This window comes from Pituophis catenifer, unplaced genomic scaffold (genome assembly GCF_029215685.1).
Source record: "Pituophis catenifer annectens isolate HBS135680 unplaced genomic scaffold, rPitCat1.0.hap2 SCAF_4, whole genome shotgun sequence".
Taxonomy (NCBI): Eukaryota; Metazoa; Chordata; class Lepidosauria; order Squamata; family Colubridae; genus Pituophis; species Pituophis catenifer.
This window is the reverse complement of record NW_027256884.1, coordinates 101,789,773-101,933,951: the sequence shown is the minus strand read 5'-3', so window position 1 is coordinate 101,933,951 and position 144,179 is coordinate 101,789,773. Positions and strand designations below refer to the sequence as shown.

The following is a 144,179-nucleotide window of genomic DNA, read 5'->3' as shown; positions in this document are numbered from 1 at the left end:
TTTTTATTCTCAAAACCATCTGAAGAACAAATAAAATCCAGACTGGGATCAGTCCTAGAACCGAATTCCTATATGTTTTCAATATAATGTCTGCAACAAGACTATATTCTATTGTGAGAGAAAAAGCAGGATAAGTGGATATATTCCTGTCCATCTATGTACACTCATTCATTCAACATCACCTTAACATACATATAGGCTCAATGCCTTAGTATGACTAACTAAAGTTTGCTGTAAGGTAGGGAAAATATAGTTATTTTTACAATGAAATAGAGAAATTAAAAAAAGAGGTCCCAAGAAACTGGCCGTCTGAATTGTGCAAACTGAGCAGACTTACAACTGTCTCAGCATTTTGAAAATATGAAAATGTGGTGTTCCTATGCATATACGCATGTGCTAAAAGGAGCACAATTTATCACTCTACAGCTTTGTAGAAACATTAGACTTCAGAATAAATCTTGGTGCTTACTTTGCAGCCAGAAGGGGGAAAATGCATTCCACAAAGCAGCTGTTACCAATTGGGGAGCCATTTACTAAATTTAACTATGCAGGAGCCTGAATTATTGTTTCACAAGATATGAAGGAGTGGTATCCTTAAGTTCCTGTACAATCCCATGAAAACATATGACTATTTTAAAAATGAAAAGGTGTTGCTATGTTTATATTGTCATAGATTCCAAAGCATCTTTTCAGAACTAAATCTAACATTTCTAGCATTAAGTCAGAGGACATACAAATATATGTACCCATCACATACAGTACATACCTGTCAACATTATTCCATTTTCTAGTAAGCAGTATTTTGCAAAGTTCAGAAGAAGCATAAAAAGTTTTAGGCAAAAGAAATTGGAAACATTTTTTTTTTATTATTTCTATACCGCTCTACTCCCGAAGGACTCAGGGCGATGCACAGCCAAACAATAAAACACATACATACAAAATTTAAAAGTAGGATAAAATCAAATTAAATAATTTTGGCCCCGACAAATTTAAAACCCCAAACTTTTAAAACCAATTTAAAATTGAATGTATAAAATACTAAAAGATATTTAAAAATTAAAAATCTTTTATAAAAGAGGGAGAAAATTAGGCCAGGCCCACCTGGTGAAATAGTAAGGTCTTTAAAGCGCAGCGGAAGGTGCGCAGATCCGGGATCCTCCGTATCTCTGGGGGGAGCTCGTTCCAGATAGTAGGTGCCCCCACAGAGAAGGCTCTCCCCCTGGGGGTCGCCAGTCGGCATTGTTTGGCTGACGGCACCCGGAGGAGCCCCTCTCTATGGGAGCGTACCGGCCAGTGGGAGGCTATTGGTGGTAGTAGGCGGTCCCGCAACATTAAACATTAAAGTAATTCTAGTTTACACTAACTCTGTTCACCATCCCTCCCCATACCTTTAGGTTTATTGTGAGAAATCTGCTCACTTAAAATAGTAGAATTAGAGATAGAGTGATTAGAGATAGTTGAAGTAAAGTAACCTACATAGGGATTTGCTAATCATCCATACTTCTATCACATCCATTTATCACTTTATATATTGCCTTTTTGCTTTTAAGGTGGTCAGTTCACATTTTGAGGAACTTGTCAATTTCATCCATCCAAGGTTTTCTTGGTCTTCTTCTTTTTCTCAGCCCATTCATTCTTCCTTCTTACATTTGTTTTCTAATTTTTTTCTCAATGAATGACCAAACCACTTCAACGTACTTATTTTTTACATCTTTTGTATTATGCACTCAGTTTTGCAGTGTTTTCAGATATCCCCATCCAAAGATTCTAATAGTTAATTACCAATTTCTAAATGTGATTATAAAATGAAGTATGCAAATGTAGTGTCTTTTTAAGGTATCAACTATGGTTTGAGTAAGATGGCTACTTCATCCTCTTCAATGTCAACTCTCTCAGGTAAATCAGACAAGAAACAACTAGATGAGCGAATTCTATTTTATTGTAAAGCTAAATTAAGTCTGAAGGTGCAAACTTCTCACTGCCACTTTAACTACATCATCAATTAGACTAGGTCCTTCCTAAGTTTCTTTCTCTGTCTATTAAGCCATTGGGGCCACCTCCCTCTCTTGTCTGACTGTTTCCTAGATAGTATCTCTTCCTTTCATCCCCCATGGTCATCCACATATTCCATTACACCCAGGGTTCAACACTATCTAGAGATTACTGCCTTACAGTCTCTTTCTTTGTCAGGAAAGATTCCATGAGCCAGTGTATTCATCATCTCTTTGTTCTTCGCCGTAGTCATTGTCTCTAGTTTTCATTTTCACTCTTCCGTTCCTTCCTCTCAAACTAAGTACCCATTCATTCATGAGACTGTCACTTGACCCTACTGCACACATTTCTAAGCTGTTTTCAATTTATTTTTTGTAGATATATTCAACCGACACTTTCATATAACAAGTTAGGCAAAAAGCATGCTCTTAAAGCAGGCATTTTAGTTTCTTTTAATAACCAAAATCAATCTGTAACTTCTCTGATTTTTCATGTCATGCTTGCCTCAAGCATTTTACTCAGAGGTATAGTGTCACACAGAGTAACAAAATAAGTTAGAATCATTAGGGCAGTGCTAGAGTGGAATAGGAAAGGTGTCCCACAGCAGGCAGCAGAAAGGAAATGTAGTTTTTCACAAAGCGAGGCAGTAATGAGGCCAGAATGCTTTAGAATAACCACTTGTGAAGAAGTGACTTGCCAACTGTGTGAGAAAAAAGCAAATAGGCTTATGTTATTTAAACACACTAAATAACAAGAAAATCTTATCACTGAAGCTGACTGTTTTCCCTTAACAATAAGCCCCCATGGCTCCATAAACACTAACTTTCAGTCTAGCTGTGTATTTTCCAGGCAAAAAGGCAATATCTTCTTGCACCTGCTGAGTGGTAAAACACTCGCGTCAAGGCAGTTAGCGTAGGGAAATCTGTCATTATTCCCAGGTATGTACTTGACCTTCTGTTTCCTGATTTGTTTATGGACTTTCCAGCAAGTCCGGTTGTAATAATACAGAGTGCTCTACCTAAGGAGTATTGAATCGCTATTGGGTGCTGAGCAAGTTTATAAGTAAATAATAACTGGTTGCCCCCTTAAAAATCCTGTGGGAAGTTCTGGCATAACTTTACAAGCAATTCTCCTTCCTGGAGTTTACAAATTCTAGCTACAGTTACATATTTCCTACATATTTTGTACAAGTATATAGTATAACTGGTAAGGTATAGAAGGGAATTTACTGAGTTTCAAAACTTTCCCTTAAAATGAATTAATCTCATATCTTTCCAAATGCCTGTTTAACCTTTCCATTGCCCCACCCTACACTTTCTTTTAACTCACATTTCTTTCACAGTGGAATATAAAAACTATCTTTATGGATCAGGGCAGAATTAGGTTTTATATAGTGTTACATTTTCTACAGGGGCAAAGTATGCATATTGGAAACCCCTGTAACAAAGCATAACAATTATGGCTTTCTTCCTAGCTGTTCCCAGTGATTGACAATTAGAGGTTTACTGATTTTTATCCTGGAAAATGCATTTAATCACTAGGACAAGTATTGTAGCTATTGATAGTTTTATCAGTAGCTAAAGTGGGTAGGAGGATGCTTAAGCAGAGACAAAATCTCTCCAGAGGCTCTTTGTTATACATACCCCTTCATAGCACTCAGAACTCATCATTACAATGGCCCAAGAGTCCGGGAATTGGATAGTCATAGGTCTCCAGGCCACTGGCATTATAGTATTTACCCACATGCCTTGGAGAACCATGTTTCATAAGCTTTATGACATTCGTAATACTACATTTGAGTCCACAGGAAAGGACGCTGATGGCATTGTACAAAAGGGACCATAAATATCTGGGGGGGATTTGTTGGCACCAAACTTACATCTGAAAAGGAAGCATGTCAAAGTACATGGCAACCTTCTGTTTGGTGCTTCCATATATATGTAAAGGGAAAATCCCAGAATTACCAAACAACGTATCTAAACTGTTGTAGCCCAATGCATATGGAGAGCAACAGATTGGAAAAAGCTAACTAAAACAGGGAGACTAGAGTTAAAGTCAAATTGTATTCTGATCCAGTAATATTATGTTGAGTGAAGCAAGATTGCCTATATTCAGCATAATGTCCATGGGCATGTATAATTAATCTCTTTTGGAATACATACTACCTTGTCATTGCTCTGAATTATAGATGACGTTTTTTAATTTTTAATAGTATTAATTTTCTAGTTTTTTTTAAGTAGAAACCCTGACTTCTATGTGATTCAGAATTATGAAGAACAAAATCAAGTTGACTTAATTGTGCATGAATGTGTTGTCTTCCAAAGAGTCATCCACTGTAACTAATTCTACAGTGGTGTTTTTATAAAATTCTTTCTTCATGAAAAAAGAAACAAAGGCTCCTCTCAGGCAGATGTTTCTTGACAAGAAAAAAAATTATATAACAGTTCCATCCTTTCGTCCTTCATAGAAAGTGCTTATTAAGAAGAAAAATGAAGAAATGTTGGTAAAACATAGGAGAATTACAAATAGATGGCTAAGACATTCATAGCAATTCTTGAGGCAGAGTACTTTATCAATAAAAGCCTCATCTAGAAACTCTCAGAATGGTAACTTGGTCAAATGAGCAGAAGCTAGTTAAATAGTGCTATAACATTTTTAATGAAATTCAAAATATTGTTGATTACATCTGAAAAAATCTTTTACATGAAAGACTTCTGATGATAGACAGACAAAAATGTAATGAGGAAAACAGAATGAAATGATGATCATGAAAATCAATTTTCACAATGGAAAATGTTCTCATAATTTCTTCAATCCTGGCCCATATATATGGTGTAATGTATAATGGATTTCTTTAGTAATTACCTTTCAGCAATGTCACAATATACATTAGTTGTATCAATTCCATTACAATTACCAAATTAGGATGTTTGTACGATTACTTAATTAATGAGGTCATGGTATCTTAACTCTCTTTGCTTACTGTACATTGTATTGTGTTTTGTGTCATCTTCAAATGAGCCTCATTCCAATGTTTGATGTCACACATTTAGATCTTTGGGGTAGAAGTGTTCGAGTCAAAGCAATTTCAGTCTGGAAACTCTTCGGATTTATAACTGCTGCTTGTTGCATTTGGAAAGTTCATATTGCTTATTGTTTTGCTTTGTTGTTTTCTCATCTCTTAGAGAAAATATTACCCACACTCCCCAATATTTTTCCAGGTCAGTATGTGTTTTATGTCACTTAGCTTTTTAGCTGGGTCATTCTCCATCAATTGAATAAGTAGTAAGTAAGACTAGGTAGTTAAATATTGCTTAAAATTTCAAAATACAACAATTCATCCTGACTGCATCTCCAGTTGTTTCCCTCCCTATCTATTCACTCTGTAGCTAATAAACTAAATCCGTTCTCAAGCCATGAATAATTTAAATGTAAATCATCTTAAACAATTCAACTTATTCAAGTTTCTTCATTAGCTTTTCTCTACAAGCCAGATAGTATAGTACATAGTTCTCTCTTGTATGGCAACTGATAGACAAGTATCAGCTCAGAACACTATGGGTGATAGATAGGATTCAGAATATTAACTGAGTTATTAACCCATATTAAAGTTTATCATTAAGGAAAGCATTGATGGCAGTGATGCCACAGAGAAGATTGCTAAGCTAATCCTCTACCTAATATGTAAAGGTGGCTTTTGTTATATTATAAATAAATAAATAAATAAATAAATAAATAAATAAATAAATAAATAAACAATAAATAAACAATAAATAAACAAACAAACAAACAAATAAATAAAATGTAGTTTCTACCTAAAAACCATTGTATATCTATTTAGTTCATAATAACTTGCTTTCTACCACCAAAAAATTAGAGAGAGACAATTCTTAGCTTTTAAAGTACTACTTATTAAAATATAGGATTTTAGCAAACTAGCTCTTAACCATAGAGTAGTCTTTTTGAATTGAATATTTGGATTCTGTCAACAATATTCAGGATCAATTATACATTATTTTCTCACAGTTCTGAATAATTTTCTAACTTTGCTGTTCCGGTTACTAGTGAAGACTGTATAGCATGAGAGAAATGGGTCTTAAATGTACAGTCATCAAATAGTCTTATATGAATTTTACAAGTGACATTGGCATATTGCCCAGAAATAAGCTATACTGAATACCATATATTTTTAAATAAATATTCATGGTATTTTACCACCAATATTTTGGATCTTTTGTTTTATTTTCAGATTAAGCTTTTGTTGTACATGTTCACTCAGGATGAGACATTGGGTCTATTTTTTCAACATTTGTTTCACAATTGTTCCACTGATTTTCAAGGGGAGCTTTTTCAAATGGTTAAAATGTTAATAATGCTATTGACTAAAACTGAGTAAGAAAAAAAAAGTAAAACTAAAAATAGAATTAAAAGATACACAGAGGCAAAGTAAGAAGCAATTAAATTAAACCTATTGTAGTTATATACAAATAACAAGAAAAGAAATATTATAAGCCATTGGGGAACCACCATTGGAAAAATAAATCAATTAAATGATCGTATAAACAAAAAGGTAAATATACAGAAGCAGTTTTAAAAACTAAAAACTGTTTTGGTTTAGTTTCAGCTTCTCTGTATTATTTACCCTTTGGCTTTATGGATGAAAAAAAAAAGTTTATACTTAAATTCATAGATTCTATTATTTGTCTTATTGAACACTGAGACATCATAAAGAAAAATATTTTTATTGTTACTTGGATATTTGTTTATATCTATTTTTCTGTATAAATCCATGCAAATGGGTTCCAGATTCCAGTATAAAAATATAACTACCAGTATGTAGTAAAAGTATTCAGAGACTATCAAACAGACATAAACAATGGATCCAAATAAGATCCTTCTATTGAATTTAACCTTTTATGTTACCTTGTTGAAATTATGTTTTCAGAACATATTGAAAGATAAAAATGGAGAGAATAAGCATTCCTAAATTGGAACAGCATTCCTGAATTTAACTAGCATCATTGAGGGAGCTCTGCGCCCATTATATATTAGCCAGACTGGTTTTCTATATTAATGGGGCAGAGAAGATAAATCCCTAAAACTTGCCTTAAAATTCAGAGCATTAATGCAAATCACCAATTCTGATGATTTTAAGAAATAGAAAACACTAAAAAATTAATAGTAGCATTTCAAGAAAACTGAGTTGTACTTAAACTTCTCTTTAAATAGAACTCGAGTATGTCTAATTAAACTGCAGTCCTAAACATAGTAGTAAAAATAAAATATTTTAGGGTACATAGAACCTTCTTCTGAATAAATATGTTCAGAATTGTATTATATTAATATAATTGTATTATATTAATGTTGCAGTATGGTATATTGACTTGACTGGAACTTAACTTCTCCACAGGACAAGATCAGAACATTTTTTTTCCGGGAACTCATTCCCTAGCTATAAATATAAATATGTCTTAATTGTATTAAATCAGTGGTCGGTTCCTCCCGGTTCTGCCGAGCCGATAGTGGTGACAATATGATGTCACCGAACCGGTTCTCACCCACCCACCCCCCGCGTTATTCTTACCTTTTATTTGGCCCCACCCCCAATCTATTGCTGCCTCCTGACTCCCAGCTGATGGCTAGAGGGAAAAAAACTGTTTAAACTCTTGCTGTGGGGCTTCAAAGGGCCGCCCTACAGCTGATCAGTGTTAAAAGAAAACAAATGAGTAGACCGGTGCCTGCAAAAATAAATGGGTAGACCAGTGCCTGCAAAAATACATGAGTAGATCAGTGCCTGCAAAAATAAATGGGTGGACCAGTGCCTGCAAAAATAAATGGGTAGATCAGTACAGCTCTGCAAGCAGTTAAAAGCCTGGTAGACCAGTACCTCTGCTAAATCCTAAAGAATTGTCACATGACCATCAAGCCACGCCCACAAAATAAGCCACGGCCACAGGACCAGTAGTAAAAAAAATTAGAACCCACCCCTGTATTAAATTATATAGAGATTTTTGTCCTAGCCTTCTATAGAATATGCATCAGTCAGGGTATACGTTTTATCCCTTATGCTTAAGAATTTAAACCGTTTTGGGGAGTGGTGTTTTGTTATGATTTTTGCTGTTCTGTATTATATTTTTAATATTCCAAATCTGAGTTAATGTTCAATTTCCCTTGATTTTAAATTGCAATAGCTACATCTCAACATGTCTCCAGTGTATCCAGAATTACTATTATAATCTTAATTCAAGAAATCTATAATTTTAATACATAGGCCTTATTTTTCCTCTAAATGTTCTCAGCAGTTGCTCTGCCATGGGCAGTTAACATAGATATTTGTGCTTTACTGTTTGCCCTATCTCTGCAATTTACCCTTGGGGGAACCTCAGGAAAAATATTAAATTCCTAAAATATGTAATTATCGCTGAAAGATAATTATTATTTTAGAAGTCATCATAGTCTGTGGTGACTGCAAGTGCTATTAAACACACCAGCAACCTCCCATCCTTACCTGTGGAAAGCTGGTTTACAATCTAATAAGGGGTTTTTGAAAAGGTGTTTCTCTTCAGAATTTCTGTAATTCCCACTTCAAATTTTAAAATGAAATCCTGAAGAAATATATTTATTGAATCTTTAAGATGACCTAACCATTATGATGATAGTTAAAGTGGTTTATAAAGAGGGTAAAAACACAATATCACAACAAAAGAACATCCTAGCATATATTAAAAGAAATTAGAAAGTTGTATAATGCAGTGGGTAACAAATTAGAAATGAAAAACTCATGTAATCCAATAGGTTACAAATCAGCCCAGCCACTGCCTATTGGAAGAGCCAGCTCCTTCAGCCCTTCAAAGACAGCAGAGTTAGGACTACCTTAACCTTAGGGGGAATGGCATACCAGAGAGTAGGAGCATTGAAAGAGAAAATAAGTATCCCAAACCCCTAAAATGGCACTTTTTCATTGAGAGGTTCCCAAGTATGCTGCCTCATCTGATTTTATAGAATGGGAAAAGACAATTGGAGAAAACCCATTTTGAAAATAACCAGGCCTGAAGTTATAAAAGGCTTTATAGATGATCATCAATGCTTTGAATTACACCTGAAAGACAATAGGTAACCAGTATAAGTCTTAAAGTACAGGTTTTACACAGGCATACTGAGGTGCTCCGATAACTACTCATAGCACAGTCCAGGATGACATAAACAAAGATCTATGTGGTTGAAATCCATCACAATAAACACTGTACTGTAGTGGCTTTAATAACCATTAGATAACTCTGCTGTAAACATATAGTGAATCAAATACTGTCTTGCTTATTAGATGTTCAATGAATAAAATCTTATGGCTTGCCTGAATGTTCCATGTTCACCTGGGAGTTTACCCACTCTATAGGCAAATTCAAAGCTTCCCAAAGTATTTAATTGCTACTGCTTTGCATCTTCAACTTCAAGTTAACTATCTTTCAATTTTGTGTATCTACCAATATATTGCTCCTTTTATTTTCTCTAAAGGCAGAAGCAGGAGAATTGTGGCATTAAACTGAAAAAAGAAAGATAATCACCCACTGCTTTTATATTCTTGAATGAGACATATAAATGAAATGAGTGCATCTAAATACATAGGGGTAGGGAGAATAACAGTAACTATTTTGTGAAGCAATCACTGATTGGAGAATGACCCTGCATTGACAATAGCTAGTTGTAGCTAGTTACTTTTTAGATATAGTTGTTGTAGCTTATACTAATACTTTTATTCTGAAGGTGGGATGGACTAAAATCAACAATTTGAATCCAAATTGTCAGAAAAGTACAACTGATTTCTTTTATAGTAGTTTTTCATCTCAAAGAGAATTCCAAGTGCTCAAGATGTTTGTTTGTTTGTTTGTTTGTTTGTTTTGGTAAGGCTATTTTTCATGTTCTGACATGTGTTACTATAATTATTGAAAGGGACACCACCTATCGGCTTTGTATCTTTAAAAAATACATTTTAAAAAATGTTATCACTACGTATGCTGTTTAGAGAATGTACAGGTGAAACTCGAAAAATTAGAATATCGTGCAAAAGTTCAATTATTTCAATAATACAACTTAAAAGGTGAAACTAATATATGAGATAGACTCATTACATGCAAAGCGAGATAGTTCAAGCCTTGATTTGTCATACTTTTTATGATTATGGCTTTCAGCTCATGAAAACCCCAAATTCACAATCTCAGAAAATTAGAATATTGTGAAAGGGTTCAATATTCTAGGCTCAAAGTGTCCCACTCTAATCAGCTAATTAAGCCATAACACCTGCAAAGGGTTCCTGAGCCTTTAAATGGTCTCTCAGTCTGGTTCAGTAGGAATCACAATCATGGGAAAGACTGCTGACCTGATAGTTGTGCAGAAAACCATCATTGACACCCTCCATAAGGAGGGAAAGCCTCAAAAGGTAATTGCAAAAGAAGTTGGATGTTGCCCAAGTGCTGTATCAAAGCACATTAATAGAAAGTTATGTGGAAGGGAAAAGCGTGGAAGAAAATGGTGCACAAACAGCAGGGATGACCGCAGCCTGGAGAGGATTGTCTGGAAAAGGCCATTCAAACGTGTGGGGGACTTTCACAAGGAGTGGACTGAGGCTGGAGTCAGTGCATCAAGAGCTACCACACACAGACCGATCCTGGGCATGGGCTACAAATGTCGTATTTCTCTTGTCAAGCCGCTCCTGAACAACAAACAACGTCAGAAACGTCTTACCTGGGCTAAAGAAAAAAAAAACTGGTCTGTTGCTCAGTGGTCCAAAGTCCTCTTTTCTGATGAGAGCAACTTTTGCATCTCATTTGGAAACCAAGGACACAGAGTTTGGAGGAAGAATGGAGAGGCACACCCTGCAAGATGCTTGAAGTGCAGTTTGAATTTTCCACAGTCTGTGTTTTTTTGGGGAGCCATTTCATCTGCTGGTGTTGGTCCACTGTGCTTCATTAAGTCCAGGGTCAACGCAGCCGTCTACCAGGAGATTTTGAAGCACTTCATGCTTCCTTCCACAGCTTTATGGGGATGCTGACTTCATTTTTCAGCAGGACTTGGCACCTGCCCACACTGCCAAAAGTACCAAAACCTGATTCAGTGACCATGGGATTACTGTGCTTGATTGGCCAGCAAACTCGCCTGACCTGAACCCCATAGAGAATCTATGGGGCATTGCCAAGAGAAAGATGAGAGACATGAGACCGAACAATGAAGAAGAGCTGCAGGCCGCTATTGAAGCATCCTGGTCTTCCATAACACCTCAGAAGTGCCACAGGCTGATAGCATCCATGCCATGCCGCATTGAGGCAGTAATTGATGCAAAAGGGGCCCAAATCAAGTACTGAGTACATATGCATTCTTATACTTTTCATAGGTCCGATATTGTTCTATGTGCAATCCTTGTTTTATTGATTTCATGTAATATTCTAATTTTCTGATATTGTGAATTTGGGGTTTTCATGAGCTGTAAGCCATAATCATCAAAATTATGACAAATCAAGGCTTGAACTATCTCGCTTTGCATGTAATAAGTTTATCTCATATATTAGTTTCACCTTTTAAGTTGCATTCCTGAAATAAATGAACTTTTGCATGATATTCTAATTTTTCGAATTTCACCTGTAAAGAACTGATTCATCTTCATATAATACAAAAATGTGACCTTTGATATATATCCATAAATGTATCTGACTAAACTCTCTGGATTCACCATTGATCTCCCTACCTCAGGAGACCAATACATGCATCATATGAGTTTGTCCCTAATCAGCAACCTAACTAATTAATGAATTAGCTGGTACTGTATGACCACAGAGACTGAAAGTCTATTTCTTAGTCAATTGTTTTTGTGTTCTACTTTTTTCTGAGTTTCTCTTTGCATCACAGAACCAGTTACGAATATTTTAATCTGAAATTTAACAATAGAGAAATGAGAGAGTAAAGAAAAAGTCATTATTCATTCTAATTGTTAATTTAAAAACAAAAAACAAAATATCTCCAAGACAATAGCAGCCAAAAGACAGTAATTTTACTAGATGAAATTTCCACCCATCAAAGAAAGTCAAGGAATTTTCCTTAAAAAAAATGGCTCCACATTTTGCTTCTCGTAGGTCATTCACCAATTCAAGATATTAATGCCATTTTGAGAGTACTGGATTTATCTTCAGAATTCAGGCTCTGGCTAAGCATGCTGGTGAAATACTTGCCATTCAGCACCTGTTTTATCAATGATAAATCACATTACACAGGGCTGGGTTTGCATGATTAATATCATTGCCTGAGTGTGCTAACAACAACAAAAACAGCAATAGAAAATTGCCCATTCTCAGCAAATTGGTGTTCTACAAAAGCAGAGAATGGGATCCAAGGTAATTGCAATGAAAAGTGGGGGAAACATTCAACTGTTATTCATCTTTCTCTATTTATTAAAAGCATTTCCACATTTTTGAAGCTAAACCATAAGAACAGCTGCCAGTTCAGGCTGCAAAAATCTGGCTTATCACCAGATGCAGCCAAGAATTTGAGATACTTTTTGTATCCTTTGACTGCTAACAATTATCTGGAATTTTAAAATTCAGGTCTGATATCCCTAATCCTAAAAGGAGGGGTGAATATCTATTACATAAGAAATACAAGGTTTCTGCCAGAATTATTGTTCAGCACAAGGTTCCTCCTTTGCACTATGTGATCAATGGCCCAGCCTATTATTGTATGCCTACATGCTAGAATTTCTAGGTTTCTAGCTAATGATGGATAGTCGTAACAACATTCAAGGTAAATTGTACTATGTATTATTAAGAAGGACAAATGTGACATGGATACTAGTTTTGTAACTCCCCATGTCACTTATAATGTATAATGCTACCAGTGCAGATTCAAAAAGTGATAAGTAGAGAAGGATATTGTGTGATTTCATATTGGCTGAAGCAAACCCAACATGTTTTTTTTTTCTATATCCAGTTTTAGGACGTGTGTGAAGAACAGATTGTGTTTTAGGTCATATTTATGCAAATGTATTGAAAATTCAAAAGAGTTCACAAGTTGTTAAGCATCATTGTATGATAAGATATTATATAGCTAAGAATAACTGTGCTATTCAATTATAGCAACAGTATTGGCAACAAGTGCCATAAACCTAATTGGAATCATAAATTTGTCATTGGTTCAAAAGTTACATATCATAAGAAGTATAAGAATGAAGATTATTTTGGTTATTTATGAAACTATAGCAGCAAGTGAAGCTACAGTTAAAGATGAACACCAGTGATAAATGTGATTGCAGCTGGAATAAAGAGGAAGGGTTCAATATGACTTTGCTTTTTATAGGGTGACAGTTCAGAAAAAAAACAACCAAGAATTTGTGGCATCTTTTGGACAAACACATTTATTGTGACATAAGACAGTATGTACTGTCTTGACATTATATATTCTGAAGTGATACAGGCCATTGGTTTGCCCTTGAAGGAATTTATAATGTAGTCTCAACACTACTTATAAATGCCCTTCCTAGCAGGAAAAAACTACAGTGTAATTTGCATTTGTAGAAGAAACACTTCTTAAAGTTCTAATGAGCTCTTAATAAAAGAGCAGAACAAAACTCTTCCCCAAAAAATTAAAGAATGCCACCAACAACCAGCTAGGTAGCAAAAACACTGTGACAGGCATATCAAAGGAGTAATGTCAAAAAGATGAGGGAGAGTGAAACATATCATCAAATAACTAATCTCTAGAAATCTATTGTACTCTGAGAGATATACTAAATCTCAGCTTGGTGACTTCTAGATGTGATGGATCTACTATTCCCAGAATTCAAAGCCAACATGCTGGTCTGGAATTCAAGGAAATAGTACATTAGGTGGATTGGTGGCAGATTGGGGAAACCAATAATAATAGATCACTGGTGTTTTCAGTAGTTTATCATAAGAATCAGAGAATTGGAAAGGGCCATTTAGGGCATTGATTCTTACTCCTACTTTGAGCAGGAAACCATGTACAGATAACGTACTTGTATATGTTATCAGAATAATTCCACTATGAAATAGAAATAGAATAACAGAGTTGGAAGGGACCTTGGAGGTCTTCTAATCCAACCCCCTGCTTAGGCAGGAAAACCTATACCACTTCAGGCAACTGGTTATCCAACATCTTCTTAAAAACATCCAGTGTTGGAGCATTCACAACTTCTGGAGGCAAGTTGTTCCACTGATTAATTGTTCTGTCAGAAAATTTATCCTTAGTTCTAGGTTGCTTCTCTCTTTGATTGTTTTCCAGCCATTGCTTCTTGTCCTGACCTCAGGTGCTTTGGAGAATAACTTGACTCCCTCTTCTTTGTGGCAGCCCCTGAGATATTGGAACATATTGTTATGATATTGGATATATGAAACTCAGAGTTATTCTGTGACAATTGCTGCCTCTGTGAAATAACTGCATGCAACAAAATATGGATTCTGAAATTGATTAAAATATAATAGTCCAAAGTAGTTTTAAAAAGAAAAAAAAAGAATCCAAAACAACATAATTGCACTATGGAATTAAAATTATGGATCCTTGCCCTTTTCTCTCTTGTTAGGAAAATATGTAATTTTTTAAGCCCTGCTCAGAGATTTTAGGTGTCAGGAGACATACTTAAAACTGCATGCCTGTATGTTCCAGGTTCACATTAGACTATTGCACATTCAGGAATAGATCTAAAGTGAGGTTTAAATGTGTTTTGTCCCTGTACATTAAAAAAAAAAAACCTCAAGTGATTCCCTATTGAACATGCTTCTAGTTTCTTTGAGATCAGTGAGCATCCAAAAGGTTTTGAATCTAACAGTTCCACTTGGAAATCCTCAGAAAGTTCCATTGTTTTCTTCAAATATTTCTTTCAGTGAAACAATGGATGTTAGATCATGAAATTGTTACTTTTGTATAGATTGATTTGAAGGGTTTAAGGAACACTTTCAGGTTTTTCAGAAATGCCTTTACCCAGTACTCATCCACTTGATGGATGAATGAGCCCGATAGAGCTTCTTGGGTATTATTCCTAATCTTTGGTATGCTTTTTGCCAGCAGAATCCTTATCCTCTTTCCTCATGAAATTGTTATTATTACAGTTGGTTGCCCAGGCAGCCAGATATTTAAGCTGGATTTGGCATTTTTATCCACCTATTGATTCTTCCCAAGAACCCAAGTTAGGCAAATGTTCTATCTAATAATATTAGAAGTATTCTCATAGAATGTAAGGTTTTCCAAGTAAAGCTGCCTTTTGCAATGGACTGATTATGATTTTCTCAATGCTCCATGTTTTGGAATTGCACCCAAGATGCCTGTACTATTTTTGCCTTCTTTTTGCCATAATCTTTGTACTTCTATTTGCATATATTTGTATTTTGTGATTTTTCTCCAGTTCTTTCTCTTATATTCTGCTGTCTCTGGGTATTGAAATATCTACTATCCAGACTTTATTGTCTTTCACATTGACAATTGTTAATTCTGGAGGGGTTACGTATCAGTTGCCTGTCTGTTTGAATTCTAAGAATCCCAGAACACTTTAGTTTTTTTCATTTTCTATTACTGTCTCTATTTTATGGTACTGCCAGTTTTTGCTTGCGAACAAATGATATTACTTACAGTTCTTCCAATGCACCAGTGTTGTTACTTTGTCATGTCATTGCTTGTCAGTCTGTTCAATCTTCTTGCGGTAACTTACTTTGTGGTCCACTGTTTTTTAGGTTTCTTTGCAGAGGCAACATTAGCTGCCAGTTGATGTCTTCTCAATTCTCAATTATTTCTAATTTTTTTTTCCTTTAAAAATTAGCTCATTTGTCTCTTTCTTCATGTTTCCTGCTGTTAGATATTGCCAGGTTTTGTTATTATCTGCTTTGCCTGGCATTTTTTTAATGTACTGGCCATGTAATAATTTGCCTTGCCATGTCTCTTTTCTGTTCTTCATTTGGTCTTTCTTGTAGGCCAGTTTGGTCTCTATAGCACTCAGCCTTCATGGTATACTAGCTTCAGTGCATCTTCTTTACTGTCCTTCATATATTCTTCCAATGCCCTTTTTTCTTCTTCAACCATCTGATGTACTTGCAACATTCCACACCCACCTATTTTCCTTGGTAAATAGAGCCTGTCAGTGACATGCCTCTATCTGTCTCTTGTTATATTCACTCCTAACCTTTTTCTTGACTTCAGGGTGCTTGATATTGTCAGCTTAAAAGATGCCCAGGTATTTGTAATGATCCTCTTCATCCAGACTCTTGATTTTAGGCCATTTTGGTTCCTTCGGTTTTTATTATTTTTCCTTATATAATGGTGACTATGGTACATTTGTCCAGCCCAAACTCCATTTTAATATCTCAAGGCAATATAATCAGGGAGGCCATCGAAATTGAAAAGAGGCCGCAGAATATGAACAGACGAGACGATGCTTCTAGGTTATCAAGTATTTGGGGACCTGCACTGAGAGAAACTCGAGTGTTAACATGAGAAGAGAGGCAGAGATTCCAACAAGCAACCAGTGGTGTTGTAAGGCCTGCCAGAATTCTTCCTTCTTTGCAGAGGGTGGCTAGCAATAGGGAGAGAGAGAGGATCGAGCCAGAAGATAGGCTGAGATCTCAACTAACAATCAAGGGTGCTGTGATGCCTACCAGAATCCTTTCCCCTCTACAGCAGACAGATAATAATAGAGAATCTGAGAAAGCTGGGCCTGTAACACGAAGCCAAGCAGCTAGGAGGAGGAAGCAGGAAGAAAAACTGTTGTCCTCCAATCGGAACACAGAGTTACAGGCTAGCCAGCATACGTCAGCAGCAGCAAATATAGATAAGCGACAGCTCCGGCCCCGCAACAGAGAATCCATAGCTTCTACATGAAACAGAGCCTGAAGATGACAGGGTTGTCAGCCTGTCGAAACGTTGCTTTAAGAAAAACTTTTAAAGTCACTGGTAGGATTTTAGCTGAGGTTTTAAAATCCCTGTAAGGATTTTTAGAAGATTTTAAGCTGGGATTTTAACCAGGATTTTAAATATTTTAACCAACTTATTTATAATGACACGGGAAAACACCCGAGATTTTAATTTTTTGCATATGCACACCCGCGAAAACTTAAGAAGACACACACACACACACACATATATATATATATAGTGAGATATATATATATCACCATATTTTTATGGGAGAGACACTCTTCATTTGGCTCCTTTGGTGAGATCTATCCAGTATAGTTAAACCTCTGGCATAGCTGTTGTCTTTCTTAGAGCACACAAGACCCACAACCGCATCAAGATAGTGCCTTACTGGAATTGTTGTTGTTCTTTTTCTTGTTGTTGTTATGGTTTATTGCACAGTCAGCCAGATATTTAAACTGGATTTGACATTTTATCACATTTATCCACATTTTTATCTTATTTTATCTTATTAAGAGCCGTGGTGGCTCAGTGGTTAGAATGCAGTATTGCAGGATAATTCTGCTTTCTGCTCAAGGTTGACTCAGCCTTGCATCCTTCTGAGGTCGGTAAAACCAAATTGTTGGAGGCAATATGCTGACTCTGTAAACCACTTAGAAAGGGCTGTAAAGAACTGACACTGAAGTGGTATATAAGTCTAAGTGCTATTGCTATTATTATTGCTTCATTGCATAGTCAGACATATGTTTATTACCACTCAGTTCCATAGATTCTGGGAGCAGCAAGTAAAAATGATTTTGTTCTAGTGTGATTTTGATCATCATAACAGAGATTAATTGCTGGGATGTTTGTGTATTATTTAATAGTTATATCATTTTCCTTTTATAGGCAAGTACAGATTGGGATTTTTTTTTATTTTTTTTTTGGAAATAATTTGGGAATGAATAATAATGGCTGGCCCAAAGTTTGGAACTCCAATGGTCTCTACATCAGAATGTTCCAAAGACTTAATGAAACACACCATACATGTTGGATGTGTGGAAAGTGATTACTTTCCAAAATGCATAATGTGTTGTTGTTAGTTGCGGTCGTGTCCGACCCATCACGACCCCATGGACAACGTTCCTCCAGGCGTTCCTCTCCTCTGCCATTTAAGCTCAAGCCGACTGCTTCAGTGATTCCATCCAGCCATCTTGTTCTCGGTCATCCCTTTCTTCTTTTGCCCTCAATCTTTCCCAGAATTAGGCTCTTCTCCAGGGAGTCTTTGCATAGTACAATATTTTGTATATTGTACAAAATGCATAATACAATCTAGTATTCAACCACTTCAGAACTTATTGCAAACATTTATACTGAGGTGTCCTCCCTCTCCCCATCTGTGTATCAAAGTGCTTTTTTTAAAAAAGAAAAAAGAAAAAGAAAAGAAAACTCATGATTAGTGCTAGGTCTTTAAATTTGTATATTTGCTGCAGTAAATGCGTAAAACTATTTTGCAGCACCTTTCAGCATCTACAATGTGGCATGATGTTGTTATGTCGCTTACACGAACATCGTCATTTCTTGTTGCTAGAGAAGCTAGTCCAGTTTAAGAGGGCTGGCAGATTTTTATGAAAATTACTGTTTATGGAAAAAAATATTGTTCTGTTATCCAGAAAATGAAGTCCAAATGGCACGATATAAATCTGCCACCTCAAGCAACAGAATTAGGCTCCCTTCCACCATATAGCAAAAAGATAGGGGGGAAATCCCTAAGTACCAGCTGCAAATCCCTCAAGCCTTGGAACTGAGCACAGAGCCTTGGAAGAAAATTAAAACTTTCAAAGTGTGACCTTGGAAATGGATTTAATAGTGTTCCTCCATTTTAAGCCTTCCTGAAAATAAAGATTTCATCTTAGGAAAGTCTAAAAGGGAATCAACAGACTATAAAAATTACTTTTTGTTGAGGTGCTGCTTATGTCAAAAGCTAGTTTCTCTAAGTGAGACAGTAGGAAACTAAATACATGCCTTCAGTTTTGTATTTATTCAGGTTGGATAATTTAATTTCCTCCCAGTTATATCAGTTCCCAGAAAATATCAAGATTTACAGTTGCCATGTGCAGTGTGAATGCCTATATCCAGATCACCCTTGTATTTTATTTCCCATGCCAGCAATGGAGGGAGGGGGCGCGGCAAGAGTGATAAATTTTCTCTTACTAATTGGGAAGATATTCATTCATATCAGTTCCATCCTCCTTCCTTTTCCTGGGTCATTGCAGGAATAAATACAAATCAGTTTTCATGAAGAGCACCTGTGGGAAGGGAAGGGACCTGACAGGAAGAAAAGGGAAGGGCAGGAAAAGAAAGGGAAGGGAAGGGAAGGGAAGGGAAGGGAAGGGAAGGGAAGGGAAGGGAAGGGAAGGGGGAAAGATCGTATAAGGTTTTAGAAAATTGATAAAAGAAATATCTCTAAAATTTGTTTGAGGACAAATGCGACTTAACACCACCTTCTAATACAAATACATATAAACATATTAAATTTACAGTTTGTCTTTGCTGTCGAGTTTAAGAAGGTATATATAATGCTCTGTTCTCTAATTTTTCACACAAGTATAGGGGTCTGAGAAAAAGAGTCTGGTTCAAACTCATCCAGGATCGGATCCTAGTCCAGCATTTTAAATATCATACTACATCCATTGTCCTGCTGCCCCATATGCTCTGTAGCTGCTTACCTTAGGAGTGTTGCAGCCAGGCCTCCCATGCCCAGACACCAGTCACACTGCTGCCTGACTTCTTCTGCGGCCAATTGCGGCAGGATGTTACGTGATGCATCGTGTCGGTGTTGCTGCTTGCAGCAAGAGGCACATGCCTCATTGTACCGGTGTTGCTACTCATGGCAGGAGGCCGCATGGCGCATCGTGCTGGTGCCGCTGATTGCGTCAGGATGCCATGTGCCACAATATGCCAGTGCCACCGCTCACACTCCCAATGGCACAACACACCACGCAGACTCCTGCCATGAGCAGCAATACCGACGGGACGAGCCACACAGCATCCTTCTGAAAGCAGCAGCACCAGTACGATGCACCATGTGGCATCTGGCCACAAGCACCCATGAAAGAAGTTTGGAAATGGTGCGACAGGTGTCGGAGCATAGGAGGCATGGCTGCAGTGGTCCTAAGGTAAGCAGGTAGGACATCCCCTGAAAATAAGACCTGGTTCCTCTTTTGGAGCCAAAAAAATATAAGAAGGGTCTTATTTTGGGGAAAACATGGTAATTGTATTCATTTTTGATGTATCCAGTCTTACGCCATTCCCAAGTTTTGTTACTGTTTCCCTTGCTTTCAATTTATTTCTGATATTGACCATGCCAAAGTTTCTTTTAAATTTATCATTCACTATTATAACAGTTTGGATTCTTCCTTTGATTCTGCCACACTCAAAATGTTTTCCTTACAGACATTTATTAATATTTTATATTTTTGCATTCTTTATGTAATCTTTTTAAAATCTTTTTCTGATTTCATTCTCCTCGGTCTGCTTCCATTACAACCAACCAGTATAGTCTATGACAATTTACCACAGGGCAACTTGCCATGGGAGAACTCACTGCTGGACAATTCAACAATTCAATTTAATTATTTAAAATAATTTCAAAAATATTTTAATTGTTGTCATTCACATTTCATTTTGCCTCTTCTTTGGCATCCTTTCTTTAATGATTGTATTCCAATTTTTTTTCTATATTTAGTTTAGTTTAGTTTAGTTTAATGCGATTTATATGCTGCCCTATCTCCAATGGACTCAGGGTGGCTCACAACAATAAAATGCACAATTGCACATTAAAACAATATAAAATTAAAAGTCCAAATTAAAACAATTTAAGATCAATTTAAAATCCATTAAGAAACCCCCCCCATCAGTCCAGGCTACGAAACAGCCAGGTATTCAAATCACGGCGGAACGAGCGAAGGTCAGGGGCCATCCGGAGCTCCAAAGGAAGTTGGTGCCAAAGGGTGGGTGTGCCCAAATTTGCCATGGCAAGTTGCCCCGTGATGAATTGGCCATAACAAGTTGGATGCGGCGAGTTGGCTGTAGTTAGTTGGCTTTGGAGAGTTGTGGTGAGTTGGCCACAGCAGGTTGTCCCATTCCGCCATTTTAAGAATTTTGGAAGATATCAATAAACTAGTGTCTTGAAGATTGAACTCTGGGAGATGGAGTACCCGACAGGATTCTGACAGAAGGGATGGGACATTATACTGTTATCCTTCTCTTATCCATCATTTTACACAACAAAAATTTGCAGATTACGTTTGCAGATTTCCAGGAAATAATCTTAATATTCACACACAATACATAACAAAATAAATAAAGAACATTCCACCTTTGATAAATTATTTTTCTTTTCAGATAATTTTCTTTTCAGTTTCTTTCACCGAATTGAAAGAAAATTGCTACCCAAAATGCAGGAAAAAATATCTGCACTTAGCTACAAAAATGTGAATAATTTTGCATAATTTTTTCTCAAAGATTTTATTTAAATTGAGGAACAAGTACTTTGGGGATATCCATATTTTCCTAGCACCTTCCTACTTATTATTATTATTATTATTATTATTATTATTATTATTATTATTGTTATTGTTGTTGTTGTTGTTGTTGTTATTGTTGTTGTTGTTGTTGTTGTTATTATTATTATTATTATTATTATTATTATTATTATTATTATTATTATTATATTTTTATACCGACCCCTCTCCCGAAGGACTCGGGGCAGTGAACAGCCAGATTAAAAAAAACATACAATATAAACATTAAAATACATTTAAAACAAAATTAAATCCGAAATGGCTCTCCAATTTAAAACATCTTACCCATAACCCTATAATTAAAACAAATTTAAAATTTCCACATTAAAAGGGGGAAGATTTAGGCCAGGCCAGCTTGATAAAATAGAAAAGTCTTAAGCGCGCGGCGGAAGGTGCGCAGATCCGGGATCCTCCGTATCTCCGGGGGAGCTCATTCCAGATCGTAGGTGCCCCCACAGAGAAGGCTCTCCCCCTAGGGGCCGACAGCCGACATTGTTTGGCCGACAGCACCTGGAGGAGCCCCTCTCTATGGGAGCGTACTGGTCGGTGGGAGGCTATTGGTGGTAGCAGGCGGTCCCGTAAATAACCAGGTCCTAAGCCATGGAGCACTTTAAAGGTGATAACCAGAACCTTGAAGCGCACCCGGAAGACCACCGGGAGCCAGTGCAGCTCACGCAGGAGAGGTGTTACATGGGAGCTCCACGTTGCTCCCATAACCACCCGCACGGCCGCACTCTGCGCCAGTTGGAGCCTCCGAGTGCACCTCAAGGGGAGCCCCATGTAGAGAGCATTACAATAGTCTAGACGAGAGGTAACGAGGGCATGAGTGACTGTGTGTAGGGAGTCCCGATCTAGAAAGGGACGCAACTGGCGGATCAGGCGAACCTGATGAAAAATCCTCCCGGTCACAGCCGTCAAATGCTCTTCTAAAGACAGCCGTGAATCCAGGAGGACGCCCAAGTTGCGAGTCCTATCCGTGGGGGCCAATGATTCGCCCCCAATAGTCAGCGATGGCACCAGCTGCCTATATCAGGACATCGGAAACCACAGCCACTCGGTCTTGGATGGGTTGAGTCTGAGCCTGTTCCTCCCCATCCAGATCCGTACGGCCTCCAGGCACTGGGACATCACTTCAAGGGCATCGTTGGGGTGATCCGGAGTGGAGATGTACAGCTGGGTGTTATCAGCGTACTGATGGTACTTCACCCCGAAACCACGGATGATCTCGCCCAGCAGCTTTACATAAATGTTGAACAAAAAGGGCGAGAGGACCGATCCCTGCGGCACCCCACATATGAGGGGCCTCGGGGTCAACCTCTGTCCCCCCATCAACATAGACTGCGACCGGTCGGAGAGAAAGGAGGAGAACCACCTTAGTACGGTGCCTCCCACCCCCAACTCTTCCAACCGGTGCAGCATGATACCATGGTTGATGGTATCAAAAGCCGCTGAGAGATCTAACAGGACCAGGACAGAGGAGCAACCCCTGTCCCGAGCCCTCCAGAGATCATCAACCAACGCGACCAATGCCGTTTCCGTGCTGTACCCAGGTCTGAAACCTGACTGGAACGGATCCAGATACGACGCTTCATCCAGGTACTGGGGAAGCTGTCCCACAACCACACTCTCAACAACCTTCGCTACTGCTTTGCCAACCTTCCCAATGACCTGCCCATTCCTGCCCAAATCTTCAAGGATCTTTAACTGTATGATTTACCACAACTGTTAAAAAAAGTCATTCAATTTAACATGGATTTACAATATATGAGAGGTATGTTAGGGGAAAAAAGAACTGGGTTTTGGAAAAGCACATCAAACTGACCAGGTAAAGCTATCACCAAAATGACAATTTCCAGATATTGTGTCTTATCTAGCCATACAGTCTCATCAGTTCCAGACTGCAGGCCTTGTGTATGATCTCTTCCCTAAGGTAGTTCTTCCATCTCTTCATCCTCTATAGTAGAGTCATGTCTGTCATCAAATGAAAAGGTGAAGGTGTCAAAGGCGAACTGCTTTTGTGCATGCTTTAACTTCTTTTATTATTCCCTTTCCATCATTCATGTATAGTACGAATAAGTGGAAATGTTCACTTTAAAAAAAAAAACTTATCAATATGTACGTATTTCTCCATAAATAGGACAGAATCAATTTTAAAATAATAAATAGAGAAGAAAGCAAAAGGGAGAGATTCATCCACATAGACAAAGGATTCTGAGAATTGTATTTCACACTGATATTTTTTTTTTTTGACAGATTCTATAATAGTCATAACATAGTCTTTCTCATGCTGAGAGAACCTGTTCTTATTGAATTTGGCTGGGTGTGACAAAATGAAAACGTTGTCAGTTCATTATATTTTTATTCTTTTTTTCTTTTATGAATATAGATTAGTTTTTGGAATTTGTTCATAAACAGGAGAGAAGGAAACTGATTTTTTTAAAAAAACAAACACAGAAGAAAACAGAAGGACAAACAGGTTCGTTCTTCCCTCTATTTGGTTCATGGCATCAGAAGCCTAGATAAATTCCTGAAATTACAAATCATCAGTGTATATATTCCATCAGATCTAACTGAAATCTGAGTCTGTTTTTTTTTTAAATGAAGTATTTGCTCACAAGACCCTTTCATTCAAAAACAAATATCTAGTACTTAAACATATTGTACATTTACTTTTTATTTTTTGATATTTTTATTTAAATTATTGCAAGTGTTGATGATCCTTAGACATACAGATCAAATAAGATGAAGCTGTGAAAAGATTAGTGCTTTAAATACAAGTCTTTATATGTACTAATATGCCATCTAGTGGCAAAAGAATATACTTTGTACTAAACATGAAGTATCTTGAGTATCTGTGCCACTAGATGGCAGAAATAAAATAAGGTGCTCATTTAAGCATGATGTTTCTATCTATATACAGTCTGAATGGGGTACATTCACATTATATTCCTTAAAAAAAAAAAAGAATTGTAATCTACGCTAAATTAAATCTTCTCTAATCACTTCTGGAATATCTGCTCTGTAAATATTTGGGGGAGAAATGGGGAATACTTTAGGAATATAAATACTCCTAAATTTCCTTCTGGATAACAATGAACTTGGTATTGGTAAATCCTTCCTTGCCTTAGTTTTTCTATTGAAGTTAGAAAAAAAATAATTTTCCAATAAGAAATATCAGTATATATAAAGTTAGTTTTATTTAATGTTATGATTGATAGAAACCTTCCAGGAATTCAGGAGAAATTGTCTATATTCTGTTAAAACTCCATAAATCTAGAATTCCCTAAAATTCTGTAAATTAAAAAAGAAAAACTCCTTTTTCACAAGAAAGAGTCCAAATAGTTCTCAAAAGAGATACATGTACCTTTTATATAACTTTGGTTGTCTTGACACTGACAGAAGATATGGACTTTATCTCCTGAATATATAAAACAATGGTCTGTCTTTCTTATTGGACAAGCTTGTGTTTCAGTTTCCCGTAAATCTGTTAACATTTGTTTTCTTATTAATATCTACCAAACAATCACAAAATATTCTGGTCCCTTTTTCACAATACAGTTAGTTCATTGAATCAGTGGAAGAGTTTAATATTTGTTGGGGAAACCAAAAAGGGTTCAGATAATCCAGTCAATCTTCAGGGAAGATATATTTACGAATAAAAGCAAATGAAGAATCCTGCCAGATACATTTAAACAAATCCAGGTATTCAAATGGATAATATAATTCTACTCAGTTAATCATATTGAAAGCACATGTAGGCAGTTACTTGCCCTGTTTTGCCCAAGAAAAATAGCTGAAGATAAAAATGTAGAATTTTTGAAAATGTAGAATTCTCCTTTGCAAGGTGTCAAGTGCTGTCACCATGAAACAACCTTCCTAATCTAAACAGGTAGCTGTACCCAACCCAGGTAGCCAAGGCAAAGAATATAGCAATGCCATTGAAGCCTATCCAAAACTCTGATAGCTCAAGGACTAATAGAATAATAAAATATATCTAGTTGGTCAGGATTCTGTGCAGTATGTCAAAAATGGCAGTTTTGAATCTAGAGAGTGGGATCATTTATTTATTTATTTATTTATTTGTTTAAATTTCTATACCGCCCTTCTCCAAATAGGACTCAGGGCGGTGCACAGCCTAAGTAAAAACAAAGCATACAAAATTTAAAAAACCATCATATGCCACCAGATCCAATAAGTGGAATTTCTTACAGCTTTTTGCCAAAACACCCATCTTGGAAGATGCATAGGGTGCAAGTTGCAGGCTGGGAAGGTCTGCTGACATTTTGACCAATCTCTTAATGTCGGTCAAAACCATCCAGAGTGCAGGATCCTACAACAGAAAGTCTTCAGGCTTTTTGATCTGCTGGAAGCCTCTCAACAGACATTTAATGCTCCTGGCCTCTCTCAACAACTTATCAACAAGTCATCTGGTAGAAATGTATGAGTTAGTGAAAAAGAGGATCCAATAGTGCAAGTTCTGAAGCAACATGGACATTCACTTTTGTCTTAGAAGCAGCTGCATTTTAGAAGCAGCTGCATCAAAAAGCATCTTTGAGAGTTACTTTTCATTTGAAGCTGTGTTTTTCAAAGTTTTGCATACAGTCTTCATCTAAATGGCTCCTAAATCACCAGTACAGTAGTACTCCATATTAGGGAAAGAAGGAATACTGGAAAAATGCAGCAATTCTTCTTAATCTCTACTTTAAACACACACAGAGAGGCAAAGACCTCCTTCCAGCATTTTAATATTGCAGTTGAGTTAGGGATTCCGCAGTCACATGTAAATAAGTACATTCATAGGTATTATATTTGTGCAACTAACTCTCCTATGTAACTATGAAGATATCTAGCAGTTTTTTGTTCAGTGATTACATTTTTTTATTTTTTTTATTTTTATATTGGATTTCTATACCGCCCTTCTCCCTGAGGACTCAGGGCGGTGTACAGCCAGATTAAAAAACATGCAGAACAAATATTAAAAACAATTAAAAGATATATAAATTTGGCCCAATTAAAACTCATTTACCAATTAAAAACGTTTAAAACATTTAAAAAACAGTTAAAAATTTCATCTTAAGCCAGCCCGGCTTGTTTAAATAAATGGGTTTTAAGGGCGCGACGGAAGGCACTGAGGTCTTGGATTCTCCTTATCTCTGGGGGCAGCTGATTCCAGAGGGTAGGTGCCCCCACAGAGAAGGCTCTCCCCCTGGGGGTCACCAGCCTACACTGTCTGGCTGATGGCACCCCGAGGAGGCCCTCTCTGTGGGAGCGCACGGGTCGATGGGAGGTCGTTGGTAGCAGCAGGCGGTCTCGAAGATAGCTAGGCCCTATGCCATGGAGCGCTTTAAAGGTGATAACCAACACCTTGAAGCGCACCCGGAAGACAACTGGGAGCCAGTGCAGCTCGCGCAGGAGCGGTGTTACATGGGAGCGCCATGCTGCTCCCGTCACTACCCGCGCTGCTGCGTTCTGGACCAGCTGGAGCCTCCGGGTGCTCCTCAAGGGGAGCCCCATGTAGAGAGCGTTGCAATAGTCAAGGCGAGAGGTGACGAGGGCGTGAGTGACTGTGCACAGGGAATCCCGATCAAGAAAGGGCCGCAACTGGCGAATCAGGCGAACCTGACAAAAGGTCCCCCTGGTTACAGCCGTCAGATGTTCCTCCAAGGACAGCTGCATATCCAGGAGGACTCCCAGATTGCGAGCCCTCTCTGTGGGGGCCAATGACTCACCCCCAATAGTCAGTGATGGAGTCAACTGACTATATCGGGATGCCGGGAGCCACAGCCACTCAGTCTTGGAAGGGTTGAGCTTGAGCCTGTTCCTCCCCATCCAGATCCGTACAGCCTCCAGGCACTGGGACATCACTTCAAGGGCATCGTTGGGGTGGCCTGGGGTGGAGATGTACAGCTGGGTGTCATCAGCGTACTGGTGGTATCTCACCCCAAAGCCACGGATGATCTCACCCAGCGGCTTCACATAAATGTTGAACAGGAGAGGCGAGAGGACCGATCCCTGCGGCACTCCACAAATGAGAGGCCTCGAGGTCGACCTCTGCCCCCCTGCCAACACAAACTGCGACCGGTCGGAGAGAAAGGAGGAGAACCACCGCAACACGGTGCCTCCCACCCCCAACTCTTCCAGCCGGTGCAGCATGATACCATGGTCGATGGTATCAAAAGCCGCTGAGAGGTCTAACAGGACCAGAACAGAGGAACAACCCCTGTCCCGAGCCCTCCAGAGATCATCAACCAACGCGACCAATGCCGTTTCTGTGCTGTGCCCAGACCTGAAACCCGACTGGAACGGATCTAGATAAGATGTTTCCTCCAGGAATTGCGGAAACTGTCGTGCGACCACACTCTCAACAAACTTCGCCATAAAGCGAAGGTTGGAGACAGGACGATAGTTGGCCAATATTGCCGGATCCAGGGACGGCTTCTTGAGGAGAGGCCTCACCACCGCCTCTTTCAAGGCGGTGGGGAAGTAACCCTCACTCAACGAAGCGTTGATAACACCTTGGAGCCAGCCTCGTGTAACCTCCCGGGAAGCCAGTACCAACCAGGAGGGACACGGGTCCAGTAAACATGTGGCCGCACTAAGTCTCCCCAAAATCCTGTCCACATCATCAGGAGTCACAGCATCAAACTCCTCCCAGATAACATTCTCAAGACTATTCCTCGTCACCCTGCCCTGATCTACCCAGTCAGAGTCCAAATCCCCCCGGATCTGGGCGATTTTGTCATACAGGTATTGTCCGAAATCCTCCGCCCTGCCTTCTAAGGGATCCTCCCGCACTCCCGGATGGAGCAGGGCGCGGGTCACCCTAAACAGGGCGGCCGGACGATTCCCTGATGACGCAATAGAGGCGGAAAAGTAGTTAGACTTTGCCGTCTCTATCGCCACTAGGTAGGCCTTAATATGCGACCTTACCAGTGTTCGATCAGATTCAGCGAGACTGGCCCTCCAACCGCTCTCCAGGCGTCTTTTCCGGCGCTTCATTTCCCTCAGCTCCTCAGTAAACCAAGGAGCCGCACGGGATCGGCATCGGGTCAGAGGCCGCAAAGGCACAACTCGGTCCAAGGCCCCACCAGCCGCCCGATCCCAGGCGGCTACCAGGTCCTCGGCCGAGTCATGTGCTAGATCCTCAGGAAATGGCCCAAGCTCCGTCTGGAACCTATCAGGATCCATCAGGCGCCTGTGGCGGATCCATCTAATTGGATCCGCCTCCCTGCGGCGAGGGGTCGCGGTTCGAAGATCTAGGCGAAGGAGTGAGTGGTCAGACCATGACAAGGGTTCCATGTCTATATCCCCTATAACAAGACCACTCAACCACTGGCCAGAGACAAAAATCAGATCCAGAGTGTGACCTCCCCTGTGAGTAGGGCCATGAACTAACTGGGTCAGGTCCATGGCCGTCATGGAAGCCATGAACTCCCGAGCCACCTCAGACGTTTCACCGACGGATGGCAAGTTGAAATCACCCATGACTAAAAGCCTGGGTGTATCTACTGCCACCGTGGCTATCACGTCGAGTAGCTCAGGTAGGGCTGTTGCCACGCGGCAGGGAGCCAGGTACGTAAGCAACAAGCCCATCTGAACCCCACGGCCCCACCTCACAAGGAGGGACTCACATCCGGCTATCTGAGGCACAGTGGTCTCCCTCGGACCCAGATCCTCGTTAATAATAACCGCCACCCCCCCCGCCCCTCCCCTGAGCCCTCGGCTGATGGAATGCTCTGAAGCCTGGTGGGCACATTTCAACCAGAGGGACGCCACCCTCCGGGCCCAACCAGGTCTCCGTAATACCCGCCAGGTCCGCTCCTCCCTCTTGTATAAGATCATGGATGAGGGGGGCCTTATTGACCACGGACCTGGCATTGCACAGCATCAGCTGAAGGCCCAGCTCCTGAGTATCTAAGCCACCTAGTATCCGCGCAGAGCCTTGGGGACCGGGGCAAGCAATTGCTCTCAGACAGCAAGTGCGAGCCCCCAGCACCTGATGTGGTCCCCAGCTCCCGCCATATCTGCCCCTCCCATTCACCGTGCCGATATTTATCTAGGTATCAGACCACATGTTTTATAGCTCTAAAATTTAAGGACTATTTCCTAGTCTATTTGAAAATCTGCATGCCTTTGCTATCCACTAAAGTTTTCTAGAAAGTAAGAGTTCTGATTGTAACTTTCAGCCCTTCCTACCATCTGTTCTTTTTACTCCCATTGCAAATTGTCCCATTAAATGAAATTGCAAGTGCACCATTGAAAATAATTAAATAAAAAGATAATTCAACCCAAATTGCAGTTGGGTTGTTGCAAATCTGAAGTAAAATATGACAGAACATGCAAAGAAATAGAAGGAAGTAGGAAAGTTGAGTCTGCTTTAAGTTCAGAATGGGTTAGCATGAATTAAAGAAACACTAACCAAATCAGCTTGACATAAGCTAATCTTTTTGCACTCCTGAAATGAGCATAAGAAGGATCAATTTAGCAGACATTTTGCAATGTTATTCAATGGATTTTATTTTTCTCTATACATTTTAGACTCACTGCAACAGGAGCTATCTTGCAGCAGAGGGCACCAAAGACTATTGCATAGGTGTATGCCTTTAGTGGTGTAAATCAAAGATTGTAATGAAAAGCTAAAGAAATATTTTATAATTTAACAATCTCAGGAATTTTGAAATTCATCATATCTAAAAACATTGTTTACCATTAATAATAGGGAAAACAATATTAAACACTCTCATAATTCAAACAAAAGGACATTTATTACAATAATAAGCTAATTCTCTGAAACAAGTAGCTATATTAATAACTTTTCTCCTGCTTTCATTTTGGTTAATGTATTAATCAATTATGAAAGTAAAGTTTTTAGCAAATATACCATGACAACTTAGGTTGGCCTGCACTTCCAAACTTTAAAGAAGGATAAACTGCTAGTCCTCATTTATGATGTGTTTCTGAGGTAAAATGCTGCCATCACTATGTGATTTCTCTTTCAATATAAAAGTTTTCTTTTATTCCAAGTTTTCTTGAACTTCCTCTCCGTAAGTAATCATGCACACAAATCAGGCTGGCACTTCCTAGGACTAAGACAGGAGAACTGGCCCAAGGTCACCTAGATGCCTTTATGAATAAGGTGAGAATAAAACTCACCATCTCCCCGTTTCCAGCCTGTTGTCTTAACCACTATATCAAACTGGATCTCTCTCTTTCAATAATGCATTATGATATAGAATAACTTATACTTGCTACTTCAGTTTCTCTGAATCATGCTGGCATACAGCACAGCACAGCACAGCACAGCACAACATCACAACCTGATGTTTTCCAGATTTGCTTGAAATTTGGATATAAGCATATTTGGATAATTACAGCCTGGGGAGACTACTAGATTGTAGGTCAGAGCTGAACTAACAAATTTGGATATTGACAGTTCTCTTTATTCTTAAAGTCTGACTGAACAATAAAAATGCCATCAAAATAAATTTCAGCAAATTATTTATTTGAATGTATTGTTCTGATGATTGGTAGGGTTGAGAAGATTTACCCTGTGTGCTCAAATAGTGTCTGCCCATAAAAATGGAAACTATATTTCATATGGTTGCTTCTAGTATTTCTATTAACTCCCTTCTTTTAAATTTATATTCAAGAATTATAACTCATGAATGCAAAATAGCATTTTAACAATGGTGGGTGCATTAGTGGAAAGATGGTGAGTTATACAACGCCAAAAACATGTCATTTTTGGACAATCCTTATTATTATAATGGTGAAGTCTCCTTTAAAATGAGCTTGACTCTTAATCGTCCCATCATGAATATGAGACACGGGAATGGAAATTGTCTTCTACTCATTTCCAGTTCATCATACAGTATATGCAATTTCTGCTCACTTTGTCATGCTCCAGCTGAAAGATATTTTCTGACTTCTGCTAGTTCAAGTGTGTTGCCATCTGTTTTGTCCGCTGTGTTTTAATTTACTCTTTAAAAAATCTTTGCATTTACACAGAGACGGGATACTGTCATCTGACCCCATTTTTTCTTAGTCTGTTGCAGATTGTTCTATTTTCTCAAGATCATAATAATTATAACACTCGTTTAATATGAAGAACACCAGAGTTCAAAACTTTGTAATAACTATTTGAGTTAGTAATATTTTTCTACCTTTAATTTATTTCATTTCATTTCATTTATTAAATTTTTATACCGCCCTTCTCCCGAAGGACTCAGGGCGGTGAACAGCCAAGATTAAAATACATACAATATGAAAATTAAAATAATTTAAAAATAATTAATAATTTATCTCCCTTCTTCCTCTTAAATTGCTTTAAAAAGCCCCACTGACATTCTTTAATTTTCCAGGAACTTGAGTTAGAATGGTTTCACTCCAGCTGAGCTATTTGGAAGTTAAGGATGAAATGATTTATCTGTGATTAGAAAAATGATAAAATTGTGATTTTCTTTTTTTAAGTGAAAAAGTAGCATAGTTCAAGGGAAAAAATGATACACTTGTGTGTGTTTGAAAGTTTATATATAAGTTAATATACATATAAGCTTTAACTTCTTTATATATAATTTCAGTTTCAATTATATTTAATAAAAGTTTTTGTTTTGATTAAGATGTGCCACAGGTACTTTCTTGGGAGGGAATAACAGGAAGGAATTGTCAAGTGGATATTATGTTGGGCTATTGTCCAGTTTGAATTCTTTATATAAACTGCAAAGGTATTTCAGATAGGATTTTTCCTTAATCTGATTTAAAGTTATGATGGCAGAAACACAAGACAGGTTAAGGATGCAGTATGGATATGCTCACATATGTCTGTGAGCATATCCATATTGCATCCTTAACCTGTCTTGTGTTTCTGCCATCATAACTTTAAATCAGATTAAGGAACCATATAGGTTTCTTGACAAGAGGACTGAAGTGACTTGTCATTATATTCTTGGGACATTTTTGGGAATTTCTTCACCTACAGCACTAATATCTCCCGATAGTCATCCATACAACTACTTCTGACCCAATTCAGCTTTTTTAAAGGTGAACCAGTTGTTGCCACCCAGCTGGCACTTTGTTTATATTAATGTCTCACCACACCTTATATATGATACAATTAACTGTTTTTAAAGGATTCACAAATATTTCTCAGTGTATTTGACATAGAAAAGAAAATTTAAACTTGAATTATTAATGTTGAGTGCATGTAACATTGTTATTTATTATTGTTAATTATTACATGTAATAATGTTTGATTTATTATCTAGATAATTTATAAAGGTTTCTGTTTCTAAAGCAAATTTGCAGAGATGTTGGGTAAGTAGGGTTTTGATCCAACATATATGAGGATAGTAGTAGCCAATAAAGCACTTGCCCCATCAAATTGTCAGCAGCATATCACTTAACTTTTCAGTCTTCCATTCCCTCACTCAAATAATTGATTTTTCTTTTATTATCAGCCATTTCCTGAGCATGGGATATACACAATACACACAAACATATTTCCATCTGACTTATCTTAGCATAGAATTTTCAAGAATAATTCTGATTCAGGATGGAACAATTGATTTCACATCGTTTATATAATGTAAAATATAGAATTATTTACCACGGAATTACATTATGTTCTATAGAGTGTTACTGCGCCAAATACAATTTAAGAGATCTTTCTAAGCAGGAGTGCAGTACACATGTCTAAATGAAAGGATGTGCATCATGTTAGCATTTAATAGTCCTGTTATGATTCTGTATTATTTGTTGCTGCAGCATTGAATGCCTTTCATTGCCTATCTCTGTGAAAATCAAAGCTTTTCTGGAACTCCTGTTGCTCCACTCCATGGGCATCATGCTACAGGACCATAAATGTTATACTGAAAATCATTCCCTTTCCCGATTACCAAATAAATAATTACGCAGTCTCCTCTGGGATTGGAGCCATTTGCTGATTGGTTCCATGTTTTATTGATTAGAGTGCTGTGATGAATTGGTCCCTGAAGAGGAGACGTCTGGCTGTAAGCAAATGGTTGTGAATGTACAGAATTATAATAATCCTTTGCATTCAAGGGCCACCACATGATGAAAATTGGTACAGATAAAATTGGGAGAACAGATAAAAAGAAAATTCATAGAAAGCTCTTGCTCAAATCATGTAAAGAAATTTATTGCTGACCTTGGGAAGGTATGAAAGAGCCATCAAAGGAAAAAAGTAAACTATTAAGGAGGGACATGGAAAAGAGACTACAGGAAGGAAAAGTGAGAAAGAACGATCATCTTATTCCACCTTGATTTTGTTTAGTACAAGACAGGATTGAGAAAAACCTGGACAGACTTTCAAGATTCTGTAAATATATTTTAGGACAACATCCTAACATTTTTGGAATATCTTTGTGGTGTCTGTTTCTTGACCTGATCTACTTCGAAGAACTGACTCATTAAAATTGTCAAGGTAGGAAATAGGGGAAATAGATTATTTTTCCAACTCTATGTGGTCTGAATCTAATTTGAGTTTCTGAATTTCACTGAGAGCAAAAAGCATTGTGAATTGTGCACAGAGACAATCATTGACACCAATTCTTTTAATAGACCATAAATACAAGATGCAGGATTCCCATTCATCTGCTTGCTTGGTTGTTGGTTATGCTTTTCAAGGAATTAAACCATCTTGCAGACTAGGATTGCCTTTTAGTTGACATTTTTCAAGACAAGTATGAGATATGTTCAAGAACCCTTCTGCTTAGCTGCATTTTGATTTGGTAAAACTTTGAAAAGAACTTTTGCTGGCTATGAACTCTTTCAAAGGTTGTCTAATTTTTAGTGTGATGGAAAGGAAAAAAATATATACTTAATTTAATTATGTTTTCATTAAATGCAACAGTCCAGTACATTACAACCAGGAGTGAAATCCAGCAGGTTCGGAAATTTTGAGTAGTTCAGAGAACCGGCAAACACCACCTTTGGTTGGCCCTAGAGTGGGGTGGGAATGGAGATTTTGGAATATCCTTCCCCCAGGAGTGGGGTGGGAATGGAGATTTTGCAGTATCCTTCCCATGCCATACCCACCAAGCCACGGCCACCAAACCACACCATGCCCACCAAGCCACACCCACAGAACCAGTAGTAAAAAAATTTGGATTTCTCCACTGATTACATCCCTACCCAGTGCAGAATCCTATCCAAAGACCATCAGCCTGAAAACCAATATATTTCCTCAGATTGAGGAAAAAGGTAGTAATGAGAATGTTATTCCCATATAATCCATTTCATATATATTGCACCATATGTAATTTTTTGTTCTTTTTTTTTTTGTCTCCTTTTTCTCATGTCATAGGACCTGGTACAGGAATTGCAGGCAATGGATCAATGTGTCTGGCCGTACCACTGTGGCTGTTGGCAGTGTCCCTGTTCTGCCTACTCAGTAAATGTTAATAACAGCTGAAATAAAAACCCAGAAACATCAAGAACAACACACAAAGCAAAAGAAAAAAAAATGTCATACAGGAGACAGAGCAAGAGAGAGTGGGGGGAGGGAAAGGACAACTTCTTTCACAACTTTTGTGTGTGCTGCAACAAAGGGAAGAAATTTCAGTGAAAGAAGAATCAGCCACATTTATTCTAACAACTGTCAAGCCACTGACCATCCGGAAGTATTGAAGACAGATTATCACACAATGAAGGCTGAATTCTGCTAAGGATGCTGAGATGCTGTAAAAAGAAACAATGAAATTTCACTTTATTATCTCCATTCTCTCATATCATTTTCTCCTCTCTCTTTCCCTCTTATTTCCCTCCTTCCCTCCCTCCCTCCTTCAAGGAAAGAAATGGCCTTTGCTTTGATGTTGATAGCCATACTCTTTTAATTGGCTTGGTAATTTCTTAAACTGATATTTAGCTTTTTCAGATACCTGTAAAGAATGATACAGAGTTCTCTAGCTACTGGTGTCCCATGAAGAAACTCCGCACAGCCCTTACCTCACTGTCTCTCCCTTAGGCTGTCCAATATATTTTGGGTATCTTAGCCCTCGATGCTTTGGGGATGATAAAATTGAGAAATTTTACTCATCTGCCCTCTTGTTCTTGCCGGTTTCCCTGTCTTCTTCTCTCTCTCTCTCTCTCTCTCTTTCCCTCTCTCTCTCTCCCCCTCTCCCTCTCTTTCTCCCACTCTCTCATGTATGTATGAGCGCATGTTTCTGTGTATGTATGTAGGCATCTATCTCTCTCTCTCTCCCCCTCTCTCCCTCCCCCCCTCTCAAAAGCATGCAAAGAAAACAGCCCCTGTGTACATAAACTCATCTCTGTAGATAATGGCTTGCATTGCACATGAGGATGACTGTTTCGCTTGGATGTGAATTCTGGGTGATAAGGAGATACACAATGGTTTTCACAAAAGAATTTGTTTTGACTTCTTCCTGCAATCCCAGTTTTAGAATCTAAAATTTAGAGCACATCCTTGGGTTTCTCCTGTTAAATCTGAATAGCAATCAAGTATAATCTGTATGTTACCCTCATTGCTCTTCAATTTTCCTTTGTCTACCTAGCCATAGATAGGGCCAAAGATTCTGAGCCTCAAGGAGTCTGTAGATTTAATTACCCTTGAGCATGTTCAATCTTGACTAAATGAGGATCACACAGGAACAATTGTAGCTATAAGAATCCATTGTTCAAATCCCCATTCCATTCACTGGAGAGAGAGGGAATTGCAAGATCAGCAAAAGTGGTTCAGTCTATACCCTGCGTCAACTAGATGCGGACTTAAAGAATTGATCAAAATAAATATGTAATGGGGTCCAGAATTCCTAGGAAGTTAGAGAAATATGGACAGGGTAGACAGCACATGTAAGCATATATGTTACATAATAGTAGAACAGCATATATAAGGCCAGAGGTTCTGTCATGGGACAATGAGAAAAGATAATTAAGTTGCAATCATTGGTTGGAGAAGAGCAACAAAGTATATCACTTATAGGTTATATCTAATTGTACTTCAAGGAGATATATATATATCTATAAACAAATATATATATATATATATATATATATATATATATATATATATATATATATATATATATATATATAGTATATATATTCCTATTTTGTGCAGCCCGTAAATTATATATATTATGGCTGTTTATTGTAAATCCTTGAAATTGATTCTGCAGTCATTTACTATCCTTTACTTGCATTAGAAGCCATCTTTTCTATGCTTGGACAGGGTCATATCTCTCTTGCTGAGAGAGGCAGTCTCTCTTGCTGAGGGATGGTTTTTGAGAATACCTGTCACAGAATGCGCAAAAGAAAAAGGCAAATCTCTGAATGGAAAAATAAATAATTTTTTGCCATAAAGATGTTTATCTTGCAACTGTTCTAATGGATTAACCTGTGGCTACAATTATTCTAATTAGGGATGTGTGAATCTCTAAAATTCTTGCCTTCTTAAAATCCAACTTTGTAAATTAATATTCCGGGCCAGCAATCTTTTTTCTACAGATTAAAAAAATATCATAGGAAATTTTGTATGCATATTTGCAACATATCATAATATAGAGAGGCCTTATATGGATTTGCCCAAATTTATGTAATGAGTCAAAAACTTTTTTTAAAAATGTGAATCACTGTGTTTCTTTCCTTGAGAGCTAAATTCCCTAATGCAGAATTTTAAAATACAAAGTTTCTGGAGTAATCTCTTTAAACACCCTAATGCTGTGTATGTGTAACTTTAAGTATCTGTACTTTTTTTTTTTTTAGAATTTATGTAGGAAGGCAAAAGCTAGCAGAGCCTAGTTTTAATCCTACTATAAGGTGTGATGGGAATGGAACATTCAAATTCACTTTTCGAATTGATGTTGTGATGTTTTTCTCTCCCTTACACTGGTCCCTGTGCCTGGTCAATTTTCATAAGGAAGTTATTTTCTTCCTTTAATAAGGTAGTGGGAAAACCTGTCCCAACCTCAGGATGGTGAATTATACTCTACACCAACATACATAACCATCATACAACAACGAAGAATGCTTATAACTATGCTAAAGTAAATGTAATTTTGCAACAACAATAAAAAAAATTAACGTGCCAACATTTTGATTTTACATCCTTTAAGAAGCCAGAAAGATTTTAAAAGCCATCTCCTAAATCATGATAAGGTTAGTTTAAAAAGAAAATCATTGCTAGTTGAATAAGAATCTATTTATATGCTATTTACCTATTTTATAGGAACAGCCTTTTTATACTGTGGTTAACTTCAAGGATTCTTTTCTTTGTCAAGCCAAGTCTGTAAGGGTGGGGAATCTGTTCATTCCTGATGTGAGTTAGAAAGTTGTCTTTCAAGCCAGGCTTACTCTGGTTTGTCTCACTTATTACCTCACATTGGTTTGTTACTGAAAATTGCGTATATATTAGTAGTTGGTTCCACTTACCTTCGCTACCAGTTCAGAATTGGAAACGCGCACACGAATGGCACTTCTGCGCATGCTCAGAACCTTCTGCACATGCACAGAACGTCCATCATGACGTCCGGGACGATGGACAGAGCCTCCCACGGCCACCACTACCGGTTTACTCAAACCAGGGTGAACCGGTAGAAACACACCACTGGTACATATGGATTTAAACAAATCACATGCCTGTCATCTACTTTACAGAAAGAACAAGCTGAGTTAATTAAAGTTATATAATAGTCTTGATCCTATTTTTTTTAAAGAAAGTAGGGAGGCAGCAACTTAAACCCTAACCGTTATCCTAATTCAGTGAGGAAATTAATTATATGCCAAATATCTAGAGATAAATGACTATAATCATGATTTATAATATCAAATCCAGAATTAATGTATCAGGCTTAATGCTAAGTACCCATTTGACTAGCTTCACAAGTGCAATTTGCTATGCAGTCCCAATTTGTTCACTAAAAATTATTAGATTTTCCTTTGGGCAACTGTTGGTTCTTTTCTAGGGCTTATCTATATGTAGCGAGAAGACATCCTAATATTTCTCATGGACATATTTTCACAATATAGTCTCCATTTTATTCCAAGCTTTCTGCTGTGGCAGGTTAAAGGAAATCTAAGAGGTCCTAGCATGAAAAGTTCCAAAGGTTTTTGCTAGCATTACAGTGCAGGATCTTTGCAGATAATTATAGGAGGTGGCTGATCACCTCTGTTCCAGTTGATCTGGCAAGTCTGTGGGGCGGGGAGGGAGGATTACCCAATCCATCTGGTTGCTGGGCTCTGTATTTCCACGGGTTTTCAGCTAGAGCTGCTTCACTTGTTCACCCTATTTCTTTGGAGGCAGTTCACAGTGGGAAATATCAACCTCAGACTGAGTGCCCGATCTGCCATGAGTGCAATATTTGCATTGATAATATTGGTACATGTTGGAGAAAAGCAATTGCAGATTTTTTCTTCCAGTGTATTGGAAGACTTGCATAGCAAGGCTTGAAAAGTAAAGAATGGTTTATCTGTTTTTTTAAATTGGGGGGGTATATTTTTTTTAATTGTAGCCACAGGAATATAGAACTATTTTCCCTCATTTTCAGTTCTAGTAAGAAGAGAAGCTCCCTTTTCCAATGTGAGCCACCTTTTTTGCAACTAAAATAAAATACCTCTGAAACAATGAAATCCAAACTGAACTCCACACCACCATACAATAAGGACAGAAATTGGGCTTTCCTGCTACTGGGTGATGTTGGAATAGGAAGGAAAAAGACCTCTAGGAACCCAACTGCTCCACATTACATTCTGTGAGAGGAGCAATCTTATTGCTAAGTTGCAGAAAAAGGGAATCTGTGGGGGAAGCCCCTTTTATACATTCTTCCCATCCTTGATATGGAAGAAAAGCACCTGGTTTTTTTTGGGGGGGGGTGTTTATGCACTTAGGTTCTTCTTTTCTTTTAATGAACACTGACCCCATAAAGAGCTCCTGGTTCCATGCCAGTACTGCAGAGCAGTTCTTTGATGAACAACACAGCAACTTCTGTTTTAGCTATTCCTTTTTGCGGAGTTCTGCAATATGGAGATTACTCTTGCAGCCAAGGAAGCAGACAGATTTGCCAGTGCTATTTCTCAGAGCTTAGAATTTACTATTGGATAGTTAATATTCTATAAAAGCAGGAATCAGGAAAGGGAAGGGAAGGGTGAAAGATATGGGCAAGAATGAGAGGGAAAAAAGAGGGAACACAACATACACACACACACACACACACACACACACACACACACACAAAACATTCCTTCTTAGAAGCTGCCTAATATTGTAGTAGCTATGCCTAACATTTGTAGTTGGATAATACACAAATGTATAAAAGAATCCTCTCCATATCAGAGGTGGGTTTCAGCAGGTTCTGACCAGTTCTGAAGAACCAGTAGCAGAAATTTTGAGTAGTTCAGAGAATTGGTAAATACCATCTCTTACTTGCCCAGTCCCCATCTATTTTCTGCCTCCCGAGTCCCAGCTGATCGGGAGGAAATGGGGATTTTGCAGTAATCTTCCCTTGGAGTGGGGAGGGAATGGAGATTTTACAGTATTCTTCCCCTGCCATGCCACCAAGCCATGCCCACCAATCTATGTCATGCCCACCAAGCCATACCCACAGAACCGGTAGTAAAAAAATTTGAAACCCACCACTGCCCCATACCTCCTCCTACATAAAGAGTCTTGAAACAGCAAATAAGATGCTTTCTTGGCAATTTCAAGAATCTTGGTTTTTTGTTCAATAAGGCCATTAATGATCAACAACTTTTCAAATATCTTTGAAAATACTTTTCAAATATCTTTGAAAAAGCCTTTCTCACATGGATATCCACCAATTCTTCAGGAAGTATATTTACTAACATTCCCACTACTCATTAGCTACAGTATCTAGAATTCTGATATTTATCCCAGAACATCTAAGGGACCTATGTGCTGAGTTTCAAGGAAGCACCAATGTTTGAAAAGCATTTCTGTTATCACATTACCCGATCGATTGTTCAGCTGATTCAGCAGTCCACTAATTCTTCAGCTAGCATTCTCAAAGAGTTTTGGAATGTACATGTAGAAAGATGATCAAGTAGAAAGACACTGAATTTGGGCTAAGCCTAACCAAGCCAGCAAGCATTCATTTTTCTGTAATTTGCAAACTCTTAAAAGTTTGTTCATTTGTGCCTTCCGCAGGATGCTAGAATAACTAGAGTAAGTATTTTCAGAGCTATAATTAACTGTAGCAAGTGGGAATCTAGACCTAAAGGAGTTCTGACAGATTGATTGTGAAAGGGTGTAAAATTTCAGTTTATTCTCTTTTGTATAAAAACATACCAACATTTGCAATTTTTTTTTAATGAAAAGGAAGAAAGGAATTTCAAGACTGAAAATAAATTGAAGGTAGGGTAAAGAAATACTTCTTCCCAACAGCTCTTTGTTAAATTAAATATGCATATAAACTCCACAGTGGAAAAAACTAGGGGATGTAATTTTCAGTAGAAAAATGATGGACAGAGAAGAGAATTGCTAAGCAACTTCTGTGTCTCTTCTACAAGTAGCTTCTTTCCTGAAACTTCTTTTCCATACAATCAGAAGTATGTTATATACATGTGACTATTAAATGTACTTCTACATGAGCTTACTTCAGAAATTTGCCAATATGTTCTGCTTCCAGAACATTTTTTAAGCTGAAACCCATAATTTTGAATAAAATATAGAGAAGTTTCAAGAAACAAGAGAAAATTGGGAAATTGGAAAATTGGTAAATAAGAAACTCCTCCTACCCTTTTCTGATAACTTCTTCCCACCTTTCATCAGCAGCAAGGTGACTGCATTTATATTGTAATGGATTTTTAGGGAAGTACAGTACGTGAAGGAAAAGCCATTGAAATTAAGATTAAAAGCCCATATCTCTGTTTACCTTATGTGAGTTTCCCTTCATCCATTTGGGTTCCTTAGGAGATAATTTCCACTGGGGAAGGGAAAAAGAGGGCTTTGAACTTTTTAAGATTGATGGATTAAGCACTTTTCTCACTTTTCATTCTAATTAAGCTGTCCTAATAGATGCCAATTTTTCACACACAGTTCCATTTCATGAAATAAAATTTTTCTTACAAATCTATATCCTTTTTTATTTTATCTTTTTAGGTGTGATGATAATAATGGAGAGAGCTTTCACAATGAGAGCTGGGGGAAAGAAAGAGAGAGAGAGAGAGAGAGAGAGAGAGAGAGAGAGAGAGAGAGAGAGAGAGAGAGAGAGAGAGGGATTGATTGATTAGCGCTGAGGCCTGGCCTCTATTAACACCGTTACTACTTTTCCTGTTTATTTGTTCCTGGTAGAGGATTTGCTCCTTCAAATGCCATAAATGTGGCCTTCTGAGGAAGCCTTTATGTAATAAGGCCACAACTAATATTAGTATTTTTCAGGGTATGAGACTTTGTAATTGTATTGTGAAATATATTTCTATGAGGCCATTTTATTAATTTTAAACTGGAGGTAAAATTCAGTTGTTGAATTTTTTTCCAACTCAAAACTTAATTGTGTACATAGGCTTTCAGCTCTGTTTCCTATGGCTATGAACCTGTACTCTTACTAGGATGCGAATACAGCTGAATTAAATGTATCATATTTAAAAGCATAGATTGTATGTCCGTAACTGGCACTGTATTTACTTGAAAGGAGAGTAGATTTCCACCTCCACCTGCCAAATAATTTGTAATGACACAACTTACATTAGCAGAGAAATTCAGACATATCAATTTTCTTTCTAATTTCCTTGGAGGTGGGACATCATCTTTAATTCAGAACTGTCTTCCTTTATGGTAAATAATAGTTGCTTAAAAATGAGAGATCCAGTAATATTCATTAGGATAATTACATATTCTGCAAATAAGTGCAGAAGCTTGACAGGGATCCCACTCTCTGCTCTTAATAAACTAAATAATACAATGCTAACTCATCCTGGCAGATAAATTGGCAATTTAAGGAAATCCAGAAGAAAGGGAAATATTTGTGGAAAAAAGAAAGAAATATAGGTAGGAAAATTTGAATGAACAAAAATGTGTTGTGATAAATTTGTTGCTTCAAGATTGACTAATTATCATAAGAGGCAAAGGTAAACTGCAAGAATCACAGTCAATCAAATATGGATGGTATATCATAACCACTAAGGTATCTCTAGAAATGTGTGGATGTATTGATTGCAAACAACACTAAGACTTGTTCCCATATGTGATCTGGGGCTGACAATGGCTTCTATAATAAATTATGCTCCTGTTCTGAGTAGTTGCATCTCCCATCATTTGGCAAATACTTGTAGAATGTGAGCATAGTCTTGCATTTAAACATTTGGAAAGGCATCAAGATCGTCTCCCTGTGTTGTCTCTGTTACTTGCCTTGTTTTTTGTCAATGCCATATTTGTCACTTAGCTTTACTGTGGTAGATCCATTTGAAAATGTTGGTCTGAATGCACTGGTTTACTATATTATTATAATTTAGTTTTCCTGATAAACATTGTACTATTGGCTGCATTTTCTCTCTTTTTTTTTTTTTTTTTTTAGCAAAAAGAAGACTAAACACTTATGCTTTTTAAAGTATACTTGTAAAATAACAAAATAGCAACAGGGTTTTCCTTAAGCAGAATAAGGTGAACTGAAACAAGTAGGGCAGAATGAAGCAGAGGAATATAAATCATATTCCTAGATATTTTATTGCTGACTCATGACGAGACTTTAGTCAATATTTCTATTTAATGGCCAAGCTTCTCTCTGTGTAATGGGGATGTACACTGAGGCACTTTACAGGAAAAAAAATGCATGCAAATTACAGTTTTGTAAAGTTTTTAGCAATCTATTAATAAGATATCCATGGATGGTATTTGATTTGAAAGAATAATAATTATTCAGTTTTGGGCTATTCATTAGAGATTCAGATCCAGTCTTTGTGCTTCCTTGAAAGATTCTGTACACCCTTAGGTCTTATTGGCTCCTTTTGCTTATTGTTGATGTCAAGAGGGTTTGGAGAGAGTCAAAAAGAGTGAGTAAATGTACAATGATACTTCAATGACACATTTGTGTGAAGATGTTTATATACTCTGTTTGCACTCTTCCTCTTTATGCTGCCCTGTCTCTCTTTTTCCCTGCACTGCTCTAAAAAGCTACAGCTTCTCACCATGTCTGGGTGGTGAATTCAGAAGAGGATATCAGTTTCTTGAGACTGTAGGTGTAATTGTGTTTGATTGATGGAAGTTTAACATTTAGTGTCATATAAGCAAAATACAAAAAAATGTATTTCTTCTACAAGTTTGTAAATATTATGAAAGTGAAATGAAGTGTCCAATTATGTCTGCATACACAAAAAAAGAAAAAGAAACTGAGATACAAAAAATATGTTACTTGTTAGCAAATGTCTAACAATCCCCATCCACCCTAAAAAATAAAGAATATATACTCTGTGGCTCAAGGCATGAGAAGAAACAGGTCTCTCTTCTCAGAGTATCCAGACAGTAGGGAAACTGTCATTTTGAACTATATAAACTAAAACCATCATCAGAGTATATCAGTTTGCATGTTTTACAGTGTGGCAAACATGCCTGTAAAGTACTAAGATGGTAGATCTGAGACTCATTGACATTCTGGCAGGGATTGATTGTTTTACAGTAACAAATGTTCAATTCTCAGAGCTTAAATCAGAAAACTTCCCCTAACAAGATGAGGACATATTTCTTCCAACTGAACAGTGATATTTTTAAATCCAAGGATATAACCCTGATTGCAGAACAACTACTGGGAATTTAGTCAGTGGACAAGTGTTAAGATTTTCTACCTAACTATCCGAGCAAATTAATTTTATTTATAGAAGTGATGACAATAATTTCCATGTTTGGGATCACTTCAAAATTCTATACATAAAATTTGAGGTCACATCTATTTTCTTTTTCCAATTGATTAATGTACATTTAATAAAGAGGGCAGAGATAGACTTAGCTGTCCTTTGCTTACTTTTGTTTACTCCTAAAAATGCTTCCATACATTGCAGACTGTAATTCCTTTGAACTTTTTTGGGAAGAGCCTATGTGAATGGAAAGGAAGCTACTCCTTCTATAGTAAAGCAAACTGCTGCATACATTTTAATGAGGGACAACTTTCAGAACATTTAAGGTTATAACAAAGAACAGTCAGATGTCCATGCTGAAGTATTCAGTACAGTAGCTATTTTCAGGATCTCTTTGGAGAGACAAATTTATTCATGTTTCAGAAAAGACAAAATATGTAGAAGAGATTTAACAGATTTTTTCCTAAAATATTCAATCTGAAAAGTACATCAGAGAATAAAGTATCACACATGGATACATACATACATACATATACATACATACACACACACAAATACACACACACTGATCAAAATGGTAAGCGAGAAAGACATTTATGTTGTTTACAGAATGTAGTCTCTTTTTTAGTATTTTTCATTCCTGTAATGAAAAAATTACATACTACAAAAAGTCTACCTTTTTGTGTTCTCTTAAGAAGCCAAGTTTATTAAGTCATAAAGTAATCCTTTGTCCTGAAATGCTTAGTTATTGCTGTGGATGTTGATCTTAACAAATAAAACAGAATCTCAAAAAAAAAAAATCTTCCGCTCTTTCTCCAGTTTTGAGAAATATTACCCAGTGCTGGAAGAGAAGATAAATCTCACATTACACATTAAATCTCAAAATAACTTAAGCCAGCTAAAAGCAAGGTTCCTTACCTATCAACTAACAGAGTTTAAAATGAAGTAACTGACAACATAGAATATATTTTCTTAATGTCATCAGCTGGTTGGTGTAATAAACTTCAAGTATTATGAAGAGATTCTTCACAAGTGAGCTAAAAATGTGTGTTTCTCTCTCCATTTGTGAATTTGGGTGGCATGACAGCTATTATCACAATGCAATTTTGAATTTAAATGATAGCTCCTGGAATTGCAATTAAATAAATCTCTGATGGAATTTTATGTATCATATTATTGCAATGTGTATAATGCCCTCTCACTGCATGCCAGGAACTAGATGTGCTTTCCCAAATTCTGGAGAAAGAGATAGATTTTTTTAAAAAATGTAATTTAATAAAATATATGCAGAAGTTCAGTTTGAAGACATCATCAATTCATTGCAAAAATACAAAATACTGTTTTGTTCAATATCCCTACTTAAAGCTATTTAAGTGAGAATTAATTGATTTACATGTAGAAGTATATGTTTCTTTTCATTCCTAGTGTATCAATGGATTCTGTTGGAGCCAGTCTAAGCAATTTTCACTTCATTCCTACTGAAATTCATGAGTTTATGGCTATGGAAAAAAATGAATATTCAGATAAATTAAATAATAAATGAAGAACCAATCTCATTGTTTCAGTGGATATAATGGCAACTACTTCAGCCTAGATTCAAACCTATACATAATATAACAATACTCAAGGAAAATCACATATCTGCCATGCATTAAACGGGCATCCAAAATAAAAATTATTTTCTTTCTCTAAAGTTCTTTCATGTGCTTTCCCATATCGGTCTCTACCCATTTGAGAGACATTTTCAAAACTAAGGTGCCTATAAACTGCATCATATAGAACATTGCATGTTTCTTTTTTTAAAAAAAAAAGTTGACCACACCCCAAATATATTCCTTTCTCCATCTTACTGATGACACATGCAGCCTACCATGCTTTAAAACAATTTTGTATAAGAATGATAAAGGTTTGTGGTTGGTGGTGAGGTTCTGCTGACAAGAAAAAGAGTTACGCAGAAGAAGAAAGGGAGAGAAGCTTCCTGTTTCTCCAACTACAGCCATTCCTTCCCCCATCCCTATCCTCAGGTTTTTGGAAATATTATCCAGGCTCTTCTTCCTGCAGGGTGGTTAAAATTCTCCTCATTAATTTTTCAAAAACTAGTTCTGTGAAAGAAAAGTTTAAAACTCCAAGTGTGTCTTTGAACATGTGTGTGTGCATGTGTGTGCATGTATGCATCTGTGAAAACAGATACAGGTTTTTTTTTTTTTAATTTTATTTTCTTGGTCCATTCTGTTTTTGTATCTTTACATCTGCTTCGTTTTTCTGGAGTCTGAAAAGGAAAAAAACGCACACACACAAACAAAAACCCCACAAAAACAAAAATGAAATAAACATGGAAAGGAGTCACTGAGTCTTTATTTCTTGTGCTGTTTACATCCCTGGATAGCATCACAAAATGTAATGACAGACTGTTATGAAGGAGGATGGAGGGAGACTACATATTATTATCCATGATCTCTTTAAGTTCCATCTCTAAATTCACTCCTGTTTAAAAGAAGAAATAACAACCCCCTGCTAAAAGTAAAGGTAAAGGTTCCCCTCGCACATAGGTGCTAGTCATTCCCTACTCTAGGGGGTGGTGCTCATCTCCGTTTCAAAGCCAGCACTGTCTGAAGACGTCTCTGTGGTCATGTGGCTGGCATGACTCAATGCCAAAGGCATACGGAACACTGTTACCTTCCGACCCAAGGTGGTCCCTATTTTTCTACTTGCATTTTTACATGCTTTTGAACTGCAAGATTGGCAGAAGCTGGGACAAGTAACAGGAGCTCACCCCGTTACTTGGCACTAGGGATTCGGACTGCTGAACTGCAGACCTTTCGACCGACAACTTCAGCATCTTAGCCACTGAGCCACCATGTCCCTTCTGCTAATTATTATGAAGTTACAAAACAGAACAGGGCTTTGCAGATATTTGAAGGCCTGCCTTGAGTGAACTCACAGCCAATTCATGAAGCACCCTGGTCTTCTCACTTGTAAAAGTGAATCAACAGTATTGTTTTGGTTCAATTGCTCAAACTATGTCAACTCTTGCAATAATTTGAAGATGGCTCTGAGCCTATGGAGAAATTTCTCCTGGTGTTTTTTTTTTTTTCTTTTCCAAATGATGTAACAGGCATAATGTATCAAGATGATATTATGACTTCTGTACCACAAGAAAAACCAAATTGCCATACTGGGATAAAACAAAATGACAATACTGGGATTAAAAATGAATGAGTTATATGAGACTGGTCTCTTCACAAAGTAAGCTACACGGACACAGTATGACCCAAACATGCACATTCTACAGAACCATCATATTTGGCCCTATTACCCATTATACTTTGTATACTAGCAACAAGAAGCAAACTTCTAGCTCATCCAATCTTAGGGTCAAGAGGTATGTGCCATTCATCTATTATGTTTGTATAAAAGCGGTATAGCAGTATAATAATTGAATTTCTTTTATAAAAGAAATTGATATAAGTAGCTTGAAAAACCTTGAGAAATAGTAAGTCTATATACAGGTATTCCTCAACTTATGACCAGTCACTTAAAAGCCATTTAAAGTTATGATAGACCTTCCCACGGCTACTTATGACCGGTTTTCAAAGTTACAATGGCTGTACATACCCCATTATCTGTAAGTGAAATAAAACTGTTTGATGCAAGTATAGATATAAGGACTGGGGAAAATCTGTATTTAAGTCAATTAAAACTCCTGCCTTAATGACTCAGGGATATTTTCTGCTTCTTATTCATGTCCTTTCCTTATGTCCTTCTTTGTCATTCCAGTTTTTATCTTTTGCTTCCTTTTATACTTTCTTTCTTTAACTTCTAGCACTTTTGTTCTTTATGCTTTCTATTCTTGACCATAATAAAAGAATTGGTCTCCTACCATTATCAGAATTCCCTCCCTATTTGCTTCTATATTTAATTCTTGGGTTTTCATCTCTTACATCTTTTAGGATATCTGCCCATATATCATAGACATCATGCTAGGAAAACAAAGTGCTAATTTAATAGGGAAATTTAAAGAAGATGGACTTCAATATATTTGCAAGATTAATAAAGAACTATATGAAATCATAAGAACAGCATTGTGTTTCACTGAACAAGCCCATAAATCATTCTTTTGAGAGTTAGTCCTGCTGCAACTAAACTTTACTGGAATGATTTAGCTCAAAAGAATGCTAAAGTTCCTGTTTTAATCAAATAATCAAAATACAAAACATACATTTTATAAATGAAGAATGTGGTCTTTAACCAGCTTGTGTGAAGTTATGGCTCCACCTGGACCAGAACACCTGGCATTGTTATTTCACACCTTGATCATCACTCAGCTGGAATACTGCAAGGTATTCTACATTGGCTGCCTTTGAAGATGACTCAGAAGCCACAGCTGGTACACAATGACCAAGAAATTGAGTAACTCAACTTTTATTTGCTGTACTGGTTACCCTAGACTTCTGGGCCAAAGTCATAGTGCTGGTGATTACCTATAAATTATATATTGGCTGCACAGGGATACATCAGGAACCACCTTGATAAATTTGACTCTAGTCATCCAATCCAAACATCAAGAGAGAACCTGGCTTAAGGTCCCAACATGCTGACATTCTCTTCTCAGAAATACGTTTGTCCCTGATTTTCTTTGCATTTCATAAAGCCCTGAAGACCACACCATACAACATATGCTAACAGGGACGTGATGGCTCAGTGGCTAAGATGCTGAGCTTGTCAATTGAAAGGTTGGCAGTTCAGCGATTTAAATCCCTAGTGCTGCGTAATGGGCTGAGCTCCCATTACTTGTCCCAACTTCTGCCAACCTAGCAATTCGAAAGCATGTAAAAAAGGCAAGTAGAAAAATAGGGACCACCTTTGGTGGGAAGGTAACAGTGTTCCATGCACCTTTGGTGTTTAGTCAGACCTGTTTCCCACTGGGAGCCACAAAACCTGGGTGGGTGTGGCCAACTCAATGTCACTCACTTCCACCAGTCACATGACCCCGCCACCCCCCCGTAGCCACGTCTACCTAGCCGGTCATGAGGGCAGAGAACCAGTTGGTAAAAACCACCGGGAACCACAAAATCCTTTTGACATATCTCTCTCTCCCCCTCTCTTCCCCCCTCCCTCTCTCTCTGTATCTCTCTATGTTTCTCTCTCTCTCCCCTTCCCTCTGTATCTCTTTGTCTCTGCACTTCTCCATCCCCCACCGTCGCCCTTACCTTCTCAGGCCAGGCAAGGAGTGACTGGGAGGGAAGGGCGAGGGGCAGGGCCAGCCAGTGGTTACAGGGAGCCACAGCAGAGGGCCCAAAGAGCCGCATGTGGTTCCGGAGGTTGCTGACCCCTGGATTAGGTAATCCAATGAGCCATACAGTGATCTCTATAATTCAATATCTTAGTAATGACAGAAGAGCTTCCTCTTGTTTGAGATTTGATGGGAAAGTTGGAAGCTTGGCGTAATCTAGTTCAGTGTTTCTCAATCTTGGCAATTTTAAGATGGTTGACTGGGGAATTCTGGGAAATTGAAGTCCATATGTCTTAAAACTGCCAAAGTTAAGAAACACTGATCTAGATGATCTGGATATACTGTAGCATGCTTTTTGTGACAGACCACAGCTTGTGATCCGAAACAGACAGAAAAATAGAGACATAACTTTAATGTCCAATGTATAGGCAAGCAGACAAATTATCCTGACAGAAGTACACATCATATTCATAAACTTTGACCCCTATATTGATTTATTATTACAATCTCATGTAGTAGCACCTCTCCCATTCCCAAACATGATTATCTGTGAATGAGGAGAGGGCTAGAAGTGCTATCTTCCTCTTTTTAAACAAAATAATAAGTTTCAGGTATGATTGCTGTGAAATATGGATTATTCTGAATATTAACTATTCATGACTAAATAGGACTTTGTTTTCTTTTAATTTATCTTTTTAAATTACATCCTTCCCCTCACAAAAAAAACGCTATTCATTTTTGTTTCCCATTTTCTTTTCTTTCTTTTCTCATTGCATCTCTCATTCTTCTTTCTTCTCCATTTTTTTTGTTTCCACAGCTAAAGTAAGACTTTGTGTTCATGTGTGTAGTAGTAGTTGCATGTGAGATAAAAAGTGGTTGTAAATATAGATAGGGAAACCATTAATATCATTAATATTACATGATTCTTATGTAAAATTATTTTACAGGCAATTTACATTAATAATTACTATGTGTATGCATGTACAGGTAGTACTTAACTTACAACAGTTTGTTTAGTGACCGTTCAAAGTTACAACGGCATCCCTATGGTCATGTGACTTACATTCAGATGCTTGACAACTGGTTCATATTTATGATGGTTGCAGTGTCACATGCACATGCAAAAGGCATGTGGTCTCCTTTTGTGACCCTCTGACAAGCAAAGTCAATGGGAAAGCCAGATTCACTTAGCAACCATGTTAGTGATTTAACAACTGCAGTGATTCACTTAACAAATGTGGCAAGAAAAGTTGTAAAATGGGGCAAAGCTTACTTAACAAATTTCTCACTTAGCAACATAAATTTTGGGCTCAGTTTGAGGTCATAAGTCGAAGACTGCCTGTACTTTAGGCATAAAAATAAGAAATGTATTACCTGCACATATTTATGGACAGGAAGGAATCTCTGTAGTTGACATTGCAGGAATGGAGAAAAGAACATCACACAAGATGTGTGTGTGTGTGTGTGTGTGTGTGTGTGTGTGTGTGTGTGTGTGTTTGTGTGTGTTTCAGTCTCTTATTTGAAAGGGGATAACATTGCAAGAAACCTGCCCAATGAACACCTGAATTTTGACAAAATCACTGCCCCAATTATATCTTACATCATTATTGTGTGTTGCATGAACAAAGCAACCAAGCATTGCTTTGGGCTAGGACAAGAGCAGGCCAGCTTTTTGTAGTCCAAAAAGCCATACTTTTTAAATTTTTCTTCAGTCTATTTAATCTGTTCTTAATGTTGTCTTTTGGTTTAGGTTTGTTGTACATTCATGGAACTGGGTAAAATAGTCTGTTAAGCCTTGGAGAAGCTTAAACCCCTTTCTATTCTTCATTGTTATAAAAAAATAAATAAATAGAAAAATAGCATGCTGGTGAAAATCAGCAATTTTACAGTTGAAATTCAATGACCAAACCTGTCGTCTTTTCATTGTGTAGTATGTACTATTATTATGTGACAGTACACATATTTTATTTTATTTGTATTTATTATTTATGTACTTACTTTATGAGATTTATATACCGTGTTTCCCCAAAAATAAGACCCTGTCTTATTTTTATTTTTATTTTTTGAACCCTGAAATAAGCGCTTGGCCTTATTGCCATGTGTTCAAAAGCCCGATTGGGCTTATTATCAAGGGATGTTTTATTTTGGGGGAAACAGGATAGCTGCCCATCTCACAAATATGATTCTAGGCAGTGTACAATAAATCGCCAGTTAAAACAAAAGAACAGTTAAAACTAGTTAGACCCAAGTAGAAATAAAATTAAAATTAAAAAATGGAAAGCATACAGGAAAGCATTGTGAAGTAGTCTTTTTTCCCCACAATACGACTCATGAAGTAATATTTTCCACACAATACCATTCATAATTTGGCAGTCCAATGATAATACAAACAGAGGGAAATTTACTCATTCCTAATTGCTTCATTGAGACATTTGTTCAAGAGGGTACTTGAAGCTTTAGTTCATGGTCATACTTCGACAAAGCTTTCTGCCTATATTATAAATCTTCCTCTGCTTTTACAAGTCTGCTCCCTAGCCAAAATAACAAAAGTTTGAATGCTGGATGAGCTGAGCAGCATAGCAACAGGCTAAAAATGTGCTGACTCATCCCTGACATATACTGTCTGCACAGGAGGAGTTCATGGGTGGCAGTGAATACCTGCTGATTGAAATGAATTTTATGACTATGCTAGAAATGCAGACCAATTTGTCCATACATATTCCTCTTCTTGAATAGGTATGCATAGTGGAAGCCTGATTAATATTATGACTCAGGTATATACATTTCAAAAAATACAGCTTTTTATTAATTTCATTGTGGATTTAATATTGGAGAAAATAATCTCTGTGGCATGTATGTTTTTTTTTTTTTTTAAAAGGATATATTTGAAGGCAACCAGTAAGATAAAGAAGAGAAGCTCATGCTCTCTCCATGTATCTTCATGGTCATGATTTTTGGGTACCTTCATGATCACAAATCTTTCTTTCTCAGGATGTAACTGCACTGTACACTGTACACAAAACATTTGCAGCCTTGATTCTGAAAGTTTTGCACAAGTAAGTACACCCAAGATCATCTTCTACATAAAACACTCTGTCTCTCTTATCCACATTTATATGGAGCAATCTTCAGTACAGATTCACAGAAAAAACAGGCAGTAAACGAATTGTAAACAAGAGTGTGCAAATTAGCTTAAATTGTTCAAAAATGTCAAATACAATTAGACATTTGTCAAGTTCTGTTTGGCCATCTGAATCATTTTCGGCCAAATCAGAACATTAAAATGTGTGTATTGAGGCTTCAGAAAGGTTCACCTTCAGATTTTTAATTGTGGAAATGTAATAAATTTGAAGGAACACATACAATTTCACACCAAGTGCCTTTGGTCAAACTATTTTGGTATACACACACACACACACACACACACACACACACACACACACACACAATTTAAAAGAGAACTAAGGTTTTAACTAAAGAGAAGTTAAATTAAGTACCAAACACTTAGAAACATTTATAAATCTATAAGGACTGGAGCAAAACCAATAGTAACAAGCAACTAGAAAAGTATATACAACCCCAGATGTAAAATTTCGAATTGAAGAAATGTGTTAATTTTCAGCATATTTGTATTGATGTGATCACTTCAGTGGTGATCACTTCAGTGGTGGGTTGCCTCCAGTTCAGTAGTAAAACTGGCGGGAAGCCCCACCCACTTCCCCGGATGTCGTTATTGGAGATCTGTGCATGCGCAGAAGCAAGGCGCATGTACAGACGCAAGGCGTGCATGCAGTCCCATTATGAACTGGTAGTAAAGGTAACCCCTGGATCACTTATTGTATTTTAAATATGTTATGATGTATTTTGCTTTATTTTAGGTTTCAGTTATTTATTTCTATATTTTTTCTTCTTTTTGTCTGTAACCTAGAAAGTCAAAATAAAATAATAAAAGCAATTTTGAAACGCTTAGATAGCAAAACTACTTCCTCTGTATGAATCATTTTTATTCTCCCATTTAGCCACAGTGATGGAAGGCCTACTATATTTTCTTGAAAAGGGCAGGGCCAGTATTCCCTTTTTAACCTGGTCAATCAAATTAACCAATCTTCAAATAGGTAGCTAACTTTCAGGTATGTAGTTCATATAATAAGGGGGAGTTACCTGTGAAGGGGAAACAAGTGTAGGCCAAATATATCCCAAATAACCACATCTGATTAAGGCTAATCTTCATAGGCTTAATTGGTTGGGTCAGTTGTTCACAGACCAATTTTCTCTACCCTTTTTCCTGGCAAGACATTAAAATTCGGTTCCGACTGGATTTTCATTTTAAGCAGCTCCCAGACCTAATTTCTAAAGACATAGACATTATAGAACTTCTGCCCTTTGTACTGCTCCAATTATCACTTTCTCAAAAGATTCACTCACTCCCAAAAGATCTTCTACCAGTTTTATACCAGTTCTTTTCTATCGGAGAATTACAATGATAGTGACTTTAAAACAAAGAATACAGGCACAACTTGCTAGACTTATATGTTTCAGAATCAGAGAGTTCTTCTTTTAATAGGTCAAAACCAAAACTTCAAAACATGCATAGCATGATATGACAGGTTAGAAAGCCTTATTAATGGCCTCTCTATCAACAAAACCCATAGAGTCAAACACAGCAAACGGACCATGTTGCTACTGTTTAACGACTGCAAATGGATAGATAAGTGAATGAGTTTCTAACCTGAGCAGCCAAAGCTTCATTTTTATATACATCAAACATATATACTCATATGCTTACCTGCAACATATAATAACAACCTTGCCATGTTTTTGTTTGCGTGTGTCTTTATGTATTTCATATTCTAACTTTTATTTCTTTTTTGCCAGAGTGTACAAAATAATTATTTCAAGAAACAGGGTTGTGATGTCTGTCGAAGGATAGTATCAACATTTGATATTATTTGAATTTGAATAATTGCCTGGGTACTAGATGTAATCAATATCTTTCAAGTTCCATGTCCTGCTTAGCCCTGGAAGCTCACTGAATGACATCAAGGCAGTCACTTTCTTTTACCAATTTACTTTGCAGTGTTGCTGTTGTGCAGATAAAATGATTTAAGTTGGCTTGAGGAAAGATGGAATAGAAATATATAATTACCCAACAAAAGGTATCTGTCCAATAAGGATTTGTATCAAATTATCATCCAAAATAAATTCAGTTGGGTTTCCAAAATATAAAAATAATCACACAGCAATTTTTAACACAACAGCAAATTGTATAGAATAAATAATTTCAAAGCCGATAAAGACCAAGACTTAACTGCAATTACAATACTACAATAAAGGTTGTTTTTGCTATGCACATAGAAAATGATATATTTATAACTCCTTGTTTGATGACACCATCAAGGACTTTATATCCAAAATAGCAAAACAGGCATGGTTCAGTTCCATTGCTTCTTCAATGTAGTGGTGCTAAACTGTGTAGCTGTTCTTGTGTATCATTACACTAAAGGTAAAGGTAAAGATTCCCCTCGCACATTTGTGCTAGTCGTTCGCGACTCTAGGAGGCAGTGCTCATCTCCATTTCAAAGCAAGAAGAGGAAGCACTGTCCGAAGACATCTCCGTGGTCATGTGGCCAGCATGACTAAATGCCAAAGGCACATGGAACGCTGTTACCTTCTCACCAAAGGTGGTCCCTATTTTTCTACTTGTATTTTTTATGTGCTTTCGAACTGCTATGTTGGCAGAACCTGGGACAAGTAACGGGAGCTCACCCCATTACGTGGCACCAGGGATTCGAACCACTGAATTGCTGACCTTTCAATCAACATGCTCAGCATCTTAGCTACTGAGCCACTGCGTCCCCTATCATTACACTAGCAGTTCTGAAAATGTATAAATACGAAATTGTAATGTTAAATAATTTAAAATATTTATTGACAGAATTTATATGGCTACCTAACTGAAATAATGCAACTTGATCTACAAGAAACACTCAGAATAAAAATCACAATAAGAATGTGTTTCTTGACTCAAATTCATACACTTGCCTATGGAAACTCATTTCAGCCCCAACACTTGGAGAAGTAGCCAAATTTTTAAAGCCTTTCTGAAGGTCAGCAGAAAATTTTGGGAAAGATCATCCCAAAGGAGTGTCCTTGCTACTGCAAAATCATCCTGTCATACCATCAGATGGTACTCTATCAAAAAAGATAATTTATGTCACTCTATTAAAGCAAGAAGCTGGGCAGATGTCTTCAGGGAGATCTTAAAGAAAGTTGGATTTTTTACAATGTAACTTTATATTAGAAGATCATCTATTTATTGCATTCTTGATTAGAATAAATAAAACTGTATTATTTCCATTTGCAATTTGTAAAGCTATATATTTTGCATATAGTTTAAGGCTACAGTGTGTCTTACATTTGATGCTAGCTGGGAAATCCTTCTACCAAAAGACATCTGCAAATGAAAGGCTGTCTTCAGTACAAATAAGACAATATTCATAAAGATTTTAGTCACCTCCAGAGGACAAACTGACAAAATAATGATTTGGTATGGACTTTCTGCTTGACAGCAAAGTTTTTGATATCACATGATGCCATTTAACGACCTTGCAAATTTCCCCCAAATTTCCCCAAAACTCTTGCAAATGGACAGGATTGTAGGGAATCTTAAAGGGAAAGGTGTTCCTTATGTTTTTTTTTGGGGGGGGGAACAATAATCTTTTAAGAGTTATTTGCTAGAGACTATATATTGATGTGACTAAAGGAAAAAAAATATGATGTGAGGCCCCAAAATGGAGGGGATACCAATTGTATTTCACTTTTTCTTCCACTTCTTTACATGATTTTCTTTTCACTTCCTCTTTCTCATAGACAGCAGTCTATAGTGAACGTCAGGTTTGGTCTTCTAGAATAGAAGAATAGGATAGAATGGACTGGAATGGACTGGAATGGAATAGAATAGAATAGAATAGAATAGAATAGAATAGAATAGAATAGAATAGAATAGAATAGAATAGAATAGAATAGAATAGAATAGAATAGAATAGAATAGAATAGAATAGAATAAAATATCAGAATTGGAAGGGACCTTAGAGGCTTCTAGTCCAACCCCCTGCTTAGGCAGGAAACCGTACACCACTTCAGATAAATGGTTATCCAACATCTTCCCAAAAACTTCTGCAATTTAGCTGATGACTGCCAGGAATTAGGAGAAGGACTAATGTGATTCTAGAATAGTGAAATTCTCACCTCTGATTCAGAGGATTCCTTTTCATAAATGGACAAAGAGCAACAGGGGAGACCATGTTCTGAATATCTCTGCCTACATAGCCAACGTCATTTTAACTTTAGATATTGAATTGAAACAAAATCATTCCAAACAGAATAGCAGGCAATTCATTGATTAAATTGATGTAATTCTTTATTGTTGAAAGTGTTGTTGTTGATAAATGGTGTATCACATACTTTACTTGATTTTAAGATAATTGAATGTAGTTCATTATTATGCTTTCATTCTGATAGACTTTTTTTATCATGGTTACTATTAAACTACTTCACTCTTGAGTAGTTTGGAGAGCATAAATTATCACAAATAAAAGAAAAAGATTATGTTGTAATCGTATTTGAATTATTTTTTTAAAAAATAATAAATTTTAAAAATTCAGCACACACACACACACACACACACACCCCTCTACTTATTTTATTTTTCTATGTCCAGAAAGAAATTACCAGTTTGAGGGAGAAGAATGAACATTTATGTTCATGTGATTACCATAATTATATATTGTGACAATTTAATGGCACTATCCTGAGCTAGAGTGCTAAAGTAATTAATTTACTCACAATTTATATAATGTCCTTTCCAATCTAAATCCAAGTCAGAAGCCATCCAGCTGTCCTATAGACATACTTTTTGTATGCTTATAGGACAATACTTTTTGTATTGAGAAGAGTTCAGTGAACAAGTATATCAATGCAAATGACCTAAACGTAGATATATTTTAGACAGTAGTCTTAAAAAACAGTGGGACTCAGTCTCTTTAAAATGAATGTGATTTACACAATTTCCTCTGTAAAGAAACATCCTCCAGATTCTCTGAATGCTATCAGTTTCAGTGTTATTGACCTACTAGATGAAACTACAGTGTTAAATTACTTCTGAAATAGGTGTTAGGTTTATGTCCCACTTCCTTTTAGGAAATTAAGGAGCACTCTCTCACTCCCTACCACCACCACTTACCTGTGTGGTACATTTTGGTGAAAGTCACCCACTGAATTTCCACTGCTAATGGTAGACATGAATCTGTCTCTCATCAATCCAGCACATTAAACATCATAATACATCAGCTTGTGTAGTATCCCCCAGTCCAAACCCATTTCAATCATATTACTTTTCAAAACACAGATACTGAGGAACATTCATTGTGCCCTTTATGGCATTTAGCATCTGTGTGAAGTCACCATAAAGCTTGTGCAAGAATTTTATATTCAGGATGTCATCAGAGTTAAGGGGAACCATGCAGACGTTGGATCAACATCTGCAAACAGTAACAGCTTAGATAAGGGCAAATAAGACTGAAATGCCATCAAGATAGAAGGATCTGGGTACTAAGTAAACAAACTGAGTGTATGTCACTGATCAATGTTCATTATATTAGATGCCGGTACTAAAATATAAGGTTTCTTATATTCTAAGGCATATACAGTATATCTGCTACAGTATTCCCATTGTGACATCCCATGCTTTGTAAACTATATGCTATCTTCAATAGATGGATTAACAGACCCATAGATTGCAAAATGTTTGCAAGTGAAAAACAAACAAGATGTGAAAATATGCAAATATATTTCTTCAGAAAAGTTTTCAAGTCTATGATGCTTACAAAATTAAGTTACCTTGTCCAAGTCCAACATCTAGAATAAAATTTTGTTATATTCCATGTCTTTTCTGCTAGATTACTTTCAGAATCTCATTAAAATGTTTTCAAGTCTGAAGTAAGGTTTATTGCAATTGTGTAAGTTCCTTGTATTTTATCTTAATTTTTATATAAATGAAGAAGATATATGGAGCTATGTGCTCTGTATTCAATGTCTCCAGATTTGTTATTTTTCCAAGTTTTACTGGTTTATGTAATAAAACTTAAAGTAAGTTCAACTGCACAATGACAGATGTATTTGCTTTCTTTTGTACAGAAAATAGCAACACTCTCTGAATTTTACTTACCATCAAAATTATGTCAGAACTCAAACATCCAGTATCTTAACAAAATTGAGAATGTAATAGATAACTTACTACTAGGGTTACTACTACTTTTAGGAAACAACATTCATCTGTGCCTCATATCCACACTAATTTCATCTGCTGAATGTATAGTGCATGAACAAAGTCCTAGCAATCATCTTGATCAGGATTTGATCATGGGAAAACATAATAGTTCTTTTTGAGACTGTCTGAAAGACTGTCATGCTAAAGACAAGCCAGAAATGTTAAGAGCTGTTCCAGAAGACAGGGCAAAGATATAAAGGGTTTAAATCAAGCGTGGGTTCTACTTAACTTTACTACCGGTTCGCAATGGGACCGTTCGCTCGCTCATGTGCGCACTTTTGCGTATGTGCAAAGGTTCTGCGCATGCGCAGAAACTTCCTGATGATGTCCAGGTCAGTGTGCGGAGCCTCCCGCTAATTTTACTACCGGTTCTTGTGAACTGGTCCAAACCGGGGGCAATGCACCACCGGTTTAAATTATAAGCAGGTAGATTCTATTGGACACTAGGAAATGTTCAACAAGACAGAATGCCTTGAGAAGTGGTTGACTCTCCTTTACTAGGGATACTTTTAAAAATGATGGTCCTATTAACAGGGTAGTGTAGTAATAGATTACCAAACTTTGAAGAAAACTTTGGACTTTAAGACCCTCTCTTACCCTTACAATATCTTCTATGATTGCATAATTCTATTTTTAATTTAACAGAGCCCCTTATCTTGTCCCATATCTGTATTTGGAAGAGAAGAAAACATTTTTATTTTTAATAATTTTAAAGTAATTAAAAATCAAATTATTTTACATAACATCTATAATTTGCACTAACTACTTTCAGTGATATGGGTATTTTGGAGATTGCATTTTATATTTCATAAATTTTCAAATTTAAATGACATTCGAGCACCTTCATTAAATTTTTCCGCACAAAGGGACAATATTATGTTCCTGCTGCAATTAAACTTTTTCTGGCCAAGTTGCTACCACAGCTTTTTTTATGGGACCTTGCTCGGAGCCCCAGCTTCGTGTTTCACACCATTGGAAAAAGTTCAATCCAAATTTATTAGAGCAATTCTCCAGATGCCGGGTTGTGTCACAAATTCACTTCTGTGCCTGGAGACAGGATTGACAAAATTCAAAGCAAGAATCTGTATAGCGTCTTTAAACCTCTGGCTAAAGCTTAACTTTTTTCGGCAAGGCCTTGCTCCATTAATTCTCCAAGACAAATTCTCGTCGTCATGGATCAAGGCTGTCGAGTCTAACTTTGCCAAATTAGGCTTCTCCCCAGCCACAATACTCAAGTTGGACTATGAGCAAGCAAAACAAACCTTGCGACAAAGAGTAGAGGGCATCAAAAGGCAAACGGACTTAGGGAAAGCTCCATTGTTTCTGATTCCAGACGCCATTAGACATGTTACTACTCCTGCCAGCTATTTTAGCCAGTCTGAGTCAGCAAACCATTGGAAAGCATTTTCGCTCATACCATGCTATGAGCTTCCATCAGCCGTCCTGTACGGTAAGTATAAAAAGATACCATTGACTGAAATACTCTGCTCCTGTGGCTCAGGAGAGGTGGAGACCATTGGTCACATACTCCTACGATGTTCCTTTTACAGAGAGATTTGAAAAAAACATATCCTTCCAATAATCGCTAGGCATCCTGTCCATTCCAACACTGCTTAAGGATGAACAGTCCATAACTACAGCGCAGGTGGCTAGATTCTGCGCAGCAGCACTGGGGATTCGTCTGAAAGACATGTCTAATCCACCACAGCTATTTTGTACAACAACTGTAGAGAACCCATTGCACTGCTTATTCCTTTCACTTTTAATATTAAACTGAAAACGGACCCAGTGGTGGGTTTCAAAATTTTTTACTATTGGTTCTGTGGGTGTGACTTGGTGGGCATGGCATGGCTTGGTGGGCGTGGCAGGGGAAGGATTTTGCAAAATCTTCATTTCCTCCCAATCAGCTGAGACTTGGGAGACAGAGAATAGATGGGGGCAGGGCCAGTCAGAATTTTTACTACCGGTTCTCCGAACTACTCAAAATTTCTGCTACCAGTTCTCCAGAACTGGTCAGAACCTGCTGAAACCCAACTCTGAATGGACCACACAGTTTATGGATTGTAATTTTAGTATAGTTAGACCATATGTAATTGGCAGACTGGATTTTATCATAGATTTTATCTGTTACTTTATTTTAGATTTTTTAATTGTTTATTTAGTGTTTTTATTTCTTCTGGTCTCTGGTCTATGACTGTAATAAACAGAATTGTAATATGTGTAGACAGTTTTCAATAGTCATAACAAGATGGCCAAAATAAGATGACTAAGGGATCACATTTAGTCCCAACTAAAACAGTATCCCATTTAAAAAATGCTGTCAACAGTGCTTGAGATATGGCCTTACGAGTGTGTTTCCTTCCAAAGTCCGGACAATTTTTTTCTCCTGATACCATCTCCTCTTTGATGTTTCAGTTATGGAGCTTACCAGTTTATCTCCTATCATATCAAATGTGGTGTTTGTATAATGCAATTACTTTGGATCACAGGGGCTATTGTTCCCATCATTATTGAGAATGAGACCTATTAAAAGGCTGAGAAACAATCTGGTCACATTAATCAGACCAATAAAAGGCCACTACCTGGAGGATTTATGACCATTTAAAGAGCTCTTTTACAGAAGAAACCTCAAAAATGGTTTTCCAGCAATACAATTAAACTGTTTGCTCTCCATTCTAATAAAAAGAATGGCAGGCACCAGATAGAAAACCATGCCTGAGGCTGTTAGGTTTCATCAGATAAGAAAAGCTGGTCCTGCTGTATGTTCAATAATGAATTCTGACAAAAATGTTAGATTTTGTAAAAGATTCTTCATTGTGTAAGAAGTGAGAGTCCTCAGCTAGATAGTTGCTACTTGCAAATAAGGATCTCATTTTGAGAATTTACAGCTTACTAGAAAAACAATTTTTTTTGTTATTTTTTTTAACATATCCCCAGAGCTTGATTTTGATTAGTGTTTGTGACACTACACGTACAGTGAATATAGCAAAGCTTTAATAGAAGATATTCTACCATGATAAATGTCTTAATTCACTGGAAATGTTTTCAACAGCTAGACTAAGATTTTAATCTGTAGGGGCCAATGAGTTTAATCAATCATTGCATTTTTCAAAGAAGGTCATGTTTCAATTCCTGATGAAAGTTTTCCTTTTCTCATTCTTGTAACATAACATCCTCCAGTGGAGGGCAATGTATACCTTCAGGAACATATGTAAAGTTACCTTTAGATTTGTGTTTAATTCCTGGTGGCCGCATTCTGCCCTGCAAAATTTTTGCTAATGTTTCTCCTCCCCACCCCAGCTTTTAAAAAGTTTCCATGGAGCTTATCTGTTTTCTTTTTCCTTTTCTACTCTTTCTACTCCAAATATATCAAGTAAATATAACTTATTTCTCTTTTTAACACATAGTCATGCATAAATGTGTACCTCTTTTATTCATTGATGCCTTTATGCATTTGGTTGATGCATAAAGGCATCAACCAAATTTTTGATTGTAGGAAATTGGGAATCAGACACGGAAGCCTTCTATATCTTGATACTTATAAAATGCCCTTACACAAATGAGTGTTCCCATTTTTAGAGCATCTTTAACCCAATCAGCATTAAATTAAACTAATTGTATTATCACTTAGTAGTCATTTGGATATTTTGTAAAAGCCATGTAGCATAATAAAAATAAACCAACATGAGTGACATTTGAATATTATGACTTGTATGTTCACTAGATCTCATAAGCTACTTGAAATAGTTCTAATTGTTTTCTTCTTGAAATTGGATTCGAAGAGATAGAAGTATACATACAATCAGTTAATAGGTGAACAGAAGTTGTTGATTCCAGAGGAAGGGCTTGGACTGCCAGCCTTGAATTGCATTGCAAGAAATATTTCAACATAGCAGCACCAACAGCTGCACGTATATAAATGCCCAACAATCATAATTAAGTGAAATGGAATTAGGAGATACTTATGGAATGAGAGGTCCTTAGTGTTCTCTGAGCTTGCTTGTTTTCTTGCAGATCCAAAGTAGATAACATCATTAGTGCTAGCTTATATACCTGTAGAAATGCAATCACTTACTGGCTCTTGGTTTCCTTATCCTCCCTTCAGAACAGCAATAAGTGATCTGTGGCTCCTCCTGATACTAAACTACAATTCCCATTTCCCTTGATCATTGGCTATAATGAATGGAACAGATGGGATTTTGAATATAATAATATCTAGAGGGCTACTAAAGTTTGGCCCTCTAGTCAACTTGAGTAATTTATCCAATGTATTGAAATTGAGACTCTAACAATCTATAATACAGAAGTTCACAGTAGTAGTGGAGACCCACTAAGGAGTAATCTATATATCAGGGCTATCAATTCAAAATAAGGTCATTGTAAAATATATGAAGTATCTTTGAGTTAACAAGCAGAAAAGAAAATAGTTCAGGAATACATATAATTACCACAAGTATTCTTCTGTACGGATATCTTACTACGCCCTATAAATCCTGTACTCTTTAAGAGTCTTTCTCCCAATCCTTATCTGAAAATAGGGAGCAAAATTTAGGCTATACACAAATCATCATCCAAGTGTGGTGTGATCTTAAATATACATAGCTTAAAAATGTAATGTCTCTTTTAAGTCCAGTTTAACTCTTCATAACTTCATGGACATGTCTATGTTGTTTTCTTGGCATCAGTATAGAATTAGTCTGCCAATCTTCTTATCTAGCATAGAAAGAAATAAGACTCTATTCTATAGTAACATACATTGAAGTATGCTATCTATCTCTTCAAATAAGATTTGATGAACAAATCAAATTATCCCAAATAAACATTAGAAAAGGGAGATGGGTAATGTTGGCACAAACTTCTTTTCAATTAAGTAATAGCTTCCTCCTGTTGTGACACATTTTACATAAATAGTTCTGTATCTCAAAACACAAATATATTCTTCCTGCAGTAATGTACAATACTTTTCCTACTACAAACAAAAATATGTATTTATCTGATTGAGAGCTGTTTTAGCCTTTCCTAGGTTCACACTTTCACAAAAACTACCCTATACCACGGTTTATACATATGTAATAGGATAATTGGCTCCAGCTGTTGCCTTAAAAACCTCTGTAAAGCATTTTATTCATCAAATATATTAGAATGTGGTGGGGGGGAAGGAAGAGATGGTACAGAAATGCATCACAGTGACATCATCATAATTCTTCTCCTTTATTATCATTTGTCAATTTGAAAAAGGAGCCGGGAGTCACAAGTTACGCTAATTGGCACATTTGCTTTATTTTATTTTATTAAACAAACTGGGCTTGTATTCTCATTCTGTGTTTTTCCCTTTTCTCTTTTTTGCTTTGTTTGTTGTGTCTCCTATAGTTCATTCCATCATCACATTGAAATGGGGAGAAAAGAAAAATGTTTGTTCTTTTTTTTCCCTCTCTTTTAACTCACTCAATAGGTTTGGACTCCTCAGAGGAACATAACATTGCACACACACTTGGAATAGAGAAAAGGGGAGGCAAGAGAGAGAGAGAAAGAGCGCACTCGTGGTGGGCAGACAAACACACACACACGCGCAGATCAAACAATTCTGATACAGTGCAAGAATTTTCCCAAAATGATTGAATCATCATTACCAAAAAACTCGCCATAACAACACCAAGAAACAAAATGTTTAAGCCACACTGTTTGACTGGGATTTTTCCTGCTTTTTTTTTTCTTTAAATGTTTGCCACACAGAGAGAATAGAGGTGGAAGGGGGAGAAAGGGAGAAAGAGGACAGACAGATTTACAGGTGAAAGAGGGAGAAGATTGAAACCAGGAAGGGAGGGAAGATACAGGAAAAAGGAGGGGGGGAAGGGCAAGAGGAAGTCATTTCTTAAGGTTCAGGCATTTTCTTGGTCCGCCTTGCTCTCCTCTTCTTTCACTTCTTCCTGCAGGGCACTTTCAGAAGGTTTGGTTTCTTCTACAGCATCTAAGAAGTATAAATAAATAAAATTGTCAACGAAGTGTATGAACCGAATTTGGTAGTTTCATTATAAAAAAAAAATTGAAAACTTTTCACAGAGTGCAAAATAAACGATGACCCAGGGCTGTACATAGTCTTAACAGCATCATTTTTGTGATCACTAAACTGAATCAAAGACAAATCGCAGATATTTTTTTGTATGTTGGGTGAGTGGAGAAAGGGTTTGAAGGACAAAGTGGGAGTATGAAACCTTGGTCACGATCGAGGTATCATTTCTTTCATTCAGGAAGCTTAATATAACTCTCAATCTTTGCAGTACCTAACTTTCAAATGCAGTCACAACATCGCCTGTAAAAGGATGCAACCTTGAAACCAGGGGTGAAATCTACTTATCTTCCTTACTGGTTTGGAAGTGCACGTGCCCTGTGTGCACATCACATTCATGCGCAGACCCTCTGCACATGCGCAAAACTTTCTGCACATGTGCAGAGGGTAAAAAACACATTACTTCCTGGTTAAAACTAGGAAGTAATGACACCCTGGCAGATGGGTGGAGCCTCGTGCCGCCATCGCTACCGGTTCTCCAAACCACCTGCCACAATCACTACTGGATTGCCCGATCTGGTCCGAACCGGAGCATTTCACCCCTGCTTGAAACTAATGGAAGCTGTTGAACCCCATTGTTATGTGGAATCTGAAAAGTTACCTGAGCTCTGGAATTTTCACCATTGGTATTTAAGTTCCATTTTACCTTGCTTGATTGGCTCTTTTCCCGCTCTTTTTTTCCCATACAAAGAGCCACATATCTGTAAATTATTGCATCCAGACAAATTATCTTGCATTTCTTTTCAAGAGTTATCAATATGATGGATGAGAACAAGGATTTAGAAAAGGTAAAACTCCCAGATATCTGGATTCCTGCACAGATGCTTCCAGTCAATGTTGGAATACTGGGCTAGATGGACTAATGAAGTGTCTCAGATAAATCAAATTCAGTTGTTCTCTTTTATGCTTATGTGTTTTGCAAAAGACCATGAAACCAGGATAATTTTTATACTAAATTAATTACATTGCAGCTATTAAAATTCAAAGGAACGAGAAGCTGGCCCTTTCAAATAAATTCTTCAATTAGCATTCAATTTTCTGGGGAAAATATAAGAAAAATAAGGAGAAAAATAACCTGGAAAATGTATTCTGAATTAGAATAATCTTATCAGTTCAAATGCATTTGAATTGGGAAAAAAATCTTCAAACTAAGGGAGTTTATTTGTTCCAGCTCAGCTAAATTATCTTAAATTCTATATGAAATCCATTTGGAGCATATAAAGTCAAGTTTTTTAATTTTTATATTTTTGGTAAATTTAACCTTCCTAAATTTCACTTTGGAAATAATAGAATATGATACTAACCTATAAAAACTATTTGAAATTATGTTCCATCATAGACATCCCAAAAACATCTATTCTGAATTGCTTAATATACAATTGTAATATATGAAGCTCTGTCTGTAAATAAATTACAAGGAATTTTGTTTCTGTTCCTTTATTGTTTTACTCATTTACTCATAAATATCTCAGCAATCTACATTTATTTTAAGTGAACATTTCTGCCTATTGTTTCTAATTGTAGAGACATCTATACTTGGAACACTATCAAAACTGTATTAAGCATAGCATAAGTAAAGTTCCATAAAGCTGTCATGCTTTCAAATATATAAAATTTAAAGGTAAGTTCTAAATGCTGATACTCTCTCTTCAACATATGTGGGCTGCTGTATAGAGCAGACCTTGAGTAGATATAAACTAGCACAGTTTCTTGAGAATGTCTACTTCTTCCACACTATGTGGTTCTTTTGAAAGACAAGGTTATTGTAGATAAGCATTTATTAGTAAATGAATCACAGCTATGAATATAAATGTGGATGTTTGAAAACCAAGATGGGCAATTTTGTTTCCAGAAAGGGCAGCTTTCTCAATTGACTTCAACCGCATTATATGTTAATGGTTTATAGGCTCCGCTCCAAGTGCTTCTATTGCCTTACACTGCTGAAATTAGGTTGAATGGATTTCCGGGTAAAAGACAGTCTCCTGGGATCTGCCCAGTTCTTTTTGTCTTCCTTGGATTAATTAAATTGGAATAGACAACGACACACTGCCTTTGTTACATTTCCTTTCTTTCTTTTTGAAGGCTGATGACTTTTGGCCTTGGCTTTACATTTGTGGTGACTTTAGAATGATTAAACATAATGGCAGTACATAAAAAAATAAAAATAAAAATCATTTGTAGCTCTATGGACTCTGTATAATAGGAAGCTTTGTTTATAAATTGTTTTCACATTTACAGCTGACCTCATTCATTCGGAAACAACTATAAGCATTTCTTTAACATTCAGGATCAACTTCTTGATTGGCATTTCTCTCCCCTGACCTTTGTTCGGATTATTAAGAAAACAGACCATTGTCTTAAATGCATTTTCTCTATCTGCTCTTAGAATCTGCACTTGGTTTCTAAGAAAATCTGTTGCTCAGCATTTTACCATGTAAGCGTCTTGTAAAGATGTGTTGCTTTTCGCTATGAGTAGTTAAACAAGAGTTTTGCCCGAGACAGACAGGTCTGTTACTCCTATTGGAAAAAGAAAGCAGACCTATTATTTATTCATTTATATGTATATTTCTTCCTCAGACAGGATACAATACATGTTCTTGCAAGACCACTATAGACAAACATTAATGTCAATGCAAAACCACTTTTAAGTAGAACAACAATTTAATAATGTATTAAACTATTATACTGTTAAGTAAATTGTTATGTACACTGGTACATAACATCCCAATTTAGCCCAATTATTTCTTGCAAAGATGGTTTAAGCAATTCCATAGCAAAACCTGCTTTGCACATTCTCTCTGGGGTTTTTTCCCTAAGAAAGAAGTTGCTTTGGAGTGCTTGAGAATTCTCTTAGCATGGTTTTTGTGCTTATTTCATTTTTTAATTGGAAAGAGGAAGAAGATGCTGAGCTAGAGATGTTTTATGTTGTCCACCCTTCCATCAATCTGAAGACTTCTTGGCTTATTGCACATTCTGATTGGGAAAAAAATATATCCTGTAATGGGAAGAGTTTCCCCATAATCTTTCCATGAGATACATATGAATTATGTATAGCCTCTCTAAGTCAGAGAGGCTACAGACTGCTGGAATGATGATTGTTCAATAAAAGACATGACATTCATCTACCTTTCTTCATCTTCAGTCAGCTTGTAATTAAGTGAACATTTTGTTCTTGGTATTACAATGTGTGTGTGTGTGTGCACGCACACACGCACACACACACACTTCATAAATATACTTTGAAAGAAATTTCAAAATCAAATTCTTTTTACATCAAACTGAAGTAGTAAAGGAAAAATCAACTTGATTGGTAGTAATTATAACAGTTAATTCATGGCCAAATGAAGCTTTCTAGGTGGCACATTCCATAGGGAGGCAGGGCATTCCAAAAATGACCTGGAAGAAGGTCTTATCCCTACACCTCATTTTTAAAGTGCAATATCATCTTAAATATTGCCTCTTTTGTAAAAATTCTGAAGTTGGAACAGTAGATAAAAAAATATCAGGGTGTGGTCATTCATTCAGATATTCTGAATATATTTATTATATTTTCCATACCTATTTTATCAAAATCTAATTCTTATATATTTTCCATAAATGTATTATTTTACCGTTTTTTCATGTACAAATTCTGGAAAAACTGTTTTCTCACTATCTTTATGCATCCTGCATAATGGAAAAGGTTTTAAAACTCTAAAACAGATGGCCCTTTATGACTTGTGGACTTCAAAATTCCTGAGCCTGGCTAATTTTATTTATTTATGGCTTGTACCATTTTATCTGGAACAAGGCTATTGTTTGTCTTGCAACTTAGCATTGCAAAAGATGCTGGGGCCATTTTCCCATTGGTAGAAATTGCTAACTTATCCCACCTTCTAAATTAAAGTGAAAAGATATTCCCTCTCCCCTTTCCCAGGTATTGAGAAAAGTTCCCACTTGTAAAAAAGCTGACATGTTATTCTTTTAAAATCATAGCTTATAAGAGGTCTATACAAAACATACATAATGGTGACTTTCCATTTGTGATGAACACCATCCAGGTTTTCCTGATTGCTAGATATTTGCAAAACAAAACTTTTCAAAAAGATTTGAAAAACAAAACAAAATCCACAGCCCAATCAGTGTGATTTTTCATAATGATACAAAAGGCAAATTATCAGCCATCATTGCGTTAACATTTTTCTTTCGAAGTTTAAAGTTAAAACAAAAAGCATCAGTCGGGAACTTTACATTAAAAAATATTTCACTATATGACTATTCCATATTCAAAGAAAGAAAATGGAATTCAGTTATGTTGCACACAGAGCTGTTATCACATTTCTTAGAATACAAATGAGAGAAAGTGCACCTTTTTTGCACTAAACCTAATAGATGCCTATCATTTTCTACCTCATTTACACGCTCTCCAAAACTCATCGAAACAACCATCTCCTTGCTTCCTTAATGTGAATAGTTGAGTGGTTTGTTTGGGACTCTTTCCCTTCCCACTTTCCTTTTTTGAAACCTGTAGAATGGAATATCCATACATGTACAGTACATGTGTAGTAAATAGAAAGGAAAGAGGTGACAATGCAGACACGTGCTTTTGTACGTAAAGGGTCGAGAAAGCACAATGAGAGCTACATTGCCAGGCATTTTGCCTATGTCTAGACACCAGCTGCCTTGTTGCCATGGAAATCCTCCAACTTTGGCTGATGAGCAGAAGCAGCAATGCCTCTCCAGAGACATCACTCAAAGGGGTGGTGTGTGTGAGGGGGGGGGACGGAGACAGGGAGACGGGCAGAGCGGGAAGATAGAGAGGGAGGGAGGGAGGGAGGGAGGGAGATGTTATTTATAAATACAGAGCCTCATCCCTGTTACAACAATATTCAGTTTCTGGGAATGTGGGAATGGTAGTTTCACCATTTTGCTTCCAAAGCCACTTGCAATACAGAGAAGCCTGACAGCTGAGCAAAATATTGGGGAAATGCTTCACTGCTCATTTCTGAATGCTTCCTGCCCCCTCCCTAATAGTGCTCATTCACCACTACCACCAGGCTTCTTCCATCAGCAGACACCTTAATTGTACTGAAAGAAACACTCAAGGGAGGTGGAAATGGCAGACTGTCAGGTGCATTTAGTGCTATTCAGAGGGAAGTCTGTCCCTGATGAATGCCAGTCTCTCCCTCTCCATTCGCTCACCAGTTCTGAAGAAAAATAACACCCCACTCTCAGCGACTGTGGTGCTGTCATCCTGAAAGTAAATTTCATCAACATTCTTATTTTAGTTCACTCAGCAGGTAGGTGAAAGCATGCAAATGCAATGGGATGGAGTGAGATGCACAGCAGCATAACAAGAGCAGTAGTTCAGGTAAGACACCAAAACACAATTTGTTATTCTCATAAATTAAGAATCGGGTTATAAAAGCACCATAAGAATATTTGTTAGATTAAGCCATTGGCCTATCTAGCCCAGAATTTTGTCACAGTAGCCAACCAGTTACACTGTTTACAAGCACAGAAAGGAAAATGGATATTACTTTCACTACAGTATTTACAAAAGGAATCAATATTTATAATACATTGCATCTAGTTGAGAGGTAAGAAATAGCCACTGAAAATTATCCTGCATGACTTTGTCCATTCCTCTCAAAGCCCAGATTTATTTATTGTTTTATTTATTGGTTCTATTTATATGCCGCCCTTCTCCGGAGACTCAGGGCGGTTTACAATGCGTTAAGCAATAGCATTCATACTTTTGTATATACCTGCTTAGTAGGGCTTTCGCCCCCCCCCCCCCAAGCGGTGTTCTTTTTTATACAAAGTCAGTTTATTGCCCCCACAATCCGGGTCCTCATTTCACCTACCTCGAAAGGATGGAAGGCTGAGTCAACCTTGAGCCTGATGAGATTTGAACTTGCAGTAATTGCAGGCAGCTGGTGCTATTTAACAGCACTTTAGTCTGCTGCGCCACCAAGGCTCTTATACCAAATTCCACTTTAATTGTACACTGTAGAAGTGACCATCTTCATGAAGTATACCAGCCCATCCTTCTTCTCCAGCCTAACCACTTCTTAGTGCTATTGATCAGAAATTTCAATCAATTCATTAAGCAGCATGGAGAAATACAAAATGGACTTTCTGTTGCAACACAGACACAAAAGAGACTGCCTTTGTGGGATGGTCCTTCAGCTTTCCTTCTTGAGCAAGACATCTGAGAACATTTTCTAACTGAGATGAGGAGTAAAAGGAACACACCTCCAATTTCATGTATAATAAACAACACTAGTTACTTAAACTTATTTCAACGCTGATTATGAGACAGAATTTTCAACACACCTGAAAGTAATTTATGTTACTTACGTCACTTCCGCATTACTGTTTTACATCACTTTTGGATTGTTTCCAGGCTGACTAATCTTAATGTACTGTTTTTTGATCTCACTTGGTTTATTTTTTTAATTTGCTTTAGTTTACTGACATTGGTGCACAGTTGGCATTTTTATTTTGATCACTGTAGCTTTAATGAACTTGTCACGTTTCACTCAAATGTTTACTTCCAGGCTCAAACAGCCATTTCTCTCTTCTTCTTCCCAAATCCAAAGAGGCTTAGCTTCCTGTTTATGGAGCGTATCCTTTATTTCCACCCTTCCCCAACCTAGCCACAATAACATGCAAAAAGTGTCTCCTTACAAATTTTCTGGCATGCTATTATTATTTAAGCGTTGCAGCTTACTGTCGGGGAAGGATGCACGTTAAATGCATTTGATGAAAGGTGGCAAAGCACACACAAAGTCATTTGTGTTACTATGTAACTGGGGGCCATCTCTAGGAATCGATACTGACTGGATGACATTCTTGTACTTTTCTCTAGGACAAATGGAAAGTTAGCACTGATTGGGTAATAGCGTTATCTGGATTCCAAGGTCACCAGAAGTGAAGACAACTGAAGGTCAGACTGAGTTTTGTGAGCATTGGGGGGAGCGGGGCGTGGAGATGCCAGTGGTGTGAAAGTGCAGAACTGTCAGCAATGACCATAATTATATCCTTCTATATTGCCTTTGCTGCTGAGCCCGTCATAACACTTTGCTTAGTGGTAGAGCTTGTCCCATATTGGAGTCATTGATCAGTAAATCTAATTGTGGATGATGGATATAACACATTTATATAACAGGACTGAAGAAAATGCAGTTGAGCATGTACTTCAAGTACGTATGTACAAATAATAACTCCCCAGAAGATAGGCATATTTAATAGGCATTTAAATATTCACTGAAATGGGTACCCATATATATATAACTTTTTGGGCATTATTCTAAATTATATTATTTTTTTATAAATGGTCCAAATTATTTACAGTTATAAATAAGAGAGAGTTTTGAAATGCTACAATTACGGTTATAGACAGACAGCTTTGAAATGCTACATATGCTAGATATATCAAAAGATATACGCTAGATATAGGTAGTCTTTGACTTACAGTCATTTCTTTAATGACTGTTTATAGAGTTAAAATGACACATGACTTAAAAATGGTCATCACATTTACAACTTTTACAGCATCACCAGGTCCCATGATGAATATTCAGGACAGTATTTAGGACAATGTTTCTCAACCTTGGAAGCTTGAAGATGGGTGGACTTCAAGCGCTGGCTGGGGGATTCTGGGAGTTGAAGTCCACCCATCTTCAAGCTACCAAGGTTGAGAAACACTGATTTAGGACAATTACAGTGCCACAGGCTCATGTGATTGCCACTTGTGACCTTCCCAGACAGCTTCTGGCAAGCAAGGCTCATGGGGTTTCACTTAAGGACTGCATGACTCCCTTAATGATTGCATTGATTTGCTTTACAACTGTGGCAAAAAGGTCATAAAATCATGACTCAGTTAGCAACTGCCTTTTTTAGCAATGGAAATTTTGGTCTCATTTGTGATAGTAAATCAAGGATTACCAGTATCTCAAAGCATTTCCTTCATTTTCAAATTTTTACTTTTAAAAATATCCAAAACAAAACTCTGGTGGCTATTCATCAAAAATCAAAATTATTATTATTATTTTTTAAAAAGCAGGGGGGGGGAGCCAGAAGATTTGAAAATAGTAGGAAGGTTGTTTTCTGGAAGTCCCAACTTATTTTAATCAGATGTCTTCTGTAGGAGAACAAATGTCAAATGAGCAAGTTTTACTCTTCAAACATGCAGATACTAATCAGAACATAGTCACTCTTCAATGTTTGAAAGAATGATCTGAATAATGCCCTCTTGGAGGAGACAGGAAAATCCCAAAGAAGATTAAAATTATGCCAAGATGGCTTCTGATTCAAAATAGATGGATAGAGATATGATGGGTTATGGACTCCTAATGATGTGTTTGTTCTAATAGAAGCACCTGCGGGATATTCCTACCAAGCCCGATTCTGATTTTATCAAAACCACAGCTGTGAACTATTTTTCACAGCATGACTATATAGGTCTAGATATGTTTCCAGCTGTGGGCTGACATCTGGCAGATGGCAAAATAATGCAGCTTGTACTAGACCTTGAAAAGCTATTTCTACCACATGTGGTTGCTTCATACAGATTTTTGTTTTATTTTCTAGCCATTTGGCGTGATTATTTTTAAATTCTTGATTGTGTTCGAAAACTGTAAGGACTTGAGCTAACTTGGAGGCACTGAGATTCTTTTTAATCAGATGTAGCACTGTCCTCTTTCCACACACTTGAATAAAATTTCAGTTTGCCAATATGAGCCAATCTAGATACAGAATGAATAGGATTTCTATACAGTTGTGAATGATTTCCAAAATTAGGTTGGAGGAAGTTTTCCTGCCCAGCTTTTCAATGAAAAGTTAATGAAAACTCTTTCTAAACAGTTCTGCCTCTGTCCATTTTTTTTAAAGCAATAGACTATCACAGACTTTTCAAGCTTTTGTACTATTGCCAGTTTACATCTTAAAAATTTAATGGAGGTAAAGGTTACTTTAAGATCTTATAATAATTACTTTGGTTATCCCATATTGGTTTCTAGTGAATTTCTTGTGCTGTTTTCAATGCTAAATTTATCAAATGTTTATGTAAATGTTGTATATTATTAACATGTAAATTGAGCCAGTTTGGGCTAGTGCAGGGGTGTCAAACTGGCGGCCCATGGGCCGGATGCTCTCATGGATATGTAGGCCATGCCCATCCCAGCTCCGTGAAAGGAAAAAAACATCATGCTATGTCATGTGACGACAACGTAACGCTGCAAGTTTGACACCCCTGATCTAGTGGTTAAAGGACCAAGCTAGAAAAGTGTGAAACTGTGAATTCTGCCTTAGCTATGAAAGCCAACTGGATGATTATAGGCCAATCATTCTCCCTCAGCCCAACTCCCCTCACAAGGTTATTGTTGCAGGGAAAATAGGAGGGGGAAGGTGTGTTGGATATGTTCACTGCCTTGAGTTATTTGTAAAAATAATTAAGGTGGTATATAAATAAAAAAAAACAAAGTTATATCTGTAACTACATATAAGGCAATTAATGCACAATAAATAAATAATAACATTTAATACTATTAACCAGAGTTTATTTAAACAACATTTGTCAGGTAACTTTTCTGGAATTTATGTGATAGTAGAAAAAACTTCTGGGACTTCCAGATAATGGTTCCATTGGTAGTCTTGCATAATTATATATGCTATATGGTGTTTGTGGATACACCATTTATTGGAATTTGGAATTCTAACCAGAAGCTATTGCCAGAAACTGGAAGAAATAGATTTCATCACAAGGGCAAAATTATATTGATCTCTAACAAGGAAAAATGACATGCTGGGTGGGATAGGTGATAAAAAGGTTTTTTTTCCTTCTTTATTTCTTAACATTTTTATCAGACTGAATAAGAGTTCTTTAATGATATCAAGATAGCATGTTCAAGATACCACTGTCTGTCTGTAGTAAAGTGGGCAAAGGGAATGATGCCAGCTTAAGCTTTCAGTGCAATTGTTATAACAACCTTCTGATGCTCAAACCTAAAGGTATAATCAATGGATTATTTCTGAGCTTTCCATCAGCCTTGCTGACAAATGACCTACTTGGAAACAATTTTGACTGTGGTTAAGAGCGTAGTATCAAATGTATCAATGATCACAGCAACATTTACACCCAAACTATATGGGGGTAAACTACATAAACCTAATGGAACTGATTTCAAAGTAAACCTTTTTTAAGCTTGTAACCCCATGTATGCCTAACTGCCAATTCTATTCAACACAGGTAAGTATGGATAAAATAAATTTATGAAATAAACAATATATTAAAAACAGCAATTAAAAAGAAGGGAAAGGTATATGTTGTAGCAGCAAAGCAGCAATAAATATTTTAAAGATCATTGTTTCTTAGACTTTTTATAAAGCAGGTTTCTGTTAGATGTCTGAAAACTTTGAGTGCTGAGATTAGAGTGTCCCCAAGAAGGGTATTATATAAACTGGCATTATTGTTGAAAAGGACCTGCTCATAATGGTGGCTCAACACAATAAACAGAATTTCATGGCATACTGAATTACTCATACAGTAAGAACATGAACAGATTTCCAGATAGAGAGTTTAAAAAATAAGTGTACTCTAAAGTGAAAACAAATAAACAGGTAACCAATGCAGATGAATCAAAAGTTGGAGACACTGAAATAAGTCCCTGCCAACAAATTGGCAATAGCACTTGGCACAAATTGTCTGTCCAGCAGTTATTATATCAAGAGATACCACCCTATTTATATATACTGTAACATACCACTTAATTGCTTGAACAGTACTATGGCTAAATACTGGTCTAATGAATTTCAGTTGGGTTCCTCTTAGATTGTCTAGGTGTCACTTATAACATTTCACCTCCTGGACGTCAATTAACCAAGAAGCACCCAAGATTGATGCAGAGAGATGCCCATGGAAGCAATCCGGTCCATGGTCTCTATCACATACATGTTAAAGGCTGCAGCGAAGGCCTTTGCCAGAGTGTCTGACTGGCATTGGGGGAAAATCCCAAAATTCTTCTGGAAGCCAACATGGTCCATATATAGTCTGGGCCACTCAAAAAAGGCCTCTCTCCTTGTGGAAGTAGGTGGTCTCAATGAGTCAGAGAACAACCAAAAAGTGATCTATCTATGGCCATAGACTGATGGTGATGTCCTCCAATATTAGAGCACACTGCAACTGTCTCAAGACAAAAAGATTGAGTGCAAGACTTCTGGAATGTCTCAGCCTTCTATCATTTGGGACAGATTGATGGTTGCTGTGGAGGCCCTGAACTCCTGAGTTGCCCTGCCTTTAACATCACTTGTAGGTTAAAGACCTCCAGGATCATCAGCCTCAACTAGCAACCTGGCAAAGGAATACTGCAAGCTCAAGTAGGGAGGATGCTAGTTACCAGGGAGGATGGTAAGCCAGCAATAGCCCAACTGTTCCTGAAGGCCTAACTTAAGCAAGAGAAACTCACATCCAATTATCTGTGGAGCAGAATCTATAAGAGCTCTCCATTATTCATGAATGACAATATAACTCCCTTCCCTGAGGTGCCAAACATAAAACACAGGTGGGCATATTTCTGAGATATGACATCCCCATTGGACCACCCAGGTCTCAGCATGCCAGGCTGGCACCCTGGTCCACATTGTGGATAAGGGCAGATTTACACTGATCAGGCATTTAAGAGCAGCAGTCAGAACCCAGGGCTACTGATTCATCTACCTGGTCCCAAATGCTGAGGGTCACTTTCAAACAGTGTTTCCAGCAACTCCAAGTGCAGCCCACCCCCAGATATATATTCATTGTGACAAGGAGTTCTGCCTTGGACAGGCTTTCTATACAAAAACATATGCTTTCATGTTCATGAAAAAAAAAAAACCCAGTTCATTTCCAAATCATTTGCCTTTTGCTGAAAACATGGGTTAAAATGAAAGCACTAATATGTTTTCTTTCACCAGTTAATCTTGTGTGGGAGTAATTTAACAGAAAATGTCACTCTTTAAAAGAGAAATACGTTGTTCATCTGACAGCAGATGTCATCTCACAATGATCCTGACATTAAATCTCTTCATTTCCTTAAATAATTTTAAGAGCAACTAAGCTAGCACTTGGTGGTAAGTCAAAGTGTTCTTTTAAGTCTGATAGCTCACCTATGTAGCAGTAATAGCACATATTCTCATCAAAAGTACATGAGAAACATTGATTAAGTTCACATTATGCACGGCGCTATGGTATATTTAGTCATGATTGTTTGGAAAATCTAATTGGCTAGACGTGCAAAACAAGATCAAATTTAATAAGACACATATATCCAAGGAGGCTTAATATTCAAGATAGCAATGGGTAACGTATTAGTAGACTAGAGTCAGTCATATTTACATTATGGAAGTCAAAAAGGCTTCAAGAGTTGAGGGAATTATGTAACATTCATATTTTGGGACTATCTTTTTTTAAGTGCTGTAGGCCTATTTTAAATGTTTATGTTTCAGAATGACAGAAAAGTACCCTGAATTTTCAACAGATAGGATTATGAAATCTCAGAGAAGTTATATATAGTCCTAGTCAAATAATTGCCTAACTAAAGTAGTTTTTAAACTTCTTGCTGATTTCATGTACTTTGAAATGTAATTGTCACCTGATTTTAACTTATTGAAGTCACCAAATTCAATTTTTAAAAAAATTTTTGAACTGCCACAATGAAGGGATTCATAGAAAGTTACAATTTCAACAACAAAACATTCACTCTATAAATATTTTTTACATAACAATAAATAATCATTGAACTACCCTGTTAAAGTTTCCTTTATTGGTAAATGATATAACAATATAGAGTATAAATGGACGTTTGGTTACTAGAGCAATTGATTGGAGCAAATTGTATTTGTTAAACTCTTCCTACAAATTGAAGGTGTAGGATAACACTTTCCAGATGTACTGGGCATTTTGGTTTCACCCAATTAATTTGGAATTATCAGGCTTCCATTATATCTGTGGGATCCCAGGTTGGGGAAACCCAGCAGAGAAATATTGTTTTAGATTAAAAGCACAAGTATACTTGTATATAGACTTCTGCTTGTGATCTAAAAAAAAAATTCCATCTCAGATTTCATGAACTCGATATCTCAAGATATGTAGTGTGTGTGTGTGTGTGTGTGTGTGTGTGTGTGAATAACAGCAGATTTATGTTTTCTCCCACACAAATTTGTTTCTCCCATATCCTTATTTCATTATTAGATTTCTTCCATCAGCTTAAACCAAATAAATGCCATCCATTCCTGTAAATATTATTAGCTAAAAGAGTGCATGAGTGGTCACTGCTTCAAGGAAAAGTGTTACAGAACAAGTTTCTATGAGTCTACTTAGACGGTAATTCTACTAAATTCAATACAGCTGGCTTTCTGTAAAGGAAAATAAGATTACAGTTTTAATCAGATTTCTTGAGATCTTTCTAGTATGTTTGCAGAACTATCATTACTCTTAAGAAAAGAATATACATTCTAAGTAAACCAAGTGAAAAATGCATAAATCTGCTTCAAACCACATACCCGAGAAACACTACCTCTGCTGTCAAATACTGCAGTAAGATCTATGAAACACACAGCTAAAGATGCAGCTTAATGCTGTTTCTCACCATGATCATTTTAAACACAGTAGTGCACAGAATAAAGTAAGATGTCATTTAAACAAAATACAAATAAAGAGGAAAAGGCATAAGGATTTCAGACTGAAAGAACTTACATTTGTTTCTTGTTGCTTTTTAGCATGACAAAATGGAAGTCATAGGCAGATGTACGTTGTTCCCACCAAAAGCAACACTCTGTGTTTCTTCCTTCTCTCTCCGGCTTGAGACTTAATTAAGGTGAAACGTGTGGCATGACATCACTGCACTGCAAGTTGTCCGACCCCAGCAATCATCAAAGCCAATGAGGAAAAGCAAAGGCAGAACAGCTCGCTGTGCAGTGATGTCACAGTTGCATCATTTATTTCCCATCACTGATATCTGGCCATACAGACAGTACAAGATGATGATTTATGCTACAACGTTTAGAGCCAACAATGATATGCAGTCTGTAAAATATTGTACAGTACATTTGGGGAGGTCCTATAAACTGTATTCAGCAAGAAAAACTTTGATATGTTACATTTTTTAAAAAAAAATAGTATTTCAAATGAAGAATGCAATGTATACATATATTCCACAAGTTTTCTTTTAAAAGTGACAATAATGTGAACATTTTAGAGCATTTTTTCAGAATGTTGTAATGCCCTACACAATTGGCAATTGCTGTAGCCTGAATTTATATTTAATAACCATAGTGAAAAGTAAATCAAGATACCATATTATAGCTTTACCAATTACTGTATATATATTTTCTCACAAAGTTTTCATGCTCAGTATTTATTAGGAAAACAAAGGGCATAAAATACAATTCTGGTAGAATCAGGATGTTTACATATAAATAAACCCAACAGACATCCTTTGAAAACCAGTTTTCTTGGTTGCTATCAAAATTTGGCATGTAGGTTTAGAGGTAAATCCGGGGAAAACTTCACTCCTATTGCTTTTTAGCCTATTGTTGTTGTTTCAATTAATATTGTCATTGCGCCAACGCCTCTGTGGCTCTGTAGGAATACAGATAGTTTTGTGTTGATCGTGCTGTTACTTTGGCTTCCAGTGGAATCCAATAATTTAAATCTTTAAGTTTTTTTCCCTCTATGGAATCTAATACTTTTATTCATAATATAAATTGAATCCATTATAACCTGATAGTAACTAGGGCAGTGGTGGGTTTCAAAAAATTTTTGCACCGGTTCTGTGGGTGTGGCTTGGTGGGCGTGGCATGGCTTGGTGGGCATGGCATGGGAAGGATACTGTAAAATCTCCATTCCCACCCCACTCTAGGGGAAGGTTACTGCAAAATCCCCATTTTCTCCCGATCAGATGGAATCCAGGAGGTAGGGAAATAGATGGGGGCGTGGCCAGTCTTACCGGAGACCAGTGATATTTAGTGGTTCTTTGAACTACTCAAAATTTCTGCTACCGGTTTTCCAGAACTGATCAGAACCTGCTGAAACCCACCTCTGAACTAGGGCATGATTGAATGTGAGGAAGTACTTGTGGTCCCTAAATGGGCACAATGGTGTACAAGACGAATCTGTGCAAAGGTCCTCCAAGCTGCATTTGCCATCTGCTCAAGAAGGAACCATGAGTCCAGGAGTTGTTGCACACCAGCTCTGTTGATGACACTTCAGCAGACCTAAGAAGGCCAAAACTCACTCCATCTTGCTAGGTTTGAGTCAAACCCAGTTTTTCCCCATCCAAACTCTTACAGTCTATGGGCAATAGACCAACTCCAGGACAGCATCACTTTGCTAATTCCGAGTGAAAACTTGGATACACTGATGATACTGCATTCATCTGCCAGTGTTCATGTTGGATCTCAATGAGGAGGGGCAAGAGATCCAAGACCTAAGCCACCCTATATTGCAGAGACCTAGAGTTCAATCTGAGCCCACTCAACTCTTAATGGAGCTGGTCACAGAGAAATGAGGAAAATAACCACAAAAAAGTTGTCGTCTCCACTACCGAACCCTAGAGACAGTTCAGAAGGATAGTACCAAAAGTTGCTGAGAAATCCAGGAGACATGTGACCAAGCCACCGTGTCCATTCCAAGTTGAAACCTGACTGAAAAGGTCCTGCTTTATTCAAGGCATTCTGAACCTATTACCTTCTCAATAACTTTTTTAAAAGAGGAAGGTTGCAGACTGTACTAAATTTATCTACTCTCAAAAATGGCCTCTTGATAATGAGAACATATTTTTAAATTTTTAATTCTTCAAAGCAAGTGATATATTATCAATACTATTAGTTCATTATCAATATAGTGATTTATAACTTGAAAAACGTCCTTAAATTTCAGTGAAATGGAGTATTAGAATTGTGAGTTCTTACCACACCAGTGGTATCAAACTCAAAATTTCCTGCCAGTTTATATATTAAATAACAAGCAGGCAAGTAGAAATCTGATAAATGCCACTGGCTATTCTCAGAAGCCATAGTAAGTTTTGAACCAGTATAAATTTTGCAGAGCATTAACAAGCACCAACAAAGGATACCAAGCTGACAGGAATAACCAAGTCTCCAGAAGATAGGCTCAAGATCCAGATGGATCTCAACAGATTTGAACACAAATAACCCTATCTAACAAAATGGAATTCAATTGAGAAAAGTAAGGTCTTACACTTAGGCAAAAAAACCTGCCCAAGCATACAGGTACAGCTTAGGTGAAACATGCATAGCAGTAACTGCAAGAAGGATCTTGGAGTTCTAGTAGACAATCACTTAAATATGAGCCAGCAATGTGCTGCAGTTGCCAAAACAAAAAGCCAATGCAATCCTAGACTACATTAACAGAGGGATGAATGAAGACTACCTGAAGTGTTAGTACCGCTTTATAATGCCTTTGTAAGATCAGAGTTGGAATACTAGACCCAGTTTTGATCACCATTGAAGAAAGATGGAGACTCTGGAAAGTGTGCAGAGAAGAAGAACAAGGTTGATTAAGGGGCTGGAGGCTAAAACATATGAAGAATGGTTGCAGGAATTGGGTATGTCTGGTCTAGTGAAAAGAAGGAATGACATGATAGCATATTCCAATAGGCTGCCACAAAGAAGAGGGGGTGAACATATTTTCCAAAGCCCTTGAAGGCAGAACAAGAAACAATGGATGGAAAGTAATCAAGGAGAACAATTTCTAAGGAGAAATTTCCTGACAGTGAGAACAATTATCCAATGGAACTGCTTGCATTTAGAAGTTGTGGGTGCATCATCACTAGAGGCCTTCAGGAAAAAACTGGACAGCCATCTGTCTGAAATGTTATAGGGTCTCCTAATTGAGAAGGGGATTAGACTGGAAGACCTCCAAGGTCCTTTCTAATTCTGTTATTGTATTCTGACTTTATTTAAAATATAAAAATAACTAATTCTCATGTAAAAGTAGAATCCTGCAACATTCAAGTTGAGATTCTGGCTACAGCTAATGTCAAGGTTCCAAGTAACAGCCCCAACTAAAAAAATAAACACTCCGAGGCTTGAGGTCTGACAGCTAGTTCATGATTAGTGCAAGTTTGAATAATGCAATATTCAATTTCATGTGAATTATAAATTGATACCAGGTCATATTTAATATAAACCAAAATTTAGTAAATGCAAATGTAGCACATGTACACTTAAGGCTCATGTACGCACAGTTGTCATTGCGGTTTTGATGATACTATAATTTTTATGTGCACACAATGGAGAAAAGGAAGATTCCATCAGTGGGAAATAGCAATGTGCAATGTGCTAATTGAAGGAGTTTGCTCTCAAGGATTTTGAAGATGTTTTTTTGTGATTTAAAAGTTGTAAAAAAATTATGGATGCTGATCATAATCTTTATCACAGCATGCAAATTCTGCAATTAGGGAATAAAGCACCTGAATCTACCAGCGTATATATGAGGATATAAAGAAAAACAGTTCAGTCCACAGTGTTAAAATATTTTAAAGAGAATAAATGTTTTCAATTTACTATATATTCTTTGTATCCTTTAGTATTATAGTCATTAATAAACATTTAAAAATCTGTTTCCATAAACGTATATTTCCATAGAACTGGAATCAAATTCCGTTTTCCATAGAAATATCACTTTGAATAGTTCAAATAATGTGACTATTTCATTGGATTAATTATCCATACTAATAATCCATACTGAGACAAGCCCGTTTCTAAATAAATTACTTTTTTTAAAAAAAAATGGAGCTCAACAGATACTATCTAAGGGTGCAGAAGATTCAACTTCAGAGGATCCTTAAGGAAATGGATTATCTGAACCCTTTTCAGTCAGGTTTCAGATTCAGATATGGGACAGAAACAAATATGAGATATTGTTCACACTCACGGATGATCTCTGATAGAACGTGGATAGAGGTGGTGGATCCATCTTTACTCTTCTTGATCTCTCAGTAGCTTTTGATACCATCAACATGGTATCTTTTGGGTGTTTGAGGTGGGCGGCATAGTTCACAGTTCACACTCCTTCCTCCAAATACAGTTCCAATTGATAAGGAGGAAAAGGTCCATTGTTTGTGGCATGCTGCAGGGCTCATTGCACTCCTTTTTAGCATCTTCATGGGTGAGATCATCCATCACCATGGAATGAGGTATCACCAGTTTGCTGATGATACCTAGTTCCACCCTGGAGGCTGTGGGAACAACACACTTCAACTGAATCCAGATAAGACAGAGAGGCTGTCGGTAGTGCAGATAGCAGTTGTGGCAAGGAGTCTTCACTCAACTTCGTGTTGTGTAAAGTTGCAGCCTTTCCTAAATTGGGAAGCTTTCTGCTCAGTCACTCATGACTCTGAATGTACCTCCCATTTGGGCTATTGCAATATGTTCTACATGAGGCCACCCTTGAAAAGTATCCAGAAGCATCAGCTGGTGCAGAATGTGGCCATGTGAGCTATATTGGGTGCCCACAGAAGAACACATGTAATATTTCTGCTTTGCAAGCTGCACTGGATGCCAATTTACTTTAAGGACCAAGTCAAGTTGTAATTATGACTAGAAAGACCTAAATAGCATGGGACCAGGCTACCTACACAGCCATCTTCATCCTGTTACATCAACCCATTCCACCTGATCAGATAGTAAAAGTATGTTGCAGCCCCCCCCCCCCCCCCCCGAAGAATTCCAGCTGGTGGGCTTCATAAAGAGAGCCTTCTCTGCCATTGCCCCCATCCTGTGGAATACTCTCCCCTAAGAAGTGAGACAGGGCCCCACTCTTCTGGCCTTCCAGGATGCACAGAGGATCAGGCAGCCCTAGGGCTGATTAGCACTCTGGAAGCCAACCCCCATCTTTTAAAGAATTTTAACATTCTTTGCCTCTTTTAAATTTCATATGTGTTTTTATGCTTTGAATATTTTATTGTACACTGCCCAGAGTCCCTCTCTGAGAGAGATCGGTGGTTCTTAAATATGATAAATAAATTGAAGCTATCATTCAAACATTTGGAGATAAATTATAAATATTTCTATATTTCTACGTCGTAACATTGAGTTTCCAACAAATGGACAAAGGACAGCTTCTGATATATACAGATTTAAGATGACTAGTTGGCAATCTCAATTCTCCCCATGAATCCCGTTACTGTAACATGGATTTAACCAGCAATGATGTTGTCAGACATGAGAATTAAAGGATTAGAAAATCTGTGGATGCTGCAATCGCCATTGAGTTATGAATTTTAAAATTAATGACAAAAGGGTTCGAATGGTTGTGACTTTATGAACAGAGATTAATGTTCATTAATAGTTCTTCCGATTGTTCTAAAAGTATTTCCCATGGTATAATCCTATTACTCATCCTACAGAATTAAGAAAATCTTAGTAAGGGACTGGTTGGTTACAAATGAGAAGCATTTTTCATGTACTTGGAGAGACTGTTTTATTGGTGCATGGTGCACAGAGTGCACCGACATTAAAAGAAAATATCCAGGACTGAACTAAGGTATTAATTAAACTCTATGTAGGATGATGTAGCAGGGCAGCAAGAGTCTCACTCTTCCTTTGACATCCTTTGTTTTGTTTTGTCATTTGCCCAGACACAAAGGCAAAACCTTTAATGATTGCATAGACACCCATTCTGCCAAATCTAATAATTACTACCCCCAAAAGCCCAGAAAGGGAATATTGAGCTCTTGTGCTGAGTCATTGAAGCCCAGGTGTGAAAACATCATAGTAATTACTTTTGAGTCATACTAACAGGCACATTTAATTAGGTCTGAAGCAGGGAGATAGGAGGAGCGACAAGAAGTTTAACACTAGAGAAATAAACCATTGCATTTTGAAATAGATTTATTTTTTATTTATTAACATACTTGTCAAATTTTGTTTTCTAGGGTTTCTCCAAGGCAAGAAGGTACTCAGCAGGTGAAACTTTTTTAAATTCACTACCTATTCCAGGACTATTCCATGGGTGTCTTATTATCAGTACTTAAAAGAAAAGTTTACTAGCATAAAATTTGGTGACTAGTTGCCATAGAAACAAATGCTGTCCTTACCATTTTAATGCAGAACAAGACCTTTTTAATTGCCCCAGCTTCATTTCTTCTCCACTAAGTGTAGCCTATTTACTAACCATTATCTGGAGCAGGGAAAGAAGTATGACTGGATAAATGCAGTCAGTTGTTTGGAATGGGATATTTAACATATTTAATCTGTCAAGTTGTTCAGTTCAGGTCACATGCACAGAAGAATTTCCTGCTCTTCATTCCATGATTTGTCAGGAGTCTAACACTTTTCTGAAAAAATTCTAAACCCAGGATCCCAAATAGTTTGGCTGACAGATCAAAAGGGCAGAAGAGGCAGGTAGGAAATGATAATGAGCAATTTTCATCTTCCATTAAATGCTGCAATGGAATAGCAGTGACTGCAGCTCTATCCTTTTGGCTGGAAATACCATTTTCCCAAGACAGATGTATTCTGGTAGAGCAGAGGTCTTCAAACTTGGCAGCTTTAAGACTTGTGGACTTCAACTCCCAGAATTCTCCAGCATAGCATAGCTGTCTGGAGAATTCTGGGAGTTGAAGTCCACAAGTCTTAAAGCTGCCAAGTTTGGGACCCCTGTAGTAGAGCTTCTTTCTTTCTTTCTTTCTTTCTTTCTTTCTTTCTTTCTTTCTTTCTTTCTTTCTTTCTTTCTTTCTTTCTTTCTTTCTCTTTCTGTCTGTCTGTCTGTCTGTCTTTTTATTCTTTCCATTCTTTCTTTTCCTTCCTTCCTTCTTTCCTTCTTTTCTATCTTTCCACAAAACAGTATTCAATTCATGTTTAAAATACAGGTCTTAGGCTTTTTCAAAAGAGTGCTAAATCCCTGCTTATAAGGAGCCCAAGTAAGGCCTAACAAGCATTCCAGAAAACACCAGTCAAGCATTTCATGGGCAGATGCCTCTGCAGAAGACAGATGTATGTTCTGTCTGTAGCATATACCAAAATGGCCCTGGAGAGTAATTCTTAACAATTAGAAGAGAGGGAGCGTGCCTGCAGCTTCCTAATGTAGCAATAGGAGTTGGCAGAGCCCACCTTGGTCAACATTAGCAACCACATCATTGATGAATCATGCTAAATTGGTCCATGACGAGAATTATGTCAAATTATATTTAAAAAAATTATAAGGATGGGTCATAAAACTAATGGCTAGCTAAATAGGCTTATGCCATGGTTGGAGAAATGAGAAGGAGCCCTATATCTCATTTTAAACTGTAAATTGAAAAAAGTTATACAATTGGTTTCCTTGACAACATAGATCTCTGCAAATGGTTATCATTTTTCATTTAAGAAACTAATATAAACAGAGCCTCTAAACATAGTGGCAAATTATTTATCAGTTTACCTTTAGGTCTGAAACAAACAGAATTTGTTTCATGCTGAACGTACGTTCTATCATCTACCTCTACTTTCCTTTTAAATTATTGTCTGCAAAAAAGTCTTATAGAATTGAAAAACTTCCATATTGTTCCTTAGTAGGAGTCAGTAAATGTGTTGTTCAAATTTTGCGTTTTAAATTTAAAACATTATACTTCTTTTTCTTCTTGGATAGCAAATTAAAGTATTAGATTTTCAAATGCCATTCTCTTTCTTTCCCTCTCTCTCAGGATGATGGCTGTTGTAAACTATAGATTATTTTAATTAGCAATTAACTTAACCTAAAAAGACTAGAGAAACACAGTCAGAAACGAATAATGAAAACCAATATCAATACTGTGCATTGTCCTATAGCAGCCTGATTTCCTCCCAAGGTTTTCTGTTGCTGACCAACCAGATGCCAAAAAAAATCTTCCAGACATATAGCACTGGTTATAGTTTTTTAAAAAAGGGAACAATCTGTTCTATCCAAGGGACTGATAGGCAGGGGTGAAATGTAAAATTTGTTACTACCAGTTCTGTGGGCGTGGCTTGGTGGGGGGGTAATGTGACTGGGTGGGCGTGGCCAACTTTTTTAAAAAAAACTTTTCAAAGCATTTTTTTCTGCAAATGCAAAAAAATGCTTTGAAAAGGCTCTGCCCATTAGGCAACACAGCTGGGCTCGTCAGAGCCTTTTCAAAGCATTTTTTAACCACCTCTTCTGCTGAAGAGGTTGCAGAAAAAAATGCTTTAAAAGTCTCTCTGATGATCCCAGCTGAGTTGCCTGATCGTCAGAGAGACTTATAATGCTTTGAAAAGGCTCTGACGATCCCAGCTGAGCCGCACAATCATCAGAGGCTTTTTTTTTACTTTTAAAAGCATTTTTTCGGCGGAAGAAGTTGTAGAAAAAATGCTTTTAAAAGTAAAAAAAAAAAGCCTCTGATGATCGTGCGGCTCAGCTGGGCATGGTTGGGGGGGGTGCAGGGATTTTTGCTACCAGTTCTCCGAACCACCCACCGCCATCGCTACTGGATCGGGCGAGCCGGTCTGAACCGGGAGCATTTCATCCCTGCTGATAGGCTTTCTATAGAAGGAGTTTTCATAAATTAAAGGCCATTACATTAAAACTGAGTATGTCAGAAGTAAATGGAGATGAAGCTGATTCCAGTATTATAATCTCTCAGAATTCTTAGGTTCCATTTTTTAAAAAAATAAACTTTTCACAGCAAAACTGTGAGGTGAAATGCAGAAGAATGGCTAGCCATTATTTTTGTTGCTAAGTAATTGGAATTATTGATTTCGCGGTTGGAGTAGGAAGGGATAATGATTTGCATTGTTCAATTCTGCGAATAGCTGACTTTCAAAAGAGAAAATCTAATTGGCTATCAGCCCCTGCCAGCATCTACAATTTGTGTTGCTGAGATGTATGCAATAGCACTACTAACTACTACATGGATTTAGTGATTTATCCCATTGTTAAATAGTTTTCATATTTTCATGAGATTTTAAACAGAGAGGAATGTGACAACAAAGGGCCAATTTACTGTATAAGGGATTTGGATCCATTGCAGTATGTATTCATTTTCTTAAGCTCTCAAATCTGAACAATATGGAAGTTACATAAATGTATAAGATTTTACATGTACAAGGGTTTACATGACTGCCACCCCTTAAAGAAGAGGCAAAATTTCCATTTTACACAGTATGTCCTTCCACTGACAATCAGAAAGAAAGTGTTTGTCGTATTTCAGACTTATCCAATGTACATAGCCACAGATCCAACCCTATGGAAAAATCTACAGTTAACTGCATCCAAAATAATGAACTAATTCTGGATTTTGGCTATACTTGAACTGGTTTGTTTTACTGCCTTGAATAAAAAGGATCAACTTTCAACATTGCAAAACTAAATTATAGTTTGGATAGAGGTCCCTCTTTTGTGGATCCCAGGACAACTCCTTCGTTTGTTGGTCTGTAAATGAACTCTACAAAAATATTATATTGCCTGTGGTATTTAACAATTGTTCATGGGAATTATATGGCATGATTATTATTATTTTTTTAAATGATACGAAATCCAAGAAATTCTCATAATGAACATTAACTGCTTTTTTTTTTCAATTTGCAATTTTAATCATTAAAACTATAAAACATTTCCTCACATTTTGCAAATATGCAAGAATACTCAGCGATCACAACATCAACTTCCCCTCTGAAAAGAATGAAACTCTGACTTTGGGTTTTATAGATTAGACTAATAGATCTTTATAGAAATGACTTGTTCATACTATTATGGAAAAGCAAAAAGCTGTGATTTGATGTTAATGCCTTATTTTACTGTAACAGAAGGAGTCGGAAGCCAATGCTTCTTTTTCTTTCCCTATCTTTCCTCACTTCACTTTCCCCTTTCCCCTCCCCCCTCACTGCTCTTCTATTTACTTTTGTATTTTGTATTTTATAATACTCTATAACTTAATAAAAACATTTAAAAAACAACAACTACAACTTCCACTCTGGTTTGTTGGCTACACTCCAGAGTCCATAGATTTGGAAGCTATATGAAAAAGGCTTACATATCATACGTATGGGCATGCATAGTGCACAGAAAGAGTTTCTACACCTGAAATAACACAGATTACTTTAGATCAAAGGTCCTGAATATCACTAAAAGGTAGCCTTTGCTTTTTTTGAAGTTATTTCATTTTAGTGACTCTAGCCAACGTTTAGGATGTGCTGAAAAGAGTTCCCTAATCCTTTAGCTCTTTTGATCAAGAGATAAGCATGTTTAAAAGTGGATCTTCATTGGGTTGCAATTTAAATGAAGACACCCGCCTCCAGGATGAAATTTAAGAAATAATCACTATGAGTCTAGTTCTTAGCCAGCAATGTAGAAGCAAGAATTATTCACTGTTTTTTGTTTAGTTTAATTCATCTTTGTGCTCAGTCTGTTTGGTCACTTGCAGCAGGCGTGAGCTGGCTTTTAAGTAGCTATGAAGAAGTCCCTTGATAATAGAACTTTTGTACAAATTGTGATCAAGCCATTTTAATACAATGAATTAAATGAATTTCTTTTAACAATTAACACATCTATAAGTATACTTATTAAGGTGTCTCAGAGAATAAAATTACTTTTAAATAAATATGAATAGAATCCCACTGATAACCTGCTACAGCTAGTACTCTATTCTTAGCAATATTTATTCATTCAGACTGTCATGTAAAGCTCAATGTAAAATATTTTCTCTAATAAAATACTATTCAAATAAACTATATAATTAAAACTAAATAATAGCAAATAAATATAAAATAAAACAGTAATGAAACTACCGAGGATATATGTGCATAGGATTCTTCTATTATTGAATGTGTGGGAAGCTACTCACTCAAGTTAAATGCTTTAAGTTTTTTCTAAAGATAAGTACCTGTCCTCTTACTTTCAAAAATATCAAAGCTCTTTATGAAACAAAAGTCATAATAAGTAATTACAAGTCACCCCTTCCCTTCAAGAGCTATGCTTCTTTGAGAATATCTGCTGGAACTAAGGGCCTTGTACAGTTTATGGCTGAGTTAAAAGTGGGCATGTGACATCTTTTAACATTTTCTTTCTTGGGTTCATTCCGCCCCACTTCTTTTGATGTTCTTTCTCTTTCTATGCATCTCTTTCTCTAGATCACCATTTTTTCTAGAAAAGGTAAAACAAGGCTTGTTTCTAGAGAATTTCTGAAAGTAAATCTAAGCTCCAAATGAAATCAAGCCAAAGGGTATACATTGCCCAACCCTAATAGAATGCTCTCTCTATATATATGTGTGTGTGTGTGTGTGTGTGTGTGTGTATAGTTAATATTTCGGGTTTCTTCCCATGTAATTGTGGATATACCCCTAACGATGTTTCAACAGAATCTCATCTGCCATCATCAGGCTTATGTGAGGAGTCTTTTGCAGTAACTGCCGTTACTATTTCAAATCTGGTGCTGGTAGTCTGGGATGGCTCCACCTTTTCATTCTGATTGGTTGGGAGTCCCAGTATGTGTTTATTGGCTTGGCTTCGAGCCTATGGTCGGTTTTTCTCCACTAGGTGGCAGGGCTTCATCTTTGTGGCTGGTTTGAATATGATTTGGTTGGGATTTGTACATGCTTTTTGATTAATACTTGATCTATGTTTTACATTTGGGGTTAAGATTCGTCTATCTATGAGAGCAGGTTTCCAAATAGTAGGCAGACGTGAAGTGTCATCCCGTTTATTCATGCAATATGGTCTTTATTAACTATATATTAACTATACACACATATATACCCGTGAAAACTTACATAGACAAATATATATATATGTGTATATATATATATATGTTTTCTGAGGTTTTCGCGGGTGTTTGTATATAGGTATTTGGTTATTCGGGTTTTCTCCCGCGTAAAATTGGAGGTTTCTTGGCAACATTTCGACGAAGTCTCATTCGTCATCTTCAGGCTGGTGTCTTCGGCTTCGTGCTTCTAGGAGCAATGTGTGTGATCGCAGCTGTTTCTTCCTTTTAACTGCCAGTGGGGATGTGAACTGATTGGGTGGCGGCTTGGCTGTGTTCTGATTGGGTGGAGGTGTGTTCTGATTGGTTGGAGGTTTGGCTGTGCTCTGATTGGATGGGAGGTTGGCTGTGCTCTGATTGGATGGGTGTGTGTTCTGTTTAGGTGGGGGCTTGGTTGTGCTCGGGTTAGTCTGAGCAGCAGGGGGATTTGAGCTGGTGAGCTGTGTTGCTGTTGTTTGGCTTTGTGTTCGTGGCCGTGCTACCTCTTCATGCTTCATGTATGGATTGGGGGGGTTTAAAGGGGCTAATGATGCAGCTGTGGTCTGGCTTCTGGTCCGCGGTCATGCCTCATCCTCAGTGTGGGTTTGAGTCTGCTTTCTGCGTGGATGTGTGGTGGTTACATCCTGTGTGGCTCTCGTGAGTGTGGGTCTGGTGTCATTCTTTGTGTTAGGGACTCATTTGTCAATAAGGGCAGGTTTCCAAATGGCTGGTAGGCGGGAGGTATCATCTCGTTTATTCATGCTGTGTGGACGTTTTTCTATCTCGATGGCTTCTCTGATTATTCTGTTGTTAAAGTGTTCAGTTTTGGCGATAGTTCTGGTCTTTTTAAAGTCAATATCATGTCCTGTGGCTTTGAAGTGTTGGACCAGGGAAGAAGTTGGTTCCTCTTTTTTGACTGAGTTCTTGTGTTCTTCAATGCGTGCACTTATTCCTCTGTTGGTTTGTCCGATGTATGTGGTGGGGCAGGCGGTGCATGGGATTTCATATACTCCTTGATTTTCTAACTCAATTTTGTCTTTGGGGTTTCTTAGGATGGTGGATATTTTTCGGTTTGTGCAGAATGCTGTCTTGATGTTGTGTTTGTGGAGGATCTTGCTGATTCTATCTGTGGTGCCTTTTATGTATGGGAGGAGGGCTTTGCCGTTTTCTTGTTCTCTGTCTTGGATTTTAGTGGGGGTTTCTTTTTTGATTAGGTTGGTAATCTTATTTCTTTGGAATCCATTGGATGTTAATACGTTAGTGAGAGTGTGTAGTTCGGTTTTTAGGTGTTGTTCGTCAGCTAAGCGTTTTGTTCTGGAGATGAGTGTCTTGGCTACGGAGTTGATCTGTGCTGGGTGGTGGTGTGAGAGTGCATGCAGATAGCAGTTTGTGTGTGTTTTCTTTTTTTTTTTTTTTTAATTTGATTTATATGCCGCCCTTCTCCGAAGACTCAGGGCGGCTTACAATGTGCTCAGCAATAGCCTTCATCCTTTTGTATATTTATACAAAGTCAGCTTATTGCCCCCACAACTGGGTCCTCAATTTACCTACCTTAGAAAGGATGGAAGGCTGAGTCAACCTTGAGCCTTGGCAAGATTCGAACCCTGCAGTAATTGCAGGCAGCTGGTCTTAATAACCAGCTTAATAACAGGGTGCCTTAAACCCCTGTACTACCAAGGCTCTTTTGGTAGATGGTGTGTCCTAGGGAGCCATTGGATTTCCTGTAGACTAAGACATCCAGGAAGGGAAGTTGGTTGTTTGCTTCTGTTTCCATGGTAAACTGTATTTTGGGGTGTAGGCCGTTAAGATGTGTGAGGAAGTTGTCCAGTTTTTCTTTCCCATGTGGCCAGATTATGAAGGTGTCATCTACGTATCTGAGCCAGAGTTTGGGTTTGTGATCAGATTTTTCTAGAGCTTGGGTTTCAAAGTGTTCCATGTAGAGGTTAGCAATGACAGGTGAGAGGGGTGATCCCATGGGTGCTCCTTCCATTTGTTTGTATTTTTGTCCGTTATCAAATCCCCCTGCTACTCAGACTAATCCGAACACAACCAAGCCCCCACCTAAACAGAACACACACCCATCCAATCAGAGCACAGCCAACCCCCCATCCAATCAGAGCACAGCCAAACCCCCAATCAATCAGAACACACCTCCACCCAATCAGAACACAGCCAAGCCCCCACCCAATCAGTTCACATCCCCACTGGCAGTTACCAAGAAACCTCCAATATATATATACATATACATATACATATACATATACATATACATATACATATACATATACATACATACATACATACATACATACATACATACATACATATATATATATATATATATATATATATATATATATATATATATTTCAACAGATCCTGTGCAGTATTCTGTTCAGTTGTGCTAAATGTACTCAAGGAAGTATCCCAGAGGGCTTTGTTCTGAGAACATGTACCACAATTCCATCTTGCTTCAAGTCTTTCCTAATGACTTTTCATTCTAAGATACACATTTTTCTTATATATATATTTCCAACAAAAACTGACTATTCATATTCTGTGGCTACTGTCTGAAAAACTATTACATTGATTCATGTAAAAATATAAGGAATCCCTGAGGAAATAATCCTTAAAAGACGGAACATAGATAATAAGGGGGAGAAATCAGACTAAATAATTTTGCCATTTTGCTGTCATCTGATTGAATTGATACATCCTTCAATCTTTCATGAAATATGTTTCTCAGACAAAGGACAAAGAAAAGGAGGGAGCTCATATGTTGTCAATGTCACTGATGAGATCATATTCTTGGATTAGAAAACTGAGGTAACTGCAGAAACACTGTAAGAAAAAAAAAGGCTGAGATGCATTTACTTTTTGTAATAGTAATAGCCAAGTCTCAGTGGCTAGCCAATATTACTGGCTTGTAGCCATTGAATTCATTTCTTTATTGGCAGCTTTCCACTACCAATTACATTGACAGCTTTTTTTTGCTCAGTGACTTGAGACAATATTGTATACCATTTTTACAGTAAGAGTCAGAACCTTTTGAGGAATATCCACGAATTTCCACAAAAACTTGTTTCATTTTTTCCACTTCAAATGTTTGCACTTTTCTTTGTCCTTTTTACAGCAACGTAGGATAAATTTTATAACGTGCTCTCAAATCATTGAGCTAAAGGAGAAGAACTCACATTGTAGAAAATAAATAAACAGAAGGAATTATGAAGAGAGCAAGTAAAACTGAAATTTCTCTTTCTAAATATGTCACCAGAATTCAAAAACAAGTTCTCTTAAGTGTTTCTCTTTGAATATTCAGATACATTTTCAAGATTAACAAGATGTCATGCCTAGTTATGATGCCTCTACGTCTTCCTTCCTTGCTCCTACACCAATCCTTTAATGCACCAGAAATATGTGGGAGACAAAAGGGAGGTAACATCATTTTATATCAGAAATATCAACTAAAGCACAATTTCTCTGATAGGAAATCATTACATGTCAATTTCCACTTAGAGAAAAGTTCTAGTTTTGTCCTTGGTGGAAGTAATTTTGAGATTGTGGGGGTTGTGTATTCACCCACAGGAAGTCTACATATAGCAATGTGATGCAGTCATTTTTGGTATGAATCCAATACCGTTTATTTACTATCTACTAAGCTACTGTAAAATGTTATCCTCCTGCAAGGAAAGAGCTATTGTCCATAAGACAAAAAATTAATAATGAGACAGGAGTGCATAAAAGGAGTTCTATAGAGTTCTACAAAATTCAGAAGTATGGACGAAAGAGCCTGACTATTTGTGGAACAATGGGACAAGGATACTCTGTTGGAGACCACAGCAAGGAGAGTTCCAGTGGCTGTCTCCATAAAGCTAATCTTCAAGAACCAGTGGAAAATACTTTCAGGACCACCTCTCCTCCATTGTTTCTGCTTAGCCTCCAGATGTAGCAAGAAATACGTACCCTGAGTCCCTTCTGTCAAACAATACCATTTTGTTGGATCCAAAGGTCATGTCTTCTCTGTCCTATGCAGCATCTGTCCTATGGAATAGTACCCTTCTTGAAATCTTGGATAGCTCCAGTTCTCTTAGCCTTTTGCAAGGCACTGATAAACTGCCTGTTTCTCCTGGCATTGTCCTAGGTAGTTAGGTGGACTCTGATGTTGAAACGTTGATGTTTTCTGACTAGTTTTATTTTTAAAAAATCTTTAGGTGATATATACAGAAGTATAGTTGTTGTTTTAAGCCCAGTATGTCACTCAGAGTCATTGTTGTGAAATAGGTGGCCGTATAAATTATTTAAATAAAGTTTTTGCTTTCCAGTTTTAAAACCACAACAAATGAACTTTCTGTTTACATCTGAAATCAAATTACTAAATGGCTAGGAAGGTCTATAGAATAAGTGCTTGACTTCAAAGGCCGGAAAGTATAAAAAATAATACTTTGTTTGTAAGAAACAAAGAAAAGAAACTAGTGTACATCCATATGAAGTTTGAACCTGCTGTTGAAGAGATGTTGACAAAATTGACAGGAAGTTTGTCACTGTTTTAAAATTTGGTGTATAGTTTGGCCTCTAATCGGTAATCTGAGACTATATGCTGCCACTTAGTGGAAATTAAGGAAAATAATGGTTTTTTAAAAAAAATAAAGCAATATTTGCTGTTGTTGGGAAAAATGCCTTAGAAAGGAGTGGAAGTGAGATGGGAGGGCAATAGTTCAGGTATCCAACGAGATTACAACAGGTAATCAGCTCATGGGTAGAAAGGGTAGAAAGGTATGTATATATTTGTTTTCACCATAATACATCATCATCATTTTAGCCATTGTCTATCCACTGCAGGTCTCTTCTGCATGTTTCCAACCAATATGTTCTTGAGCTTTCCTTTGCCCACAATACTCGCTCTATCTTGTTTTAGGTCTCTTTTTTGGATTTTTTTTTTAATCTAGTGGGATCCATTCTATGAGACTACCTTAGTCCACCTGCCATCAGTTCTTCTCACTATGTGACCAGCCCATTTTCATTTCTTTCACTCTTTTGATGCCATCATATATTTTCCTTTGTTCTTTAATCCATATGCAGGACTTTCTATCTTGTCTTGTGATGCCAAGCATGTATGGTATGTTTCCATGGCTCTTTGTGCCACTCCTAGCTTTTGTACTAATTGTGAGGTTAGTGTACATGTTTCGCTGGCATATGTTCATTTTCACTATAAGTATACTCATTATCTGAATTTCTTTTGAATAATTTAATGATTGATTCGTTAAATTTGTATTGATGCATTACTTCTGGCAACCAAATAATTAATTCTTCTAACTTGTTGTCATTTGTTTCTTGAGAACCCAGTATCACTTGATTCTCTTCAGTTGCCTCATTTATCTAATACTTAGTTCCCCTACTCTACAAAATTGCAAATAATACAGATATACATCTGTCCTATTACTAAATTCTTCCTATTTAGCAATGCCCACTCCCATTTTGATCCTACCAATCCATGTGTTCTATATTAAATAGTATAATCAAAGAAACAGAAAGTATCATATAAAACTTAAGAAATTGTTCCTGAATGATGGCTTGAAGTTTTGAGAAACTTGTGGAAATAACCTGAACAAGTAATCATTAAAAAAATTAACTTTTAAAATCTGCATTTATCGCGATATGTCTATAATGTTCCTGCATAATTTAATTTTCTGAGAAATTTTGTTCTATTCTGTGTGGGTTCTGTTGTTGGAGCCAGGCAAAAGTTATCCAGAAGCTAAAACCATCAAGTCAAGCTACAGGAGGGAACAATAAAATCACAAATACAAGGATGTGGAAAGGTTGTCACAATTCGGCAACATGTCGCTTAATGGACTATAATCCAGAGTCCATTTATTCTGTCACACTGTCACTGAACTAAATGATACGCATTACAAGAAAACAGGTTTGCAAGTTTACTGATTCCAAATTCCTTATGCATTTTGCCTGCCATCCTCTTAGTCCAGTTTCTGTTCATAATAAATTGCTTTTGGCAACTAGAACTGCAAAGTTTATTATTCATTCAAACACTATGCCCTTCTTGTATGGTCAGCCAGAGGAGACACTGATTTCTCATGAGATGTAAAGACCAATTTGAAAGAAAATGATTCAAAATCATATTTGTCCCATCTCCACTGAAATCATTCGGAATTAAGCCAAAAATCATCCAGTTTGGCTACTTAGCCTACTTTAGACTTTCAATGGTTATCAACCTTTAGAATGTGTGTTCCCCTAAATTCAATAGCTAGTATTATTTACACAAACCAAATGTATGAGTCATAGAGACAGTGCATGTACTATACATCTATCTTGACATTATATTTCCTACTAAAAAGACAAGAGTTATTTCTGGATACTTGAAATATTAATTTAACTCTTTTGTATAAATGTTATTTCTACCCCAGATTGACAGCTATTTCAAATCATGCTGTTCAGATATTTTTACTGATTAATATTTCATTACATACCTACCCTTGACCTTGATGTTATCACAAGGATTTTTGATTTTATATTCTTACCATGGAATTTACCATACCACTTTGACTGCCTATTTTATTCTGCATTAATCTCATAAACAGTCAAATTATGGCTTAATTCCTCATTTGCTCACTACTCGTCTGTATTATAAAATAGCTTACCCACATGCTGTTATAGCATACCTGTTTTCTCTTCATTTTGGCTACTCACTGCCGTGTCTGTTTGGGGTTGCGCTGTTGCCTTGGCAGTAGCATCTTCTGCAGCACTAGGGGAGACGGCAGTGGTGGCAGTGGCAGGCACATCGGCTTGTTTGGGTTCCTCCTTGACTTGGGCTTCATCAGCCTTCAAGGATGGTGAATTATCAGTGGAAGCTTTAGTGGCACTTTCAGTGGCAGCAGGATCAGGCTTTTCCTCCAATGGAGTAGCAGGAGTAGTGGCCTTTGGAACAGGTTGCTCTGAGCCACTGTTGGCAATGCCATCTGCCTGCTTTTCATCTGCTGGGGTGTTTTCCCCTTTGCTTCCATCTCCAGGTAGGGCATTCTCAGTTGGAGCGATTTCTGTAATAGCAGTTTTGCCATCTGCCAGACCATTGGCAAGGACCTCCTTCTTCTCTCCACCTTCAATATCAGTAACTGGGGCATCTCCCTTCTTCTCTCCCTTGAGCTTTTTCCTTGTTATATGTCCACGGAAGCTAGCCTGAATTTTGATGGCTGCCTTATGAGCTTTATCTTCTGGTTTGATGCCATCTTGTTCAATCTTTTGGTCAATGTCATCATTTTTTTCAACCTTTGAAATTAAGGGGAAATGAAAAAAAGGGAAAACAATTAATTAACAATTAATTCAAAATGTTTCCACCCAGCAATAAAAAGATAGTTATGATATTTGCATAACATATTGCAAAGGACACAATAGCACAGTAACATAACTCTTGTTGTGTCTTGTGCTTTTAAATTGGCTGTACACTGCCCTGAGTCCTTCAGGAGAAGGGCGGTATAGAAATATTATTATTATTATTATTATTATTATTATTATTATTATTATTATTATTATTATTATTATTATTATTTATTGGTTAATCTTTAGTGAGATTCACAGCCTTTGAGGCTGGTTAATAGCTCAGCAGCTCGAGTCCTAACCAAGGACCTAGGAACTGTTAAGGTATCGTCGGAGGATGTAAGCTGTTCCGAGTAAGGTGGTTTTTTGTAGAGTCAAAATGTTCAAGTCCGGCAAATTTAGAATTTCTAAATAGCGGGGTAGCCCTTTGGGTATTGCTCCGAGGGCTCCAATTACAATCGGGACAACACACGATTTCTTTTTCCACAGTCGCTCAACTTCAATTTGTAAGTCCCGGTACTTTGTGATTTTTTCTTGCTGCTTATCTTCAATTCGTGCATCACCAGGTATTGCAATGTCAATGAACCATACTTTTTTCTTTTCAACTATTGTTATGTCAGGTGTGTTGTGGACCAAGTGCCTGTCAGTCTGAATCCTAAAGTCCCACAAGATCTTGAGTTTCTCATTCTCTAAAACTTTCTCAACCTGATGTTCCCAGTGGTTTTTGCTGTACTCAAATCCAAACTTCTGGCACAATTTCTGGCACAATTATTATTATTATTATTATTATTATTATTATTATTATTATTATTATTATTATTATTATTATTATTATTATTATTATTATTATTATTATTAAAAAGTGAATTAATGTTCTTTTTGCTTGAAAAATACATAGTTCACAAATGTACAAATGTTAAATTGCTAATGCCCATATAATTGAAATATAAATGTCTCTTCCACCCCATGTTTTATAAGCAAATAATATTATAATATGATTATATTATCATTTAATCTGGATTGCTATTATGCTGTAGAATACAAATTACTAACGGTTTCACAACAAATGCATACCCTAAGTAGTATTTCTATTTCAGCATTCTATAAACGTATTGTACAGGGAATCCAATTTGTGCAGGTATGATGTACAACATTTATAGTAACTTTTTCATCTTATTAAGCAGCTACAGGCTTATGGTCTTGGTTTTTTTTTCATTCCATGTCTAGCACAAACTAATAGATGATGATACAGGAACTTATTTATCTGTGCAATGTCCACACTTGAGATAGTCTTGTGCATCATACCTTACACAAACATATCCCATAAGGTTTTAAGGCTAAACCATAAGGTTTAGCTATGCATATTGGCAGGGTAGAACAACTCTGATCAACCTGAAAGCAATGGGAGTCTCTTTTGAACATTATCTCAAGATTCAAAGAAACATTTTCATTCTATTCAACCTATTCAAACATACAAGAACCCAATTTCAGTTTGAATGTTTAAAAAAAACCGGTAAAGATTCCTTCAAGTCAAACCTGACATGTGATTTCATGTGCTATTTCTCCATAGTTTTGTTGGCAACAATAAGGAAGTGGCTTGGGCACTGCCTTCTTTAGTAGTGCTAGGAATCTTCAACCAAAAAACATTAAGCTACTACTTCATCTTTTTCATTTTAAATATTTTCTTAAGGAAAAATTCTGGAATAGATTTCAGGGATAGAAAGGGCCTATTGTAGCCAATACAATAGGCCCTTTTATTTTATAAGTGGATAAGATAGGATGTTTGAGAAATTCAATCTTTTTTTATCAATTACAAAATCTTTAAAACAGATTTCTATAACAGAGAGGGAGGGAGAGATTCCATAATCCTCCAATTCCTTTAATAGTTACAAATATACAAAACACACTATTTGAATTACATTTTCTTACATACTTAGCTGGAACAAATATTTGCCAAAACAAATAAATAAAACAGAACAGGAAGAGCATATCTTTAGCGGAAAACTTAGTTTTATTAGCAATTGGCTGCATAGATGTACTTACATAACTCAATATATACATAGCTTGTAAGAAAAATGTTGTTAGTTCCTGTGACCTTAGAGGGAAAACCAGGTAATGCTTATTAGCTTGCAAATTTTAGATATGATTTTCTTCAAATAGATATTGTCCAAATGTTAGAACACAGCAAACAGGAAATGTATAAACTTCAGACTGAAATACATAACCTTAATAAAAATGATAAGAGCCCATGATTATTAATAACCTCCCAAGCAGAATATTTTTTCCTAGCTTTTTTGCTGAGATAGACCCATTGAGTGATGATTCCAACCTCCACATAGAAAATCTAAACATCCCATAAAATTAACCAGCTTCACGCAAGTTCTGCATGTTAACTTGGTCATATTTTTGCCTCTGTGGGCAAAAATCATGTAATCATGACAAGCCCTATTAGATCTGAATTAGATTCATCTTACAGAATGCTGTTAACAAAGGATCAGATCTAGTAAAAGAGAGTGAAGCAAATAAAACTAAGTCAATTGGATTAGAAAGAATATAGCCATGATTTTAACCAACAGTTGTTCGAAGTGGATTTGAATATATTAGTTTGTGAAATTAGATCTAAGCCAGTAAGTTTTCTCGCCATTACATACTTGCAAAGTTAAAATTGGCACACAGTTTGAATGCATGGAAGGATTTGATGGCAAAAGTCACAAAAATAGACTATATTATTAAAACACACTTTGAAGTACACAGGATCAAGTTTTATTTGCTTTTATTTATAATTTATTAAACTGTTCCATTCTAAAGATCTCTAAGCAGTTCATGAAAAAAAACTTGTAGTTTTTTTCATAATTAAAATGAGCAACTAAACCTCTGAAATTCATCATTGTTTTTAGCACCCTTCAGCTAATAATGGTCAAACAAGTTTCAACCAAACTTGTTGAAACTTATAAAACTAATAGAGAAGAACAGAAACAATGTTAATAAAAATAAATCTGTTATTTACATATATTTAATATAGCAGGATCCAATCTGTGTCGGTCACTGGGACCAGAGATTTAGTCTTCTGAGCTTTCAGACTCGTCTGGACCCCATTTTCAAAATCTTCTCTACCGCTCTCTAGAATACATTCCTCTAGAGCCAAGTTTCCTGAGGTTTGGCTCCAGCACGAGTCCAAAAGCTCAGAAGACTAACTCTCTGGTCCCAGTGACTGACCCAGATTGGATCCTGCAACATTATCCTAGGACACATATATTCATCTTCATTTGTGATATTTAATATATGTTAAATATACTTTATTCATTAAACATGAAACTCAATCAACTGAACATTCAAAAATGCATCACAAATACCAAATGTTCAGACTGGATTTGTTATTTTTATCCACTTATCAAGTCTTTCCCAAGGACTTGGGTTAAGCAGATGATGTTTTATGTTGTTATGTTCAAATTAGCAAATACATTAAGATGACCTCTCAATTACATATTTTCCTTTACAAAGTGGCCTAACCACCATATTTATCAAATCATTAATTATAACTTTTGCTTAGAAACCGTGTTTCCTTGAAAATAAGACCCTGTCTTATACTTATTTATATTTATTTATTTATTTATTTATTTATTTATTTTTTATTTATTTATTTATTTATTTTTCAAATTTCTATACCGCCCTTCTCCTTTCGGACTCAGGGCGGTGAACAGCCAAGTAAAACACTTTATATACAAAAATTAAAATAGATTTAAAATAATTAAATAATTTGGTCCATAGTTTAAAACATTTCAATTTAAAACCAATTTCAATTTTTAAAAACCCATCATAAAATCATAAAATCAGGACAGCCCGGCTAACTGAAAGAGATAGGTTTTAAGGGCCCGACGAAAAGTCCGGAGGTCTGGGATCACTCGTATCTCTGGGGGTAGATTGTTCCAGAGGGTAGGTGCCACCACAGAGAAGGCTCTCCCCCTGGGGGTTGCCAGCCGACATTGTCTGCATTTAACCCCGAAATAAGCGCTTGGCCTTATTTTTGGGGAGGTCTTATTATTTTGGGGCGCGTGAAGCAAGATGGGGCTTCTCTTGCCGTCTTACCTGATTCCCAGCTCTGTGTTTAAATATTTTTGGGGAGGGCTTATTTTCGGGGGAGAACTTATTTTAGCGCATGCACTCAAAAACCGATTGGGCTTATTATCAGGGGATGTCTTATTTTCAGGGAAACAGGATATGTAGATTTCTGGTTCATTTCTAACTATAATCCAAACTGCCAGTTCTGACTTAAAGATCTAAGCTGCTTAGTATCAAGTTATTTGGGTAAACATTTTAAATTAATTTATCATGATCAGTCTTTCTTAGATGAGGTGATGATGACAAAATACAGAACCTCTTTGGTGGTAGCACTACTTTAATTTCCTTTCCAAAGAACTGGTCTTGACCGCAATGTTTCTTTTTCTACAATAGTTTTAAGAGCTATTTTTTCTTTGTATAGGCTTTCAAAATTTCAGATGATATTTTATTCTGCATTTTATCTTCTATTGTTATGTCAAACTTTTATTTTGATGTTATTGCTTCTTTATAGAATAATCCAAGACTAAAGATGAGGAACACAATATATGCCTTCCTATCATCTGTTGTTACCCTGAAATATATTTGTTTAATATTCCTACATTAACAGATTAGTTTCTTTGAAGTATGAACAAAATTGTCAATCTATAATGATGACATGATTTATTGCTTAGATTTTGTATTCTGTTTTCTTCTAGAAGCCCCAAGGCAAAGTATTGTCCAATTTATTCTAATTTTTTTTCTCAGAAAAACAACAAATTAAACTCAGAAATAGCAGTCATCTTCAAGCATTAATTTCATTTAAACATTTCTTGAACAGGATTTAAATGTGAGTTAAGCTCTGTTCTGATTCATATAAGTTATTTTGGATGTATTTTGTTGAGGTATATATAATTAACCAAAGGATGCTAGAAAAATACCTGGAACACCTACTTAAAGGAATCATACGGTAATCCAATACATTTTCTTCATGTTTACTATTAAATGCTTCCATACTTTACTATTAAAAATGCTACTATGGGAGTAATGGCAAAGGAAGACAAGTGTACACGTGAAAAGTACAGTAGAACCTAAATGCTATTCTAATATTTTTAATGTATCAAAATATCAAAACCCTGCTCTAGTAACATGAATGGAATATGACGGTAAATATTTCAGCAACTCATACATTATTTAAAGACTGATATAACTGATATGCCCTCTGTGTGTAAATCTACCAGAGCAGCTGGACTGTGTATTAGTTAAAATCTTTGATTCATTCTCAAGTGTAACCCCACATATAATACATTATGGTAATCTTTGGCCAGGCATTCTGTACTCAGAAAGAACAATGTTTGCCAATCCTACCAAAGCTGATTATAGGTTGTCTGAGACACTGAAGTCATTTGTCTGTCCAGGAAGTTCTAATATATAGAATCTCCTTCTTTACAAGATTTATGTTTGCTTTCATAGCCCTTTACTGGATTTAAATATAATAAAAGAGTCATATTTGTATAGTAGTTAAGGTATCAGACTAAAAACCAGGAGACTGTTCTGTTCCTGCCAGGCACAAAACCAAAAATTGGATGACTTCGGACAGTCACTCTCTCTCAGCCCTAAGATAGAGGCAATGGCAATCTACTACTGAAATCTTGCAAAGAAAATCGCAGGTTCTTGTCCAGGAAGTCACCAGGACTCAACACTGACTCAAATGCACAAAAACGAAAGATACTAAATGCAATTAGCTGATTTAGTTATTTATATCTATATATAGTTGTTTAACTATTGGATCCTATCCTGTGGATCCTATCCTTTATTTTCTCCACAATCTCTCTAATTTTCCCCCATAATCTCAACCCTATGAAGGTAAACTTGTATAAGAGATGGCAACTTGGCTAAACTACCCCATGGATTCCATGGCTGAGAATGGACAAAGGACGCAATCTTCATGCTGCAAAACCTGTACTTCAAGTGCTAAGACAACCTTACCAGAATCTTCCCACAGTTGATATGCAATATCGAAAACAAACAAAATTTGTGGTTCAACAGCCATGAGGTAAAATGAAATCAATCTGCTTTCTCGAAACTGATCATATTCCTTTCTAATCCCTCCCTAAGAAGTTTGAATGTATGAGATGAACCTCTGGTCCCTTCATCATGATTCCCTTCTAGCTTCAAACTAATAAAATAAAGTTATTGCTACTTCCTTGCCTACAAAATGTAATGGAAGGAACTGACCTGGTGAATTAAGATTACAAACAACTATGTTTCAATGCAAAAAATGCTTTATTTATTCATGACTGACTTTTTCACTCAAAAGGGATTCGCTAGAAATGCCATCTTTGCTACCTAGTTCTTCATAATTTCCGCCACTAAAGTCAGGATGTACAAGCAAGTAAAGAATTCAGCCCAGCTGTGGATCAATTCTCTACCCTGAAATGAGAAACAAAATATGTAATATAAGTGTGGGATGAGATAGTTCTGAAATATACTTCTCAGCATCTTTTATTAGATATGATTGTTGTATGTTAACAGTTGCAACATCTGACAGGTTTTTCATCCCTTGTATTAATGATCTGTATATTCCATACAAATATCATAAACAATACAGAAATATCATATGTTTCCTTTAAAGAATCATTCATTTGGGTTTTAAAAATAATATCTTCTTTCATGACCATTTGAGATTGTGGTATGTTTAAGGAACTTAAGGGGAAGGAAAAAACCCCCAGCAAAATCTGTAGAGTGTTCATTCAATCAATCAGAATAGAGCTGGAAGGAAACTTGGAGGTCTTCTAGTCCAGGGGTCTCCAACCTTTTGGACCTCAGGGACCACCAAATGCATAATTTCAAATCCCATGGACCACTGGGAGGGGGGAGGCTCGCCGCCTTTCAGGCCTACCTGTCTGCTTCTGCAAGGCCTCCAGGTGGGAGGCCCAAAAGAAAGTGCGCGGTCCAAGCACAAAGCCTGGAAACCTCTTTTGTGTTCCTTCTCTCAAGAAGCTTGGTCAATCTGAGTGAAGGAAAACGAAGACGAGCAGACTGATGGTGGCTTGCTAACATTGGTGGGAAAGTCGGTCCCATATTCCAGAGCTGTAGTAGTCACAGGACTGGTCCTTTGGTCAACCTGGAGCAGCTCCTCCACCTGGGTGCACCAGCCTTCAGGGGAGCTGCCGGCAGGCCGGTGCACCCAGGTGGAGAAGCTGCTCCAGGATGACCAAAGGGCCAGACCTGTGACTACTACAGCTCTGGAATATGGGACCGGCCTGTGATGGGGCTGGAAATCTCCGCCATAGGGGGTGGCACTGCAATGTGCAACTTTGCAGGTGGTGCAACATGCAAAAAGGAGTGCATCCCTCACTGGCCGGAATGAGGTAATGGTGCTGTTGCGAAGGGAGCAGCCCAAGCGGCGGTGGCGATGGGTGAAAGGTGCAGGAGCGAAGCACTACTTGCATTTGTGCAGCATCAGCATTCCACCTTCACCAGCGGAATATTTGCGCCAGCTGGTGGTGCCAAGGCAGCCCTCGTCTTTTGCCACTTGGGGCTCAGAGCTGTAAACCGTGTCCGGGAAGCATTACAGCAGAGAAAAGAAGAAGCTGGAGTCAACCCAACTTTGCTGTCCATTGCGGATGCTAGATCAGCCCCCTGCAAACTCTCATCTCTTGAGGAGCCCAGCCAAAGTTTCCTGCACTGCTTCAGTGAGCATTCCTCGGGAGACAAGAGTTTAAGGGGGCCAATCTAGCATCCGGGTTAGCTACAAGAGAAACGTTCATTCTCGGCCATATTTGAGATTTCTAGCTGCAATGGACAGCAAAGCTAGTGTTGACCTCAGGGGGTTGTCTCTGCTAATAGGCAGCCAAGCTAACTGCCTGAGGGACCCATCCTGACCCTGGGAGTCAAAGTGCTGAAGTGCGAGCTGCGTGGGAAACTTCGACCGGGCTTATCGAGAGAAATGCAAAGATTTCTCTGCGGACCTCCAAAATTTTCTCACAGACCACAAGTGGTCCACGGACCACCAGTTGGTGACCACTGTTCTAATCCAATCCCCTGCTCAAGCAGGGGACCCTTTTAGGTAGATGGCTGTCCAGTCTTTTCTTAAAAACCTCTAGTGATGAAACTCCTACAAATTCTGAAGGCAAGCTATTCCTTTGGTTAATTGCCCTCACTGTTAATTCCAGGTTGCTTGATTAGTTTCCATCCATTGTTTCTTGTCTTGCCTTCTGGTGCTTTGGAAAATAAGTTGACCTCCCCCCCCCCCCACCCAGCATCTCGAATACTGGAATACTACTATCATGTCACCCTTAGTCCTCCTTTTCTCTAGATTGGCCATACTCAATTCCTGCAAATGTTCTTGATATGCTTTTGTCTCCAGGCCCTTAATCATCTTAGTTGCTCTTCTTTGCACTTTTTCAAATCTCAACATTTTTTTTGTAATATGGTGACCAAAACTGGATGCAGTATTCCAGGTGTGGTCTTACTATGGCTTTATAAAGTGGTACTAATACTTCACATGATTTTGATTCTATGCCTCTGTTTATGCAACCAAGAATTGTATTACCTTTTTTTAGCTGCTGCCACACACTGCAAGCTCATGCTTAAGTGATCGTCCACTAAGACTCCAAGGTCCCTGTCATAGTTACTGTTTTTGAGCCAGGTTTTGCCTAATCTGTACTTGTACATTTTTGGTTTTCACTGTCTAGGTATAAAACCTTGTTTTTCTCCACATTAAATTTCACGTTGGATAGAGCCCATTGTTCAAGTCTGTCAAGATCTTTTTGAATCCTGAGCTTGTCTTCTGGGATGTTGGCTATTCCTGCCAGCTTAGTGTTATTTGCAAATTTGATGAATTCCCCTTCTATTCCCTCATCTAAATCATTTATGAAGACATTGAACAGTACTGGGCATAAGATGGAACCTTGTGGTACTCACTGCTTACTTTCTTCCATGTAGACATAGTACCATTAAGGACTACACATTGAGTATGGTTTTTCAGCCAGTTACAAATCTATCTGGTGGGGAAGCTGTCTATCCCACATTTTTCTAGTTTACCAACAAGTAGGTTGTGGTTTAGTCACTTTGTCAAGTAATGAAATAAATCAGTTTGTCATGATCTATTTTTAACAAACCCATGCTGGCCACTAGTTATAACTTTATTTCTACATGTTCACAGATCTATTTTTTTATTATTTTGTCTAGTATCTTCCCATGTTAGGCTGATTGGTCTCTTTTTTTATTTTCCTTTTTTGAATATGGGAAAAGCATCAGCTCTTTTCCAATCTTCTGGTAGTTCCCTGGTGCTCTAGGATTTTTTAAAGATATGGTACAATGGTTCTGAGATAACATCTGCCAGCTCCTTCAGAACTCTGGGATGTAATCCATCACCAGGTCCTGGTGATTGATATTCATCAAGGTTAGATAGGTGTTCTCTTATCATTTTCTTGCCTATTTTAATTTTTGTTTCTAGTCTTTCTTTTACAGTTATGATTTTGGGCTATAGCTTCTTTTTGATTGAAGACTGATGCAAAGAGTGAGCTCTGCTTTCTTTCCATTGTCTGTTACTTCAATCAATGAGAATAGAGCTGGAAAGAACCTTGGAGGTCTTCTAGTTTAACCCCCTGCTGAAGCAAGAGATCCTGTACCATTTCAGGTGTTTAGTGGACTGACTATTTCCTTGACTTTTTTCTTATTATTTATACTATGTTGAAAGAAACTTTTTTAAAAAAATTATCTTTGACTTTTGTTGCAAGTCTGTTCATTTTGAGCCTTTGCTTTGTTGGTGGCCCTAAGCAAGAAGGTTGCTGTTGATAATTTCTTTCAGACAAAACCTCATCATATATGTGCTCTAAAGTACTTTATACTCCTCTATTGGGAAGAAAAAGCAATTTTTGTTGACTTCCCTATTTATTATCTCGGCCAATAGCATTTATTCTACTTACCCATTGTTAATTCCATTCTCCAATTAATATTGCTAAGATTTTTCTTTCCTTTTCTAGGTTTCTGCTAAGTTTTTCTTGTTCCTGCTCATGAAGTATATTTATGATTAATTACAGTTTCCCAGTTCAGGAAAGACCTCAGGGACTCTATTGACATTTTTACCTATATGTCAATAGTATCATAATTTACATAATTTACTATGTGATATTGTCTGGATCTATATATGGAAATGAACAGCAATTATGAGTCTACTTCCAAGGTTTTAATTCATCAAAGAGCATATAAATTACTGGAGAACAGCAGCACTCCTTCTGTCAACTGTTAATTCAGGTTCAGTTAGGAAGGCAGCAATATCACGACAACTCAGGTATCACTGAAGGAAAAGAAAGCTTATCAGCACCATCATCTCCTAAAATAAGAATAAAATAAAATCATATATTATAACTTTATATGTCAGCATCAATGTCCCAATCAAAAACAGTTTTTCATAACCCTGTGGAAAGAGAACAGGTTGTTTTCACTCTTGGAAAAAATAAGAAGGTATTAAAAGTAAAGGTTCCCCTCGCACATATGTGCTAGTCGTTCCTGACTTTAGGGGGCGGTACTCATCTCCATTTCAAAGCCAAAGAGCCAGCTCTGTCCAAAGACATCTCTGTGGTCATGTGGCCAGCATGACTAAACGCCAAAGGCACACAGAACGCTGTTACCTTCCCACCAAAGGTGGTCCCTATTTTTCTACTTGCATTTTTTATATGCTTTCGAACTGCTAAGTCAGGGGTCAGCAACATTTGGCTCTTTCATCCCTCTGCTGGGGCTCCCTGTCCCTGGTCAGCATAATTTTGAGAGGAGCTTCCGGTTAGCGGGTGGAAGCATGGCATGCCAGGAGGAGACTCTATGACAATTGACGGGTTTTCCAGTCAGCTCCACAATTGATAGGGCTTTTGGTTAGGACAGGTAGAGGGAAAAGGACACTGCACTAGGAGGAGACTCTATGGTGGGGGAACCGGACTTCCGGTTGGCTCCAGAATTGAACGGGGGGCTTCTGGCTAGGACCTCTGTGGCTCTTTGAGGGTTTAAGGTTGCCAACCTCTGTGCTAGGTATTAGAAAATAATAAATACAAGCAACTTGCACGTGCTCTTTTTAAATCTACCTCCTCTTTTTATTTCTTAACTGAAGCTTGATGTAGCTTTCGGGGAGGGGGGAACAACATGGCCCTATTTGTCAGGATATTGAAAAACAGTCAGACTTCATAAAAAGTTGTTTCATAGGTAATCATTGGGAAAATAAGGTGAAAACGAAATGGCCTTATATTGATTTCTACACTTAAACTTAGCAGAATTGGTTATTACTGATATACTGAAAAAGAAACATTATCCAGTATATTACCGATATCACTATTCATACCTACCTACCTATAAAGTATATGTAATCAAAGAAACTGCCCTGGAATGAGAAAGCAGGCAATTGATGAAACTACGTATATGTTTGCAGATAACTGCAAATGAAAAGCTGAGAAATCCAAGAGAAAAATATTCTGCCAATTGTATAACATGAACACATGAGGCAGGAAAAAAATCACACCTTTTGAGGTGTTGAAGTAATTTAGCACCGAGAACACTTTCATTTAACCTAGCTAAACAGTGTGAGGCACGAGGGTAGAAAATGACAGCAGCTTCCATCTCTACCATGTCACAGTATGCTAAGAGAATTGTACATGCCAAGATGATATTTCTATTTAAAAAATGGAAAAGAACCATTTTTACTGATCCTACAGTACAATAACTAACTGAAAAAAATCTGAAGCCTACTGTGGAAAGTGGGTCTTCCATGTTCTTGATATTTCAAACAACACACACACATACATACGTATTTTTTTAAGGCAGGGTAAGTATGATTGGTATGCTATATCAGTGATATGCTATATCTTTTCGGCACTGAGTGTGCTGGAGCACCGGAACCCGGAAGAGAGCAGCTGGCTGGTTCGCATACGCACAGCAGCCAGCTGCACTTCCGGGTTCCTGTGCTAGCATGCATGCCAGACATGTTCTCTTTCGAGTTCTGGTGCACATATGCCAGTCTTCGACCAGCTGGCCGGCACATATGCATGCGCCAGACCCTGGAACAAAGCAGCTAGCTGGTGCGCATGTACCCCAGACCAGCTGGCTGGCGCACATGTGCATGACAGAACCCGGAAGAACAGCTGGCAATGGCGCGTGTGCCCACAGAGAGGGCTCTGTGTGCCACCTCTGGCACACGTGCCATAGGTTCGCCATCACGGTGCTATATGATTCATACAAGATATGTTATTTGGATTTATTTCTGTGGATTCTTTCACCTATACAAAGATTTCGAGATTCAATATGTCTGTGGAAAACTACTTATCAGATTTATAAACCATGTCAAAACAATCAAGAGATACACTGTCCCATCTTTATAGACAAGAGACAAATTTATTTCTGTTACACTGAACACAGCATAAGAAAAACAATCTTGTTGCCTAAACATATGTTTCTCATTTGAAAGTAGAGTATTGACTGGAATTCTTGTGTTTTTACTTTACCTTTATTCTTAACAAATCTTAATAATCAAGAGCTCAGACAAACATGTTGTTTGTATTAACTATTCCCAGCCCAGATTCCTATAAGAATGTGATGATATGGCTTGTTAGATAAGGATAAATTCAGATAAACTTTTGCCACCTCTGTTTGCCGCTTCTGTTTTTCAATTTGATATTTTAAGGAGAAAATAATTCCAAGATAATATATTTTATATGAATTTTATATTCTGTTTTTCATTAAACACACAAAAATGGTACTATAAAAGCAATGGTGAAATCTAATTTTTTTTACTACCGGTTCTGTGGGCGTGGCTTGGTGGACGTGGTGTGGCTTGGTGGGCATGGCAGGAGAAGGATACTGCAAAATCTCCATTCCCACCCCACTCCAGGGGAAGGATATTACAAAATCCCCATTCCCACCCCACTCTGGGGACAGCCAGAGGTGGTATTTGCCAGTTCTCAGAACTACTCAAAATTTCCACTAACGGTTCTCCAGAACCTGTCAGAACCTGCTGGATTTCACCCCTGTATAAAAGGGTAAATGGATCAAATGAATTGTAAACACAAATTAAAATTTATGGAAGTAAAACAACTTCTATAATAGCATAATAAATCAGTTCTAAAAAGATAAGTAAAGGATATATGTAGAAGAGAACAGGTGTTTAAGAAAAACCCAAGACTGTCCAAGGTCCATATAACTTGTAGAACTTCCCCAAGATGTTTTTTTTTTTTTCATTTTTGTGCATAGACAACAGATGGGACTATTTTAAGACTGGGTGGGTGATTTAAAACTGGGTGGGCGAGAGGGAGTAAAGAGCAGAATAATTATTTCAAAAAATCATTCACACTGAAGTGAGATTTCATTATTGTTATTCTTAAACTCAGAATTATATTATTGTTTGATTTAATGTACAAGTATATAAAACAAATAGAATTCTCTTTTCCGCTTTTTCTATATCATCTACATTGGCGTTTTCAAATTTGGTAACTTTGGTATTTCAATATCCCAATATTGAATTCAATTCTGGGAATTGAAGTTCATTTAGGTTAAAATTGCCATGTTTGAAAACACACACACACATCTGAATCTACCATGTCAAGTGGATAATGAAGAATTCTCTCCCCACCCCCAATCATTTGATATTTACTTGTTTCTCAAATTTCTACACATCCGTTTCATCTAAGCGAGACTGGGAAGATATTAAATATTCAACTTCAAATATTGCTTTCAAGTGCTGGGTAGTGGAATAAAGTTGACAATGTTGAGTTCAGATGGCATGGAAAAAGTGAAAATAAAAAGAGTGGATAATATAGATCAGTGATAGCTAACCTTTTCTGGACCGAGTGTCCAAAGTGTGCACACAAATGCACGTGCGCCCCCGAACCCCCAAAATGCAATATGTGTGCCCCCCGTGCATGCTCCCTGCCCCCCACACGTGTGCATCCCCCACATGCACCCCGCCCCTGCATATGCGTGTGAGGCTCCCCGCATGCACTCTGCCCTCGCATACATGTACGTGCACCCCCCTCCGTGCACTCCACCCCCCATGTATGCGTGGCAGAGACCTGAAGACCAGCTGGCTGGCAGGAGGCCTACATGCATGTGCAGTATAGCTGAACTGGGGCAACAATTCACGTGCCCACAGAAGGTACTGCGTGCCACCTCTGTCACCCGTGCCATAGGTTCGCCATCACGGCTATAGATGCTTCTCTCTAGTTACTATTTCATGTAAAGCTACCCACTGTTTCTTTCTGGTTGAAGAATTGGATTTGATTCAGTTATCTCAACCTCAATCAAACCATGAGAAGGCAGTAATTGAATGGACCTTATGTTGATTAAATTTGTAGTAACAACAGGATTGCCATTATTTGTTGAAGTATGTAAGAAAACCCAAAAGGCTGAAATAACTCTTGGGATTACATTGCAGCTAATTGGTTCATCTGCCATGAAAGAAAGATATTGCTCCATCTGATTGTTTCGAATACTGAACAGGCTTTGGATGCCTTCTGGCCTCCATGTGTGAGCCTGAACAAACAAAATATGACAGCAGCTTTATAGCAAGACACAAGGATAACCAACTTAATAATGAAGGATTCTGATGTCCAGTTGAATGGAATATGCATATCTATGTTTCAAATCAAATAGCCCCAAACAAAAGGAAGCCAAAGAAAAACCAAATAATACAAACTTGCAGTTTGCAGGTATACAAAAATGATGCTGACACACTAGCCTCTGTCCATATGATTTAACCTTGAATTTCAGTATACCCTGATAGTGCTGGTGTTTTCACTAAGCCTAATAAATAGAAGCTGCTGAATTCAGCAAAGAATTTTCCCCAGCCCTTATTTATTTGTATTTTTAATATTTCATGTCACTGGAAATAAGAATGATTAACTTTCCAAATACTATCCTACAGGTTTCTTAAAATTAGACAAATATGTCAAGCAGTTAAAGAAAAGGAAGTTATTAAATGATTATTTTTCTTTGTTTAAAGAAAATATGTTGGTTATCCATATAATTTCAAAAAATCATTCACACTGAGGTGAGATTTCATTATTGTTATTCTTAAACTCAGAAACCTGGCTGGGGGGAAAAACACAGAGACCTGATTATCTGCTTATTTCCTCATAAGTAGCCGGTCAACAAGAAGTTTTCTAATGTGAAATAGAATAAGAATGATGAAAGATCAATAATGATAGAAAACAGAAAAGTAGGGTGAGACTCATAATAGAAAGGGAAAGAAAATGGGCAAAAGGAAGAAGAAAAATGGACAGTGAAATATACTATGTGAAGTAGAGGTAAAGCTGTAATGCTAAAAGAGAAGTTCAAAAAGAAAACTGAATACAAATTTGCCCAAACCAGAAAAACAAAATGGTTGCTGCTTGTGTAAGCATGATTCATTATGTGCTTTTACAGTGGTTCCCAGATAGCAGCTACATTGGTCCCAGGAATTGCTATGGGTTCCAGACACTTCTTCATTAAAATTTCCCTTGGCTAGCCAGATTTTCTCTCCAAGCACAGCTGGTGGTAGCGTGCCTCCATGGAATTAGCCTTGTCAGAGAGAATATTGATTTGCAAGTTGATGTATTAATGCATGGCTGCTTCTGGCAATGCTTCTTTCTCCAGCCTGGATAATACTAACCTATTACTAAACAGTCAGGAAGGGTGTATGGCTCAGTGGTTGATGGAAGGTGGAAGGGCTATAAAATTTGCTAAAAAAAAACAGTCTCTTGCAGGTAATTTTGCCATGGCATGCCCTTCCTAATACTCCCTATGCCCACTACAGCTCCCAAGGAATAGGACTTCCTAATGTAAACTTAGAATTATTCATAATTTTTTGTTAATGGTTTTTTTTCTGGCCTACCTTGTCCATCTCTTCTTTGGCCTTGGACCTAAAGCTTCATTGGTTGGCAATATGGTCTAAAAACATTTGAATCCCTACTAACCCAATTTATTTCACAAGATTTGTATGAGAATTAAACGCGAAACTATATGCACACCAAGCTGAACTGCAGGAAATGGGTAAAGCAAGAAAAAAAGGGTGAGAGCATAGATAACAATAGACAAAGAATAGCAATAGCACTTAGACTTATACACTGCTTCATAGTGCTTTACAGCACTCTCTGAGCGGTTTACATATTGCCCCCAATAATCTGGCTCCTCATTTTATTGACTTTGGAAGGATAGAAGTCTGAGTCAACCTTGAGCCCATCAAGACTCAGCCCTTGACCCTTAATCCTTGACCCCCAACCTAGAATTAAGAAGAAATTTCCTGAAAGTTACAACAATTAATCGGTGGAACTTGCCTTCAGAAGTTGTGGATGCTCCAACACTGGAGGTTTTTAAGAAGAGCTTGGACAACCATTTGTCTAAAATGGTATAGAGTTTCCTGCTTAAGTGAGGCTTTGGACTAGAAGACTTCCAAGGTCCCTTCCAACTCTGTTATTTTGCTGCTCTGTTAGGATCAAACTCCAGGCTGTGGGTACAGTTTTCCTACAATACTATATTCTAAACACTGCACCGTGAGTCTCTTTAAACCACCAGGAATAATCATGACTATATTCGCACACCACATATGATTCACATATCATATTACAACACAGCACTCAAAGGAGATATGGCATCAATTCTACTTTAAAATAGCTTAGACAGCCCTCTTAATAAAAATCAATAAAATGAGTATTTTTTAAAAAAGCCGACATCCTGTAAATTCACTAAATCTTATGAGCTTAACTGTCTCACAGCTTGCAGAATTTTAATTTTCTTATAAGATTTAACCTTCTGTTAAAAAGATAAATTGAGGGGACAGTGGACAAACTATAGTATATGACCATATAAGACAGGCCAAAGACACAATCTTGGAACCTGTGACTAATCTGAAGGGAGAACCAATTTTGTTCACATCTGCTTTTTCTTTTACCAAAGCTCCATGGCTATTTTGCCTCACCAAAACAATCTTAGAATACCACATCTGGAATTAAGTAGTGGAGTTAAAATCCCAGCTAGAAACTAACAGACAGGAAGAAGTTTTAGTCTGTCTGTCTGTCTGTCTGTCTGTCTACCTATCTGTGGATTTTATATATATATATATATAATTGAGTGAATCCTCAAGATGTCACTAGATCATACTGAATGCAATTAATGTATACCATTTTCCCTCACCAGGATTTTGGCAAAATCTACTTTTATATAATTACTTTGCCTTGTAAGTAATACTGACAAAAATGTCAGTAGAGGTTTTTCTTTAAATGTCTTACTGAAGCTGTTATTTGCAACTTTCAGTCTATTTAAAAAAAAAATACTTAACACCATCCATTGGCATGAAACTGCTCAGGTTCTTCAAAATTGGCATTTACAAAGATTGTATAAAGCAATCAAAAGTGTAATTTGGCAACTGTAGTGATATGAGAGAAGTGCCTGTCCTTGACCTGCTAATTTGGCTATGCCCTCTAGAAATCTCTACTGCTTCAAAGGTTTTCTTCAGTTACCACTTTGGTTCGCTGGCAGCCTCAGCATACAGTAAGTGATCTCTGTGCACAAATGGGGCTCATTTTTGCTTAACTGTTGTCAGATCTAATTTGACAGTGTGAAGCAATGCACATTGGAGGAAGAAAAAAATAAGGCTAATAACATAGGTGCAGTAATAGGACTTGTTATAATGATATCAACTAATAATATTAGTTGATATAGTGATATCAATTAATAATAGTGATATCAACTAAACTGGAAACAAATTGTGATTATGTTTTAGTGAAACAAACTCAACTTATGGCTTGGCAATGGTAGTGAAATAAGATATATTAGACATGATTTTAAAAAAGGTCTGTCTGTGTGTATACACATACACTAAAGGCATATATATATATGTCTTTGCTTCCAATTTGCTGCCAATTTGGAGCCAATTTGCTTCCAACATTAAATGTCTAAGGCTGTTCATACTAACCAGTGGTGAAATCCAAAATTTTTTACTACCGGTTCTGTGGGTGTGGCTTGGTGGGCGTGGAGTGGCTTGGTGGGCATGGCAGGGGAAGGATACTGCAAAATCTCCATTCCCTCCCCACTCTTGGGGGAAGGATGTTGCAAAACGTCCATTCCCACCCCACTCTGGGCCAGCCATATTTGCCAGTTCTCTGAACTACTCAAAATTTCTCCTACCAGTTCTCGGAACTGCTCAAAATTTCCACTACCGGTTCTCCAGAACCTGTCAGAACCTGCTGGATTTCACCCCTGATACTAACCCATTCACGTTTCAGAAAATTCTGTTAAAGTGACCACACTCAAATGTTTGAATGATAGTGTTTACAGCTAGCAAATATGCACAGTCCAGTCCATAAATACACCTGAATCCATGTACAGTGAAGAAGAAAAACTTTTTTAAAAAAGCAAATTAAGTTATATAACTTATTCTTCAAGACTGCACTCAAGACTGAACTCTCTATTTAAGGGACCTAAAATAGGAAGTATATTTTCAGTATCTGATCAGGGTTGCCGAGAATCGGGTGGCAAATATATTTAATAAATTATTATTAAAACAATATCTTGATTTCTCCTCTAATTCTTGCCTGGTATAGGCCTGAAATGGAAACAGCTTCAACTAGCGAGGTGATTTTTTTTTTTTTTTTTAAATCAAGAGCCTTGCAAAGAAAGCAGTTAATATGACACAGGGGAAACAGATTACCTGGAGGAAATAATTTACCCCAAACAAACCCAGACTGCTTGGGGCTGAAATCAATTCCCATAAGCTTAATTGGCTGTATCAATTAACACAATTTTAGACTTTGTTTGTTCCATGTTGTACAGCATGGGTATCAAACTGGCGGTCCACGGGCTAGATGCGTCATGCTCAGGCTCCGTGTAGGTAAAAAATGTCGTGAAATGTCACGTTACGGCAATGTGATGCCATGAGTTTGACACCCGTGTCCTACAGAGTCCTTGTGTCTTTTGATTAAAGACTTAACAAGAATGTAGGGATGGCTTTAAGAGAAGAGTAGATAAATTCATGAATGATATATAAATGAATACCTGTCATCCATATCAACCCTAGAGCAGAAAGTTTTGGCCTTTTAGGATTGCTTTCCAAAAGGTCATTAGATAGGACAAACAGCTGAACAAAAATATTTATTTCATATTAATAAAATGACATTACATTAAATGCAGTAAATAAAATGATTTCCCATAATTTTTTCATTGTGTCACATTAAAAAATCAAACTTCTATGGAAATTTTGAGGGCTCTAGGAATGGAACCAAAGCTTTAGGATGGGAACTATATGCAGTTCTAGATCCCCTCTGCTCTGTAGAATCCTTAATTGAGAAGAAGTTAACCAATTACTGGAAATGGAATAGGGATGTCATATGGTTAAGTACACATATGACTAAGCACAGCTAGAATTAGAATGTTTCCACTAGAGCAGGGGTCTCAAACACAAGGCCCAAGGGCTGGATCCAGGTCACAGGGTGCTTAGATCTGACCCGTGGGGCTGACCTGGAAACAGCAAAGGACTGGCCCGCAGTGCCTCTTCCAGCAAAAATTGAGCTAGGGAGGGCTTCATGTACCCCTCCCTAGCTCTATTTTCACTGGCAGAGGGTTACAATAGACCATTGCAGCCAAAAATGGAGCTCAGGTGCCCCTGACATGAGTGATGTCGATCTGGCCTCGCCCCCCTCAGCCCCCGAGGTCAAACAGAATCCTGATGTGGCCCTCAATGAAATCGAGTTTGACACCCCTGCACTAGAGGTATAAATGTGGAAGGATCTATAATCTTTCTAGAATAGGAATCCAAATTATAGAACTCCAAATTGATACTATTTAGCCTCCACTTGAAGTGGAAACCTTCTGGACAATTGACTCCTTTGATTAAGTGCTTTTGTTGTTAGAAAGTGTTCCTAACATTCAACTGGAGTGTACTTCTGTGTAAATGAATGCCATTATTTTAGATTTAATTGTCCTTTTCATCTTTGCAGAATGTTTGCAGAGTGCTTTCTCCCCCAGTGTTCTCTTAAGGATAAATATACCAAGTTCCATCAAATTCTCTTTATAAGGTTTAATTTCTGGCCCTCTGATAATCTTCATTATTTTTCTGTGAATCCTTCCTAGAGTGGGGTGAACAGAAAAGTTCTTAGGATTGTGGTCAACCAAAGCATCTTGAACTATTGCAATGAGCATTACATGGAGCTGCTCTTGAAGATCAGTCATAAGCTGCAAGCAGTTATAGGTGAATTTCAGTATGTTCATATAACACTCCACTTTACCTGCTGCAGTGGTTACCAGTAAGCTTCCAGATGCAATTCAACGTGCTAGTTATCAGTTATAAAACCCCTGATGCAAAGGTGGGTTTCAGCAGGTTCTGACCAGTTCTGGAGAACCGGTAGTGCAAATTTTGAGTAGTTCGGAGAACCAATAAATATCACTGATCACCGGTAAGACTGGCCACGCCCCCATCTATTCTCTGCCTTCCGAATGCCAGCTGATCGGGAGGAAATGGGGATTTCGCAGTAACCTTCCCTGGATTGGGGTGGGAATGGAGATTTTACAGTATCCTTCCCCTGCCACGCCCACCAAGCCACACCCACAGAACCGGTAGTAAAAAAAATTGAAACCCACCACTGCCTTGATGGCATACAACCTCACCATCTGGGGCCTCCCCCAGCCCACCATTTCTGCTTGCCCCGTAAGATTTGAAAGACCAGGCAGGCTTTGTATCTTTTCTCTTAAGGAAAGTCATTTGATGGGACCTAGAAGTATGTTTTCTGTGTTTTCTTTCCTTTGTAATGACTTTCATGTTCTGGTTCTACAAATCTTTAAATGGTCTTTAAACACTCAGTTTCTTCTCCAAGCTCAGGGAGCTATTGGCATTTTAACCATTTAGGGAGTCATCTATCTTGGTTATTGTATGCTTTCCCTGTTATATTTAGCACTATGTGATGTTGTTTGGTCTTGTTTTTAAGTATTGCATTACATTTAATTATATGCTACCCAAATTTCTAAGCTTTTATAAATTTATTAAATAGAAATTATTATTTTCTATGATTTAAAATATTTTCAGTTGATGTAGCCTTAAACTATGTTCACTTTTTTTTCAGCCACATTACATTGCTGACTAAGCTAACATGCTTAGATCTTTTTCACAAGTATATTACCAAGGTAGGTATCCTTATAACCTATACTTATACTTAGGAAGCCTGGGGGCACAGTGGTTAGAATACAGTATTGCAAGCTAATGCTGCTCACAGCCTGGAGTTTGATCCTGACAGGACTCAAGGTTGGCTCAGCCTTCCATTTTTCTGAGGTCAGTAAAATGAAGACCCAGATTGTTGGGGGCAATATGCTGATATTGTAAGCCACCCAGAGAGTACTGTAAAGAACCATGAAGCATTATATAAGTCTAAGTACTATGGCTATTGTACATTTGATTTTTTTTAATCTCCCAGATGAAACAAAACTCTATATACTTATTTCCATTCTGTTACTTTCAGCACACTTCTCTAGCCCACCTCCTAGGACATTAGCAATCTAATTTTGTGTCATGTATCAATATATTGAGCATTTCCCTCACTAGAATGATCTTTGTTAATTTAATCCTGGTGAGCTTTTATTATGTTCTGTCCTAGTGAATTGCTGAATGCTTTTTTGTTTGTTTCTGTTTACCTCCCCAATCTTTTGCCTTCTGGAAATGTTTAGATTGCAAGCTCTCTGCATTTCAGGTGGAATGGACTTTACTGCACAGGTATTCTGCTTAAGCCACATATCGTCATGTTAATCATATTTTGCTCATAGAATTTATAACCTTTCTGTTTTGATTATACCTCCTCCTTTTCATCTGTCATCAGAACTCTGATTTTGATCAATGAAGCCACATTTTCCCCCAGAAATGAATGAACAGTCACTGTAGCAGAAGGAGCTAATGAAACACAGGATGCTTCTAATGAGGATAATTAGGCATGTTGCTAACTTGGTCAGAATAAACATGTGTGTAGAGAGCACACTACAAAAAGGGAACAGAAAGCAATGAAAATCAGTTCAGAAAGAAATTATCACATGAATAGAAATAGAATTTTAGTGGTAACAACAGGAAATTCTTTAAAGCTGAATGGATCCATAACAACTTTCACATTCTGATAAACACTAGCGCAATTGGGTATTAAAAATTTTAATACAACTGAAGAAATAGGATACAACTATCTCTGTCCATAATTTGTATTTATTATAGTAAACACAGGTTTTTTTCATTATAGGGAAACACATTATCATCCAATAATGTGATAGCTTCTTTAGTATCTGAGAATCGAAATGCATACAATATTGTATGATTGGTCTGCAAATCTCTTTGCTTTTATTTTGCTTAAAAGTATTTGAGATCCATACAGATTAGAGCCACAGTGGACAGAAGATAGAGATAATTCCCTGCTGCAAATTGATTTAGCAACAATAAAACTAAAAAATTGTCCCATATATTTAAAATTTATGTGCACAATATAGCAAAACGAGAAGTACCTCATCTAAACCCATTTCTGTTCTTCTTCTCTGGAGATTTCCTCTAAATTTCTTTGTGGAGAGCTCCACTCTTGTTTTTCATTTAGCCACTGAATTTCTAAGATGGACTTTATTCCTAAACTAAAGGTGTCCTTTTCTACAGCTCTGGGCACATGGTTAAGGTTTCTAAGGTCTATATCCATGATAGTGAACTGGTGGCACGCAGAGCCCTCTCTGATGGCATGTGAGCATTGCCACAGTTCAGCTGCACTGCGCATGCACACACGCCTCTCACCAGCCAGCTGATCTTCGGGTCTCTGCTGTGCATGTGCGGGGATTGGGGCGTATGCAGGGGGATGGGGTGCATGCACAGGGCATGCATGCATGCAGAGGGGCAGGGCGCATGCACAGGGGCAGTGCTTACGTTGCATTTTGGGAGGTCAGGTGTATGTCCATTGCATGCATGCGTGCATGCTTTAGGCACTCGGTCTGGAAAAGGTTAGCCATCACTGGTCTATACTATGCCACAATTTTTCAAAAGAAATTTCTTTTATGTGTCTTTAAACCCTCTGTAACAATGTTGCTTCATCAGTCATTACTGATTTTTATGGAATTACTCTAGCATCTTCAACCGCTCTAACCTCATCAAGAATTGATACATGAGTCTAGACTCTCTGAGGCTGAGTGAAGATGAAGTAGCCTGTCAGACATGATCATACTGTACCCACATTTCTTCCATTCTCTTGCTCCTTCACCAGTTGTTGCTGCTGTAGTTATTAAACATTTGTATTGCCCAGTTGTTTTTCCTTGTCTATAGTCTTAGCTACATGATCTTGTGCAATAATTGCATTCTTGCCAGAAGGATAAACTAATCCTATCCAGTGGTGAAATCCAAATTATTTTACTACCGGTTCTGTAGGCGTAGCTTGGTAGGCATGGTGTGGCTTGGTGGGCGTGGCTTGGTGGGAGTGGCAGAAGGATACTGCAAAATCTCCATTCCCACCCCACTCCAGGTGAAGGATACTACAAAATCCCCACTCTCCCCACTCCTGGGGGAAGGATATTGCAAAATCTCCATTCCCACCCCACTCTGGGGCCAGCCAGAGGTGGTATTTGCCGGTTCTCCGAACTACTCAAAATTTCCACTACCGGTTCTCCAGAACCTGTCAGAACCTGCTGGATTTCACCCCTGATCCTATTTTACTATTCCCTTGCAGGAAAATGCAAAAAGATTGGAGGCCTTTTTTCTTGAAGACTTGATGAAGTACCATGTAAATATCATGCAGACACCATTCCAAATTCAGCAGAATTAGACATCCAAGGAGGACACGGAAAAGGGAGTTGCCAGAAACACAGGAGACAAGAGACGGGCCCCAAACAGGAAGATGACATTCCAGCAGCAATAATGAGTTCTTGGAAACATGTAACCAGACAGAGAGGATAAATTTGGAAGCTCATCACCACTGGAATGGTGAGATTTGAAATTTTAGTGTGGAAAGCAATCTTCAACCCCCTAAAATAGTTTCAGCATCTTAACACTCCAGTATAAGATTCTCAGCTCCAGCAGAGTCAACAAAAACTCTACCAAGAAATTAAAAAAAAGTGGTGATAATGGGAGAAAAAAGCAGTTATGTGTAAGTCAGATACGATATTGTGACTAGTGTGCTAGGTTCCAGGTACTGGGTTCCTTTTTAATTCCTTGGTAGAATTTTTGTTGACCTTCCTGGAGTTGAGAATCTTAGTTGAAGCTTGCTTTCTACACCAAAATTTCAAATCTCAGGATGTGGTAAAAATATTACCACTCTTTCCTATTTATCCATTACTTACCTACTTATGGTCGAGGATCAAAAAAGTAAAGCAAGTTTGGAAGTGAACATCTGGCAAGGAATATGGTATCCTAAAGGGAAAAAAATGGATTTCTAGACTATGATGTACCCACTGATATGAAAAAAACTCCTAGGCAAGAAAGATCTGTATTTTAGAAAGGAAGGAATAAATGGAAAAAGACATATAAATCTTATCCAAAGGATTTTAAATGAAATTATAAAGAAGAAGGAGACAACATCACAGACTGCTTGGTATTGGGAACATATCTACATACTGTATGGTAATGGAGGAAGCATAAAATAGGAAAGAGTACTCAGAAATCCTAGAAACACTTCAGTAAAGGAGACCAATGAGCAAAACATCTCCACCCCGGATCACCCCAACGATGCCCTTGAAGTGATGTCCCGGTGCCTGGAGGCCGTACGGATCTGGATGGGGAGGAACAGGCTCAGGCTCAACCCATCCAAGACCGAGTGGCTGTGGTTTCCGACGTCCCGATATAGCCAGTTGACACCATCACTGACTATTGGGGGCGAATCATTGGCCCCCACGGAGAGGGCTCGCAACTTGGGCATCCTCCTGGATTCACGGCTGTCTTTAGAAGAGCACTTGACGGCCGTGACCGGGAGGATTTTTTATCAGGTCCGCCTGATTCGCCAGTTGCGTCCCTTTCTGGATCGGGACTCGTTACGCACGGTCACTCATGCCCTCGTCACCTCCCGCCTGGACTATTGTAATGCTCTCTACATGGGGCTCCCCTTGAGGAGCACCCGGAGGCTCCAACTGGCGCAGAGTGCGGCCGCGCGGGTGGTAATGGGAGCGATATGGCGCTCCCATGTAACACCTCTCCTGCGCGAGCTGCACTGGCTCCCGGTGGTCTTCCGGGTGCGCTTCAAGGTTTTGGTTACCACCTTTAAAGCGCTCCATGGCTTAGGGCCTGGTTATTTACGGGACCGCCTACTACCACAAATAGCCTCCCACCGGCCAGTACGCTCTCATAGAGAGGGACTCCTCCGGGTGCCGTCAGCCAAACAGTGTCGACTGGCGGCCCCTAGGGGGAGAGCCTTCTCTGTGGGGGCACCTACCATCTGGAATGAGCTCCCCCCGGAGATACGGAGGATCCCGGATCTGCGTTCCTTCCGCCGTGCTGTGAAGACCTTTTTATTCCATCAAGCGGGCTTGGCCTGATCTCTTCCCTTTTTAAATATGTAAATTTTAATCTGTTTTTAAATTATTGGGGGTATTTTAATTTGTCTGGGCCAAAAAGTTTAATTTGATTTTATCGGGTTTTTAAATTTTGTGTATTTATGTATTTTATTGTTGGCTGTTCACCGCCCTGAGTCCTTCGGGAGTAGGGCGGTATACAAATCAAATAAATAAAATAAATAAATAAAATAAAACACAGAGTAACAAACTGCAGGATCTGAAGGGAAGCAAATATAATCTGGTTTGCCTCATGTAAATCTGCTTAGTTTGGAATGAACTGATCAGACTATTTCTTCAAAGGAAAACAACACAGTAAAAAAGGTGACTGATGAAGAAGCAATACACTTGTGAAGAAATTCATGTCTCTGAATAAGAGATGTCTCTGAATATGAGAGTTCTGTTCATATTACTGCTTATAAGCAGTATTATTCTGCTCATAATACTATTAGAGAATGTTAATTGAAAAAATGATAATTGGAAATGTTAATAATCATCATAATGTTCATAGAAGAATATTACGCTCTCTTCAGTTGAAAAAAATTATCAGCCATGAACATTTTTCAAGTAAGATAATTTTTTTAAAAACTTGCATGCCACCTGACTCTCAATGAATTGTTGGTTACATACTCATATTTATTTAAAATGATTTCCTAAATTTATCTAATAAACAGACTATTTCTCAATAGTTTCAAAATTAAATGAAATATTTTATTACATTCATAGAGCATATCGTTTTTATAGTTTGTCCATAAATTTACATTTCTTGTATTTTGAGCAGCTTAACACCACGCCCACTCAAATACAGTATTGTATTCCTAATGCTATTATTAAGCCTCAAAAAAAAAAAAAAAACCTCTTGCAGATGCTTACATCTTGATAACACAAGGCCTTTTCTTGGTGGAAGTATGATTGGACCATCTGTTCATAGCAGAAGGCATCTCAACTGGTACTGAAGTTCTGAGGACAGGTGGGATTCACACTCGCTCTTTGATTGCTTCAAATGATTAAATATAGAATAAAAATGGTTTCCCGCTACTACTTACTGCTATTCCATTGTCTAGCAGAAGGGGATGTCTTTCTTTGAATCTAAAAGAAATTCCTTTTACTATAAACATTATTTTTATCAAGATACTAACCATTACTTTTCCACAGGAGTATTGCTGTTTTGCTTTGATTTCTGATTTACCACTGTTTTTATTCCTATGTTCTTCTTGTTTTGCAAATCACTTAGACCCTTGTTTGGATTAGAGCCACATATAAATAGTAATAAATATGAAATAACTAGGTGAAACACCCAGCACGAAATAGACTTAATGAACAAGCTCTGAGATAGGGTTTGGTCCAACTGCAACCTTCTTTGTTTGCAGCTGAAGCAGAGAAATTCAAGTGGACCCAGTTCTCTTTAGAACATGTCTCAGAAGTGAAATTCTGGAAACCAACTTTCCTAATTAGGCATGATAGAGCTCCAAGAAAAGAGAGACTCACATAAAAAAAAATTAACAGGACTACAATCTCATAGCAGAGGCCAACACATATGCATAAATCCAGTAATTTATACAATTGAATAGGCAGTAAAAATATTGGCTGTTGATCTGTTGATCTTTAGTTTAACATAATGGTTTCTTTGAACATTATTCACATTGTGCAATATATGTGAACTGAATTTGCATTCAAACATTCCATATTTTGTTCTAAACTATATATGATTTATTTTATATATTTCCCATCTCCTCCCCAACATCTGAAGAAATAGATTGCAATTTTGTCATATAAATTTAGCCTCAAATTGCCATTCATCAACAATTGTGCTCTGTGTAGAACATATAACCTAGCTTTCAAGATATTTTATATTATATTCAATGAAACTGGCTAAAGATTAACTTAGGAAGTCATGAAATATAAAACAATCTTCCTTAATCTATAGCCTCAAATATCATATTTCCTAGTAATTGACCACTGTGGAGACAGAAATGAAAACTAGGTACCAGATAGACCTCTGCTACAGATTCAATCTGTACATATATAATGAGGTTGCTCATACACAGAAAATTTCAGGCGTGCTTTTTTTCTGTTTCTTCTAGCTCAAATATCACAGCCAATACAGTATAAGGCAACTAAACAGGGCACTGGAAATCAAAAACTTGCTTGGCTATCGTATTTGTATATAATTAGATCCCCCTTAGCCTTAGGGGAGTTATGAAGTCATGAAGGAGAAATACTGAACAGCTTTTGGAACCATCCATAATCAACTGCTGTTCATAGTCATTTAAATATTTATTTCTAAATATGTGCAGAAAGGCTACTGCTTATTCTAACCCCCCCCCCTTTTTTTTTAAAGAGAGCAGGCATAGGTCAACTGTATAATAGCTGAAACACCAAAAGTACAGTCCACATGAACCCCTATCTGTGCAATGGGCTGTATCCTGACATGGACATCAACTACAATTTCACCAGATTAAGAACTACTAATATAAATTGTTATTTTTATGTCAATTTTAAAATGTTATGAAGTTGCAAATGCTGCATTTTATCACATTCTTAAACGTACGTTTACGTATGTATTCCCATGCCAGTGGCCTCACTTGGTCCCTCTTGAGCTTGATAATGAAACAGAGAAAAAAAGGTTAAAACAAGGGGTCCCCAACACGTGGTCCATGGACTGGCTCCAGTTCGCAGCATGCCAGAAACTGGGCCACACAAAAAAGTGACGTCCCATCTGTGGGATGCAGGCAGCATGCAAAACCTCCAGTCCACAGAAAAACCTCTCTCAATAGAACCGGTCCTTGGTACCCAAAAGATCAGGGGCCACTGGGTTAAAAGTACATTTCTGTTTTCCTCAAAACAAACACTCTTTTTTGTGTTCATGTTTAGCATTAAGTTGCATTTCTTAGCTAGCTTTTTCAAACTGCAGTCCCAAAGGGTGGGATTTATTATTGTGAGGACCAAATTTACAATGTCCTTGCAATCATAATCTCTCTTTCTTGGCTGCACTGTAAGGATGACAGTTTTAGCCATGTCTACAGCCCTCCAAGCCAGCCGCTACTGCTTCCATAAATCCCTATGAAGAGAAAGTATTGATTCGATCATGGGTCATGCCTAGACATTACAAGAAAGGCTTAAAAGCCTTCACTGAATCTGTATGTTCTGATGTGATTAGTTCAGCTGCAGTGCTGCTAATTAGATAGCAGAAGGAAAAACATAAAGCGAATTATTAGGAAAACAACTTTAAATTCCTGATTTAGAGCAGTAGGGCAATTATGGTTATCTTATCTAGAAAAAAAAAATGCTCTGACAATGGTATTTTTAAAAAGAAAATCTTTTTTGGGAAACACAGGCCTGAACAGGCTTAGTGAAAAAAGGATGACTAAGGAAAACCTAATCATTTTTTTTTCTTTTTGCAGAAAACATGATAAACAGTGTGATAAGAATAAATAAAACGGAATAACCTTTAAAAATCACAGATCAGTCTTATTGCATGCAAGAGAGACAAAAAGAATGACTTCTTCACACATATAATTAACTGCAAAACTCATTTTCACAGGACATTTTTCCCTTTAACAGATAAAATAACTTTATGGGGACTAGGTCAAGGGATAGCCACAGTATTCAAATTACGCTGCCATTTTCTAAGACTGCAACTTTCTGTCAGATGTTGAGGATTAACAGCAGGTGATGGTTGATGATATTATGTTATATTGAATCAAGGAATTCAGTAGTAAATTCAATTCACATCCAACTTCACCTCTCAGAGACTACAAAGTACACCTGTTTGGAACATGCTTTCTGAGCTCAGCAGATGGGATGATGTACCTCCAAATCTGTAGGCAGAAATGTATGCAACTGCATCTTTTGCATAGGTTTAGTGCAATGAATACAAATGAGTTGTTTAAGAAAGCAGTCTGAAAATGGACCAAAGGAAGGAAGAAACAGATGAACACTGAGAAGGATTTGAAAAATGTGAAGATGATACTAGTAATTTGAGCAGCCCTGAGTCTCCGGAGAGGGGCAGCATATAAATTTAATAAATAATTAATAATTAATTAAAAATTAATTAAAAATTAAAATCACATTTTAAAGAGGAAGCTGAATAGGCAAACATTAAAAATCCAAAACTAAATGAAGAGTAGGAGGACACAATACTACTAATTTTCTGAAAAAGAATAGCACCTTTATTGCACTAACTGCAATACATCCATTATTTTCCCTAATGTAATTTTTCCACATAAGCAAATCAGTATGGTTTCCTCATGGAAAGGTGCATTATGTGGATGTGGATAAGTTGTCTGTGTAATAGCAAGAGGCAGACAACATCTGAAAAAAAAAAAGGCTTAATGATGTAAAAATTGCCCTATAAACTAAGAACTCTTTATCATCCATTTATCAATTTCTACAAGACAAAATAGATACTGCCTAACAATGCAAGCCCTTTCCCTCATTCTGTCCAATACATCCATCTTCACACCCATATGGCTGGATCAATGGAATGTTGAAAGTGGTATGTGACTTGGCATGAGAGTCCATATAATTGCAAAAACAAATCAGAACAGAGCTGATTCTCAGTTCTCCTGGACAATAGTCTTCAAATCACAAACACTACCTTTCAAGTTCGAATACACCTGATAGTCCCAGATGAAAGAAGAACCAATCAATTAATCAATCATATAAAAACATTAAAGACAAGATGATGCCACTGTACGTCTGTTAATCTTTTATGCCAGGGGAATGTTTGTTGTCTTTGCTGCTGATGCAATAAATTAACACAGTTTAATATAAAGAACAATTATTTTCTAAGAAAACAAACTTTGGTAAGTATGTTTTATTTATTCTCTGACCTGAATGACTCAGACATGTATAAACTAGAAGGCCCAGCTCTTTTTCACAAGCTCGCCTCTGCTTTTTCCCTTTTTTTAACATATTCCCCACCCATCTCTCACCCACACACACCAAACACCCAGCCAGACACACACACACACACACACACACACACACACTCATTAGCCTTTGCTCCTTCATTTTCACTGCATCAAGCAAGAATATCTCTTGATTGACTTGAGTTACATCTGGTAACTAATGTTTTGTACATATTGAAGAAAAAACATTTTGTGGGCTTTTTTTCTTTCATAAAAGATCTCAGTGAAGACTACTGTGACCCAGCATCTGAGAACTGTGAATCGTTATGCAATGTTAAGTACATTTATAACTCAGACTTCCACTGGAGCATCCATTTCAGAATCACAGAAAGAAAGAATTACATGAACAAGAAAATAAACTCAGTGCAAATCCAACAGGTGAATGTAGTGCAGGAATAAGGATTTTGCTATTTTCAAATGCTGGCTGTAGATCGGAAATCTCTCTTTACCAACATAAAAACAGAGTACACAAATAGGGAGTTCATTAATATATTCAACAGATGTCATTGCAGGAACAACAAGCATGTACTGAATATTTTCACAAAATCCATAGCTGCAACTCTGACTTGCAAGAAATTCTGAAAGTCTGTTAGGCATTTTGAACCCTTCACTCATCCCAGTAATTAAAAGGGGATGCACTTCTGCGTGGCTGAGAATTATCTGTGGATGATGCAAGCACATGGACGCCTCCCATCTACCAGGTATTAAAGCAGAAGGGAGGATCTACCCAAATTATCACCAGTTGCATCATTCATATGAAGATCATCACCCCTGAGAATACACTTTGGGAAAGATCCCACACACTTCAATAATATGCAGCGACAACCCAGGGAAGATTTAGTAAAGTAGTAATCAATTCATTTCTTTACATTACAATTTCACTATTTTAGGGATTTATGGATTTTTTCCTTTAGTCGAAAATTAATTAGAGAAATCTTTTTCTGAGGAAAGAGTGAGAAGAAAAAGATCCAAAGGAATCTTATTTTCCATTTGCAATGAGAGAAGGAGAGGGAGGGAGGGAGGGAGGGAGGGAGGGAGACGGGGTGACAAATTGTTTTCAAAGAACTCTTCTTTGAACTCAGCTGAGCAAAATAATGTCCATTTTATATCTTATGATCAGTTCAAATTTTGACTTACATATGCATCTATATAGGGACACAGTGGCTCACTGGCTAAGATGCTGAGCTTTTTGATCGAAAGGTCTGCAGTTCAGTGGTTTGAATCCCTAGTGCCGCATAACGGGGTGAGCTCCCATTACATGTCCCAGCTTCCGCCAACCAGCAGTTCGAAAGCACGTAAAAAAGGCAAGTAGAAAAATAGGGACCACCTTTGGTGGGAAGGTAACAGTGTTCCGTGCGCCTTTGGTGTTTAGTCATGCCGGCCACGTGACCACAGAGATGTCTTCAGACAGCACTGGCTCTTTGGCTTTGAAACGGAGATGAGCACCACCCCCTAGAGTCGGGAACGACTAGCACATATGTGCGAGGGGAACCTTTACCTTTATGCATCTATATTTCTTATGGCTCCCATGTACTGACCTCCATGGCTTGGATTTTTTTCTCCATGATGTTGATCTGTCCATACCATTCAAATGTGCCTGGTGTTGGGAGCCTTTTTAGCTTTTATTTTTGTTTTCTTCACTCCCTCTTCATGCATAAGAGTACTGTATGGACAGCTGCATAGAAACATTTTCTCTTATAGTGCTTATAATGCATGGCTAACTGGTGTGGAAGCCCCTTACTCACATCAGCAAGGCTAACAGCTCAGACCTATGATTATTTTGCATTAAAGCCATGGTGGCACATATATTCAAAGAACACATGTGGGGTTTTTTTTCATTTTTTAAACAAGAAAAACACTTAAATTTGTACAGAAACATGATGAAGTTTCAAAAAGTACATTTAAAATATTTTGAAAAACTCTATACTTCAATATAATGAGTAACATACTCGTATTATATACAGTACTATACAGTAGTTAAGATATGCAGCAGCTACTTTTTATGAGCTACCCAGCAGATTGCATATATGGCACTTGCAACACTAGTGCCATATATCATATCAAGATTGTTCCCCATTAGGTGAGTAAAATAGTTGTCTTAAGCATCAGTTTGTTCATTAGGTATTTAGTTATCAATGCATATTAATGTTCTGCCAGAAGTAGGGAAAAATAGTCATGAGATTTTCTCTTTGTAAGCCAAAATAGTTGGCTTTAGTTATTAAACATTTTGAATACAGGACCTGAACCTTTTGCCGCACGCTTAAGAAATAAAAATGCTGCTCACATAAACTGAATGTTATGATGCTTTCTCATACACTGCCAGTATGATAGCAGTCCTTGATAATTCTCTGTCTCACCCATAATACTGAAATCACATGACATGCGTAATTTCATAAACTCCAAAGGACTGGTGTATTTTTTTCATTCTAAAATGCTGATCAATGACCCTACCATATTTATTCACTGTGACTGCTAATGATGATGAAAATTTATTTCTATTGGATATTCCTGACAACAGCCATCTTCAAGAATGAAGCAGAAGGCAGCTGATGGACAATGCAATATCCTTCTTTGAAAAACTGAACATCCTGTTGATTTTTCTTTAATCCATTCAAAAATAGGATGCTCCAAACTCTCAGATGATACAAATGACTCTTCAGGAAGAAGAGGAAAAGCATGCAACTGGGAAAAAAAATCCTAATTGATGTGGGTTTCTTGGTGGTGTTTTTTTTTTTTTTTAAAGACTTGCAATAACGCATGCCTCCAAATTATTGGCCAAAACGTATTTGGTTTTAACAGCAGGAAGAGATTAGCCAGGCTTGCAATGTAGAACCTGCAGCTTATATTTATGCAAGCAATTATTTCTATATGCCTAGAATTTCATGAAGAGGAGATGCAGAGCCTTGCAGCCAGCCACCACATCAACATGCAGGCAGAGCATCCATATGAGACACAAAACCTGTCTTGTCAGTTTATGAACAGCATACTCCTGTTCCCTGCAGCAAGGAATGTTTCATAGACTAATCAGAGCAAAACAAGATGATATGTACTCTCATACTACAGAACTGTTTTGAAAAGGATGTAGTATATCTGCAGCCAAAGTAATGTATACTCAACTCATAATCTGAGAATGCTGGCTTTAGGAAAATCACATCATCTCATCCTTGCACAGAAGGACAGCTGTTGGTAAAGCAATACTTTCTCTATGGGTTCGATACATGCTTTTATTTTATTATAAATAAACGATTTGGGGGATTTTCCCAATGACCAACAATAACGAATATATGTATCTCCATCTGAAGAATTACTCTCTTCTGCATGCACAAATATTTGTTGAGTTTAGACCATAATATATTGTATGTATGCTCTCCCCCACACACATATGCCTACAGTTTATTTCAAATATTTTATCGGAAACCCTAAATCTCTGATGAGTGCTATTATAGAATGAATACTGATAGAAAAGTTGTGCTTGCAAGAAAATAATGACATATTCCACTAATCATCTTTGTTGCCTTTTACATTATGGAAGAACTACATTCAATAAAGCCTCCTGGGGTGTTCATACATGCAGTGAGAGATGGCTTACAGTAAGTGATTTATGAAAAATCAATTTCTATAATAACCAAGGAGTTCAGAAAATTTCAGAGGGAAAGAGAGAGAAAGGGAGGATCAAGAGTTAGTGTTTCCATTTGATTTATTACAAGTCTTTAAAGACATCAGGGGGAAAAAGGAACACATAATCTACCAAATCATAAAACCATGAAAAACTCACAGGCTGAAATTAAGAAGTTATGAAAAGTTACCTAGCATCACTACCTGAGTTTGATTTCAATTTAGGGTGAATAAAATTGGCTGGGTTCTACTGACTTATTACTATAACACACTTGCTGTAATAATCAGGTGTCTGCTTCCTCTTTTCAACCCACTCTATCCCTAAGGAGAAAACTGTTTCACCTCTTCATTCCCTCCTCTCGCTTCAGCATTTAATGGTATAAAAGCAATACCCCCATGAGTTTGCAATCTTTGTAGCATGAAGCAGAATTCAGTTGTTTTCAAATGGGATTTGCAGTAGGCTAATATAATATAACCTCCTCTCAGACCTGACTCTGCTTTTTTCTTCCCCTTCTCCTGTCTCCCCCCCCCCCACCTCCCCAATTACTGGCATGTCTAGTGTTAATAGGCAGTGCACTATCTGGCCGTGATTATAGCAACAATCCTCTAGTTTCCTTTCCAGTTACATTACATGGCAGATGATGAGAATCATGATGATGGATGGATAGATGGATAGATGGATGGATGGATGGATGGATGGATGGATGGATGGATGGATAGATAGATAGATAGATAGATAGATAGATAGATAGATCAACAAGAAGACAGACAGACAAATGAGTCCTGCTTATCCTTGCTGCTCATGTGGAAAAGGAAAGAAATGCAGGCTTTCTCCTACCTCTTTCTTCTACCCCTCCCCTTCTTTCAGTTTCATGGGTGTGGCATAGTTCAAACCTCTCTTTCTCGTAAGCATTAATGTGTTGAAACCAGGAATATATTAAGTAAAATAAGAATAATTTCAACTACAAGTGAGAAACACTGATATTCCATTTTAATCCCTCATTCTGTTCATTATTGAGCATCCACCTACTTATCTCCTGTATACATACACACGTACAGGAGATACTGTTTCATGGAGAAGCATGTCTAGTCAATTCCTCTCTCCAGACCCAGAATGTAATATCAGCTTCAGGAATGCATGATTACAATTGTCCAACTCCACATTCCTACTTGCCATCTGCAGTACCTATCAACATTGTAAGAATGTGTTTTGAAAGCCATTAAGGGATATGTTAAAAATCAGGCAAGTGCCACTGTAAGGTCAGCAGGTTTCATGATTTCACTACAACCTACAGACATTGGTTGGGACAGATGAAATGTATGATAAAACCCAATATTATTACAGAATTAATTTTATTTATATCTTAAATGTATCTTTATAAGATTCAGTGTATCTGACAAACACATGGGTATGGACCAATGTAGACAGGCACCCTATATAATTAACATACAATTTCTGTTACTTGCATTTTGAACACAAATCCAGGGGGGGATTTCCTAGGTAGCAAGAAGACCTCCCTATGATTTAGAAACACCCACTTCCTATCATAGTAATTTGATGGCATCACTGTTATTTAGCTTTCCTTTTCTGAATGGCTGTAGAGAAAAGGGAGACAAGGGTCAAATAGGGGTAAGGGTCTGCTCCTTTTCAGATCGGAATTTTATGCAATGATTTAAAACTTTTTGTGCAGTTTTTTTTTTATAAGTGTAATTGGCTTATGCATATGCAAAATGCAGTATGGCTCAAAGGGTAAGAGTGGGGATACATGTGTATGTGGGTGTGCCAAAGTTGAAGTTGCACTTCTACATGCAGTTATAAATATGTGAACTAGAATATACATGACTGGGTGTGTCTCTTTGTGTCTGCCAAAAATACATTGATTTATATATTGATAAGTATGTTTAGAACTATAGAATTTCTGACTTCTTGCATTTATGAAAACGTGTCACGTAAAGGATGCACGAGGTTTGCCTTTTGATTGTGCTTGTGCTTGTATTTTTGTGATTTAGCAGCTTCTTTGCCACAGATTTATATATCCATTAAAAAATCATGAAAAAATAGGATTTCTAAGGCAAGAAATGGATTTTTCCCATATCTTTTGTAGCTCAGTTTTGAGAAGATGATTAGACACAGCTTTACAGCCTAACATTTCCAAACCTCGAAAAGGATTCTACCTTATTCAAACAGTTACTAAGCTTCACCATTCACTGCATTTAATTTGTCTTTCTGTCTGCCTCCTACCTCCTCCTCCCTTTTTTTTCGCCCCATGATCTTCTGGCTAATACATGTCTCATTTCCATATTATTTCAGGTTTTATTAAGTGCAATACCAACAGAAGTCCCAAACATGTATGGAGAATAATAACACCATTGCAAGGGGAAGTCCTGTCACCAGCCCCACCCTAGTGGTTTACCAGACTACCTTTCCAACAATATACTGCTTTGAAAATATATTTTACATGTTTGAATCAAATATATCTACAATAATTATTTCAACCAAGGTTTTTATAGAATATCATTTTTCTTTATTGTTAGAATACTGCATTAGGCAGTATCAGTTTCTGAATGAGTACATTTTCTTTCACTGGAAAAAGTGCATTTCTCTTTAAGAAGCATATACTAAAACGTTTTTACAGGTACAGATATGAAAAGGCCAAAACTCCTTTATGATTTCAATAAATCCACGTGGAATGGCATACATCCATACTATTCCTCCTAAAGCAGGATTTTGAGTACATTGATGATTCTAAGGAGAAAGAGTTTGGCATAATAAGTATTCTGACAGAAGAACAGAAGGACTGAGGGTATCTATGCCCATTTTTTATTCTAGCTCATCCTTGTTTAATGGCTAGGTACAAGATGCCTTCCCAGTTTCTTCACAATCCATCTCTCCTGCCATTAAAATAAATTACATGGGAACAATATCATAGAAATTAGGTTTCCACCAAGTTAATTCCATTCCATCTTTCCTATCCCATCAGAGCTAAGACCTAACAGAGGCGTGGTCCTCTATCTCTTTACCAGATTGTGCACAGTTGTTCAAGTGCTTCTGGTATGAAAATTTGTGAAGAAGAGGGAATTCGTCTTCTTAGCCATTTCTCCATCCTACATCAAATTTCTCCTAGCAGTTTATTTTCAGCTTAGAAAAATGCTATCATATTTAGGACAAAAAGAAAATATAAAAGATAACAAATGGCAACTCTCTTCTCATTTACATTATCGTACAATGGAAGATGGGGAAACACCCATGATTCAAAAGCTCTATACAGCATGCCTTTTAATATCTACCAGAGCTAACACTAACATATAAAATCTTTCTTATACATCTTGGGAAAGATTTATATCATATCTTCAGAAGAATGGACCAAATTGGAATTACTACCCTCCTTCCTTCAATTCAAGCCAAAATCAACTCTCTCCTCCTTGCAATCCACATCTTCCAAATCCAAGACAGACCATTCTAAGAAATCCCATCTTCTTCCCCCACTTCCCCCTCTCTCAGGTGCTGGTTTCAGGGGGAGGGGGGGTTCCCCTTCTTTCTCCCCAATTCTGATCATTAACACAACCTCCCCACCATCCACCTTCTGACACCACAGGTAAAACATACACGCGTACACACACACACACCCCATTGCATTCATGGAAGGGGTGTGTGATCGGAGCCTTCGGTGCAAAGATGCTTAAAGAATTGCAAAAGGAAAGAGCCTCTTAGAAGCAGTTGCCTCACCCTCCAAATGTCTGTGTGTCTGTCTGGCTGTGTATGCACAGAGAGACAGACATTCAACACATACAGAAACATTTTAGTCAACAGCCTAGGAATTCCCCAACAGATATATATATATATATTTAAAAAATCTCCAGCTCTACCTGTTTTGTTCTTCTCATACAGCACAGCATGATTGTATTGTCCCCTTCTTCCTTGTGGTTCCTTCCTCCTCTCCTTTTTCCTCCTCTCTCTTTCACTCTCTCTTATCTCTCCCCCACCCTCTCCACTCCCTCCCCTCTCTCTCTCTCTTTCTCTCTCCCCCTCCTTCCTTCTTACACACACACACACATACACATTCACGGACGCACACTCAAACACAGACACACACACACACACTCAAACACACAAGCAGACACCGGGGTAGTTAGCAGTATCTGTAAGGTTCGCTGCTATTGCTCATCACACATGCTGTTGCCCGCGCCTGCTCCCTCCCTCACTCGCTTGCTCTCTTTCCCTTTCCCAGAATTGTTCGCTGGCAGCTCTCAGTGACTAGCCCTTCTCCCCACCCCCATCTCCCACCCCCACTATCAAGGCAACCACCCCTTTCAGTCCTTTGCCAGCCTCATGAATGTTTAAACATATCCAATCTGGACCCAATTACCCAGCGACTTTCCCACTGTTCAGAGCTTGCTAGGAAAAAAGGGGAGAGGGAGGGAAGTCCATTGCAGATTGTTCAGAGGGGTGTGGCAAGGTATGGTGGTCGGAAGGCAGCTGCATTTCTTTGTGCTTCTTTAAAGAAAACAATAAATTACTATTAACCCATCTCACGTGTAGAAGAAGAACAAACAAGGGCTCTAGACACCAGCAGAGATTTTGTGTGTGTGTGTGGGTTTATAAATGTCCCTCTCAAAGAAGTATTTGCATTACATGTTATAAGCACATGTATTTTGGCTTTGCATGGGCAGAATATAGTTGACAAAACCAGAAATGTCCCAATAGCCCTCAAGCATATGTGCTCCTCATTTGCTACTTCTTTAGCTACATTTTCTAAGCTCATCCATTATGCAGCATTAGAAAAAAAAAATCCATGTGATGTCATTCTTTAAGTATATAAATCTATAGGCACAGACTAGGAAGTCCATTCAATGAGATTTTTAAAAAATTCAACTTGCATGCAAACTATGAAGTTGTACATAATCCTTTAGACCCTGAGAACAATCCCCACTTAACAGAGTGACAGGTGCATGGTATCAGATGCATGAAATCAGACAAATATGGAGCAGGCTTTAGTTTATCCAGGCCAGCCACATAGTCTATTAAAGAAATCAAGAACTACAGTATTCTAAGCAGACATGCTTAACGTCTCTCAATTCTATATCAAGTTCTCCAGTTTATCTTCTGTCCAAGGAAGTAGTCCCATTTGCTTTTACCATTATGTTATATAATCTCTGAATGTTCTACTAAAATCTACCTTAAAGAGAACAAGTCTCTACAGGTAGTCCTTGACTTGAGACAACAATTGAGCCCAACATTTCTGTTGTTAAGTGAGTTTTGCCCCATTTTACAACCTTATGTTGTTAAGTGAGTTTTGCCCCATTTTACAACCTTTCTTGCCACAGTTATTAAGTGAATCACTGCAGTTGATAAATTAGTAACATGGTTGTTAAGCAAATCTGGCTTCCCTATTGATTTAGCTTATCAAAATGTTGCAAAAAGTGTAACCTTTTATGGTCACTAAATGAATTCTTGCAAGTTGAGGACTACCTGTATTTTCTAGTCTTTTGTTTGCTTTGGGGTTATAAAGAAGTATGGATTAGCCCATGTATCATCTCATTTTCTATAGAGAAATTATTGAGTCTGTTATCTGTATCTCTATAACTGTCTGGTTTGGTTCTGCAACCCAACAAGACAGACACAGACTTCAAAGGATAATTAGAACTCCAGAAAAAACAGTTACTACCAACCTGCTTTCCATTGAGGACCTGTATACTGCACAAGTCAAAAATATTTACAGACCCTTCGCATCCTGGACATAAACTGTTTCAACTCCTACCCTCAAAACAACTCTATAGAGCACTGCATACCAGAACAACTAGACACAAGAACAGTTTTTTCCAAACACCATCACTCTGCTAAACAAATAATTCCCACAACACTGTCAAATTATTTACTAAGTCTGCACTATTTTTAATCTTGTCATCATTCCTATCACCCATCTCCTCCCACTTATGACTATATGACTGTAACCTTGTTGTTGGTATCCTTACGATTTATATTGACTGTTTTCTAATGCTTATTTGTACTCTGTGACTATCATTAACTGTTGTACCTTATGATTCTTGATGAACGTATCTTTTCTTTTATGTACACTGAGAGCATATGCACCTAGACAAATTATTTGGCCAATAAAGAATTCTATTCTATCACTAATAAATGTATTTAGTCATTAGCCATCCATCATATATTTGCTTCCTGCTATAAATTAAAAATAATGGAAAAAGAATTTGTTTTTGTATTTATTTTTTCCTAATGTAAAAGTGTAAAACTTCCTATTATGAAAAACTTTCAATTATAAAATCAATATCATTAATTTTTCCTTAATGTATACACTTTGTAATACAATTTTTTAAAAGTTAATTCAAAATGGTCTTTGTAAATTACAAGTAGTCCTCGAGTTACAACAGTTCATTTAGTGACCATTTGAAGTTACAACGGTACTGAAAAAGTGACCTATGACTGTTTTTCACACTTACAACCTTTGTAGCATCCCCATGATCATGTGATCAAAATTCAGATGCTTGCAGCTGGTTCATACTTATGACCGTTGCTGTGTCCCAAAGTTACTTGATCACTTTTTACAATCTTCTGACAAGCAAAGTCAATGAGGAAGGCAGATTCACTTAACAACCATGTTACTAACTTAAGAACTGCAGTGATTTACTTAACAACTGCGGCAAGAAAGGTTGTAAAATGGGGCAAAACTCACTTAACAAATGTCTTTGTTAAGTGAGTTTTGTCAATTAACAACAGAAATTTGGAACTCAATTGTGGTCATAAATTGAGGACTACCTGTAAAGTATATGCCTATTATATGCCCAATAATGAAAAATGTTTTGATCATTTTATTTTGCTTGAAAAAAAACAGGTTGTTTTTTTTGTTGAGGTTGTTCTAGCATTGCTACATGGCAGCCCTTCAGTTTTTTAGAGAGTACTATTTTTTAGAGAGTACACGGTGGCTCAGTGGCTAAGACGCCGAGCTTGTCAATCGAAAGGTTGGCAGTTCAGCGGTTCGAATTGCTAGTGCCGCATAACAGGGTGAGCTCCCGTTACTTGTCCCAGCTTCTGCCAACCTAGCAGTTCGAAAGCACATAAAAAATGCAAGTAGAAAAATAGGGACCACCTTTGGTGGGAAGGTAACAGTGTTCTGTATGTCTTTGGCATTTAGTCATGCCAGCCACATGACCATGGAGATAGCGCTGGCTCTTTGGTTTTGAAACGGAGATGAGCACCGCCCCCTAGAGTTGGGAACACTAGCACATATGTGCAAGGGGAACTTTTACCTTTTTATCATATCCACCAGAGTTTTCTATTATCAACTTGTCATTGTATTTATTTATTATTCGAATTTCTATACCGCCCTTCTCCTTTCGGACTCAGGGCGGTGAACAGCCAAAATAAAAACATCTATACATAACATTACAGTTAAAAATAGAGTTAAAATAATTTATAAATTTGGCCCGTAATTTAAAACTTGTCAATTTAAAATCAATATCAAAATTTTAAAACTAACCCTAAAATCAAGACAGACCGGCTAACTGAAAAAAGTAAGTTTTTAGGGCCTGACGAAAAGTCCGGAGGTCGGAGATCACTCGTATCTCTGGGGGTAGATTGTTCCATAGGGTAGGTGCCACCACAGAGAAGGCTCTCCTCTTGGGGGTCACCAGCTGGCATTGTCTGGCCGAAGGCACCCTGAGGAGGCCCTCTCTGTGGGAGCAAACCGGCCGGTGGGAGGCTATTGGTGGCAGAAGGCAGTCCCGTAAGTATCCCGGCCCTAAGCCATGGAGCGCTTTAAAGGTGATCACCAACACCTTGAAGTGCACCCGGAAGTCCACCGGAAGCCAATGCAGCTCACGCAGGAGAGGAGTCACATGGGAGCACCCCGTCGCTCCCATAATCCCCCTATGTATACAGGAGATAGAGGAATAACCCCTATCCCGGGCCCTCCAGAGATCATCCACCAACGCGACCAATGCCGTTTCCGTGCTGTACCCAGGTCTGAAGCCAGACTGGAGCAAATCCAAATAGACAGTTTCATCCAGGTACTGGGGAAGCTGTTGCGCCACCACACTCTCAACAACCTTCACAATAAAGCGAAGGTTGGAGACTGGACGATAGTTAGCCAAAACAGCCGGATACAGGGATGGCTTCTTGAGGAGAGGCCTCACCACCGCCTCTTTCAAGGCGGCCGGCAGGACACCCTCACTCAAAGAAGCATTGATAATCCCCTGGAGCCAGCCTCGTGTAACCTCCTGGGAAGCCAGCACCAACCAGGAGGGACACGGGTCCAATAAACATGTGGTCGCGTTCAGCCGTCCCAAGATCCTGTCCACGTCCTCGGGAGCCACGGGATCGAACTCCTCCCAGATAACACTCTCAAGGCCTGCCTCAGTCATCTCGTCTGAACTAACCCAGTCGGCGGCCAAGTCTTCCCGAATCTGAGTTATTTTATCATCCAGATACTGTACAAAATCCTCAGCTCGGCCCTGCAAGGGGTCCTCCCGCGCTCCCAGATGGAGAAGGGAGCGGGTCACCCTAAACAGGGCGGCTGGGCGGTTATCTGATGATGCGATAAGAGCGGCAAAATAGCTAGATTTCACCGCTTTTATCGCCACTAGGTAGGTCTTAACATGAGACCTTACCAGTGTCAAGTCAGATTCGGAACGACTGGCCCTCCAACTGCTCTCTAGGCTCTCTAGGCATCTTTTCCGGCGCTTCATCTCCATCATAGGGTATATGTGATTTTTACGGCCAAAATTTCATTACTGTATTTTAACCCTTGAAAATAAAGCTAATGAAGTGATAATTATTGGCCTTTTAGAATCAACTATCAACATAAAGGAACCAACAGTCAAAAAATATACTTTAGATAACACTCGTAAGGTAGCAATGAAGATGTTGGGAAAGATATCTAGATATCTACAAGGCAGAGAATAGTTTTCCCCTGTGACACACTATGGAAGCCAAATTTAGAATAGAATAGAATAGATTTTTTTATTGGCCAAGTGTGATTGGACACACAAGGAATTTGTCTTTGGTGCATACACTCTCAGTGTACATAAAACAAAAGATACGTTCATCAAGAATCATAAGGTACAACACTTAATGATAGTCATAGGGTACAAATAAGCAATCAAATCATATTAGGAAACAGTTTGAATCTTGAAAAGCAGGATAGAAAGATTATTGATGCTTTTGGACTTTACCAGAATTCAAGATGGTAGCTGCAACTATGTGATCAAAGTTTTTTCCAATTTACACATGACACACTTAAATAACAGATGGAGCTTTGATCATTCTTATGGATACCATCTTAATTTTTTTTACTCTACAGACACCCCTAAAATATGGTGTTGGAGAAGACCCCTGGGAATATCATGGGTAGCTAAGAAAATTAATAAATGGATCATGGAATAAATAATTCTACAGTTCTCACTCAAGGTACAAATGACCAACGTCAATTTATCATATTTCAGATACATTATGTAAAGACCCAGCTCTCTCTATAATGCTGGGAAAGGTAGAAAGAAAGAAAAAAATGACCAGCGGTGAGGCAGGTAGACCCAAATATAGGTAAGTAATGGTTTAGCCCAGTGGTGAAATCCAAATTTTTTTACTACCGGTTCTGTGGGCGTGGCTTGGTGGGCATGCTATGGCTTGGTGGGCGTGGCAGGGCAAGGATACTGCAAAATCTCCATTCCCACCCCACTCCAGAAGAAGGATACTGCAAAATCCCTATTCCCTCCCCCCTCCAGGGGAAGGATATTGCAAAATCTCCATTCCCACCCCATTCTGGGGCCAGGCAGAGGTGGTATATGCCAGTTCTCCAAACTACTCAAAATTTCTGCTACCGGTTCTCCAGAACCTGTCAGAACCTGTTGGATTTCACCCCTGGTTTAGCCATTGAAAGACCTGAAGAACACATGAGGACAAATCAAGTTTATCTATGTGGTTATCAAAAATTTTCTCTGATATGATGGTATATGATCAATTAGCCCATTCAATGATATGTCTAAAACTATAAGTGATATTATAGATTATTTTTTGCACCTGCATCTCAGTTTAACCTGTGATTGTATAAGATCCTGAAATTCTTTTCATATCTTCTATGGTCAAGCCAGGCAATCCCATCTCTATCTTGTATCTGCAAGCAGTATAACTTATTTTTCAAAATGTTATTTACTAACTATCAAAATTATTGTTTAAAAATCAAATGTATTTGTTGAGATTTTGATAAAAGGATTTGCTACCAAAATAAATGCTTTGCATGCCTGTGTTTTCTCTTACTTTTACAAACATAATTAGAATATTCAGTTTCATGGGTTTTCTGAGAAACTGATGCACGATGACTAATTCTAGAAATGTGAAAATTTATGTAAGCCAGGAAATCTGTGGATCAGAGCCATTTTGAAATTACTGAAATGAAAGTTTAAATAAAATCAATTGCTCCCCTCTCCCCCATGCAGTACATCAGCCAATACAAAGATCATTCAGATGAAAGCAGACAAATGAATTCTAGAGCTGTGTTTCTACTCCCATTATCCTGGCTGGGGATAAGACTTAAAGTTTCACAATGTAGGATTCCTGTTGAAGAACACTCTGTAAAATAATTAACAATCTTGCAGATTTATGACTCAGTTAAAGCCTAAAACCATGTAGTCTATTGAGTTCAATTAAAATTAAGTAAATTAGAAAACATGTTTAGCCCTGTTCTGTTTACCTTACTATTTTCAATCCCAGATATGTAATTTATTTTGGAAATGGCCAGCCATCATAGTGTCATGTGGCTCCTTCAGAAGTTGGGCTTGATCAGTAGTGGAAACATTATGGCTGTAGAGCAGAAGTCTTCAAACTTGGCAGCTTTAAGACTTGTGGACTTCAACTCCCAGAATTCTCTAGCCAGCAAAGCTGGCTGGAGAATTCTGGGAGTTGGTCCACAAGTCTTAAAGCTGCTAAGTTTGAAGACCTCTGCTGTAGAGCTTCATGCGCTTCCCAGGTTTCCTCTTGAAAGCCCTGGAAATTCTTCCATCTCTGAAGGTTTCATTTCCTTACCTTTTGAAGCAGGGCTATCAAACTTGCGGCCCGCCGACCAGATGCATCACGCACTGGCCATGCCCATGCCCGGTTTAGCAAAGGGGGAAAAGTCACAATACATCACGTGACACCCCTGTTTTGAAGTAATAAACCCATGAGGTGTAACATAAGCTATCAAAAAAAAAAAAAAAAATACAGAAAAGGAGAGAAAAAGTACAAAGGAGACAATGAAACCAGTTCTACAAATAGGTAATAAGACAATATCCACTTTGTCTTCAGCCACTCCACCTATTGTCTTCATTTTTTAAAACAAGTAGTACAGATCTTGGTCACCAAAAAAAATTGACCACTGCTGGTCCATTTCATGACCATTTCATGAAAGGATATGAACTATTTTATCATATTTTCTCCAAGTAGTGGATGACATATAAGCCCAGCAAAAAAAATAATTAAAAACTAAATAAATAAATTATTGAATGCAATATGCTTTAACATTTATGTCTATTAATTAAAAGATCTCTTCAGCTTCCCAATTTCTTTTTATTCAAAGCATTATTTTATATGTTGGCAAAATTTGGTCCCTTAATCTTGATAGTCCGCATATAACTTCCATTCCATAATAGCTTTGTCCCATGGCATTATGTAACAAAGTAGAAATGCTCTAGTGCCATTCAGTCTATTCTTAGTTCTGAACAATTCACTGTTTTAATTGTGCATTCTTTTTAATAAATTGTTGGCTTCCCTCTTGAAAAATGTCATGGAATTCCAGTTGAGGAAAGTTCTTTCTGTGGAAATGAAGTTGGCCTTGATTTACCTTCCTTTTTAGTATCAGATCAACATTTTTACCAGAAATCTTGGGTTACTTTATGCTAGGAGAGATGTACTATCTTTTATTGCTTTAATGAAGGTGTGAATTGTTTCACTGTATTGTTTCACTGTTTTGTTCAACGTTGTATACATCTTTAGCTTTACAAGAGCTGAACCAAAAAGTATTTAAAGTTTATTTGATTCCCTACCATATGATTTGATAATTGAATGCCTAGAAATAATAGAAGTCATTCAGAATACAACAAGGCACAGCAAGTGCTGCCTCTGCAAAGAAGCTGAAAAAATAGTGGAGCACCTTGTCATCTGCTGCAAGACGATTGTACAGACTGACTACAAACAACAGCATGGCAAAGTAGCCACAATGGTGCAATCATCTGCTTATCCCAGG

The 144,179-nt window shown here is 37.5% G+C and overlaps 2 protein-coding genes across 2 annotated transcripts in view; one reads left to right on the top strand and one right to left on the bottom strand.

Annotated features, from left to right (window-relative positions):
* Window positions 1-35,113, top strand: part of LSAMP (limbic system associated membrane protein) — a 532,646-nt gene extending 497,533 nt beyond the window's left edge. The window contains exon 7 of the mRNA XM_070943830.1: window positions 34,783-35,113. Within this exon, the coding sequence (XP_070799931.1) occupies window positions 34,783-34,880 (98 nt within the window). The 3' untranslated portion in view covers window positions 34,881-35,113. The remainder of the gene's footprint in view (window positions 1-34,782) is intronic.
* A 29,239-nt stretch (window positions 35,114-64,352) lies between these two features.
* GAP43 (growth associated protein 43) lies at window positions 64,353-135,873 on the bottom strand. The gene is made up of 3 exons (XM_070943829.1): window positions 135,814-135,873; window positions 97,237-97,840; window positions 64,353-64,766 (listed from the first exon to the last, which is right to left on the bottom strand). The coding sequence occupies exons 1-3, from the start codon at window positions 135,841-135,843 to the stop codon at window positions 64,678-64,680; spliced, it is 723 nt and encodes a 240-aa protein (XP_070799930.1). The 5' UTR covers window positions 135,844-135,873; the 3' UTR covers window positions 64,353-64,677.
* Window positions 135,874-144,179: the final 8,306 nt, after the last annotated feature.

Bases quoted from the DNA above. Each gene is read 5' to 3' on its own strand.
- GAP43 (XM_070943829.1), bottom strand. From the start codon at position 135,843: ATGCTGTGCTGTATGAGAAGAACAAAACAG. The intron at 97,841-135,813 runs GTAGAGCTGGAG...TTAATTTCAAAG, and splicing joins GTATGAGAAGAACAAAACAG to GTTGAAAAAAATGATGACAT. The intron at 64,767-97,236 runs GTATGCTATAAC...TATACTTCTTAG, and splicing joins CCAAAATGAAGAGAAAACAG to ATGCTGTAGAAGAAACCAAA.